Genomic DNA, 144,179 nt, shown 5'->3' on the forward strand with positions numbered 1-144,179 from the left:
CTGAAAGTTATACCTACTAAGTGAATAAAACGTTAATGGAAGCCATCGAGATGAATTATTACATATTATTTATAAATATTTACTTAAAAACGTAACTTATTTCAAACAATTTTATACTGTATTGTTCTGAAGCTATTTTCTTATGGCAACTTAGGATAAAACGCCAAATAAATTTAATTTCACACTTAAATTGTGGCTGATAGATAAATAAAATAGTAAATTATAATTGGTTTAACGATATATACTGAAACTTAGGCAACAAGGCAACACTGTATAATCAGCTGTCTATCAAGTTAGCCAACTTGTATAATACATTCATAATAATCCAGTAGAAGGGATAGAACTATTAACAGAGAGAGAAAAAAATTACTTCTAATGCAAATTGTTGTTACCATCAGCAGTGTTGCCTGAGTTTCAATATTTATTTAAATCAACGAACTTGGTTGAAATATTACATATAAATGTAAATATTTACAAGTTTATCTCGATGGCTTCGATTAATGTTTTTTCCATATTATATATAAGTTCACCATTTATTAACATTTTAACAATAAGCCCCTTACTTACAAATTAACTATCGAATATATAATATATGTATTTATTAAACCGATTAAAGGCAAATTATGCACCTATATAGGTATATTTTTTTATTTTTAAAAATAAAATGCAAATATTGAGCATAGTTATTTATTAATATTATCTTGCCCAAGCATACTTTCGATCTAAGTATACCTTCCCAGAATGAAGACATTTACTTAAAATTAACGATACAAATAACATACACTGGACAAAGGACAAACAGATTAAAATATTTGAACGAGATAACATTGTTCAGAGTTTGGTGGTAAAAATATACGGTGATGAGTACATTAATAACTGGCAAAATAACGGAAAACATATTACGTTGTGAAATAAATAGATATGAAACCAGTAGAGGTGGGAAATTATATATAAAAACCTAGAAATTTACCTTATATTGATAGTTTGGCCACGTATCGGAGTCAAATTATGACAGAATTTATAAAATTTTCCTGCCACAGTTTGACTCCTATACGTCGCCAAACTCATCCGATACGTCTTAAGGTGAGAAACTATGAATATAATGTAAATTTATAGATGTCTATTGATAATTTCCCACCTCTACTAGTTTCATCTCTTTTTACCTCTCAACGTATTATGTTTTCCGTCTTTTGCGTTATTTTGCCTGTTCTTAGTGCACTCATCATACTGTATACCTATTCAGCAAGAATGTTGTTATTATAGAAACTAGCTTCAACTCAATTCAATTATCAAACCTTGCTTACGCATGATAACGCAAAAGATTGAAAACATAACACGTTGTGTAATAAAAAGAGTTGAAACTAGCAGAGGTGTTAAACTATCGATAGGAACCTATAAATTTACATTACATTACATACTTCACCATCTTTAGACAATTTTAGTATGAAAGGAGTATGACAAGCAGAGATATGTAAAGAAAATAGATCAGGCTAGTCATATGCCACTCAATGCATCGGGGTGTAACGCCGATATCAGGTACGGTGGTCTAGCTATCTTTGTCTGTCGTGCGAGTGTGAGCGTAATCTTTTTCTCATGATCATCTTTCAGTGCGTCACAGTTTTTCGATTTCTCTCTAACGCATTAAATTGTATGTGACAGAAAAAAAGGCACGTCTGTGAATACTTTGGTAATTATTCTAGTTCGGTGATTATTCTAGTTGTCGATAGATGGCGCCATAATCAAAAAAGAATTATTTATTAAATAAAATAATAATATTATCAATATAATCTGTACAATTTATAAGACTATACAAATGAAAGAAAATACCATTTTATAAATGCAATAGACACAATTGATTTGGTTTTATTCCAAATTGAAAATAAAATTTGACAACTGTCAGATTTAACTAAAATGTCACGTTAGAATAAATGTCATAAATGTGTATTATCACGGACTTACCTTTTTTTCTATAATTTGTGACGCACTGAAAAATGTTCATGAAAAGGAGAATATCTACCAAGAGGTGGGAATAACGGAACGACAGTGACACACAGGCGGCGGCCATCATATGCTAGAGAGAGAAAGCTAAGCGCCGGTAGAGAGAGATAGATAGACCACCGACCCGAACTGTTCCGCGTTACGCTACTTTTCGAACTGGCCTAATCTATTCTGTTATATCTATGATGGCAAGTGCCACACACAATTTTATAAAATTCTCCTGTCACAGACGTCTAAAGGTGAGAAACTATGTAATATAAATTTAAGTATAGCTTCCTATTGATAATTTTACATCTCTGCTAGTGTCATCTCTTTTTATTTCACAACGTGTTATCTTTTCTCTCTTTTACGTTATTTTGCCCGTTATTAGCTCGCTCATCACTGAATATTTTATAAATTCTTGGCTTGTGGCAGGTGTCGTCCATTAACGACTCTCTAGAATTGACCTAGCAGCTTGGTCTTCTGCTTCTGGCCAAAGTCTTTTATAGGCGTCTGTCAATCATTGGAGGGTTTTGAATTTTAAACTTTATCGCAGAGTAAATGTTGAAAAACACTTTTTATTATACCTAATAAATAAATAATATTTTAAACTTATTTTTATTTATAAACATATTTTCCGTATATTAATTTTCGATATTGTCAAAAATAGAGATATTCTTGAACAAGGAGCACATTATTTAGACACTTTCTATACAACTAATAACGCATTTGATATCTGATGAGATTCAATGTATAGAGTAGGTATAGAGATCTTCTTCCTTACGTGCGGTTTCATAATCAGTTAAAGTGGACTTTAAATTTTAAGTTGGTAACCTTATCATATGGGGCTTTTCATTCACAGTCATTTGTTTCGAGCTTCTGTCTTATGTTGTATAATCCGTGTATATTAATATTGTACACAGATTATACAACATCTGACAGAAGCTCGAAACAAATGCCAATCGATGAAAAGCCCTATGGGTAAATGTCAATTTTAAAGTGTTAAACATCAACAAAAGTTCACTTTAACGTTGACATTTACCCATATGAATTATTGCATTGATAAAGGTAATATGAATAGTCTCCCGTTTTATACCGCTCACGTGGCTTTGGGAGTATAGCAGGGTAGTCTGCTATTGACTCCGTGCGTCTCCCCTCTACTTACAGTCACGTGACACGCTGTCAGATTTTGTCAGGACGTTTTAACATTGAGTCTTATGGGATTATTTTGTTAAACTTGAATATTTTATTTTGTAGTGATAATAACCGAATACAATTGTTAGAATTCATTAGTTATTAATTTATACTGTAATTTATAGTGCAACAAAAATATTTTCTTTTTCGTTAATAAAGATTTATTGACATAAACTGCGATAGTGAGGTTATGTATACAAAATCAAACTGATAATCAATATTGGAAATAGAAGAATTTATATCAGATTAAGTGCGTTTTTATTTTCTGTTTATATTAATACATAATATCACTAGCGTGACACGGCATTTTTTTTAAATGTCTCATTTAAACATACACAAAGCGTCCTGATAAAATTTCAAAAAACCGCCACCATGAGCAGGTCGGTCGATTTTGTTTTGACACTTTGTTAACGCTCAGAGCGAATATCTAGGGCCTACGGTATACAAGGAAGGTAACACCTTCAACCACCTTCAACAGCGTGCCACGCTTCAACCGCCTATTATTACCCCTGGTTTTACCCAAGGTACTCATTTTATTCAGGCTGAGTCGACCTGGGGCCTATAAAAATTTTAAAAATGTCTAGTTGTTCTTGCCGGCGGTAGGATTTGAACTCCGGACCACCGGCACGCGAGCCAAGCACACTACCGCTTAGCTACGCCGGCCCCGACGTAGCCTTAGCCATTTATTTATTAGCCTTAGCCTTTATTTACAGTATCATGGCCTTAGCTATTGATAAAGGTACCAACTTAAAATTTAAAGTTCACTTTATCTGATTATGAAACCGAGCGTTAAGTCGTGTTCTCACTATTAAATAATTTGATTAAACAGTTTGAGCAAACTCCGGAAGTACGTCAAAGTGGCGTCACAATTGCAGTTTGTTAAAATTTTAAAATCTGTGTTCTCACTATCAGTCTAGTTTGATCAAATTTTTTTTATTGAGTTGTCTAACTTGTTTGTACTTTACTTAAAATTAAAATTTTTCATTATTATCCTTATTATCCACAATGAAAACTCAGAATGTGACGTCACTAACTTTCAGTTTGCTCAAACCAGTTTGATCAAGTGGACCGTAAAGGCCCCGTCTCACCATCAAATAATTGACAGTTATTTGATCAAACTTGACAGTTAGTGACACAAAGTGACAGTTAGTATGTATAGTTTGTGTCACTAGTCAAGTTTGATCAAATAACTGTCAATTATTTGATGGTGAGACGGGGCTTAGACCGCGTCCCACCATCAAATAATTTGATCAAACTGGTTTGAGCAAACTGAAAGTGACAGTTAGTGACGTCACATCCTGCGTGTTCATTGTGGATAATAATGAAAAATTTTAATTTTAAATAAAGTACAAACAAGTTAAGGCTCCGTCTCACCATCAAATAATTGACAGTTATTTGATCAAACTTGACAGTTAGTGACACAAAGTGACAGTTAGTATGTATAGTTTGTGTCACTAACTGTCAATTTTGATCAAATAACTGTCAATTATTTGATGGTGAGGGGGCCTAGACAACTCAATACAAAAAATTTGATCAAACTAGACTGATAGTGAGAGCACAGATTTTTAGAATTTCAAAAAAACTGCAATTGTGACGTCACTTTGACGTACTTCCTCAAGTACGTCAAGTTTGCTCAAACTGTTTGATCAAATTATTTGATGGTGAGACGCGGCCTTGATAGTCGTGACGTCAAATCAATGTTGGCTACTCTGAAAAGTTTCCAAACAAAGCAAAAATTCACACGTGGTGTTTGTTTTGGTTTTTATAATTGGAATATATTGCTTATTGTAAGATGTTTAATTTTTACAAAATGGTAATGTGTTGGGTGTTGGGTACCCGTGATTGTAATCAATGCTCATAGTATATTTCCCACCATATTTCCATATAGGACTGGTTAAGAACCTGAAGAGCAGTAAGTACTATGTAGTGTGTAAATCCTTGATTTTGTGTAAGGACATTTATAAAATTAAAAGCAATATGATTGATATGACTAACAAGGATTGTGTCTTAAGAAAAAATGTGCAGATTATTGTTAAAATAAAATAAAATTAAAATGGATTACACAAATCACGTGTATAAACAATTCACAGACGTCAAACCTTTGCTTTGTTTGGAAACTTTTTGGACCTTTTGACGTCGCACTATCACGGTTCATTATTTGATAGTGAGAACCAGAGATATGTCAACAATAGATCTGGCTAGGGATATGCTACTCAATGCATCGGCCTCCTATACTGTGGCATCGAGGGGTAACCAAAGATATTATACACATAGATTTGGTCAACTCCGAAAAATAGCGTAACGCGGAGCAGTTCGGGTCGGTGGTCTATCTATCTCTATCTACTGGCGCTTAGCTTTCTCTCTCTAGCATATGATGGCTGCCGCCTCTGTATAAAGGCCGCGTCTCACCATCAAATAATTTGAGCAAACTCCGGAAGTACGTCAAAGTGACATCACAATTGCAGTTTTTTTGAAATTCTAAAAATCTGTGCTCTCACTATCAGTCTAGTTTGATCAAATTTTGTGTATTGAGTTGTCTAACTTGTTTGTACTTTATTTAAAATTAAAATTTTTCATTATTATCCACAATGACCACTCAGGATGTGACGTCACTAATTGTCACTTTCAGTTTGCTCAAACCAGTTTGATCAAATTATTTGATGGTGGGACGCGGCCTTAACTGTCGTTCCATTACTCCCACCTCTTGGTAGATACGCTCACACTCGCACGACAGACAAAGATAGCTAGACCACCGTACTTGATATTGACGTTACACCCCGATGCATTATTTAGCATATCCCTAGCCAGATCTATTCTTGACATATCTCTGGGTGTAACGCCAATATTAACCCGGAAGTAGTCGCGCTCACTTCTGTAACGTGAATAGTCGCGTGTTAGATTCTATCTCAAAATTGGAATTTAAATACGGATTTACAACAAATTTTTATTTTATATTATTTCTAACAATTATTAAAGCTAATTGGCTGTCCCCATAGCCATAAATTCCACAAAAAGAAGAAGAAGAAATAAATAAATAAAAAAATCCTACGTATTACTACACCCTTCCTCGAGGCACTTACGAAATTTTTTCAAAATTTCAAAATTTTTCATCAAGTTATCGCGAAAAAGGATAAAATGTGAGATTCTATCTAACGGCGTGACTACTCGCGGGTTAAGTACAGTGGTCTAGCTATCTTTGTCTGTCGTGCCAGTGTGAGCGTATCTACCAAGAGGTGGGAGTAATGGAACGACAGTGACACACAAGGTAGATTATTGCATACTATCTATGAACCTTGAGTGACACAGAGGCGGCAGCCATCATATGCTAGAGAGAGAAAGCTAAGCGCCGGTAAAGAGAGATAGATAGACCACCGACCCGAACTGCTCCGCGTTACGGTGTTTTTCGGACCTGGCCTAATCTATTGTGTTATTATACCTATGGTGAGAACACGACTTCTAAAAATATTTCAAAATCAAAATTAGCGAAATCAATCCAGTCTTTCTTATAGTTATAAAATAAAAAAAGTACGAGCCAGAAAACGTTGGAGGTTGTCAAATAAAATTAGAGGATGCCAGAAAAAATTGAGTACAGCGACTGTACATGGCAATTGATTGTATCCCCCGTCGCATGGCGAAGGAAAAAATCACCAGTTTTATATAATATTATCATTCCTTAAAAAAGAAATTCCTTTTTAAAAAATGAAAGTATAATTATTATAATATAATATAATTATATAATATAATATAATATAATATAATATAATATAATATAATATAATATAATATAATCTAATATAATATAATATAATATAATATAATAATTATACTAATATTATTAGGTAGGTATAAAAAACTTTAAGAGAAAAAGTAACTTTTAGACCTGACAACAATGCATATAATAAGACATATGTTTTAAGATTCTCAGTTGCCAATAGTGTGATCTGACTTAATCTCCTTGGAATAAAATAGTCCTAATATCCACAACAAAGAAATCTATTACAATTCTTATTATCACGAATAATCTTTACATTCTCTAGATAGCAACAAATTTAACTATAACCGCTTCGTTTGATTATAATGTAAAAATCAATTCTGAGTTTTCTGGATCAGAACTTATAATTTATTACTTATTCAAAATCGCGCAACACTGTAAGAAAACGGTTCATTCGAAGAGTAAAAAGCTTGCAATAATTTTGATACTCGATTCTAGATCCTGACCCGAATATTAGCGGCGTGTAATTTGTGTTGATAAACTTGAATCGCGAAATGGCCTGTTTATTATCGGTGGCAATTATGTAGTTCACTTTTTCAGCAATAAAACGACACTAGCATTTGTTTCAAGCTCTATTTTATTCTTCCAAGAAATAAAGTCATCATGGTTGGAAAACTCTATTGTATCCTATTGCATAGGAATGCTATGAGAAGTTTCATAATGTTTAATAAAGTCCTTTTTAAAAGTTGCATGATAATTACACACAGAACATTTATGATGAAATGTTTTAGTTTCTGCATAAACTGATACATTTGTGTGCACTTTTTTGACATGAAAGTTTAAACTTGACTTATATCTAAATTGTTTATCACAATGTGTGCACTTATAGACGTTGCCTTTAAGCACTTTTAAAGGGGCAATTGCATCCAATTTGTCGGGATGCGAACTTTTTACATGTCTTTTTAAATCATGTTTATGTTTATACACTTTTTCGCATTTCACGCACTTATTAATTCTTTCCACACCTAACATTTTCGATGTCAAGAAAATGAAATACATACTCAAAAGCAAACACAAACGCACAACTGTAAACAGTAGAAATGATTGAATCGGAAAATTGATCTAACAGCTTCACTGTTCAATTGGTAATTATACAAAGAGTCTACATTCTACCACATCCAATAATATTTTAATATTAAATATCATGTAACCGCAGTAAATATCGGTTTTTATTATCACTAACTAGTCTTTTCAGCGTTTTAAATAACTCAAATTTCGTCGATGTTTATATAGGCAACCCAAATTACACGCCGCTACCCCTCGGGTCAAGATTTAGACAGAATCATTTTACTCGGACCGAAGAGTGACTGTCCTTGAAAATTTTTCAAATAAAGAACAGAGCTCCTGTTAGATATAAAATTTTTAATGGACTGCGCGTGCGTGCTAAGGTTATTGCAACTTTAATAATTATTTTCAGTGCAAAAAAAAGCCTGATCAATGTTCAATATAGGTGATCATTGGTCAGCGCTTTATTTCCTATCGAATACAGTCATTCGTTTTAAAGATTTCGATCAATGAGGTGCCAACATCTTTTTTTTCGTCCTTGAATTTTCAACCCTTAATAAAAAATAAACTACAGGTGATCAAAATCTGAAACCTAGTGATCATTGCTGTACAAACCGTGAGCAAAAGAATGGTATAATTATTTTTACGAAATTCGATCAATGAGGTGCTAACATCTCATAACCCCTACTCCCTAATCTATTAACCTTGGGCGCTAGTACTCACTGATATGACACACGACACTGACACATGACACATTTGCTCTCGCGGGATTTGATGATTTTAATCACATGACAAAATCCACAATTTCAATTGGACCATGATAGTCGTGACGTCAAAACGTCAAAAAAGTTTTCCAAACACGTTATGTCTAGGTACACGCTAAAATGTACGCAAATAAAAAAGTTAAACTTCATCAAGCTAGTGACTATTTAGCGTGGGCAGTGACTGTATATTTTGAGACACGCTATTTTGATATGTTTAGTGTTTGTTTGATGGAAAAATATTTGTTATGACGTTTAATTCTACCTAACATTTTTATTTGCGTACACGTTAGCGTATACCTAGACACAACGTGTTTGAAAAAATTTGACGTCACACTATCACGGTCCATTGTACGTTGTTCGACGCAAGACGCAATTGCATTTTGTTTGATTTTGTCTTTGTTCTGTTTTTTTAAAAATTGAGCTAAGACTGTGTTTTACCATTATTGAAATGGAAGAACATAAAATAATACGTAAATGTGTTCCTGGTTGTACCGACTGGACAAGCAATCGATTACGTTTTCCAAATCCCCAACATGAAATGGACATGTTCTTGGAATGGATGAAACTTATCAAGAGGAATCAATTAAGTAAGTGTACAGTATACACAACTTCATGTTTGCAACAGTTTTCGTGTTTGTTCTAGGCATTTTAAAGAAGAAGACATTTTACCAAACGTGAAATCTGGAAGGAGAGGGATTATCAGAAGCGCAATCCCGAGCTTATTTTTACCGCCACTAGGTAAGAACTGTTTGTACCTCATAGCACATAATATTTTGTATTAACCTTATGATATGAATCTTATGATAATATGTATATCTACATTTTAAAATCCTCAAAATGGTTACCTAAGTTTTAGTAATTGTGTATTCCTAAAATTGCCTTATTTTTAATACAAGTATTATGAAGATAATTATAATGGTATTTGGGTTCAGTCCTGATTAAAATTTATACAAATATATTAAATTTATATTAAATACACAATAGAACCCCGCAAATCCCAACTAAATGCTGGGGGGGCCTGTTCCGATTATCTGAAAATTAGCCTAACTAATCATTCAAAGCTTTCATTGCCATTGATTTTGAGTCACAAAACGTTCTAACCAGGTTTTGGAATCAAGTTGACTACAATAGAATCGAAGTAAGTTTATGTTTAATCTATATACAATATTATTATAAGCACTACATATAAAGTATGTATTCATTTTCAAGAAATTTTATAAAATGTCAAAGAACTATTAATCCTACATTGTTAAATTTTCTGGTTTTTTACTCTCTCTAATAAACATGTTTTTAAGTTTTTGTCTTGAATTTTTTAATTTTTTTCACTTTCCGTTGGTTCGGATTTGCGGGGTTCTACTGTATATCCAATCCTGTTACTCCTTGAAGGAGCATAGGGCATCCTGGCCAAATAATTGTCAATGTTTAATATTGTCTGTGATATGTTATCATTTTGTGATTTAGTGTTAAGTGGCCAAATAATTGTCAATGTTTAATATTGTCTGTGATATGTTATCATTTTGTGATTTAATTAAGTGTATTTACATATTTTTATAATTTATACACACACACACCACAGACATCATACGTCATCTAAGACGTAGCAGATTAAAGCACCTCACGCGGTTTGGCATTATTCAGTAAATATTTCATATGAGGGTTCTTTATCCCGGGACTCATATGGCAATCATTTTGATGAAAGTAGCCTTCCATAGCGCATCAGCGTGCTATGGGAGGGTGGAGGAAAGCCTGGGGAGCATTGTGGCTCGAAGGAGTGGTCCCTGATTTACTCAGACTAATCCTTCTCACCCCAATGAATTGTATGCCTGAATGGTCATATGGGCATGCAAGTCTCTGCAGGTGGGTTTACTTTTTTTGCTTGTTTGCTTGTGAGTAATTCAATTTATCATTTAGCAGGTCAGGGTGAATAGATGCCTAAGCTCAGAATGGGACTCATTTCCATGGAGTATAACGTGGATCCCTGCACAAGGATATAGGCGAAGACCAGAATAGCAGCAATCACTTACAAATTATATCTGTGATATTATACTTCTGTAATAGGGCTTTTAGCTTTAGTAAACAAATGACTGTGAATGAAAAGCCCTATTCCATGCAAATTTTGATTGCTCAAATAAGTTTATAAAGTAAATTACATAAATAAATACATTTTTAAGAATATCTGTTTAATTTTTTTGTTTTCAAAAGGACAAAAGTGTTATAATGTATTTAATGGAAAACAGATATAGTCGTAAAATAACAAATAAAAATTTATTCTATGCCAAAAAATATATTCTCTCGGAACAAAAATATACACTGGGGTGCAAAATTAATCGGACACCTTAAAAATAGTTCATTTTTGATGTCTCGAATTTACTAAGCCTGTTGTCCGATTTAAATGCTTTTTTAATGTTATAGCCTTACTCTTTAAAAATATCACTGTAATAATATTTTTGGTAAAAGTTAAATTTTCATTATTTACAGGGTGTACCAATGAAACTGTATTTTTTCTCAAATTTTGCATCGCCCTGTGGAATATTCTAGCATTTATAATATACCCAAATTAAAACCCAACTATAGCCTCATGTTTTCTTAACGTTCTGTTTTTTATTCATTCGCTTATGTTGGACCATAAAAAAGTGGTACTTAAACAATTGGCCATGTTTTTCATCAATACATGGTGTTTTTAAATAAGTATGGCAAACTTCAAGGGGTAATTCTACATGAAAAAATAATGAAAGTTTTATTTATAAACCTATGTCCTCAAATGCTTCGTTTCTGAGATAGAGGGTGTTGAAATTTTTCTTACAAACTGATGATTTATTTATTGCTTTAAAACCGGTTGAGATATGCAAATGAAATTTGGTGGGTTTTAAGAAGTAGTTATTGTACAGATTTTAACATACAAGTAAAAATTTAATATTTACCATTGGCGCGCATACAGGTAATATGAGCAGTGATATTACCCGTATGCGCGCCAATGGTGAATATGAAATTCTTAATTGTATGTCAACAAATGTGCAATAACTACGTCTTAAAACCCACCAAATTTCATTTGCATATCTCAACAGGTTTTAAAGCAATAAATAAATCATCAGTTTGTAAGAAAAATTTCAACACCCCTTATCTCGGAAATGAAGTATTTGCGGACATACTGTTTATAAAGCAAACTGTCATTATTTTTCATGCAGAATTGCCCCTTCAAGTTTGTCATACTTATTTAAAAACACCCTGTATTGGTGAAAATCATGGCTAGTTGTTAAAGTACCTAACTTATGGTGTAATGTAAGCGAATGAATCAAAAAACAAAATGTTGAGAAAACATGAGGCTATAGTTGGATCTTAATTTCAGTATTTTATAAATGCTAGAATATTCCACAGGTTGGTGCGAAGTTTGAGAAAAAAACAGTCTCATTGGTACACCGGGTATACAATGATTTACCTGTTTAGCAACAATATTATTACAGCGATATTGTTAAATAATAAGGCTATAACATATTAAAAAGATCACCTAACTCGGACAACAGGTTTAGGAAATTCAAGCGATCAAAAATGACCCATTTTTAAGGTGTCCGGTTAATTTTGCACCCGTGTATATTTTTGTTCCGAGAGAATATATTTTTTGGCATAGAATAAGTTTTTATTTGTTATTTTACGACTATATTTTATTTTCCATTCACATTCAAAACATACTTTTTGAATTTGGCGCCAATACGGCCAATACTGGCCCACTCAGCTGGCTATATTATACCCCATTCACCAGATGGCGCTCTAAACTAAAATTCAGAACAATTTTTGAATTTGCCGCCGAAAATTCAGATTTTCCTTTTTTGAAACGTTAATAACCAACTTTCTCAACGGACACGGCACTTGAAAAAGAAGAAGATATTTTTTAAATCTCCCGCCGGCTTGGACCATTGCCCAGGTGGCGCTGAAACTCTCTCCCAGATTTTTATTATACAGTTACAATACTATTCCGTTATGTATTGTGTGGGAGAGATTAAGGCCCGGTTGTACAATCGAGGTTCAACTCCGGCTCAGCGCCATTACCGAGTTCAGGGCAAGAAGTGCGTTGTACATACAAAGTTTAAGCTTGAGCTCGGTTTAAGCCCGGGTTCAGCTGAGCGGTCGATGTTCGGCGGTTTAACGCTGGTTCAAGCATTTTTAACCTCACATTTTTGTCATTTGTCAACGGAAATCATAATATTTACACCTTAAAAATGAACCTCATTGAAAATTTAACTAATAATGAAGATTTTCTGGAAATGGTAAATATTCTAGAAGGAAGGAGAACACAGAAACAGTGTAGGTCTAGAGAAAATCATTTTGAAAATGGAAGGATAATGCATTATGCATTGTTGCAAAGATTTTGGATATCTGTTCACTGTTCACTATTTGTATGAAACTAGTATTGCTCATAGAATAAAAAATCGAACAGATAGGTAAGAACGAGAACGAAAACAAGTGGCAAATTTGTTATTGACATTTCAAGAACCAAGCTGTATCTTCTAAGAACATTGTTTTTATTGCCTTAAATTAAGGTTTTGTGCAGTGAAGTGGGCCCATATCACTGGTTTTAAGCAACAGGCTCCTTTTTGCAACTTGTGAATGATTTTGAAGCAAATGTAGAAAACGATTTTGTTAATTTATTAAATTAGATGTACATAATTTATTAATAAATCTTAAATTAATTATATTTGTACCATGCTTATGTAGGTACATATTATCACTTTATTTAATAATAATTACAAACTAATTTACCTTCTAAAATTATTTAAATTACCTACCTACTTCCCTAGAATAAGGCAAATATTAACATTTTTGAGTGAATTTGAAATCATAGCTGTAAACAGTTAAATATTTATGAGAAGAGAATGTGAAGATTGAATTAGTATCTTCTTTGGTGATAGTGGTTACGGAGTCAAGAAAACCTGATAACACCCTTACGCAATCCTTCATCACAAGCTGAAATTTTATTTAATGAGGCACAATGAGAATGCAGAATGCATAGACACAGTTGAATGGGTCTACCGAATAACAATTGTTAAGTGCCATGTGATTCGTTTTTAAGAAATCGAACAAAAACTGTTAAAATTGGAATATTGGTAAATTTACACATTTAAGGGTTAGTTATTAATACAGTTTGTAAATAACTGTACTGTATTACTAATCCTTTTTAATGGCATGGACTATATGTCAATCAGCCAGTCAAAGCATGACGAATATATTAAGAAGAATATAGGTACATTTAAAGACCGTAAAGTCCATAAAATATCAATGACGAAGAAAAGTTAGTTCAGTTGAGATGTAATTTAAGTACTGAAATTAAACAGATGGTACTAAGCTGAAGTAATTAATTACTAATCCTTAAAATGTATAAATTTACCATTATTATAATTTTAACAGTTTTTGTTCGATTTCTTAAAAACGAATCACATGGCACTTTTATTCGGAAGGCCCATTCAATTGTAATTGGAACATCAATGATACACAATATTGCAATGCTTTTTAATAACCCTTTGCCCATACTACATAAAGAAGAAGAAGTAGCAATAACATTAGCCAAAATGTAGTAAATCTAACTGTCTATAGTCTAGAGAATCATGAGAAGTACAATTTGTCAAACGTAGGAGGAGGTTGAAAATCTTATGCATGAATACTTTGTTAATTTAGAAATTTAAACTAATACATACAACAACTATTAGATATTTATAAAAATTTCTTACTATCTGCTACAATCAATGGCTTTGATAAACTTCTTTAAAATTTTGGGGGTTATTTGTTTCATTCTATTTTGTACAATTCTGCTTTATTATTTGGCCAAAGATACCAATATTTCTTTTTGAGAGGTGAAATTGGAAGGCTTTTTTGCGTCCAGTGTAGAAAAAAACACTTATATAAAAACAGTTTTTTTCAAAAAGAAAATAAACACATTGCAATATCCTAATACTTATAATACCTATTCAAATGGTCTGTTCACAAATTTAACGTAGGAAATTGATTAAACTGATAAACTAAACGATAGAAAATACCGATTAAACTAATAACAGTAATAAAAGAATTATATTGACAAAAACCAAATAATAATACATAAATGGCGGGAAAATTTATGTCGAGAATTGACGGGAATTGCTTTGAATACGCATGCCTTACGTTGCCAACCTTACCAAAATTTGTATGAACCTCGGCTTAACTGAACTCGGCATTGAACAACCCGAATGAAGTTAAACCGACGCTCAAAATTGAACCCGGTTCAACTAAGCCATAGCTTAAGCCGCCAATGTACAATCGGGCCTATATGTCCAGCAAACGACGGCACTGTTGCCAGATTTACCTTTTTCCTTTTAGCGGGAATTTTAAAATTAGTCTAATGCCACTTTGGTCTTAAAAGAGAGTTCCGGTATTCTTAAATTTATAACCTTACTTTTACAAGTAATTAGGATTATTTTATTTACATGTATTGGCGAATGGATTTAGTGTCCGCAGTCATATAAACCCAAATAAACAAACAAATATTTACATGTAAATATTGAAACAAGTATTGTACTGTGTCATAATTTAAAACTCATGTTGCAGTATTTTGAAAAAAAAATGAAGCTCAAAAGAAATATACTTATACAGTACAAATTATTTTTTAATGGGAATGGAAATTTACGATTTCAAAGATGAAAATGTGTTGGGATAGTATAGATGGACACTTTTTTATTTTAGTATTAAGTGGTTACATAATTATTCAGAATATTAATAAAATTACTAGTAATTTGAATTAGTTTTAATATGTATTATAATAGTATTAATTCTCATCATGTATCTGGCTAAATAGTTAAGCGCTAAAGCCGCAAAATAAAAAAAATTGAAAAAAACTTTCTTAGTGGCCTAGCACCTTTACTTTGCCTGGGGGCGAGGCGAGGTAATAAATTCTATTTTCTTATTGCAGTCATTTTGTGACGGCTTAAGAAGTTACATAAATGATGTCTTTAAGCTGTGAAATTTTAACCGTAGAAAGACATCTTTATGACTTGTATTTACATGATATAGGGCTTTTCACTCAGTCATTTGTTTCGAGCTTCTGTCATGTGTTGTCTAATATTAATATATCTATGTCATATGTTATTGATATTGCCAATGATACAAACCAAAGACGTATGACGTAGATATATTAATATTATGTGACACTTGACCGAAGCTCGAAACAAATGGCAATCGATGAAAAGCACTATTCAATAGGGTATTTCATTCACAGTCATTTGTTTCGAGCTTCTGTCATGTGTCACATAATATTAATGTATCTACGTCGTATGTTATTGGTATATACCAATGATACAAACCAAAGACGTATGACGTAGATACATTAATATTATGTGACTCATGACAGAAGCTCGAAACAAATGACAATCGATGAAAAGCCCTATTGGCGTCTGCATATCAGGATCTGGTAATGCTATATTATTTATCTATGATCAGGATATTGCTGGGTGTACACAAGTAAACACTTTTTTGATTAAAAGGTTTATTTCATTAAATCAAAACTTACATGGATACAATTTAAATAAGATATTTTTTCTATTTAAGGCAATATAATATAAAAATATAAGATATATATTTTAGTATAACTCTCCTACATTAACAAGCTTTAACACATTCAGTGGCCATGACGTATGGGTAGCATCATGAAAGTTTTACGGAAGGTACTGACGACACATGTTATGTGAGTAGTACTGTGTAACTAAATAAATGATTTAAGTATGTGGTACCAGCCAAGTGGAGCTTGTTCGAGATGGGCACCAAACATGTTAATCTGGTCAAGCACAGAGACTTATACTATAATATGTTATATCTCATATTGCTCACTATTGTAATGAGTGAGCCTGCATACACGAACTATAATATATTATTATGGTTCTGTGTATGCAGGCTCACTCATTACTACTGTAGTGAACAATATGAGATGTAATATTATGAGATATACCTATTATATATTATGGTATAGCTCTCCATGAGTGCCAAGTTTTAAACTTAACTGATAACAACTAATGGATACCCTTTTATCCAAAATTTTGAATGGTCATATTGGTATTAATTCCACAACCCCTTCCTATAACAATAGGCCCATTGTTGGATGTTATTGCAGTAGTTCTACTGGAAATACTTACAAAAATTGTATGTATCTACATCACTTAGAAGTCTACCCAAAAAGCTATTAACACTCTCTAAACCATCATTAATACATCTTGTATACATAATAGGATTTTTTCAGAATCAGATATTTTATTAAGATTTACTTACCATGCCCTATCTATGTGCCAGGCACTTAACAGTCTATTAGGAGCAATACACATTACATTTGACGAGGCATTGTAAAAGGTGTCGCTTATGCCTAATATGAAAACATTTGACTATACATATAATACCAACACAGACATGTATTTAAAAAAATTGGTAAATTAAAGTAGGTATCTTTTCTATTTGAAAATAAGAAAGCAGTACAAAATCCATTCCCAAATTCATCTTTTACTAATACTGTCATAAGTTCAAAGTCATAGGAATTGAGCCCATGAGTTCCATCGATTGCGATAAAGGATTTACCAAACTTAATTAACATTTCCTTTTGACACAGTATTAAGGAAAATAAGACAACAATCATAAATGTTAAATTCAGAATGAATATCCATTAGTATGCCCTGTTGTTTGTAAAATAATATTGGACATGAGTCTGTAAGCATTCAACCCAAAAATAAACACTGGTTGCATCATCATTGTACATATACCCATCTTTCAAATCAATGCCATAAGAGAGTTTAATGTTTGTGATATCTTTTCTTGTAAGTAAATCAATTCTTTTTAATTCGCCTCCTATGCTATTATGCTATCCTGAACAGTCTGAAGTTTACTAAAAAATAAAATATAGGTATAGGAGAATCAAACACACTAGTTTGAAATTGTAAACTATAGTAAATATTTATGAGTAATATTTAAAAAGTGGTTTAGTGGTAACATTCTTGTTTTAAATTATATTGTGTATATCGACGGCGGAAAGGCAGAACCTCATAACTGAAAAATTTGTATAAAATGAGTTACTTCGGTTTTTGCTTTAGAATAAGTATATCAGCACCTATTAAACAGCTTTTAGAGCTGGGAAAGCCTTTTGAAAGCCTTCCGGAAACTTTCCCAGCTGTAATCGCTGTTTAATAGCTGCTGATACTAAAGCGAAAACTAAAGTAACTCATGTTATAAAAAATTTTCAGTTACGAAGTCCTGCCTTTCCGCCGTCGATATGCAAATATTTTACTTACATTTTTGAAGAAAGTCTCAAAATAAACTTTGAAGAGATATTTATCTGATTTTGGTATTTATGTAAGTGCTCTATATCATCCTCATGCCCATAATGTGTTTTAAAATAGTTTCAATATTTTTAGATACTATTATTCGACTAGTAGGTACACCAAATAAACATTTTGCAGGATCCTTGGGATTTTAAAGCTCTTTCTCTATCTTGTTTTGTAAAATAATTTTTTGAGGATCACATACATATACATTCATAATAAGATGTTTCATGTTCTTGTACTCTTGTTCTCTTCCTGTGCAAATCTAAAAAAACAACATAACAGGTGATTACATGGGCAGTTATACTACTTACAGCTTACTTTGTATCTAATCTATTATCTAGTATTACTCTATTAGTATCTACCTACATAAAACTATCTTTGAAATCTAAATTTTTGATATCAACATCAACCTTAATACTTAAAAATAAATAATAATGTGGAAGTTACACTGTTACACCTACCTACCTAAAAGTTTTTGAATTGCAATTTTATCAACTGGAAAAGACTGCAACATAATGAGTTTGAAATTATGACACAGCACAATATTTATTGTTTCAATTTACATGTAAATAAAATAATAATAATAATCCTAATCATTAATCACTTGTAAAAGTAAGGTTAAGATTTTTGACTTGAGAAAACAGAACTGTCAAATTTAAAACCAAACTGCTATAAAATTTTAAAATTCCCGCTAAAAGGAATCTGGCAACATTGCCGTCGTTTGCTGGACTAGGTTCGTTCCAAGACGACACATTTGTACGATCCCTTGAACCGCCACGAAATCAATTGGACTGTTTTAATGCGCAGAATCGCCCTTGAACGGTTTTCTTTCGATCTCGATCCGATTACCGGTACGGGCGGTACGTAACCCTCTTGGAACGAATTGGTGTACCATTTCAAGTTCGAGTTGCGCCTGAACCATTTTCAGTACGAGTACCACTGTACCACTAGTAGTTTGCTAGATGGTTAGAAATTAATATTTCTAATGTCCACTTTACATCAACAATAAATTGACAAAGTTATTCAATACCAAATTTGACGAGTACAAAATGTATGGTTTGTAAAAGAAAGTGAAATAATTTGATGAAATAGAACAATTGGATATGTTTTATTTTGTCAATTTTCTTTTTATTCACGGCAAGATTGGATGTAGAATTGTGTTTTGTATAAGCCAAATTTGACCGTGAATAACTTTGTCAATTTCTTGTTCAATTTATTGTTGATGTAAAGTGGACTTAATATGTTCATTAAACATCACTTCAGCTTCAAAACCTTCCCCAGAATCGATATCTGACATTAAATCGTTGTCTTCTATGAAAAAAGAAAATAATAAATTATCCATTTTTATAAGATTAATTTGAAAAAAAAAGAATTAATAATTATTTAAACGGAAATCAAGATTCACAGGTACTAATAGCGTAAATTGTGGATTATTCTATTATTGAATCATCAGCTGATCTCCTAGCAGTGACCAGTGACCAGTAAAAATGAAAACAATCCTAACTGCGCAAGTCAGTACAAATAGTTTCTGCTTGAAGGCATGTATCAAAAGGGCCGTTCAGTTACCGATTTCGAAGCGGTACATGGATCGCTTGGAACAACACGGTGTACGATACCAATCATCGTTCATGTTCGCTTGGAACGCATTTTTTATAATGCGCATGACGAGGGCAGTACGAAGGACGGTTTTCATGTCACTTGGAACGCGCCTTTAATGGGTGCATTCAGCAGACACAATCGCTAACTAATCGATTAGTGATTTTCTGCTGAATGCCACATAAATTGTGACATTCAGCATGTAAATCACAAATCGATTACTAATCGATTACTTAGCGATTGCGTCTGCTGAATGCACCCAATCTCTCCCGTATTGTGTTCGGTCGTTGGCAACCTTAGAATATAAAATAAATCGTTTTTTTATATTCTAAGTTGGCAACCCTGATCAAGATCATATTATATTCTATTTTAAATAAATATAATATATTGGAGCTAGGAAAATAGATTTAAGTATAATTGCACAATGGTATTTACTACAGCAATTAACTTTATAAGATCTCGTGGACCGGACGAAATATGGAGAAAACGTAGAATTTTTAAACTTGCTGCTGTAAGTAATTTGATGTTTTAACACTCATCAATATTTTGACATTTGTTTTTAATTTTATAATCCCTTTAAAATTTTAATAATATTACATATTTGATAGTTATGTAAGTACATTGTTTTTATAAACTTGCCTTCAACGCTTTAGGAGTAATATATTATGTCCCCTAGTGATCCTTTGCCATAGTGTGTTGCAACCCATATATGCCCCGTAAAGGTAAAGCCATTTAAAGGGTGCCTATGAGTAAAAAGGTATTTTATTTATGGTTAAATTATTGTTTCAACATATACCTTACAAAAGCAGGAGTGAGATACAACTTTCTTGACATACTTATGCCAGGGCCGTAACTACGATATTGGGGGCCCCGGGGCAAATGTGATCTGGGGGCCCCTACCGGGAGGTCTGGGGAATTTACCCCCAGCGCAAGAGGGGTCCGAAAAAATGTTTGATATTTAACCCCTTGAAAGCACATTTTCCCTCCTATGTGAACACCACACTCTCTTTCTTTTTTTTCAGCATGTCCTGCAATAACTATAAAATTAGCAGTGCTAATGATTACAGCTTCATCTGTATCTGATATTGCGGATGGATTATCAACGAATGTGTTCGTTCACTACAATGTAAATGGTCTTACTTTGTACAGAACGAATAACCAAGCGAACGCCTATACGAATTCGTTCCTTTGTTTGTGTTCACTTTGATTTAAAAGCACCTTAAGGTGCCTTAAGCTACTGCAGTGTAAGCCAAGCACACTCGGTGAAGCTGGTCAGTGTACTGGTGGGACTGATCCTAATTTATTTATTTATTTATTTATTTATTAACGGGATAAACCCAATACATACAAAATACAATAAAGCAGAGCTTTTGTCATAATAATGAAAATATAAAATTTAGATACATGTAAAACTACAACTATAAAACACAAACATAAAAAATAAAAAAGAATATAAATTATTTGTAAATGATGAAAACAACTGAATTAACTATAACAGTTAAATCTATTTAATTTTTTAAATTCAAAATTCAAGACACCCGAGTTCTTGTTTAATAGAGGAAACTGAAGAACCAAACAGATCTATTACATGACTAAACTTGTTTCCATACAGGGCCAATCTACTAATTGGTGCATATTGACCATAATTTGTAGCATGTCGTTGTTCCCTGAATATTTGTGGATTTCGTGTCAATCTAGCAGGTATATTAAAGTATACAAGACTTATCAATTCTTCGGAGTTAATAACACCAGAGATAATTTTGCGAAGACAACAAATATCCAACATGACTCTTCTGCGTTCAAGAGTTTGTAAATTTAATCTCTTTAATATATTATCATAAGTATAATTTCTAACTGTTAAACCCATCTTAAAAGCTGCGAAACGTAAAAATTTGTTTTGAACCTTTTCAATATTTAGGATTTGATATGCATAACTAGGTGACCAGATAATAGAACCATATTCAATAATTGATCTCACGATACTGCAATATAAGATTTTTATTGTGTGAATTGACAAATCTTTTGATGAACGCAATACAAAACCCAACATCTTAAATGCTTTCGAAACAGTATGGTCAATGTGAGAGTAAAATGTTAATTTACAATCAAATATTATACCCAAATCCTGAATTTCGTTCACACGTGTGACAGGAGTATTATTAATAAAATATTGATGGTGAATAGGCGAATGGGATCTAGCAAAAGTTATTAAAAAGCATTTATTAATATTAAGTTCCATATCATTTCTACCACACCACTCATAAAAATCATTTACTTGTGACTGAAGCTGAAAAATGTTATCCTCATTATTGACAGTCTTATATATTTTAACATCATCAGCAAACATTAAAAAGTTAACTTCCTTAAAAATAGAGTGAACATCATTCAAGAACAGATTAAATAGAAGGGGGCCACAGTGGGAACCTTGCGGTACTCCAGATGTAGCTGTAAAAGCATTAGAAAGAAAACATCCTATTTTTACACTTAAACTTCGATTAGTCAGGTAACTTTGCATCCAATCAAAGAGACTTCCAGAAACACCGTATGCTGTAAGTTTTGCAAGTAAGATATTATGATTGACCTTATCGAATGCTTTAGAAAAATCAGTATAGATGGAATCTACTTGTAATTTGTTCTCCAAAGCAATAACAATGTCATTCTGATAAAGAAGTAAATTAGTTACTGTAGATTTACCCTGTACAAAACCGTGTTGTTCATTCACCAGAATACTGCCGAATTCACAAGTAAGCTGCTTAGTAACTAAATAATCTAATAATTTTGGAATTGCTGATATAGTACAAACTGCTCTGTAGTTTTCCACATTTGACTTTGAACCAGATTTAAATATAGGTTTTACGTAACTTCGTTTCCAGCAATCAGGGAAAACCCCTTCTTGCAAAGATTTATTAAAGAGTATACACAATGGCTTAGATATAGTACAAACACATTGTTTTAATAGATAGTTAGGAATGCCATCAGGGCCAAAATTTAGTTTAGGAGCCAAATTGTGAATACTCTCAAAAATAGTATTTATGTTAAAAGAGCATGAACTCATGTTACCAGCATTTTCAAATTGATATTGTGGGGGGGTAGTACTATGGTCAGTGAACACTGTAGAAAAAAATTTGGCAAATAAATTCACAGCTTCCTCCCCAGAACTACTTTGATCATCTCCTAAATATAAATGGCAAGGTACATCATAATTTTTTTTGCGACTGTTTATATATTTCCAAAAAGTGCCTGGATCATTATTAATTCTAAATTCAGAATCTCTAACATATAAATTATAACAATCTTTACTCAGTGTACTACATTCAGATCGTAAGTTATGAAAAATAATAAAATCATCATAATTGTTGAACATCTTATACTTTTTATGATATTTTTTCTTTTCTATTATTAGTCGTTTTAACTCCGGGCTAAACCAAATTGGAAATGTACTTGTCTTACATACTTTTTTAGGAACATAAGAATTTATTGCATGATTGACAATATCGTAAAATTTAGACACAGCGTCTTCAATATTCAAAGCCTTTAGTGAATCCCAATCTATTTCCGACAAGAAAAAGTTCATACCAATATAATCACCGTTTTTAAAATCATAATATGACTCTGCGTACTTTAAAGGATCACTGTTATTTATTATATTAACATCAAATGTTACACCATTGTGGTTAAGGGAGTTAGGAAAAATTAAATCAGCAGCATTTACAACACTCAACTCGTTACAATTAGAAAAGATTAAGTCTAAAATTACATTTCTACTATTGGACACAAAATTATTTTGAAAAAGGTTGTAAAAACTATAGCAATTGACCATATGTAAAGCTGGTGAATTTGGTGGATAGTTCAATAAACTAACTCCTAAATTATCGTTTGTCCACGTAACATTCGGAAGATTAAAGTCACCAGAAATAAAAACCTTAGAGTAGTTATTGTTCATTAATATAAAATCAAGGACATTACAATGATCTTCGTATATTTCATGATCAGACCGTGGCGGTATGTACACAGAGCCAAAAATAACTTTCTCTGTTCCAATATTAACTAGTACAAAAATTTGTTCAACTTTAGTATGAGGTATAGATTGAGCAAAACTGTTAAACTTTTTCTTAACGGCTATAAGGACACCGCCACCTCTTCCCTTATCTTTAAAATGATCAAAATTATCACGATCTGCTCGAAAGATATTATAATCAGAATCCAAGCCCAATTCTGAATCAGAATAGCTATTTGTCAACCATGTTTCAACAAGTATAATAACATCATAACTCGAACATAATACACTTAGACTAAAATCTATCAACTTCGTACGCATGCCTCCCACATTATGAAAATAAACAGATAGCTTTGAATGATTTAAATTAGATTTATCCCTACAGATTAGTTTTTTTCTTTAATAGGTAAAATTTTAGGAATTCCATGTACATACTTGATAGTCAGATTTGTTTCACCAGCACTTTTTTTTATTTCCAGTTCCTTCCTAAGTTCATTTAAATAATTTCGCTGACTGATAGTAAGATCGGAGCTAACTCTAATATTTGAAGGTAATTGACTTCGGTTTTTTAGTACACGAATAACACTAGCAGAACTGTCCAGAATTGCTTTAATTGGTCGAGGCCTATTTCCTTGCTTTCCAACACGAAACAACTTTTTTATGGATACTTCAGTAAAACCTGAAAGTAATTCTTCAACTGTTTTTAAATCTTCGGCAGATTCGTGAACATTGAACAACATAAGGTTATTTTCACGTTTACGACGTTCACTATATTCACTTATAAACGATTCATAATGATTACCAGTGTCAGTTGATTTCACATGATCAGAATTTGAAACAGTTAATTTGGAACTTTGAGTTACTTTATCAGCTTCGTAAATCTCCATTCTTAGTATCCTTTGCTCTAAAGTTGTGATTTTGCAATTAAGGCTTGATGAGAAATTTTGGAGTTCTAATTTCAGATCATTAACTTTTTTTATAAGGGCAGGTATGTTTAAAGCATCCCTACATGAAGGGCAAAAGAAAGGCATTATTCTATTAGACATAACTACAACTCTTACTTCAGAAGCTGATAAGCCAGAGCAAGATTTACAAATTACTCTTTTGCATAAATCACATGGGCATCCAAACATCTCATTTTTGACTTCTTTATAATTACATGAAGTCTGACACTTATAACATATTCCAGCCATTTTTAAGTTTTAACAATTAGATCCTTTGTTGAATTCAAAGAACACTCCACCACTGGTCACCAAAACACATTAACTTTTTAAGTGGAAAAAAGTCTCTTTTTATCAACAACTAATTACATTTTGGTGTTAAATGCAATTTTACAACTAAACCATTAAATTTATTATTGTAACTTTATAATTTTCAATTAGATAAATCCTTAAGGATTATTTTGATGCAAAACTTCGGTATTTTTTCTAATTTAAAACCACTTAAAAATTGATAAATTCTAAGAGCACATTTACTGTGTATCTAAACTGGTATAACGTTTCTTATAAAATGTGCTCATTTTATCTTATGTATACCTTTCTTTTTAATATGTGGTTCCTTTCACATACCAAGATGTGGTCTGGGGTAAATTGATTAAGACAAAGTAGCTGTAACCTGGGATCCCTATTCCGGTTGCATTTTTTTCGCCAAAATAACTACAGTAGACTCCCGTAAGTTCGGCCACCTCGGGACCGGACCCTAGGCCGAACTTAAAAGTGGCCGAACTAACCGATGCTTATCTAAAAAATGCCCATTTATTGTTTGTATGGATCTAGTAAAAACAAAACACTTGTACATTAAGTAGAAGACAACACAGAGGAATACTCTGACATATATTTAACATAATATATGAAAAGATAGACTGTTACAAAAATACTATAAAACAATACTTACAGAACTCTAGGCCTAATAAAATTTAAAAATATTATTGTACATTGGTGGTTTGGCTTCTTAACACTTAAAAAAAGTCAGTAATTTTTTTCTGAATTTTCTTTTCTAATGATTTTTGATGTGCAAAGTGTGTGACTAATGCTCAGAGAGCCGGCCGGACTAAGCGGAGACCGAACTAACCGAGGCCGAACTTACGGGAGTCTACTGTAATTGCCTCAGTCACAATTTATATGTTTACGAAAGGTCTCAGGGACCCCAGCTTAGCCCGCCCCCCCTTTCAATGGCATTTTAGGTTTTAATACGCCGAAATAACTAATTTCTTAAGAAATAATTTAAATTTTTATGAGCTTAGCTGAAGCCTCATGGGCCCTGTTCTGTTCCAATTGCATTTTAGTCTAAAATACTAATTTCCCCAGTGAAAAATTAAAACTATATTGCGGTCTTTTTACAATTGTGTCATTTGAAAATATTTCGTTGATATCGGCTTTTAAAATATGCACGGCCCCCCTTGGTCGGGGGCCCCGGTTGCCCCAATGGTAGTTATGGCCCTGACTTAATTAATCAATCTTACAATATACCAAAAACAATTTGGAATTTAGTAAACAGGGAAACTGGTAGGCAAAAGAACAGGTCTGATATTATTCTACATTATGATAATAAAATTATTACCAAGTCTTGTGATATTGCTAATTCGTTTGCCTCATATTTTGCTACAATTACAGAATACAATCTTTAAACTCATTTTGGCACATCGTTGCGTTCTTCTTGTACTACCTCAAAAATGTGTAACCAAACATTTTTCTTTTTACCCGTTAAACTCCAATTAAAATAAAAAATACAATCGATCAATTAAAAAATAAGCCTAGTACTGGTATTGATAACATATCTGTAAAAATAATAAAACTGATTAGTGAGCATATATCGAATCCTTTAACCCATTTAGTTAATCTCTCAATAACAACCAGCCAATTTCCATCCATATTTAAAATGGCAAAAGTTATTCCAATCTTCAAAAAGAATGACCCTCATGATATTTCAAATTATAGACCAGTATCTGTCCTTAGCATAATTTCCAAAGTAATAGAGAAGGTTGTATACAACAGAATGTTAAATTTTATAGAAGAATTCAATTTATTAACTCCAAACCAACACGGATTTAGACCAAAAAAGTCGACACTTACGGCTGCATGCAACTTGTTTGAGCGTATTTATTATGAATTAGATAGTAGAAACCACGTGGCAGGACTATTTTTTGATCTATCACGAGCTTTTGACTGCTTAGACATAACATTTATTCGCAATAAATTATATAACGCTGGTTTTAGAGGGATATTTCTAGAATGGGTAATAAATTTCTTAAGTGACAGGAAGACAGGTTTCACTCACAAATTTGTAGATTGTTCGTAATAGTCCAAAATTGGGTAATAATACGGAACCATATACAAACACGTCCTACTCGCACGGCTAGAGATGGGACATGCAACTTGTTTGAGCGTATTTATGATGAATTAGATAGTAGAAACCACGTGGCAGGACTATTTTTTGATCTATCACGAGCTTTTGACTGCTTAGACATAACATTTATTCGCAATAAATTATATAATGCTGGTTTTAGAGGGATATTTCTAGAATGGGTAATAAATTTCTTAAGTGACAGGAAGAGTGTTGTGAAAATTAAAGAATCAAGCTCAGAACCATACACGACAAACAAAGGAGTACCACAGGGATCCGTGCTGGGACCATTATTATTCCTAATTTTTATTAACGATCTACCAGATCACATAAGGGCACTTATAATATCAATGTTTGCTGACGATACCTCGTTAATAGTCTCTGCACGTACACTCGAGGAATTAAAAATTACAATGAAGACTGTTGTTGACTGCTTTAGATGCTGGTGTAATACCAACAGAATAATATTAAACATTGACAAGACAGAAATTATTTATTTTCATTCATACAACTCATCTACCAATGACTATAACTTAACCATCCATGATAGAAACAATATGTTATCTTCCACTCACTCTACAAAGTTTTTGGGTGTGTTCATTGATTGTAATCTGAAATGGTCAGAGCAAGTGAATTCAGTGAACATGAAATTGAATAAAGCTTTTTATGCTATATCTAGAATTAAAAACACACTACCCATATCGGCATTAATAAACGTTTATTATAGCCTTGCTTACAGCCACATGTGCTATAATGTAATTTTATGGGGGAACTCAGTAGATAGTGCCAAAGTGTTCATTACCAAAAAAAATTATCCGTAAAATTTTTAATTTGGATTATCAACAATCTTGTAAACCAATTTTTATTAAACATCAAATTTTAACTTTCTACTACCTATATATCTATAAATGTTTACTCTATGTAAAAGAGGAAATAAATACATTTCCAGTAAATGCAGACAATCACTATTACAATACAAGAAGTGCTGAATCTTTACGAGTTCCTAAACACAGAACATCTAAATTTCAAAATAGCTTCAGATATATGGGTCTGACCTTATACAACCATTTGCCAAAAGCTGTGAAAGAAATACCACTGTCCATTAAATTTAAAAAAATGTTAAAGATTTACTCATAAAAAAAGCATATTATTCGATAAATGAATATCTGGAGGACAAACTGCAGTAGCTTCATATTTTACTTGTAAGAATGTTATTTTATATATTTTATGTTTTGTCAATTTTGTTACACTGTGAATATTGTATTATACACATTGATGTTTTTTTTTTTATACTGAATTCTTCTGTATTGACGTATCCTATACATTTATTTTGAATGTCTTAAAGGATCAATAAAGTATGACTATGACTATGACTTATGCCCGTATTCATAGTCGAGACTCAAGTCAGCGTCGATGCTCAAGGCTGACCTTGAACAAATTCTTATACAAATTTGTATACAAATTTTTTCAAGGTCGGCCTTAAGCATCTACGCTGACTTGAGTCTCGACTATGAATACGGGCCTTAAGCTGAAGACATAATACAAATAAAATGGTTCCTTTCAACATTTATCATTTAAAAACTGCACAAATATTTTAATCAAACAGCTGACTGGAAATAAGTTTTAAAATTTACCCATTAGCGCCCACCGTACCTATTTAAATACAGGTGCTATTTTGACATGCTAGTGCCATATGTATGAGATTATGTATTCTACTTTAGGTTGGTTTTCAGTTCTACAAAGGCTTTACTACCTTACTATGGTTTTCATTTTTAAATTAAAAAAAGGAGTGTTGCCTGCATACTATGTCACATAATGAATATGTTACATTGAGGGGTCAAGTTCATTCATATTCCACGAGAAATATTGAAGATTTTGACATTCAAAAAACTAATAAACAGTACAATGACATCCTTGTTGTACAAATGTATGAATTAGTGTAGGAAACAGAGGTTGAACCTTGCAAAATGGACACAAGTCCGGTTTTATTTTTTTTCTGGCATATCAAGGGGTGCTTATTATAAGACTAACTTTTTCTGAAAAAATTTCGCCCCGGAACCCCCCTTTTCACCCCTTTAAAGGGGGTAATTTGTGGTTTTTGCGGAACGTAGCCCTTCCTGTACCTTTTACAAAAAATTTCTTTTATAGAAATATGAAGAGGACTATATTTTTTACGATTTATTTCTGACAGCATCTCTCTATCATCCACCGTTTAGCAAGGGCGGCGCCCCAAAGTTGACAAGTTTTTAAAGAAGATGTTTTTAAAAAATATATATTTTTCCCTAACTGCAACAGAAATTAAAAAGAAATTCTGCGAAAATTATTGACAAATAGATGATTGATTTTTTGGTATAGGTTTCACTTAAGGATAATTGCCCTTTTTTTAATTACAGGGTGTTACATTTTAAAAAACCCCTTTTTATACCATCTGAACCGTTTATGCTAGAGTAAAAAGACTTTCAGCGATTACCCATGTACTGGTGTTATTTACAAATTTGTATAATGCACCCCCACTTTTTCCCCGAAACCACCCCAAAAAAAAGAAGAATTAATAAATAAAGTGATTTTCTTGGAATCCTTCACACACAATGCCCTTCATTAATATGCTTCATATATCATTTTGTGCACGTTATTATTACCCATGCATGGACACTAAAATCGATTTCCTAGTGCTACCCCTGTAGCCAAAAAAAATAAATAAAATGGGGGACTGAAAATTTTTTTTTGTTTTTTGCTTTTTGATCCATATGGGCATATGCTTCATCAATAGTGCTTTTCAAAAATATATATGGTTATTGCAACATCCCTGCGGAAACCACCCCTATCCTTGAAAATATACTGCAGAAACTACCCCTATACCTTGGCGAGCATGTTTTTACGATTTTCTCATTACCTATTCATTTTTTTAAACAAAACTTATACAAGGTTAAAGACCACTATTTACTCTAAAAATTAGGTCCTATTCATTTTTTTCGTTTAAGCAACCGTTACGGCACAGTGGCGCCGTAAACCTCATATATGCTTTGGCGGGCTCCAGTTTTTGTTTTTTTTTTCGTCATCTCTTCGTTTTATTGATAAAGTACTTATGTAAAATACAACAACACAGTGTAACCTACAAATCATGACCTATGCACATTTTACATTCTTTGCTCCCCAAAGCCACAGTGGTGGCCCAAAATAATTTTTTTATATTTTCGCCACCTACACGCATTTTATTGCGTTAATGCTACCTTAATAGCACAATATTCACCCCTAAGTGGTCGCTAAGCAGTGGCGGATCCAGGGAGGGGTGATGGGGGCGATCACCCCCCACCTCTCTCAAACCAAAGTGATATTATATTTGAAGATTATAAAAATATTCATTTATTTTTATAGAAAAACTTATATTATATTAATATTATTTTTATAAGAATGACTTTTTATGCTTTAGCGACAGTGGCGGATCGAGCATCGTTAAGAGGGGGGTGCCAATTGGTTAAATTTCTATAAAAATAAATGAATATTTTTATAATCTTTGAATATAATATCACTTGGTTTGAGAGGGGGGAGGTGATCACCCCCATCACCCCTCCCTGGATCCGCCACTGCTTAGCGACCACCTAAGGGTAAATATTGTGCTATTAAGGTAGCATTAATGCAATAAAATGCGTGTAGGTGGCGAAAATATGCAAAAATTTATTTTGGGCCACCACTGTGGCTTTGGGGAGCAAAGAATGTAAAATGTGCATAAGTCATAATTTGTAGGTTACACTGTGTTGTTTTATTTTACATAAGTACTTTATCAATAAAACGAACAGATGACGAAAAAAAAAAACAAAAACTGGAGCCCGCCAAAGCATATATGAGGTTTACGGTGCCACTGTGCCGTAACGGTTGCTTATACGAAAAAAATGAATAGGACATAATTTTTAGAGTAAATAGTGGTCTTTAACCTTGTATAAGTTTTGTTTAAAAAGAATACATAGGTAATGAGAAAATCGTAAAAACATGCTCGCCAAGGGATAGGGGTAGTTTCTGCAGTATATTTTCAAGGATAGGGGTGGTTTCCGCAGAGATGTTGCAATAACCATATATATTTTTGAAAAGCACTATTGATGAAGCATATGCCCATATGGATCAAAAAGCAAAAAACAGAAAAAAATTTCAACCCCCCATTTTATTTATTTTTTTTTTGCTACAGGGGTTGCACTAGGAAATCGCTTTTGGTGTCCATGCATGGGTAATAATAACGTGCACAAAATGATATATGAAGCATATTAATAAAGGGCATTGTGTGTGAAGGATTCCAAGAAAATCAATTTATTTATTAATTCTTCTTTTTTTTGGGTGGTTCCGGGGAAAAAATGGGGGTGCATTATACAAATTTGTAAATAGCACCAATACATGGGTAATCGCTGAAAGTCTTTTTACTCTGGCATAAACGGTTCAGATGGTATAAAAAGAGGTTTTTTAAAATGTAACACCCTGTAATTAAAAAAAGGGCAATTACCCTTAAGTGAAATCTGTACGAAAAAATCAGTCAATTATTTTTGAATAATTACCGCAGGATTTCTTCTTAATTTCCGTTACAGTTAGGGAAAAATATATATTTTTTAAAAACATCTTTTTTAAAAACTTGTCAACTTTATGGCGCCACCCCCGCTAAACGGTGGATGATAGAGAGATGCTGTCGGAAATAAATCGTAGAAAATATAGTCCTCTTCATATTTCTATAAAAGAAATTTTTTGTAAAAGGTACAGGAAGGGCTACGTTCCGCAATAACCACAAATTACCCCCTTTAAAGGGGTGAAAAGGGAGGTTCCGGGGCGAAATTTTTTCAGAAAAAGTTAGTCTTATAATAAGCACCCCTTGATATACCAGAAAAAAAATAAAACCGGACTTGTGTCCATTTTGCAAGGTTCAACCTTTGTTTCCTACACTAAATGGATTTAACCATCTTCCCCCCAGTATTAAGAATGCAGTGACAGTTACCCGTGTTGAGCTGCCCCCCCCCACTTGCAAAAATCAAAAAACAAATAGCCCTGATTTATGAGCTATTTATGAGCTCTCATATTCCGCAAACTAAAAATTTTGAGCTCGTTCCACTGAGCAGGAATTTGATACTTTAGTGGGGGGAGCCAACTACTTAAAAATAGGAATATTGAATCGGTTTTTGCGGCAGAATTACAAGCTATTTATGAGCTCTTGAAATTATATAGTTTCGATTTTTGAGCTCATCCCCTTCACCCCCCAAACAACCCTTTAATTGATTTAACATAAGAGAAAAATGATGAGAAAACTTAAAATATATCGTATTGCGGATATAATTCCTATAACTTATATACTCTAAGAATAAACTATTAAATCGCGTGCATTTCGATTATTGAGCTACAACCCCTTCGCAAGAAAACCACCCTATCTTCCCGGCTTAAGAGAAAGTTGTACTTAAAATGCATTAAACTAATTATTTGGCGACGACATATCATTGAATAATTTATAAGCTTCCAAATTACGCGAATTTAGATCAGTAAATTACAATTTATTTTGTATAGTGCAGTCACTGAAGGTAAAAATCAACGATTACCTTCAATTTTGGTGAACCTTCATCGATTTTCACTAAAATTGGTCAGTGGTTAGAGGATACGTCAAGAAACAAAGGTGACATGGTACCACCTTGCGCCTTTACTCTGAGGGTGGATACCGCCCCTTCTCGGGGTGAAAATTATTTTATTAAAAATAACTGCACAAATCAATAAAAAAACAAATTAAAAGCCAAATTTATTATATAAAGTTAATAAAATAAGTCAATACTTTTTAAGCTATTAAAGATCAAAGATTTTAATTATTCGTGAAAAAAATGCATGTTATGAAGCGGTTTTTCGTAAATCACTGAAAAACTGTAAGTTTTTACAAAAAAGTTAATAGTAGTTTAATTCGTAAAGCTTATATTCTAAGAATAAACTCTTAAATCACGCGCCATCCCATATTCCCGGCTTAAGAGAGAGTTGTACTTAAAATAATTTAAATTAATTATTTGGAGACTACTTATCGTTTAATAATTTATGAGCTTGCAAAATATACGCATGTCAATTATTGAATTGCCATTTTTTTTCTATAGTGCAGTCACTGAAGGTAAAAATCAACTATGACCTTCGATTTCGGTAAATCTCCATTCATTTTCACGAATTAACAATAAAAACTTGGGGTTTTAACCTGGGGTACATGTCAGCCCTTCTCGGGGGTGAAAATTACTTTATTAAAAATAACCCCACAAATCGAGAGAGGGACAAATTGTAAGCAAAATTTGTTATATAATGTGATTAAAATAAATTAATACTTTTTGAGTTATTAAAGATCAAATATTTTAATTTTTGTGAAAGAAAATGCATGTTTTAAAGCGTTTTTCATAAATAACTCAAAAACTGTAAGTTTTTACAAAAAAGTGTTCATCACTAAAATTGAAGCCAATAAAAAATATAATAAATTGCTTACTTGAAAAACCCTTTAATGTTAATTTAAAGTAAGTTATTGGTAATTAAATGTATATTTTTTTCTGCGACTATTCAAATCTAAGGATTCAAGCTTAAATAACGGGAAAGAGATGCATTTTATAACACTTAGGTGCTAAATACTTATCAAAGTACTTAGAAATACCTATCCAAAATGAGCTCCAGAAAAAGTTGATAGCATCAAAATCCGCTCACCAATTTTCGTGAAAATGAATGCAGATTTACCGAAATCGAAGGTCATAGTTGATTTTTACCTTCAGTGACTGCACTATAGAAAGAAAATGGCAATTCAATAATTGAGATGCGTATATTTTGCGAGCTCATAAATTATTAAACGATATCTAGTCGACAAATAATTAATTTTTACTCTAATGGCATATAACATATCCCACCAGAATGAAAACAATGGGAACCTTCTCTGGTTACACCTCCGAGGCTTCTAGAATTTGCAAGCCATACGGATGCTGAGACTAAGGAAGATGAGGGAATTCTACAATTTACAATTCACGTCACATCTGCTCAGCGCGGTAAAATTACAATGAGACTGGTTCCCTTCATACTCCACACAGAGTAAATGTAAATCAAAAATGAATAACCATTTTCAATTTCGTTGCAAAACGAAAATACAGCCGAACCATATTCCAGTCCAATCAGAGAGTGCTGCAAGCACCTCTACCGGTTTCGAAACTTATTAGTCTCTCATCAGGAGGCACATATGCTGCTCTCCCCGATCCAACCAAAACAAACCCAGCGTGCAGTCCCGAATCGCAACGAATGAAATGGCATAGATGCCCTAGCGGCAACTGCTAGCAAGACTAAGTTTTCACTCTAATGGCATATAACATATCCCACCAGAATGAAAACAATGGGAACCTTCTCTGGTTACACCTCCGAGGCTTCTACAATTTGCAAGCCATACGGATGCTGAGACTAAGGAAGATGAGGGAATTCTACAATTTACAATTCACGTCACATCTGCTCAGCGCGGTAAAATTCCAACGAGACTGGTTCCCTTCATATTCCACACAGAGTAAATGTAAATCAAAAATGAATAACCATTTTCAATTTCGTTGCAAAACGAAAATACAGCCGAACCATATTCCAGTCCAATCAGAGAGTGCTGCAAGCACCTCTACCGGTTTCGAAACTTATTAGTCTCTCATCAGGAGGCACATATGCTGCTCTCCCCGATCCAACCAAAACAAACCCAGCGTGCAGTCCCGAATCGCAACGAACGAAATGGCATAGATGCCCTAGCGGCAAGATGCTAGCAGTTGCCGCTAGGGCATCTATGCCATTTCGTTCGTTGCGATTCGGGACTGCACGCTGGGTTTGTTTTGGTTGAATCGGGGAGAGCAGCATATGTGCCTCCTGATGAGAGACTAATAGATTTCGAAACCGGTAGAGGTGCTTGCAGCACTCTCTGATTGGACTGGAATATGGTTCGGCTGTATTTTCGTTTTGCAACGAAATTGAAAATGGTTATTCATTTTTGATTTACATTTACTCTGTGTGGAGTATGAAGGGAACCAGTCTCGTTGGAATTTTACCGCGCTGAGCAGATGTGACGTGAATTGTAAATTGTAGAATTCCCTCATCTTCCTTAGTCTCAGCATCCGTATGGCTTGCAAATTGTAGAAGCCTCGGAGGTGTAACCAGAGAAGGTTCCCATTGTTTTCATTCTGGTGGGATATGTTATATGCCATTAGAGTGAAAACTTAGTCTTTGCTAGCAGTTGCCGCTAGGGCATCTATGCCATTTCGTTCGTTGCGATTCGGGACTGCACGCTGGGTTTGTTTTGGTTGGATCGGGGAGAGCAGCATATGTGCCTCCTGATGAGAGACTAATAAGTTTCGAAACCGGTAGAGGTGCTTGCAGCACTCTCTGATTGGACTGGAATATGGTTCGGCTGTATTTTCGTTTTGCAACGAAATTGAAAATGGTTATTCATTTTTGATTTACATTTACTCTGTGTGGAGTATGAAGGGAACCAGTCTCGTTGGAATTTTACCGCGCTGAGCAGATGTGACGTGAATTGTAAATTGTAGAATTCCCTCATCTTCCTTAGTCTCAGCATCCGTATGGCTTGCAAATTGTAGAAGCCTCGGAGGTGTAACCAGAGAAGGTTCCCATTGTTTTCATTCTGGTGGGATATGTTATATGCCATTAGAGTGAAAACTTAGTCTTGCTAGCAGTTGCCGCTAGGGCATCTATGCCATTTCGTTCGTTGCGATTCGGGACTGCACGCTGGGTTTGTTTTGGTTGGATCGGGGAGAGCAGCATATGTGCCTCCTGATGAGAGACTAATAAGTTTCGAAACCGGTAGAGGTGCTTGCAGCACTCTCTGATTGGACTGGAATATGGTTCGGCTGTATTTTCGTTTTGCAACGAAATTGAAAATGGTTATTCATTTTTGAATTAATTTTTAATTATTTTAAGTACAACTCTCTCTCTTAAGCCGGGAATATGGGATGGTTTTCTTGCGAAGGGGTTGTATCTCAATAATCGAGAGGCGCGTGATTTAAGAGTTTATTCTTAGAATATAGGCTATACGAATAAAACTACTATTAACTTTTTTGTAAAAACTTAGTTTTTCAGTGATTTACAAAAAACCGCTTCAAAACATGCATTTTTTTCACGAATAATTAAAATTTTTGATCTTTAATAACTTAAAAAGTATTGACTTATTTTAATAACTTTATACAGTGCGGTGGAATAAGTGTTGCCCCTCCCTGTTAACTTGTTTATTTTAAGAATATAAGCAAAAGGCTCGGACAGATCGATTTTTAAACCAATCATAGTATATTATAGCATCAACGTTTCGAACTTTACGCGATCCTTCTTCAGGTGACAGGCATAACTTTGATTTTTTTAAAATGGTAAGGTACATCATGTGGCACATCATTTAACAGCTTTTGAAATACTGATTTCAAAAATATATAATACTTTAATCCTTTTTGAGATCGCACGCGCAAAATTTCGGTCGAACTCTTTTTAAACGCATTTATTTTTTTCGAAGTCTGAGGAAACTAATAATTATTTTTGAAAAATTTAAACGCAGAATGAAAGATTAGATTATTACCGAGGGCTGACAGTCCCTTAGAATAAATAAAAAGTTTCTTTTTAATGATATATTTGAAATTAAAAATCACACTAAATTTTCTCTTTTTTTCACCACTGTGACTTATTAAAATAAACATTATAGGAGTTCTCAGGGACTTTGGACCATCGAGAATACTGTAATATTTCATTCTGCGTTTAAATTTTTCAAAAATATTCATTAGTTTTTTAAGGATTCGAAAAAAAATGATTGCATTTAGAAAGAATTCGGCCGAAATTTTGCGCCTACGCTCTCAAACAGGATTAAAGTATTATACATTTTTGAAATCAGTATTTTAAGAGCTTTTAAATGAGGTGTCACATGATGTACTTTCCCATTTAAAAAAATCAAAGTTATGGCTGTCACCTGAAGAGGGATCGCGTAAAGTTCGAAACGTTGATGCTATAATATACTATGGTTAGTTTAAAAATCGACCTGTCCGAGCGTTTGCTTATATTCTTAAAATAAACAAGTTAAGGGGGGGGGGGCAACACTTATTCCACCGCACTGTATAATACATTTTGCTTATATTTGTTCTTTTATAGATTTGTGCAGTTATTTTTTATAAAATAATTTGTCACCCCCGAGAAGGGGTGGTATCCACCCTCAGGGTAAAGGCGCAAGGTGGTATCATGCCACCTTTGTTTCTTGAGGTATCCTCTAACCACTGACCAATTTTCGTGAAAATCGATGAAGGTTCACCGAAATTGAAGGTAATCGTTGATTTTTACTTTCAGTGACTGCACTATATAAAATAAATTGCAATTTACTGATTTAAATGCGCGTAATTTGAAAGCTTATAAATTATTAAATGATATGTAGTCGCCAAATAATTAATTTAATGCATTTCAAGTACAACTTTCTCTTAAGCCGGGAAGATAGGGTGGTTTTCTTGCGAAGGGGTTGTAGCTCAATAATCGAAATGCACGTGATTTAATAGTTTATTCTTAGAGTATATACGCTATAGGAATTATATCCTCAATACGATATATTTTAAGTTTTCTCAGCATTTTTCTCTTAAGTTAAATCAATTAAAGGGTTGTTTGGGGGTGAAGGGGATGAGCTCAAAAATCGAAACTATATAATTTCAAGAGCTCATAAATAGCTCGTAATTCTGCCGCAAAAACCGATTTAATATTCCTATTTTTAAGTAGTGGGGGGGGGGGGGGGGGGGCTGACTCAGCCCCCCCACTAAAGTATTAAATTCCTGCTCAGTGAAACGAGCTCAAAATTTTTAGTTTTCAGAATATGAGAGCTCATAAATAGCTCATAAATCAGTGCTATTCGTTCTCGTCGAAACGAGAAACGACCGTGCGCGAGTCGCGGATAAATATTGCAACTATCTTAAATAATTCATTTTGTCAATTGAAATTGTCAAATTGACGTTTATTTCATACCTTCTATCATTGAAGCCGAAAAATTATATATTGCTCCACAATATTGATATGATATGTAATTATTATATAAAGGTAAATTTAATTAATTGTATTTTTCTTGCAGTACTGCATTTTAATAACTAATTTTATTTACTACATACAATTGTTTACGTTTTGATAGCATAACCTGAATCTTATTTTTTCTTCTTATTATTTTTTTGGGCTATGGCCTTGACAATTATCCAGTAACCAGGACTAATATAATTGGACGATATAATTAAAAGTGCGAATAAAGTTGCAGAGCGTAGAAATAGGGGTCGCTTTGCCGAACTTGCACGGTCCCAATTCATTGACAATATCGCTGTAATAATATTGTTGCTAGACAGTCAAACTGTCATTGTATACCGAGTGTACAAATCAAATTGTGTCTTTTCCTCAAAGTTCGCATCACCTTGTGGACTATTCTAGCACTTATAAAATACTGAAATTAAAACCTAACTATAGCCTCAGATTTTCTTAACATTTTGTCTTTCGATTCAGTCGCTTATGTTGGATAATAAAAAAGTTAGGTATTTTAACAACTGGCCATGTTCGTCATCAGTACAGGGTTTTTTTTTGAAATAAGTGCGGCAAACTTTAAGGGGTAATTTTACACATGAAAATAATGACAGTTTGCTTAATATTCATATGTTCGCAAAATTCGTTTCCGAGATACGGGATGTTCAATATTTTTTTACAAACTGACGATTTATTTATTGCTCTAAAACCAGTTGAGATATGCAAATCAAATTTGGTGGGTTTTAAGACGTAGTTATTGCACATTTTTTGACATACAATTAAGAATTTTATATTCACCATTGGCGTGCGTACAGGTAATATTATCGGTCATGATACCCGTTTGCGCGCCAATGGTGAATATAAAATTCTTAATTGTATGTCAAAAAATGTGCAATAACTACTTCTTAAAACCCACCAAATTTGATTTGCATATCTCAACTGGTTTTAAAGCAATAAATAAATCGTCAGTTTGTAAAAAAATATTGAACATCCCGTATCTCGGAATCGAAGCGTTTGCGGACATTATGATTATAAAGCAAATTGTCATTATTTTCTCATGTAAAATTACCCCCTAAAGTTTGTCACACTTATTTAGAAACACCCTGTACTGATGACGAACATGGCCAGTTGTTAAAGTACGTAACTTTTTCATTATCCAATATAAGCGAATGAATCGAAAGACAAAATGTTAAGAAAACCTTCTACTTTAGTTACAATTCTTAGTAATTACAGGAAACTAAATACCCCTAAGATTTGTAAATACGTAAAATTTGTGAAAAGTCAAAGACTGTCATGGCTGGGACATGTTCAGCAACAAGAAGATATGAAAACGACAAAGAAAATATTACACTGGAAGCCAGTAGGAAGGTGAAAGAAAGGAAGGCCCAGGACGAGATGGTTGGATGACTTGGAAGACGACCTGAAAACTATGAATACAAGACAATGGAGGAGAAGGGCACAAGAGAGATCTGAATGGAAAGACATAGCCAGACAGGCAAAGACCCATCCAGGGTTATGATGCCAAAAGAAGAAGAAGAAGAAATACTCCTAAGAAGACAACCTTAACAGATTTTGTTGAATGATTCAACTGGTTTGTTAGTTTTTAGTCAATACATTCGTTTTTAATTTCCCCGACATCGACTTTGTAAATTTACAGTAAGTTTCTCTCATTTACTCATTTTTATCATCAAATGGTTTACGTTAGTTTATAATAAGTTTAATAATAGACCTGGATCCCGCGTAAGAAAAAAAATTATTAATAGCTAGCTGAAAATTTGTTAATAGCTTAACGGTGTCTAGTCGGACAAACTTTGATGCACGGGAACACTGGAACAGGGGAAGTTTTAATTGTGGAGCATGATAAACGTGTCGTCCTGACAAGTTTATGATTGTGAAAAATAGCAAGTTGTTTTTAAGGCTGTGGGTACATAATTCGCAAATATTTTACGTGTATCCCTACTTTTTCTGTCTTTACACGGCAAATTACGTGTAGTAAAATTCACACTGGTATGGATATGTAAACATTACTAGAATGTCATTCTACTTGAAAATGTCATCATTAATTTAAAGAGATGGGTTTTGAATGTTCTTGGATAACTGTTATTTTTATAATTGGAAATTATTAATTCAGTTAATAAATGTGATAATTTTTTCACTAACTATGTATTCAGTGATTGTAATGATTTATTTGTACAACAAAGACTAATACTCAATCGAGAAAAGAAGAAAAGTGTTAAAGTGATTTTTTAATAATATATTGTTATGGAACGCTTACAATTTTGAACATCTTTAACAACAAAATACTTGGATCACAGAATATATTATCTTGATGTATTCTCTGCTTGGATCTTCCACAAATAATACACAATAAATAAATTTTTATTAAGTTTACGTCTTAAATCAATTATTTATCAAATACACTATATTTCAATAATATTTAATCAATAACTCAACATATTCCCGATGCAATGTCAAATATTTAAAATTGTCACTGATTGTCAGTGTCTGACTGACAATATATGCTGACAATATTATATTCGGCTGAGTGCGTTGTAAGACAAAGATAGACTTGGAAAATATTACCACGGCATTGTGTTTATTTTTTTCGAATCCTGAAAAAACCAATAAATATTTTTGAAAAATTTAAACGCAGAATGAAAGACTAAATTATTACCGAGTGCCGAAAGTCCCTTAGAATAAATAAAAAGTTTATTTTGAATGATATATTTGAAATTAAAAATCACACTAAATTTTCTCTTAGTTTTTCACCCCTGTAACTTATTAAAATAAACATTATAGAAGTTCTCAGGGACTTTCGGCCCTCGCTAATAACGTGATCTTTCATTCTGCGTTTAAATTTTTCAAAAATACTTATTAGTTTTCTCAGGATTCGAAAAAAAGGAATCCCCATTTGAATAGCATTGCAGCCGAAAATACGTACCGATCCTCTTAAGTTTATTCAATAGCCAACGTTATATAATATATGAAAAAATGTTTGTCCGACAAAAATGTTGGGCATTTTAACAAGTCTGACACGTAGAACATGTCACATCACAGGAATTATGTTGGTGATAAATAGCAGTCTGATTTTTGCATGAGAGTTTAATGAAAGGTTAAAAAATCAATTGAAAGTTCTGTCCGACAAAATTAATGGGAAGTTTTCGTAGTCCGACGTTCTAAACATGTAAGATATAGACAAAAATATTGGTGATAAATAGCAAGCTAATTTTGATTTTTTTGTGTAAAAATTATATTTTGTAACGCAAAAAGTTATATGTCGGACAAGAAGTTTGGGAAAATCCAAGGAAAAATAAATAAAAAATCATTTTTTCAGAATGACTTAGTCGCATATTGATAAAGCTATTGTAGTTGTATATTATTATTTATATTCACATACTTGCACATGTATATACATACATGCACACTCCAAAAACAGTGAGGTAAGTATCAATGCATGTATATATTGCAAAAAGATTATTTTTTGTGTGGAATTTGTTCTAGATATTCTCAAAACGATAATAAAAAAATGTTATAGAACATATTAAAGCAACGACTTACGGTTTTCTTATTATGCGTAGGCGCATCAGAAAGTATGGAAAATTTCCTACAAAAAACATTGTATACATTTTTTTCCATAACCAAATCTTACCCTGTAAAACGACGTTGAAAAATGTGAAGAGTGTAAAAATTCGGTGCTTATAAGCATAGACGTAAGTATGTGTATGTAGAAGGCTGCATTATTTGTCTGTCTGACATTTTGTACTCTGTACAAATTATTATTTGAAAGCACATGGTCTCTGAATATCTGTTTGCCTCGTGTGTTGGAAATTAAAATTTATATTAACTATGGAGTGTTTTTGTGTTTATTTTTGAGTGTGAACAGTTTAAATTTTAAGCCATCAAATAAAAAAGTGAAAGAATTCAACGGAACATTTTTGAGTGAATGTCGAACATTTTACAAAGTTCGTATTTACAAAATTATATTGGATAATTCTTCGTGCTATAATGCTTTTTGAGTTAAAAAGGGCTTCATTGAAGAAGGGTACCTAAATAAATATTGGAATATGTTTTTGTAATGTTCATATAAACCACCCTTTAGGTTGTTATTTAAAATGTATATAAAAAAAGTAGGTTGTTGTTGATAAAAATGAAAGTAGTAGTTGTTGAATAAAAAAAAAGTAGTTTTCATGAAAAGTCAAATCTCTAGTTCTTTCTTAAATTAAATATATAAAATCTAATAGGTTATGTGGCCCCAGATCATACTTAACTACTGCATATATTTAGTTTAAAGTATCAGTGTGTCCGATAAAGCAAAAAAGTATATTTAAAGACTTTGCCGGTGTGTCCGAAGTATAAGGGTTTGAAAGAAACAACTAGACCCAGTGAAAGAAAGAACTAGAGTGGCGTGTGTCGCCGGAAATTTGAAGCAAAAAAAAAACATAATGAGTGACAAAATAGATATATCCACAGTTGGTAAATTTGATGGCGTTAACTTTCAACAGTGGAAGTTCCAACTGAAATGTGCCTTAAGGGCCAAAGGTATATATGGAGTTATTGATGGCTCGCTAATCAAACCAGAAGTAGCAGGAGACGAATTACAGGCATGGTTTAAAAAGGATGCCCAGGCTATGTTCACTTTAACATCTGCAGTGAGTTTAAATCAGATTACTTTGATTGAAAGTTGTAATACTGCTAAAGAGATTATGGAGACCTTTGAGTCTATTTATGAGCAGAAATCAGAATCAAATAAAATGATGTTGCATGAACGGTTTCATCAATATAAGATGAGTAGCCTAGATACTATCGCTCAACACATAGCAAAAGTGCAGAATCTTGCTAAGCAAATTAAAGAAGCAGGTGATGATGTGAGTGATATTGCTATTATGACAAAAATACTGAGTACATTGCCCCAAAAGTACAGAAATGTTAGACAGGCATGGTTGTCCGTAGACAGTGCTAAACAAACTATAGGTAACCTTACCGCAAGACTGTTAGATGAAGAAACGAACTTAACTGCATATGAAGAGACAGGACAAGCACTGGCAACAATGTCATTCAAAGGAAAATATGGTCAAGAAAGGGGTGTAATATGTTTTGGATGTAGAAAGCGGGGGCACATTGTCAAATTTTGCAGAGAGAAAAAGAATGAACAAGAAAACAGTAGTAGCAGGTCATATAGAAGTCATAATCGAGGTAGAGGTGGCTTTAGTAACTACAGAAAAGGTTATAAAAAGAATGACAGAGCACAAGTTGGCAACTCTACAGAAAATCAGAATAGTGGTTCTTCGAGTAGCGCATATTATAATGTTAATAATGAGAGTGCATTCAACATAGAAGAAAAACAGTTAGAAAAAGTGGATACAAGTGATGATTGGATTATGGACAGTGGTGCATCAGCACATATGTGTTACAGGGAAGAATATTTTTTTAATATTGACAGAACTTTTACATCACAGGTATCACTTGGCAATAATCAAACACTACCAGTACAAGGTAAGGGAACTATTAAAATAGAGAAGTTGATCAATGGACAATGGTTTAAATCCACTATAAATGATGTGCTATATATCCCACAGTTGAGAAAGAATTTATTTTCAGAAGGTGTTTTGACAAACAAAGGTATGAGTGTAATTAAGATTAACAATGAAGCCAAAGTATATGAAAATGAGAATCTAGCAGCAGTTGGTATAAAGGATAGAAACAACACATATAAAAAATGATGTTTCGAACAATAATATATAATGCATGTGTAACTACAGTAGATGATTTAAAGATATGGCATGAAAGATTGGGACATGTTAATAAGAAATATTTAGAAGAAACTAGCTGACCCGGCAGACTTCGTACTGCCTCAATACATAAGAACAAACTTTTGTAAACAATAAACTTAAAATAAACAAAAGGAATTCGTAATTAATAAACAAAAAATGCTCGATGTGAATGAGTTTTTATTATTATTTTTAATGAATTACAGATAATGTTTGAAGTAATAAAGTTTAGTTAGAAAAAGTTTGCAGTGCAATAGTTGCAATGTTAAATTTGTTTTTCTTATAATGAATATAACAGCTTTATTTTATTTACATTCAAAACAACCCTGTATTTATAATTGGGTTCGGGGTTGTCCAACTATATAGGTGTTGAAAAATAAAATAAAATTAAAATTAAATATCATTAAATAAAATGAAACAAAATTTCATAAAATTGAATAAAAGTTAATAAAAATAAATAAAACTGAATAAACTTAAATAAAAATAATAAATAAATTTAAAAAAATAATAAAATTAAAAAAAAATAATAGAATCTAATAAAAATAATTAAAATTTAACAAAATGAAACAAAATTAATTAAAATTAAATAAAATTTTATAATTTGCTGCTTGTTCTTTTCGTGTGCTCAGAACTTTTCTTCTGCTTGCCGTTCGTCAGAAAAGTTCGGTAGAGATATTTTTTGAAAGTTTCGAAAAATTAAGAAATTCATATTTTGCCCAAATTAAGTTCAAAAGTTAAACATTTGCACTTTTCTTCGATGAAATTTGTTGCTCGTTCTTCTTCTGTCCTCAGAATATTTCTAAGGCTTAAGATATTGTATTTTGGACACCGATTGAGCTAGAAAAAAAATTTAGTAAGGTTCTCTTCGGAACTCAGCAAGGAGTACACCGAATTAATTTCGTATTTTTCACGTCACTATTGTGAGAGTTATGACGTCACACGCAACCCCTTTATGACGTAGAGGTATAAAATATCGACATAAACCTACTCCCAGTCCGGTCGAACATAGCTGCCAAATTTCATAAAAATCGGTCAAGTCGTTTCGGAGGAGTATGGCAACAAACACTTTAAAAAGAGCATTTTATACATATAGCTGTAAAAATTTTGGTGGCTACTAAAATGACAATATAAAACCGTATAAACATTCCCTGAACTTCCACAAATAATTCAACATCAAAATTAGCCAAATCGGTCCACACATTCTCGAGTTTTAGCGAGACTAACGCACAGCAATAGATTTTTATATATAAGATGCAAAACTTTAGATGGCTATTAAAAAATAACGGTCGAAGATAGAAAAGTGAAAATTTAGGGTTGTATTTACCTTTGCCTTCCACATCACATAAAATTAAGAAAAAACAGTTTGATCAAAAAAATAAAAAAATATTTTAGAGGGGCAGTCCCCGTTACGACGTACGGATATGAAAAATACATAACAACCTATTCTCGGTCCGGTCAAATACACGTGGAAAATTTCATAAAAATCTATTCAGTCGTTCTCGAGTTATGTGTTGGTAACTGTCACGACTTTCTTTTGTTTATATAGATGTAAAATATTTAAATGGCCATTAAAAAATAACGGTTAGTGATAGAAAAGTGAAAATTTAGGGTTGTATGTATCTTTACGTTCCACATCATATGCAATTAAAAAAAAAAAGAGTTTGTCTGAAAAAATAGAAATAAATATAAGGGCGGCAAGCCCCCTTAAGACGCACGGGTATGAAATATAGATAACGACCTACTCCCGGTCCGGTCGAGTACACTTGCAAACTTTCATAAAAATCGGTCAAGTCGTTTCGGAGGAGTATGGCAACAAACACTGTAAAATGAGCATTTTATACATATAGCTGTAAAAATTTTGGTGGCTACTAAAATGACAATATAAAACCGTATACGCTCTGAGCTTCGCTGGTGGCGCTCCTAGCGGATTACTAATTCAACTTTCACCGGTAATTTTTAAATTTATTATTTAATTGTTATCGCTTAACATTTACAACGCAAAAAATTAATTAAATTGTAATCGATTATTTTAAGATTTTGCTAATCATTTTGACGTTCTATTGATAAAATATGAATTTCTTACTTCGGATACTTTCACAATTATCGTGTAGATGGCGCTAAGATTTTTAGATTAAATTATAATTACATATTACGGAACATTAAAAAAACTTAAATTCAGTATTTAAAACGTAAGTATATTTAAGGTAAAAATATATACCACAGCTTTGACCAACTAATATTTTTTATAATTAATGTTTTTAATTTTAATTTTAAATTAACCACTTTGACATTTATGTCAAATTTCCGGTAAACGTTTACATACTTGCCACTACTGGCGCTCGCGAATTTGTAAATATCCCCTCTACGTACGTGCTCACAGCGTATAAACCTTCCCTGAACTTCCATAAATAATTCAACATCAAAATTAGCCAAATCGGTCCACACATTCTCGAGTTTTAGCGAGACTAACGCACAGCAATAGATTTTTATATATAAGATGCAAAACTTTAGATGGCTATTAAAAAATAACGGTCGAAGATAGAAAAGTGAAAATTTAGGGTTGTATTTACCTTTGCCTTCCACATCACATACAATTAAGAAAAAACAGTTTGATCAAAAAAATAAAAAAATATTTTAGGGGGGCAGTCCCCGTTACGACGTACGGATATGAAAAATACATAACCTATTCTCGGTCCGGTCAAATACACGTGGAAAATTTCATAAAAATCTATTCAGTCGTTCTCGAGTTATGTGTTGGTAACTGTCACGACTTTCTTTTGTTTATATAGATGTAAAATATTTAAATGGTCATTAAAAAATAACGGTTAGTGATAGAAAAGTGAAAATTTAGGGTTGTATGTATCTTTACGTTCCACATCATATGCAATTAAAAAAAAGAGTTTGTCTGAAAAAATAGAAATAAATATAAGGGTGGCAAGCCCCCTTAAGACGCACGGGTATGAAATATAGATAACGACCTACTCCCGGTCCGATCGAGTACACTTGCAAACTTTCATAAAAATCGGTCAAGTCGTTTCGGAGGAGTATGGCAACAAACACTGTAAAAAGAGCATTTTATACATATAGCTGTAAAAATTTTGGTGGCTACTAAAATGACAATATAAAACCGTATAAACCTTCCCTGAACTTCCACAAATAATTCAACATCAAAATTAGCCAAATCGGTCCACACATTCTCGAGTTTTAGCGAGACTAACGCACAGCAATAGATTTTTATATATAAGATGCAAAACTTTAGATGGCTATTAAAAAATAACGGTCGAAGATAGAAAAGTGAAAATTTAGGGTTGTATTTACCTTTGCCTTCCACATCACATAAAATTAAGAAAAAACAGTTCGATCAAAAAAATAAAAAAATATTTTAGGGGGGCAGTCCCCGTTACGACGTACGGATATGAAAAATACATAACAACCTATTCTCGGTCCGGTCAAATACACGTGGAAAATTTCATAAAAATCTATTCAGTCGTTCTCGAGTTATGTGTTGGTAACTGTCACGACTTCCTTTTGTTTATATAGATGTAAAATATTTAAATGGCCATTAAAGAATAACGGTTAGTGATAGAAAAGTGAAAATTTAGGGTTGTATGTATCTTTACGTTCCACATCATATGCAATTAAAAAAAAAGGGTTTGTCTGAAAAAATAGAAATAAATATAAGGGTAAAAATATAAATAAATATAGCCAGAAAGCGTTCGATAGAATAAAACATGACGAACTGATGAAAATATTAAATTCAATTGGTCTAGACAGCAGAGATCGCCGTATAATAAACAATATCTATTACGAACTAACTGCAGCTGTTAGAGTAGGGGATCAGTTAACAGACGACATAAAGATAAAAAAAGGTGTGCGACAGGGATGTATATTGTCCCCATTATTGTTCAATACATATTCAGAGCACATTATGAACCTAGCGCTAACGGACATAGACGAGGGAATACTTATAAACGGAGAACGATTGAACAACATAAGATACGCTGATGATACTGTCATTTTTGCAGACAGTCTTGAAGGTCTGCAGACACTTGTCTCCAGGGTGGCAGAAGTAAGTAGCAGGTTTGGGCTTGATTTTAACATCAAAAAAACCAAATACATGGTTATAAGCAAAAATAGGATACCACCTGGTCAATTACTAGTTAACCAACAACCTATAACACAAATCACCAACTTTTGTTATTTGGGTGCAAACTTAAATGAACAGTGGGACCAATCGACGGAAATTAAGATAAGGATCGAGAAGGCAAGATCAGCCTTCGTCAAAATGAAAAAAATCTTTAACAGTCACGATATAAAATTGGAAATAAAAATTCGTTTACTAAAGTGCTACGTATTCTCCGTTCTTTTATATGGCGTGGAGTCATGGACCTTAACTGAAGCATCACTGAAGAGACTCGAAGCATTTGAGATGTGGTGCTATAGACGCGTTTTGAGGATTTCCTGGATAGACAGAGTTACCAACGAAGAAGTTCTACATAGAATGGGTAAAGAGCGCGAACTAGTCGTAACCATAAAACGTCGCAAGCTGGAATACCTGGGCCATGTAATGCGCAATGAACAACGATATGACCTACTTCGGACCATACTTCAAGGTAAAGTGCATGGGAAAAGAGGTCCAGGACGAAGAAGAATATCCTGGCTGCATAACCTGCGAAAATGGTTTAACTTAACCACTACCGGACTTTTCAGGGCAGCAGTCAACAAAGTCAGAATAGCCATGTTAGTGTCCAACATCCGTAACGGATAGGCACCATAAGAAGACATGTTCTACGTGTCGGACTCGTTAAAATGCTCAACATTTTTGTCGGACAAACATTTTTTCATATATTATATAACGTTGGTTATTGAATAAACTTAAAAACAACTTGCTATTTTTCACAATCATAAACTTGTCAGGACGACACGTTTATCATGCTCCACAATTAAAACTTCCCCTGTTCCAGTGTTCCCGTGCATCAAAGTTTGTCTGACCAGACACCGTTAAGCTATTAACAAATTTTCAGCTTGCTATTAATCAACTTTTCTTTCTTTTGCGGGATCCAGGTCTATAAGGGACTTAAGTGATTAATTTTTTAGAATTTTAATTATAACGTAATTTAATTGTTGTTAAAATTCGGTGTACTCATATAAGGACAATGGGCATATGGAGAATTTTTGTTATTTTACATTTTTGTTACAGATATGGTCTCTTTAGATGATTTTGAGAGTATTAGTATTTGAAATTTCTATGAAAAGGAATATGAAGGTTTACCTTCAGCTTTAGAAGATATTAGTTATTACATGTGGTCCAAGTTTGTTTATTAAAATAATGGTATTTATTAGTCAAATAAATTAATTTGTCTATGTATAGGAATATTTGGCTATCAAATTACAATTCACAATATTAGTTCTCAAAGGACCCCGCAGAAACTTTATGGTAAATGGCTCTGTCAATTGCTCTGAAACTTTGGGTTCCGGTAGTCCTTGATGTGTAGAACAAAATACTCAATGGGCGCGTAGCTCCAAAAAATCATGGTTTTAAGATATAAGCCTCTGAAGTTATAGGTATAGTGAGGACGTTTGAGTTGGAATAAATTCATTTTCTCAAGAATGGTAGACTCTACGAATCAGGTCGATTTTCATTTTTAAATTATAATTTTTTGGCATACCTATATGTATATCATACTAGTGACGTCATCCATCTGGGCGTGATGACGCAATGGATGATTTTTTTTAAAATAAGAATAGGGGTCGTGTAATAGCTCATTTGAAAGGCTATTCAATTCGTTATTCACTAATATTAACATAATTATTTATATATATATATATAAAAAAATTTTTTGAATTAAATTAATTGAGACAAAAAGAAGAATGTATATAATTTATTTAATTCGAAATACATTTTACTGTTGTCTGAAAACAGGAAAAATGTTTATTTGATAAATAAATATTGTTTTTTGCTTTAAAAAACCACATCATATGCAATTAAAAAAAAAGGGTTTGTCTGAAAAAATAGAAATAAATATAAGGGTGGCAAGCCCCCTTAAGACGCACGGGTATGAAATATAGATAACGACCTACTCCCGGTCCGGTCGAGTACACTTGCAAACTTTCATAAAAATTGGTCAAGTCGTTTCGGAGGAGTATGGCAACAAACACTGTAAAAAGAGCATTTTATACATATAGCTGTAAAAATTTTGGTGGCTACTAAAATGACAATATAAAACCGTATAAACCTTCCCTGAACTTCCACAAATAATTCAACATCAAAATTAGCCAAATCGGTCCACACATTCTCGAGTTTTAGCGAGACTAACGCACAGCAATAGATTTTTATATATAAGATGGTAAAAATGAACTTAATCAAAGGTGTTACAGAAAAGAAACAAGATTTTGTGTGTGAAGGTTGTTTGATGGGAAAGCAACATAAGAAGACTTTTAAAGAGAGACCACACACTAAGTTACCTCCTGGAAAAAGAATATTCAGTGATGTTTGTGGACCTATGCAAACTGAATCTGTACGAGGAGCACGTTACTTTGTAACATTCAAAGATGAGTACACCGGGTATAGAGTAGCATATTTTATTAGACATAAAGCAGATGTACTAGATTGTTTCAAAGTATATAATAGAAAAATTAAGGCAAAGTATGGCTATTCTGTTGAAAAACTGCATACAGATAATGGTACTGAGTATAATAATGCTTTCAAAGAGTATTTAGAACAAGAAGGTATAGAGTCAGAAACCACAGCACCATACACTCCAGAGCAAAATGGCAGATCTGAGCGAGATAACAGATTAATTGTAGAAATGGTTCGATGTATGTTATACCAATCTGGAGTAGATAAGAGACTATGGGCAGAGGCAGTTAATACTGCCATCTACATTTGCAACAGAATTACAAGCAACCAGACACCAGGTTCTACAGCTTATGAACAGTGGACAGGGCAGAAACCTGTATTTGACCACATGAAAGTGTTTGGGTGTGATGCATATGTACATATTCCTGACCAGAAAAGAAGGAAACTAGATGCAAAGAGTGAGAAGGTTATATTTGTTGGATATGACAAAAACTCCACAAATTATAGATTATTCAACCCAACAACACAGAAAATAGTAATCTCCAGAAATGTGTTTTTCAATGAGAAAATGTACAGTGCAAATAAAGACAATGTGATCAAGATAGCAACAGAAGATGATGTGACAATTTTTGAAATACAAGAAAATGAACTTGAAGAGAGACAAGAAGAACAAATAAATGTTAATAATGAAATAGAAGTTTTACAAGATGTTGACAATATACCCAACTTGAGACCACAACGAAATAGACGTTTACCAGCCAGATTAAATGATTTAGAGGTAAATTTTACTGAAATTGATATACCACAGAGATACGAAGAAGCAGTGTCAAGTAGTGACAAAGAAAAATGGAAAACTGACATAAATGAAGAGTTTGATGCACTAGTGAAAAATGAAACATGGACTATGGTTAAGAAGCAAGACATGCAGTTCGATATACAAACAGCATTTTTATATGGACATCTTGACGAAGACATTTTTATGTCACCACCTCAGGAGCTAAAGTGTGAACCCGGACTAGTGTGCAAGTTAGATAAGTCGTTGTACGGTTTAAAACAATCACCACGGTGTTGGAATCGAAAATTCCACTCGTTCTTGGCTAACTACGGTTTTCAAAAATCATCAGCTGATCAGTGTGTTTATACTGGATATGTAGACAATATTAAAGTGATCTTAATCATTTACGTTGATGACGGTTTGTTATTTTCTGAGAAAAAGTTAGCAATGGAGACAGTTTTATGCGCGTTAAAAGACTGTTTTGAAGTGACCGTGTCAGTTGGGAACTATTTTGTCGGACTAGATATTACAAGAAACTTAAAGGCTGGTACAATGTTTCTAAGGCAAGCAAGTTATACAAAACAGATAATAGAGAGATTTGGTCAACAAAATGCAAATCCTGTAAGTACACCAGAAGATATAAGTGCTTACTTAACAGGTGAGTCAAATAAGAGCATGTTAGAAAATGAAATGCCATATAGACAAGCTGTAGGTTCATTAATGTTTTTAGCCGTAGTGTCAAGACCTGACATTGCACATGCGGTGGGAGTAGTCAGCCGTTATACAAACAATTACAATGCAGCACAATGGAATGCCGTCAAAAAATCATCAGGTACTTAAAAGGCACAATAAATTATGGCATTTGTTATGACAAATTCAATCAAATTAACATGCATGGATACAGTGACGCAGATTATGCAGGTGATAAAGAAACTCGTCGTTCCACCACTGGCTACGTGTTTAAGATGGCAAATGGTCCTATTACCTGGACAAGCAAGAGACAGACCTCGCTATCTTTATCAACAACCGAATCTGAGTTTGTAGCTGCATCACAAGCAACAAAAGAGTTGGTGTGGCTTCAAAACTTTTTATCAGATCTTGAAGAACATGCAAGTTTGCCCACCACTCTATATATAGACAATCAGAGTGCAATAAAACTGATTAAAAATCCAGAGTTCCACTAAAGAACAAAACACATAGATGTGAAGTTCAAGTTTGTTCGTGAAAAGTATGAGCTTGGATATATGTTTCCAGAGTATGTTAATAAAAAAGAACAAGAAGCAGACATCTTCACCAAAGCATTGCCTAAAAATCAATTTGAAATGCTTAGAATGAAAAGTGGAATTGGGACTACAGAACAGAAATAGTAATTTGTTTTGTTAGCTAGTTTTGAATTTATTTGGTGGACATTTGTTATATTTTTTTTATTTAAATGGTTTGTTTATGGGTTGAACAACTTAACAAAAAGGTGGGAGTATTGGAATATGTTTTTGTAATGTTCATATAAACCACCCTTTAGGTTGTTATTTAAAATGTATATAAAAAAAAGTAGGTTGTTGTTGATAAAAATGAAAGTAGTAGTTGTTGAATAAAAAAAAAGTAGTTTTCATGAAAAGTCAAATCTCTAGTTCTTTCTTAAATTAAATATATAAAATCTAATAATAAATTATTTATTAAAATTGTATATCGTAATTTTTCTCAAATTTCTACAAATGAAATATATAATGTAATATGTCACATGGCTAGAAATAATTAGCTGCCAAAATAAATCGATTAGTTTAAATTTGAAGTTACGATTGCAATTTATTATGAATTATTGTCAAAAGTGACATTCCTAAATGGCAATGTATTCATAGACATATTATTAAGGGTAGACAGGGAATACAGACCAAACAGTCTGTCGGTGGTCTATCTATCTCTTTTAACCAAGCAATCCCGCGCATGTGACAGACAAAGATGGCATAATATTGGCGTTACACCGGTTACACCTCGATGCACAGAGTGATCCATACTTTGCTTAATCTACTAGTTAGAATGTATTGCAGTAAGGTAACTAAATGATGTTGAGATAAATAGAAAGATATCGATTTTAATTGATTGTAGGTACTTTTGACATAGAATAATCACCCATTATTAAAATTTCAAAAATTATTTTTTTAAATTGTCCGACTACTAAATTTACCCCTTAATTTTTTCCGACAACAGTCATTCTTTGTAAGGAATAATTTACTTAATTAAATTTCGTTTTTGTCGGAAAGCTATTTATCACCAGCATTTTTGTCTATATCTTACATGTTTAGAATGTCGGACTACGAAAACTTCCCATTAATTTTGTCGGACAGAACTTCCAATTGATTTTTTAACCTTTCATTAAACTCTCATGCAAAAATCAGACTGCTATTTATCACCAACATAATTCCTGTGATGTGACATGTTCTAGACTTACCTTGATCTTCAACAAAATATACCAAAGTGGAAAAATACCCCAACAGTGGCTAAGATCAACTTTTATAACAATCCCTAAAAAACCCAATGCCAAAAAATGTGAAGATTATCGAATAATAAGCCTTATGAGCCATCTCCTGAAAACTTTTTTAAAAATTATACATAAAAGAATCTATAAAAAGTGTGAAGAACACATGACAAACACACAATTCGGCTTCAGGGATGCATTGGGTACTCGAGAGGCACTTTTTGCAATACAAGTTCTCTTTCAAAGATGTAGAGACGTGAATTGTGATATATATGTGTGTTTTGTTGATTACCAGAAAGCGTTCGATAGAATAAAACATGACGAACTGATGAAAATATTAAATTCAATTGGTCTAGACAGCAGAGATCGCCGTATCCGCGGTGTGCAAGTACTTGGAAAGGGAAACGAGAAACGACCCTGCGCGAGTCGCGGAGAAATATTGCAACTATCTTAAATAATTCATATTGTCAATTGAAATTGTCAAATTGACGTATATTTCATACCTTCTGTCAATGAAGCAGAAAAATTATATATTGCTCCACAATATTGATATGATATGCAATTATTATATAAAGGTAAATTTAATTAATTGTATTTTGCTTGCAGTACTGCATTTTAATAACTAATTTTATTTACTACATACAATTGTTGATGTTTTCATAACATAATCTGAATCTTATTTTTTCTTCTTATTATTTTTTTGGACTATGGCCTTGACAATTATCCAGTAACCAGGACTAATATAATTGGCCAATATAATTAAAAGTGCGAATAATAGTACAGAGCGTAGAAATAGGGGTCGCTTTGCCGAACTTGCACGGTCCCAATAATAAACAATATCTATTACGAACAAACTGCAGCTGTTAGAGTAGGGGATCAGTTAACAGACGACATAAAGATAAAAAAAGGTGTGCGACAGGGATGTATATTGTCCCCATTATTGTTCAATACATATTCAGAGCACATTATGAACCTAGCGCTAACGGACATAGACGAGGGAATACTTATAAACGGAGAACGATTGAACAACATAAGATACGCTGATGATACTGTCATTTTTGCAGACAGTCTTGAAGGTCTGCAGACACTTGTCTCCAGGGTGGCAGAAGTAAGTAGCAGGTTTGGGCTTGATTTTAACATCAAAAAAACCAAATACATGGTTATAAGCAAAAATAGGATACCACCTGGTCAATTACTAGTTAACCAACAACCTATAACACAAATCACCAACTTTTGTTATTTGGGTGCAAACTTAAATGAACAGTGGGACCAATCGACGGAAATTAAGATAAGGATCGAGAAGGCAAGATCAGCCTTCGTCAAAATGAAAAAAATCTTTAACAGTCACGATATAAAATTGGAAATAAAAATTTGTTTACTAAAGTGCTACGTATTCTCCGTTCTTTTATATGGCGTGGAGTCATGGACCTTAACTGAAGCATCACTGAAGAGACTCGAAGCATTTGAGATGTGGTGCTATAGACGCGTTTTGAGGATTTCCTGGATAGACAGAGTTACCAACGAAGAAGTTCTACATAGAATGGGTAAAGAGCGCGAACTAGTCGTAACCATAAAACGTCGCAAGCTGGAATACCTGGGCCATGTAATGCGCAATGAACAACGATATGACCTACTTCGGACCATACTTCAAGGTAAAGTGCATGGGAAAAGAGGTCCAGGACGAAGAAGAATATCCTGGCTGCATAACCTGCGAAAATGGTTTAACTTAACCACTACCGGACTTTTCAGGGCAGCAGTCAACAAAGTCAGAATAGCCATGTTAGTGTCCAACATCCGTAACGGATAGGCACCATAAGAAGACATGTTCTACGTGTCGGACTCGTTAAAATGCTCAACATTTTTGTCGGACAAACATTTTTTCATATATTATATAACGTTGGTTATTGAATAAACTTAAAAACAACTTGCTATTTTTCACAATCATAAACTTGTCAGGACGACACGTTTATCATGCTCCACAATTAAAACTTCCCCTGTTCCAGTGTTCCCGTGCATCAAAGTTTGTCTGACCAGACACCGTTAAGCTATTAACAAATTTTCAGCTTGCTATTAATCAACTTTTCTTTCTTTTGCGGGATCCAGGTCTATAAGGGACTTAAGTGATTAATTTTTTAGAATTTTAATTATAACGTAATTTAATTGTTGTTAAAATTCGGTGTACTCATATAAGGACAATGGGCATATGGAGAATTTTTGTTATTTTACATTTTTGTTACAGATATGGTCTCTTTAGATGATTTTGAGAGTATTAGTATTTGAAATTTCTATGAAAAGGAATATGAAGGTTTACCTTCAGCTTTAGAAGATATTAGTTATTACATGTGGTCCAAGTTTGTTTATTAAAATAATGGTATTTATTAGTCAAATAAATTAATTTGTCTATGTATAGGAATATTTGGCTATCAAATTACAATTCACAATATTAGTTCTCAAAGGACCCCGCAGAAACCTTATGGTAAATGGCTCTCTGTCAATTGCTCTGAAACTTTGGGTTCCGGTAGTCCTTGATGTGTAGAACAAAATACTCAATGGGCGCGTAGCTCCAAAAAATCATGGTTTTAAGATATAAGCCTCTGAAGTTATAGGTATAGTGAGGACGTTTGAGTTGGAATAAATTCATTTTCTCAAGAATGGTAGACTCTACGAATCAGGTCGATTTTCATTTTTAAATTATAATTTTTTGGCATACCTATATGTATATCATACTAGTGACGTCATCCATCTGGGCGTGATGACGCAATGGATGATTTTTTTTTAAATAAGAATAGGGGTCGTGTAATAGCTCATTTGAAAGGCTATTCAATTCTTTATTCACTAATATTAACATAATTATTTATATATATATAAAAATTTTTTTTGAATTAAATTAATTGAGACAAAAAGAAGAATGTATATAATTTATTTAATTCGAAATACATTTTACTGTTGTCTGAAAACACGAAAAATGTTTATTTGATAAATAAATATTGTTTTTCGCTTAAATTCATTATTACTTAAGGTACATTCCATGTCAAATCACTCAGGCAAAAAATTTTGGAACTCCGATTTGTCTGAAAATTGGTATATAGCTTCTGCGGGACGTAAAAATAAGATATTTAAGGTCAAAAAATCTTCTTCTTTTTTTCTCAAAATGTTATTTTATGCGATTTTACAGTGATTTGGTGTTTATTTAAACAAATTTGCATTTTCTGTCGTAAAGTATCAATGAAAAACATAATATTTTAATAGAAAGGACTCAAAAATGTCATTATATGGCATTATAACAAGTTATTTTGAATCAAAACAAGTTTTTGATCAAATTTTATAGTGTAAAAAACGTTAAAATACCGTTTTTTTACATTTTCCTCCATTCCCAAAATACATCATTATCGATTTGGCTGAAAATTTGCCCACAGATAGCCAAAAGATAGGACTTTAAGTGGTTAGAAGGATTTAAATTATATTACAATACCAAAAAAGTTACATGCAGTAATACCAGACTCAAAAGTAGGATTAGTCCAGTCGGGATAGCATTTGACCTTGAATGCCGAGCTGCCCAAAATTTTATTTTTCTGATCTTAAGGAGAGTCAATAGTAGCCTAAATTTAAAATCACGAATGAATTCCTCCGTTAAGTTAGCCGCCATCTTGATATTAAAGCAGAACCTGTTTTGCTCAATATCTCCGCCATTTTTAACTTTTCGACAAAAATGGTAGGAACTGAAATTGTTCCAAATAAATCGTATTTACAATTATTACAATTTCATTTTAACAATTTTTGTCGTGAGGTCGATAATTTCGAGTTAATTGTACTTACAATAGACGCCTATATTTTTGACTGTAATATTGCATGTAACTTTTTTGGTATTATAATATAATTCAAATCCTTATCACCACTTAAAGTACCATGTTTTGTCTATCTGTGGGCAAATTTTCAGCCAAATCGGTTATGATGTATTTTGGGAATGGGCAAAATGTAAAAAACGGTATTTTACCGTTTTCTACACTATAAAATTTGATCAAAAGCTGGTTTTGAATCAATGTAACTTGTTATAATGCCATATAATGACATTTTTGAGTTCCTTTTATTAAAATAGTATGTTTTCCATCGATACTTTACGATAGAAAATGCAAATTTGTATAAATAAACACCAAATCACTGTGAAATCGCATAAAATAACATTTTGAGAAAAAAGAAGAAGAAGATTTTTTGACCTTAAATATCTTATTTTTACGTCCCGCAGAGGCTATATACCAATTTTCAGACAAATCGGAGGTCCAAAATTTTTTTTGCTCCAAAATTGAGTGATTTGAAATGGAATGACCCTTAAAGCTGTCACCCACCTGCCTCTTAGCAGTTTGAACATTTAATTTAAGCGAAAAGCAATGTTTATTTTTGAAATTAACATTTTTTTCTGTATTCTGACAGCAGTAAAATGTATTTCGAATTAAATAAATTATATATATTCTTCTTTTTGTCTCAATTAATTTAATTCAAAAAAGTTTTTGGGCACCCTGTACAAATAATTGTGTTAATGTTTATATTAGTAAGTAGAAAATTGTATAACCTTTCAAATGAGCTATCACACGACTCCTATTCTTATTTTAAAAAATAATCGATTGCGTCATCACGCCCAGATGGATGACGTCACTAGTATGATATATATTCCAAAACATTATAATTTAAAAATAAAATAAGACCTGATTCGTTATTTTTTCTTCAGTCACCCATTCTCGAGAAAATGAATTTATTCCAACTCAAACGTCCTCATTGTACCTATAACTTCAGATGCTTATATCTTAAAACCATGATTTTTTGGAGCTACTCGCCCATTGAGTCTTTTGTTCTACACATCAAGCACTGCCAGAACCCAAAGTTTCAGAGCATTTGACAAAGAGCCATTTCCCATAAGGTTACTGCGGGGTCCTTTAATCATGTTGTTCTGATTTTGTTAGTGTCCTAACATATAAAACGTCATGCAGTGCTTAAAGTACAGAGAATTTGAAGATAATCCCAAAATGCTGACGAATTGCGATAGCTGTGGAAGGGCTATTCACAAACTTATCTGTTCAGGTTTAAATTCGTCAGAAATTAGAGTAATTGAGCTCAAAGGTCAACATACTTTGAAGTTCCTTTGTGGAGACTGTCAGTCTGGATTACTTCAAATACCACCAATCCTGAAAGCTTTTGAGCAAATTGGAACTGAATTGCGTGAATTAAAGGAGTCCAGTAGAAATAACACTTCACTGGAGAAAGGTGGCTCTCAGACCACTGCTGAAATCTATTATTATGCGACAACAGCGCATTGATAGGGCCCAAAATCTCATGGTGTATAATGTTCCTGAATGTAATTCCAATATTCTTGCAGAACGTATTAGCCATGATAAAAATCAGGTTTTGGAGGTTTTTCGTATTGGTTTACAGAAACAGGAGTCCACCATTGAACATGTTCTTCGAGTTGGAAAATCACATGATCGATTAGCTAATACTATTCGCGCTAGACCAGTTAAAGTAATCCGTAACACTGTTAGACTAGCTCTTAAATCGGGTAATAAGCTTAGAGAATCCATTGAAAATAGTTCATTAGAGAATCCAGTTTCAGCAATTCTAGGGACCAGACAAAGATGGAACTTGAAGCATATAAGGTGGCCAAACGAGAACTTGAAGAAAGAAAGGCTGCTGGTGAAGTTAATTTAAGTATAAAATATCTCAATGGGGTCCTTAAAATAATAGAAACCAAACAAAAAAACTAGTCTCTTGCCCATTAACAGTATATTTTCAAAACGTTGGTGGCCTTCGAACCAAAATTTTTGATGTAATAAAAAGTGTTTCCTGTTGTTCCTATGACATAATCTTAATCATCTTTATTGAAAGTAACCTTAACAAACACTTAACTAACAGTGAGATTAAATGTAACGGTTTTAGTGTCTATAGATGTGATAGATCTATGAGGACCAGTGCCAAGCAAAGTGGTGGTGGTGTTCTAGTTTTTGTTAGCAAAAAACTACAATCTCATTTTATCTCTATTAGTAAAGACCGAGTTGAGCCAGTATTTATCCTGTGCCACCACAATAAAAATAAATTTGTGATTGGAGGAGTGTATATCCCTCCACAATCTCCTCGAGAAATATTACAAGGTATTGTGAGAGTTGAATACATCTGTCAGTAAAGTGCGTCAGATATCTTTTTGGTGATTATAATTTGCCTAATGCCTTATGGTCAAACGACGAATTTGGAGTTGTGGTCCACTTTAAAATGGGTGATTCCGCGTTGCATGTGGCACAAACATTTGGATATCTTAGGACTATTTCAGATTAACACTGTACCTAATGATAGGAATGTTTTCTTAGATTTAGCTTTTAGTAATGATAGAGATATTGTAATTATTACAAGGGCTTCTGATAAACTTTTTGACAGTAGTCTTCATCATATTGGATATGAGTGTTCTTTACCTATTAGCTCTTCTTCTAAGAGTAGTAAGCTGGTTTATAATGAATATTATTATGATTTTAGAAATACTGACTATAACTTAATAGTTTCTTGGCTTCTTTTGACTGGCAAATAATTCTTAACACAAATGATGTAAATTTATCCACTAATACTTTTTATGAAATACTTGCTATATGTAGGTATAGCTTACTTTGTTCCTTTGAAAAAGTATAGAAAATCTTCATTTAATAAATGGTTTACAGTTGATCTGAGAAATTTAACCCTTCAGAAAAAAAGGCACATTCTATATATGTAAACAATCGTACTTATAGTAACTAAAAAATTCTCAGATTTACGTGCTGAATGCAAGCGTCTGTCAGAAGTTTGCTTTTCTAACTATATTGGGTGTTTTGATTTGAAGCTGAGGGATAATCCAAAATCTTTTTGGAAGTTTATAGTGTAGGAAACAGAGGTTGAACCTCGCAAAATGGACACAAGTCCGGTTTTTTTCTCTGGTATATCAAGGGGTGCTTATTATGAGACTAACTTTTTCTTAAAAAATTTCGCCCCGGAACCCCTCTTTTCATCCCTTTAAAGGGGGTAATTTGTGGTTTTTACGAAACGTAGCCCTTCCTGTACGTTTTGCAAAAAAATTATTAAATACCTAGCAAAATGAAGTGGACTATATTTCCTACTATTTATTTCCCGACAGCATATGTCTATCACCCACCGTTTAGTGGGGGTGACGCCCTAAAGTTGACAAGATTTTAAAAAAGATGTTTTAAAAAAAATATTTTTCCCTAACTGTAATGAAAATCAAGAAGAAACCCTGCGGCAATTAATCACAAAGAAGTGGATAATTTTTTGGTATAGGTTTCATTTAAGGGCAATTGCCCATTTTTTAATTACAGGGTGTTACATTTTAAAAAACCCCTTTTTATAGGATCTAAACCGCTTATGCTAGAGTAAAAAAACTTTCAGCGATTATCCATGTACTGGTGTTATTTACAAATTTGTATAATGCACCCCCATTTTTCCCCGGAGCCACCCCAAAAAAAGGAGAATTAATAAAGAAAATAATCAAAAATTGATTTTGGGCCACCACTGTGGCTTTAGGGTGCAAAGAAAGTAAAATATGCATAGGTCATAATGTTTAGCAGACAGTGTGTTCTTTTATTTTCCATAAGTACTTTATTAATATAATGAATAGGTGACGAAAAAAAAAAAACAAAAACTGGAGTCCGCCAAAGCACTTCTGAGGTTTACGACGCCACTGTGCCGTAACGGTTGCTTATACGAAAAAAATACATCGGAACTTATTTGTAGAGAAAATAGTGGTCTTTAATTCTGTATTAAGTTTTGTTTCAAAAAAATGCATAGGTAATGAGAAAATCGTAAAAACATGCTCGCCAAGGGATAGGGGTAGTTTCTGCAGTTTATTTTCAAGGATAGGGGCAGTTTCCGCAGGGATCTTACAATAACCATATATATTAATGAAAAACCCTATTGATGGAGCATATGCCCATATGGGCCAAAAAGCAAAAAAACAATTTTTTTTCAACCCCCCATTTTATTTATTTTTTTTGCTACAGGGGTTGCATCAAGAAATCGTTTTTGGTGTCCATGCATGGGTAATAAGAACGTGCACAAAATGATATATGAAGCATTTTAATAAAGGGCATGGTGTGTGAAGGATTCCAAGAAAATCACTTTCTTTATTAATTCTCATTTTTTTGGGGTGGCTCCGGGGAAAAATGGGGGTGCATTATACAAATTTGTAATTAACACCAGTACATGGATAATCGCTGAAAGTTTTTTTATTCTAGCATAAGCGGTTTAGATGGTATAAAAAGGGTTTTTTTTTAAATGTAACCATGTAATTAAAAAATGGGTAATTGCCCTTAAATGAAACCTATACCAAAAAATTAGCCATTTATTTGTTATTAATGGCCGCAGGGTTTCTTCTTGATTTCCATTACAATTAGGGAAAAATAATTTTTTTTAAAAACAACTTTTTTAAAAACTTGTCAACTTTGGAACGCCCCTCCGCTAAACGGTGGCTGATAGACATATGCTGTCCGAAAATAAATAGTAGGAAATATAGTCCTCTTCATTTTGCTATTTGATAAATTTTTGACAAAACGTACAGGAAGGGCCACGTTTCGCAAAAACCACAAATTACCACCTTTAAAGGGATGAAAAGGGGGGTTCCAGGTCGAAATTTTTTAAGAAAAAGTTAGTCTCATAATAAGCATCCCTTGATATATCAGAAAAAAAATAAAACCGGACTTGTGTCCATTTTGCGAGGTTCAACCTCTGTTTTTTCCTACACTATTATTAATGATAAAAGATCAAATTACAGTCTTCTGAATTCTCTGTCTTGTGGAAATAGGACTGCTTCTAATGGGCAAGATATAGCTAATTTATTTATGGAGTTTTTTCAGACTGTATATGTTAATAATAGTAACGTTTGTTGAGTTTTGGTTATTTAGTAACCGATTATTTTGTCCTTGGAGGATGTATAGTTTGTATGTTTGGATGTATATGCTTTTTGTGTGAGTCAGTGAGAGAAGATTTTTGTTGTAGAGTTTTTGTTTTTGAACGTCTTGGTAGAAAATCAACAACGTTCATTCTTTTTCAATAGATAGATTTTGAGAAAACACTTGAAGCCTGGTCGGCGATTTGAATTCTGTTTTTAATTGAAAATGGTAGTTTTTCGATCCTTTGATGGGATGTACTGAAAATTCTTTTATTTAGGTTTCCGTTAGTGTGCTGGAGATTTGGGGCACGTGAAGATTTTTGTTTGGAAAAACCTCAAAAGATTAATTTGATATTTGTTAATGGCCAGGCTGACAGTTGTTTAATGGACCCTTTTGTATGTTAAAGGTAAGCTGAAGTCATTTTTGGTCAGTTTATTAGTTTTGAGTTTTAAGAGGTTAGTTCAGTTATTTTTATTGTTTTTTTTCTTTTGCTAGGGTGTTCCGGTAGTACAAAATTGTATGTATTTATCGATCCTGTTTGAAGAAGTTGTAATAGAAGTACATTTACATTTAGCAGATTTAGTACATTTTGAAGTTTTATTTTTGACGTTTAACCATTTGACATTTTGACAAAATTTAAGGAAGATTTGTTTAAGGAAGGTGTTTATCCAGGCAAATGGTTTGTTGTTGAAGAAAAAAAAGGACGGTAACAGATTTTATTTTATTTTATGGGAGAAAACAAGAAGAAACTAGGTAGAATTTATATTGGGTTAAATGGGTCTAAAAAGGGGACTAAAATAACAAGTTTTTTTTTATATTTTTGTGAAGGAAACTAGTCCTGTCGCCAGGGGGGGGGGGTACAACGGCCTCCTTTATTCAGATGGACTTACCCAAGTTTTTTTCATGTATTTTGACCCGTAGAATACGAATTTTTTGGGTAACAGTTGATCCGGATGTCGATAAGATTGTTATTGACCAAGAACTTAAGGAATTACATAACCGCGATCTCTCGCAAAACAAAACATTTTTTGGTATTTTTTGGGTCATTCTAAGCAAAACATGTTTCTACAATTTTTTTTCGTAGGATGGCTAGTTTTCGAGATAATCGCGGTTGAACTTTCAAAAAATCGAAAAAATTGCAATTTTTGAACCCGAATAACTTTTGATTAAAAAATAAAATAGCCAGTCTGCTTACCGCATTTGGAAGTTTAAGTCAAATTATATCGGTTTTAATTATTTGCATTGTTAAAAATTTATTTTTTTATTGTTTAACAAAGCTATAAACACAGTGTTTCCCGTGCCTTTACATGCGTTTTAACGCATGCTACGTAGAAATAGCCTCGATTGCACTAGTACCTATTCTACCTACTCGTTCGATTTTAAATGAGAAATCATAGAAAACATCACTCACGCACTAGGTGTTTGTAGCTTTGTTTAACAATAACACAATAAATTTTTAGCAATGCAAATAATCAAAACCGATATAATTTGACTTGAAGTTTCAAAGGCGCTAAGCAGAATTGCTATTTTATTTTTTAATCAAAAGTTATTCGGGTTTAAAAATTGCAGTTTTTCGAAAACTGAGCATCCTACGGGAAAACTTGTTAGAACATTTTTTACTTAGAATGACACAAAAAATACAAAAAAATGTTTTGTTTTGCGAGAAATCTGTTATGTAATTCCTCAAGTTCTTGGTCAATAACAATCTTATCGACATTCGGATCAACTGTTACCCAAAAAATTCGTATTCTACGGGTCAAAATACATGAAAAAAACTTGGGTAAGTCCATCTGAATAAAGGAGGCCGTTGTAGCCCCCCTGGCGACAGGACTAAACAGCTGGTTCTGGTTATTTTTTTTAAATTAATTACTTACTTTTGTTCTTATAAACTATTGAAATCAAAATTAATATTTGTATGTAAAAAGGGACTTAAATTTTTGTTGACATTACATTCTCTATAGTTATCTAGTGTTTTATTTGAACTGTCATGTCTCATGCTCACTCTAAATCTAACCAACTAATTAAAAATAATAATTCCGACTGAGAAATAGCTGTGGTAATAATCAGGATTCAACTTTTTCATTAGTCTCAGTTGTGGAAGATGATGTTAGCAAAAATATTAACTGTCGCGAGATCATAATTAACGAGATATTTGATGCTATAAGTAGGCTCCCAAAGAAGGTTTCAAAAGGACCCGATGGAATACCAGATTACTTGCTGAAGGAATGTGTTTGCACAATAGTATTACTTCTATATAATATACTTTTTAATAAATCTTTACAAACATCTGTATTTCCCGATGCTTGGAAGGTGAGTTATGTTGTCCCTGTTTTTAAAAATGGTCAAAAAGACCAAGTAGAAAACTATCGTAGTGTTTGTATACAATCTGCAATACCGAAACTGTTTGATTCGCTAGTCAGCAAGCAGTTGAGTTGGCTATGCAAAGGTTTAATATCCGATCAACAACATGGTTTTTGCCAAAATAAATCAACTTTAATAAATTTACTCTATTATCAAACTGACATTTTACAAAACATGGAACAGTTTAAGCAGATAGATTCCATATACAAAAGCATTTGATCGGGTGGACCATCGGATCTATTTGCAAAAGTTGCAGAAGTTCAGGTTCCATCATCAGATTGGGTGCGTTCGGACGACCATAGCGGCTGGCGGTCAGCAGAAATCGGCTGAGTGGTTGTATCCAGCCGTGATAGGGAAAGCTTAGTAAATCTCTCAGCGGCTGGCTTCCAGCGGTGACGTCTGACAGCTACTGCTGGCTCAGCTGTCCAGCCGCTGTGGTCGTCCGAACGCACCCATTGTCTTGTGGTTTGAAAGTTCACTAATTGGCCGGGTTCAGTATGTTAAAATTGATGGCGACCTCTCTGAAACAATATTCGCTATTTCTGGTGTTCCTCAAGGGGGACACTGTTCTCCTTTATTGTTCAATATCGTTAATTGTTTTATACATAGTCACTGTTTAATGTTTGCAGATGATTTAAAACATTGGAGGATTGTTGAGGGCCCAAACGATCAGTTGCTTTTACAGAATGATTTAGAAAAATTACACAGTTGGTGTCAAGTTAATAAGCTGGATCTTAATGTTAAAAAATGTTGTTTTATTAGTTTTAACCGTAAAATAATCAAATACCAGTCTTCATAATATGTCATTGATAATCAACCACTTCAATATGTTACTACTGTCAAAGAGTTGGGAATCATATTTGATGAGAAATTAACATTTATAAATCATATTAATTCAATAGCTGTAAAGAGTAGTAAAATGCTTGGTTTTGTTCTAAGGAATTGCCAATACTTTTCAGTTCATACTGTCAGGGTTGTTTATTGTTCTTTGGTCAGATCAATTTTGGAATACTGTTCAGTAGTTTGGTCTCCTTATTTTCAAAATCACATGATTTATTTAGAAAGAGTTCAACATAGATTCTTAAGAGTGTATGCTTTTAAATGTGGGCTTACTATAGCTACTCATAATTACATGGAGATTGAGCAACACATTTCATTAACTCCACTAAGCATCCGTAGAGATATATTTTCACTATTATTCTTATTTAAGTTGGTTAATGGTCTATTAGATTGTCCTAATATCTTAGAATATGTTACTTTTCACATACCACGTCGTGATCTAAGGAACAACCAACTTTTCGAATTCCCTTTCACAGAACAACTTATGGTGTAAATAATCCTCTTGACAGATGCATGTCTTTGGCCAATAATCTGCAGATTGATTTATTTAAATACAGTTTGAATCAACTAAAGAAGTACCTATCTTGTATTACATAGTAATAAGTTTGTTTAAAATGTTTTTGTTTTAATAGCCTAAAATTATTATTTGTATAATAGTCTATGTACTAGTTATCTCAATGATCTAGATTCATTAGTCTGATAGAATAACAAATAAATACAATACGGTTTCACCAACAACAAATAAATCAATGAATAGTCTAATAAAATTTATTAGACGTTTATATTTTTATTTTGTTTCAATATAATTTTGATAATTTAAAGTTAAACTGACGAATTTACTTTCTTATAGATATTTACAGCAAGATTAACTTGCCAATTTATTCCAAGAGTAAATATTGATTTGATAAATAAATAAAATAAGTCTTATTTGACGTTAGTAAAATGGAAAAATGTCAGTTTATTGATCGAACAACTTTATTCATAGAATAAACTATTTGTCGTTGGTAAAACCGGCCATTAGAATTACTTTTGAGTTTTTTTTAACTTGGATATATCTAGTTATAAGATCTAACCTGTTTTAGAATTTAACTATTGTTTTTGTACTGTTAATGGGGTTTTCCCGTAAAATAAAAATAAATAAATAAATAAATTAGTGCTTATAATTCGCGGTTTGGAGTGGATATTGTTATTATTCCTCTAGACCCACATATGCTAACTGATGAGGAAGACACTGAGGATGATAACCTTTGAGAAGGAAATTTGACACCACCCAAACACGTTGTAGGAGAAATTGAAGTTCATTGCTCTTCAGATGAAGACTTAGAAGATGTACCTTTGGCACAGTGGTTAAAAGATTACGAGAACAAAAGTGTTTAGGCCCGCAATGGACAAAAACTTGTACAAATAATAGTGTGGTAGGAACACCATGGTGGAATGAGCCGTTTGAAATCGTTAAACATGAATTACAATACTCAAATGAAGTTTATTTAGGTTATAATGCCAAATCCATATTTATGAAACCTAGACCTTCGGAAATATTCTGCCTAACGTTAGGAAACATGAAGAAGGAAGAAGGGCACTTTCCAAAAAAAAAACTTATTAAGCAATTAAGGTGTGCTCAGTGCCATTAAAGAGCTAGATGGATTTGGGAAAAGTGTAATATAACTCTTTGTATTGAGAGAGACTGTTTTAAAACTTTTCATTCAAATTTTCATTTAAAACTTTTTCTGTCACATTATTTATTATTATTAAGGCTCTGTAGTGAGCAGTGTACTCATTTGGGTACATATCTATATCTAAGTAATTATTTAATTATATAGTTAACGGTAATATAGAACCGTGAAGATATTATCAATTAAGCTATCACTATTCTCAGAACATTTGGTGACATTTGGTTACAGGGCGAGTTACAAAGTAACATTTATTTTTTAAATATAATTTAATTTATTTTGTGTACTGTTACTCTCATTTGGATTTAGCAAGAATACTTCTCTTTATTTCTCGTTCTTTCTCTTGTTCAGCTCTTGTCCTTTTGTATTTCACTCGAAGTGTAAAGGAGGCCGCGCACTGAATCGGCTGGGACTGGTCGGCTCGGCTGAGAGCAATCGGCAGATTTTGCTATACATGGAAATAAATGAACCACCGCGCACCGCTTATGAACGTTCGACTCGGAACGGCCAGATCGTCTCGGCTTCGGCGGAGAATGATAGCAGAGGCAAAAACCGCCGAACGTTCCGATGCCGTTGTGTATTTTAGCAGGGGCTGTGTGATTTTTAGTAGTATTTTATGCATTGAAAGGTACACGTCTGATTTTTAATAAACGCACTATGGCTGACGAACTTCTTATAGAAAGTGTGCGGGAATATGTAATTTGTAATATTATTTGAGAAATTGATTGTTAACGAGGAAGTTTTCTTGTGGGGAGACGGGCATTAACAACTAAAAAACAATGTTTCAAAATGAAATGAGTCCAACATACTAATCAAGAAATATAATAGTTTGAACTTGGATTTAGGTACTTCGTAATTTCAAAAATGATATTTTTTACTTATGGTTTTGGGCCTTAAAAATCGTCATCTTTCGTTCTTTTTTCAATTTTATATTATTTATAACTCGAAAACGATAAACTTTGAATAAAAATTTTAAAAGACCTTTTTTTTTAGAATGATCCAAACAATCTGAAACAATATTTGTCCGGGTCGAATTTTTTTTTCAAATTTATAAAAAAAAGTCATTTTTTAATTATTATTTAATTACAGTAGATCAACATTAGATCGGGCACCCCTTGTTTTTTGTAATTGTTAACATGCTAAATTACATATCCAATAATTTTTATCCGATAAACAGCTAGGTGAAGTTCTACCTTACATCGTTTAGACTAATTTATTTTAGATGAAAATTGGGATAATCTAGAGTGACCGCTAACCTTTCTTCAGGAAATATTGATTTTCGAAAGTTTGTGTCCTGCTTTCTAAGGGGTAATAGCTCAATGAGTTCATAAAATTTAACACTAGACATTCGAAAAACTTTTCGTCGAGTAGGTCGGGAAACAAATGATAAAACTCTCCATAAGTTTCTCGCTTTAAATTAATGTTATGAATCCAATATCTTGGTTTTTGTATTTCATTGCACGCTAAGGCAATCATAACATCTTCTTCAGAATCTGATGAACTAGAACTCATTTTTAAAATGACTGAAGTCTATATCACACTGTTGCTGACACAAAACTGCCGATGCCAAGGACGCCGAGACCGAGTCAGTGCGCGGGTACACTTTGCCGATCGTACCGTACCGTTCCGAGCCGACCGGTCCGAGCCGATTCAGTGCGCTGCCTCCTTAATTCAGCAAAAACTACTTCGTTATCTCTCGCATTCTCTTGTTCAATTTTTGCATCTTTGTTCTTCACTCGAAGTTTTAAAAAAAGATACCTCTCTGCATTTGAAGGGTTATTTCAGCAGAAAATACGTCTTCTCTTGCTCTTAGTATAAGTACCTAGTTGCTATTCAACTCCCAGTTAACTCGTTGTTTGTAAGTACAGTGGAACCCCGATAAGTCGGCCCCCGATAACCCGGAAATCCGGCTAACCCGGACCGATTTTCATCAGATAAACATTTTGATTTTCAATATTTTGTATTTTTCAATTTAATTGTGGCTTATTTAAAATCAAAATAGTTAATTATCAGACAAATCTTTCAACAATAAAAATGTATGTACATAATATAATATTTGAGAGATAATGTGTACTTATGTGTGTAATTTGAACTATACGATATTAAAAATGACTCATAGCACACGCCGCAGAAACAACAGCCACCTGTCTGTAGTATCTATTCCTTTTTATTTCAAACTGTCAGCATTGTTTAGGAAAGACTATTTAAAAAATTCTTTTATAAACAATGGTCTTTAGTATTGTGTGTCTTGTATTGTTCGCTTCCATTTGCTTACGTTTGGGTTTGGTGTTTTTTTTTAGTAATTTTAATGAGTAGGTAATACTGTGCATATTTATAAATATATTTCATGTTATTTCAATTCTAACGGAGTTTATCTGTAAGTATACCGTATTTTATTAATTTTTACCATATTCTCCGGCTATCTCGGATTTTCGATAACCCGGATCGGTCGCGGTCCCGATTAATCCGAGTTATCGAGGTTCCACTGTACATATTAACATGGACACTCTCAAACAAAAGCGTAGTACAGTGGAACCTCGTTAACTCGGATTAATCGGGACCGCGGCCGATCCGGGTTATCGAAAATCCGGGTTAGCCGGAGAAAATGGTAAAAATTAATAAATTACGGTATACTTACAGATAAACTCCGTTATAATTGAAATAACATGAAATATATATGCACAGTACACATCTAAATTACGTATCAATTATGCCTTTATCAATTCTACCTAATGCTTCTAGTTTCTTTTCCATTGTCACTACAACATTTTTACGTTTTGTTGCCATTACGTAGACAAAAAAACACGCAAACACAAAATCTGAATAGATTTACGAACGATTACAGAACGGAAGCGAACAATACGACTGTACTACTCACAATACGGTCTCAATCAATCGCAACGATGTTATGTTATTTAATAACAGTGAAGACTAAGACCATTGTTTAAAAAATAATTTTTTAATAGTCTTTTAGTCTCTTTTTAAACAATGCCAAGACTGTTTGAAATAAAATAAATAAAGGATACTACAGGTGCCTGTTGTCTCCGATAACACGACAATGAAGGTCGTGTGCCATGAGTCATTTTTACTATCGTATATATAGTTCAAATTACACAAATACCCATTATCTCTCAAATATTATATTACATACCTTTTTATTGTTAAAATGTTTATCTGATAAAAATCGGTCCGGGTTAGCCGAACTTCCGGGTTATCCGAGGCCGACTTATCGGGGTTCCACTGTACTTACAAGGCACGATTCACCCTCATAGGAAAGTGGTACAGCGCTAATATCTCTTGTGATGATAAACATCAGCTGATGTCTCGTATATACCTTCTCAAGAAGAACGTGGTTAATTACGACTTTATTCAAAATGAAATTAAGTTACTGGATTCAGCCAGTGATTCAGAGGACAGAGAGGCATATGAAAATAAATGTCTGGACCTAAAATGAACTCTATAAGCTCGAGTCGAAGCCTTAAATGAAGTGTCTTCCCCACCAGATCCTGGTCATTCCTCTAGTAATGGTCACTCTCATATAAATATTAGGCTACCAAATATTCACTTAATAACTCACAGTTATCATCAAATGCTGAGAAATTCTTTTATTTAAAATCGTATCTCAAGGGGAATAGGCCTGGATCCCGCGTACCAAAAAAAGTTTATTAATAACAAGCTGAAAATTTGTTAATAGCTTAACGGTGTCTAGTCGAAGAAACTTTGATGTACGGGAACACTGGAACAGGGGAAGTTTTAATTGTGGAACAGGTTACAGGTTTCGAACGTCAGACTACGAAAACGTCCCATGTATTTTGTCGGACAGAACTTCCAATTGATTTGTTACCCTTTCATTACATTTTCATACAAAAAGCAGACTGCTATTTATCACCAACACAATTCCTGTCATTTGACATGTTCTATGTGTCGGACTTGTTAAAATGCCCAACCTATTTGTCGGACAATTATTTTTTCATATATTGTATATAGTACATTCATTCAAATAATTCACCTCGCAATTCTAAAGGCCTTCATGGATTTGTTTGAAATTTTGACAGTAGCTCAAAAATGATGCAAATAACAAACCTGACTTGGTACCAGTGTATGCTTCCACCCCGGGGGTGAATGCCACCCTTTCTCGAGGGTGGAAATTTAAAATTTCAAAATTACGCCGGGAATTGATAGAGTATTGAATTTTATGAAGAAACTGTAGAATAAAATTTTTTACTTAACTTAATAGTTTGAGTTATTCGCGATTGACTATTCCAAAAAACACGTTTTTCATTAGTTTTTCGCGAATAAAGGCGGGTTGACATTACTAGTGAACAACGAACGTGGCTCACGCTTACGTATTTTTCCCGTGCTATTGTTAGATATTTTATTATCTATTTTGAAACTCGAGCAGTACATATTGTATTTATGCATGCATAGATACAAATGTACTACTCGAGTTTCAAAATAGATAATAAAATATCTAACAATAGCACGGGAAAAATACGTAAGCGTGAGCCACGTTCGTTGTTCACTAGTAATGTCAACCCGCCTTAACTCGAAAATTATGCATTTTCAGGAAAAAATCATCCTTATTAAAATTGAATCTTATAAAAAAAAAACAAAGAAACTAGTCAGTTTTAATTAAATTTTTTAGATATTAAGCAACTTCACGAGTCATTGAAAACGAATTTTTTGTTTTTCGTAAATTTATGCAAAGATTTAAGCTCAAATAACGGAAAAATAATTAATTTTTTCTACGGCCGTGCTAAAAGAGCCACTTTCGCGCACTCATTTCGTTTCCGAAAGTTGCACTTTCCCGCACGGCGTGCGTGAAAGTAAATTTTCCCACACGGCGTGCGGGAAAGTAAAATACCTTGTAATATGGCATTATAATATATTATAATACATGCAATAAACTAATATTTAGATATTATTTACTAATTTATTTTAAATTTATCTTATTGTCTTCATGTTTTAATGAAATTAGCGCGATAATTCGATGAAATAAAATTATTTTGACATAATATTTAAAAGTCAGATCAGTAGACAATTACAATGGTTTTGAATCGTTGTCATGGAAAGCAATATCGTCGTCGTGGTAACCCATTATATTGAAAGTTTGGCTTTGACTGGCTTTGACAACCGTGTCAAAGAATTAATTTGTGTATTTTCACTTCTAAATAAAAATTGATACAACTCTATTTTTTGTGGCTTTTTTCCAAACGTACGGCCCTAGAAAAAATATTGTTCCTAACTCATGCGGAAAGTGTCTTCCCCGCACTCGACTGCTTGCCCGAACTCTGTTATCGCGTCGTTCGGGTCAACGGCAGTCTCGTGCGTGAAAGTATCACTTTCCGCACTAGTTAGGGAAATAACTATTTCATAGAAAATGTTATAAACATTTTTAAAGTACTTTTTTAAACCTTCAAAATAAGCTTTGATAGAAACCTCTAGCATAAAAATTAATGACGAAAAATTAATTATGACGATTATTTTTTAATGATTTTAATTTCCAATCGTACAGTAAGATTTTTGATCACGTGTTTAATTCTGTCCAATCAGATTATTATTTCATCGGTAATTTTCTACTGTAGGAAATTACAGCGAGAATTTTTTTAAGTAGATTGTTTCTGTTTAATTGCAACCAGTTTCCTAGTTTTGACAACTGTCACATTTAAGAAAATATCCATAATATGCTTTTAGTTCTGCACCTGATGTCAAATTGCCATGAGGAGAACACAAATATGCAAATTTAAGCGCTCGATTTACTTCGGTAAGATTATTTCATGAATAAAACTGTATTTATAAATAAATTAACTAATATTTTATTAATATCTTCATCTAAATATTTGCTAAACTGTGCTTTTCACTTTGACAAGTTGAAAAATGTGTGTCACATTAATTGGGATCAATGTCACTGACTGTTTTTATATAAAGACTTGAATTTTATATGTAAGTATTAAAAAATAATCATACGAATATCACACGACAGTAAGAATAAATAAGAAAACAATGCTTCATTTGTTCTCAAATTTGTTGTCATTGGGCAATAGCCACTCGAGCCCTGCGGGCTCTCGTGTCTATTGCCAGACAACAAATTTTCGAAAAACTGTCGCATTATTGTCAATTTATTCTCACTCTCTTGTGATATTATACCCGAAAATTAGTCAAATACCTCGAATTTATAAAAGAAAAAATTACGGTAAAATGTATGCCATGTACCGGGTGTCCCAATAAGAATGGCCCTCGGCCATATCTCAGGAACCGTTTATAGTACAGCTTTGAGAAAAAATATTTTTAACAAAGTTGCCTCAGGAAAAACCTGGAAATTATTTTCATAAGTAATTGTAGGTCCACCGCTAGAGGGCGTAATTGAATATCAAAAATTAAAAAATTAAATTTTACAAAATTTGCCTAATGAAAGGGCACTGGAAATCCCATCTTCGTATTCTTCATAATATTCTGCGCATATTTCATTTTACAAGTTTAAGTCTACCTTTGCAAATAAGAGGTGGGGGTGAGAGGGAACCTTCTTATGAAAAAATGGCTGTAAGTTCGGTTCTGCTAAATCGAATTTTGAATACTTAGTCTTGTTGAAAACAATCTCTTTTTCGTCAATGTAAGTGTCTTATTTTCGAAATAGCCTAATAAGTAATATGCAAGCTAGGATGTGTTATTTAATTATTTTCAGAAATCTAGTTTTCTTTGGAAAATATTAAATACAAGTATGCATTTTTAATCCTGTATTACAAAATAAGGCCAAATTAGTAACAGAATACCGAAAACCGCATGTCGATACCTTTCTTCTATCTCGAGATATCTTAAGAAATGTGTAAATGTGCTGTCACCGGTAAACGAGGTTAAGGAAAAGTAGTGTGCTAAGGAAAAAACAAATAAACATTTTTGAGATGTAAACGTATATAATTAATTAAAACAACAATAAGACAAACAACACTATAAAATATAACAAAAAAATAAAATCAACTACTTACTTAGTACTTAGTGACTGCCTAAATGTTTAAATTGTTGCCCATCATTTTCGATGCAAGCATTTACTCTTTCAAGAGTAGATTGAATAGCAACAGATTTAACTGTTTTAGACTTTTATTTATGGGGGCAGATTAAAGACCTTGTTTTTGCCGCTAGGCCCACTACTCGAGAAAACATGATCTAGAAAATACGAAACGCCATTCAAAGCATTGCGAAAGCAGAAATTGAGACTGCTGTTCAATCTACTCTTGAAAGAGTAAAATACTTGCATCGAAAATGATGGACAACAATTTGAACATTTAGGTCGTCACTAGGTAAGTAAGTAGTTGCTTTTATTTCTTTGTTATAAACTTACGTGCATAGAAATCGGCCCACCTAAAAATTTTGTCATTTTTGAAGTCTAGTATTTCCTAAACTTGTTGGCCGATTTAAGTGATGTTTTTAATTTGTTATAGCCTTATTCTTCAACAATATCGCTGTAATAATATTATTGCTAAACAGGTAAGTGTTATTTTATACCGGCTGTAACAATGATAGTGTGTTTTTTTCCTCAAAGTTCGGAACACCCTGTGGAATATTCTAGCGTATATAAAATATTGAAATTAAAACTCAACTGTAGCCTTAGGCTTTCTTAACATTTTGCTTTTTGATTCATTCGCTTATGTTGGATAATAGAAAAGTTAGGTATTTTAACAACTAGCAACGTTCTTCATCAATACAGGGTGTTTCAAAATAAGTGCGACAAACTTTAAGGGGAAATTCTGCATGAAAAATAATGACCGTTTCATTTATAAACATATATCCGCAAATGCTTCGTTTTCGAGATACGGGATGTTGAATTTTCTTTTTCAAACTGACGATTTATTTACTGCTCTAAAACCGGTTGAGATATGCAAATGAAATTGGGTGGGTTTTAAAAGGTAGTTATTGCGCATATTTGACATACAATTAAGAATTTTATATTCACCATTGGCGTGCATACGGGTCATATTCATAGGCGCCCATACACACGGGCAGGGGGGGCCGTGGCCCCCCTAGCTTTTCGGGAAAAAACAAAAATTAAATTTATATTTACATAAACGTATTTTTGTCAAAAAATTATTGGATAATTTTTGGATAAATATTGTATAAATGGAGAGATAAATTGGAAACAACATATTTATTAATAAAAAAATTCACATATTGGGTAATTAATAGTTTAACAGAAAATCTGTGTGTCTGCGACAGCGGTGTATATGGAATGTGCACAGTCACGGTATGCTATTAACGAAAACATTGAAAGAGATTAGAAACGTGGGAACATAATAATATTATATATACTGTAATCGACACCCAAAATTACAAATTAAATGAATCATTTAGAATACTGCAAAGAAAATCATATCAGCAAGAAATCCGATCTCTGACCGATAATCACTAATGAGCCATGAGCCATAATTTGTCTTTAAGAACTGGCACTATAAAGATAAAGTGTAAAATCTGTGAAGTGATTATATTTGTTTTCTATATTAGGTTTTGTGTACACCGAATAGAACCCTCTTCATAAGCAGAAATAAATTCATATTGAAAAATAATTTTTAAAATTGATTGAACATAGTCAAATTTTAGTTTGCAAAAGTATTTTTTTAGTAAGTAGATTATTTTAAAGTGTACATTATGATGAACAGCACAATTTTATTTAAATGAAAAACAGGTGATCTTTCATGACGAATGAATGTTATATACAGGGTGTCCCAAAAGTAGCGGAAAGGTCGAATAATTCGCGAAATGAACATCAGATCGAAAAACTGAAAAATATGTGTAAATATTTCTCAAAAATCTATGCAATGACACTAAACAAGTCCACCACTTCAACCCCTGGGTGTGGAGCGGAGGGTAACTTTAAAATCTTAAATGGAACCCCTAATTTTTGTTGCAGATTTGGATTTTCCTTGTAAAAATAAGCAAATTTTATTCGAGCCATTTTGCGAATTGTGGATAGAGAGCGATATAATCGGAAAAAACGATATATCGTGATACCATAGCAAAATTATAGAAACGGTCTAATATCTCGAGAAATATACTTCCAAATGAAAAACTAAAAAACACGTGTTTAATATTTTTCAAAAATCTATAGAATGACACCAAACAGGATTTTTCATTCCACACTCTGGAGGTGGGGGTGAGAGTTAATTTTAAAATCTTAAATAGGAACCCCGATTTTTATTGCAGATTGAGTTTCCTCCTCAAAAAATAAGTAACATTTATTCGAAACTTTTTTTAGAATTGTTCGCGGGTGGCGCTATAATCGGAAAATGCGATTTATTTGCGCCATCTATCAACGATTCTAAAAATAAAAGACTAAGTTTTCACTCTAATGGCATATAACATATCCCACCAGAATGAAAACAATGGGAACCTTCTCTGGTTACACCTCCGAGGCTTCTACAATTTGCAAGCCATACGGATGCTGAGACTAAGGAAGATGAGGGAATTCTACAATTTACAATTCACGTCACATCTGCTCAGCGCGGTAAAGTTCCAACGAGACTGGTTCCCTTCATACTCCACACAGAGTAAATGTAAATCAAAAATGAATAACCATTTTCAATTTCGTTGCAAAACGAAAATACAGCCGAACCATATTCCAGTCCAATCAGAGAGTGCTGCAAGCACCTCTACCGGTTTCGAAACTTATTAGTCTCTCATCAGGAGGCACATATGCTGCTCTCCCTGATCCAACCAAAACAAACCCCAGCGTGCAGTCCCGAATTGCAACGAACGAAATGGCATAGATGCCCTAGCGGCAACTGCTAGCAAAAGACTAAGTTTTCACTCTAATGGCATATAACATATCCCACCAGAATGAAAATAATGGGAACCTTCTCTGGTTACACCTCCGAGGCTTCTACAATTTGCAAGCCATACGGATGCTGAGACTAAGGAAGATGAGGGAATTCTACAATTTACAATTCACATATGGTTCGGCTGTATTTTCGTTTTGCAACGAAATTGAAAATGGTTATTCATTTTTGATTTACATTTACTCTGTGTGGAGTATGAAGGGAACCAGTCTCGTTGGAACTTTACCGCGCTGAGCAGATGTGACGTGAATTGTAAATTGTAGAATTCCCTCATCTTCCTTAGTCTCAGCATCCGTATGGCTTGCAAATTGTAGAAGCCTCGGAGGTGTAACCAGAGAAGGTTCCCATTGTTTTCATTCTGGTGGGATATGTTATATGCCATTAGAGTGAAAACTTAGTCTTTTGCTAGCAGTTGCCGCTAGGGCATCTATGCCATTTCGTTCGTTGCAATTCGGGACTGCACGCTGGGGTTTGTTTTGGTTGGATCAGGGAGAGCAGCATATGTGCCTCCTGATGAGAGACTAATAAGTTTCGAAACCGGTAGAGGTGCTTGCAGCACTCTCTGATTGGACTGGAATATGGTTCGGCTGTATTTTCGTTTTGCAACGAAATTGAAAATGGTTATTCATTTTTGATTTACATTTACTCTGTGTGGAGTATGAAGGGAACCAGTCTCGTTGGAACTTTACCGCGCTGAGCAGATGTGACGTGAATTGTAAATTGTAGAATTCCCTCATCTTCCTTAGTCTCAGCATCCGTATGGCTTGCAAATTGTAGAAGCCTCGGAGGTGTAACCAGAGAAGGTTCCCATTGTTTTCATTCTGGTGGGATATGTTATATGCCATTAGAGTGAAAACTTAGTCTTTTGCTAGCAGTTGCCGCTAGGGCATCTATGCCATTTCGTTCGTTGCAATTCGGGACTGCACGCTGGGGTTTGTTTTGGTTGGATCAGGGAGAGCAGCATATGTGCCTCCTGATGAGAGACTAATAAGTTTCGAAACCGGTAGAGGTGCTTGCAGCACTCTCTGATTGGACTGGAATATGGTTCGGCTGTATTTTCGTTTTGCAACGAAATTGAAAATGGTTATTCATTTTTGATTTACATTTACTCTGTGTGGAGTATGAAGGGAACCAGTCTCGTTGGAACTTTACCGCGCTGAGCAGATGTGACGTGAATTGTAAATTGTAGAATTCCCTCATCTTCCTTAGTCTCAGCATCCGTATGGCTTGCAAATTGTAGAAGCCTTCGGAGGTGTAACCAGAGAAGGTTCCCATTGTTTTCATTCTGGTGGGATATGTTATATGCCATTAGAGTGAAAACTTAGTCTTTTGCTAGCAGTTGCCGCTAGGGCATCTATGCCATTTCGTTCGTTGCAATTCGGGACTGCACGCTGGGGTTTGTTTTGGTTGGATCAGGGAGAGCAGCATATGTGCCTCCTGATGAGAGACTAATAAGTTTCGAAACCGGTAGAGGTGCTTGCAGCACTCTCTGATTGGACTGGAATATGGTTCGGCTGTATTTTCGTTTTGCAACGAAATTGAAAATGGTTATTCATTTTTGATTCTAAAAATGTTTGGAATATATGTGACTTATTTTTCATAGGGAAATCTGCAAAAATAAAGGGGGCTCCTTTTTAAGATTTTAAAGTAAAAACTTGGTTCGACACATACTCATGGTTAGTCTACTCGCCAAAGTTGAAGGCAGGGCTTTGCAAGCATTGTACATATTCTTTTCAAACGGGTTTTAAAGAGAGGCGCAACTTTTGTGGTACCCATGACATTTTCATTTAAAAACTTGGTCTAGTATTTAAATGTATGAATAATTTCTCACAACAGGGTTCAAACTAGGTTTTTTAGGTGGTTTAAACTATAGTAGACTCCCTGTATAACGAGAACTGAAATGGTGGACTAATTATCTCGTTATAAGCGGATCTCGTTATATCAAACAACAATAATATGATGCCTTGTTTTGATGCCTCTTACGTAGTTTATTAGGTGTCGATGGTCAACCTGAACAGTAAACAATGAGACTTCGCCGTCATAAATGGTAAATTTCCTCTAATATTCAATATCGGTCGATAAACAGGCAGAAGTTTATTACAGGTGGCCGAGTTTATTACAGCACTGGCCTCGATAATAAGACAGGTGTTGGGCATTTCTATGTACAGGCAGTTGTGGCATTTATTTATTTATGACCATTACAACGCTAAAAACAGGTAAAGACACGTATTCTTCGATTTACATTTTCCTCGTTGTAACCAAATATGCCTCGTTATAGAGCGTTATAGTTCAATAGGAATTTCATGGGACACCTAATGTACCTCGTTATAAGCAAAACCCGTTATATCGTGTTCGTTATAGAGAGAGTCTACTGTATATATTGTCATCCGAAATATACAAAATGTAATGTGCAACATCTTCACGTTTGCCCCCCCCCCCCTAAAAATTTTTATATGGGCGCCCTTGGTCATATTACCCGGTCATCTATGGTGAATATAAAATTCTGAACTGTATGCCAAAAAATGCGCAATAATTACCTCTTTAAACCTACCCAATTTCATTTGTATATCTCATGCGGTTTTAGAGCAATAAATAAATCGTCAGATTGTACCAACAAATTCAACATCCCGTATTTCTGAAACGAAGCATATGCGAACATATGATTATAAACCTAACGGTCATTATTTTTTCATGCAGAATTACCCCTTAAAGTTGGCATCAATTTGGACAACAGCTGAAACACAATAGCAAAGAAAATCAAAAACTTTTTTATAGAACATTAAAATCCCTGAGAACAGAGAAACCGAGTAAGGATATGAGAATTAAAAACAAAGAAGGAAAAATAATCACAGAAGAAGAAGAAATTATTGAAAGATGGCGACAACACTTCCAAGAATTATTAACTACCACACAATTGGATAGGAATAAAGAAAACAGTAACGCGACAGGTAGTAAAGAACAGAGAATAAGCATCGAGATAACAATCGAAGATACAATAGAAGCAATAGGCAAACTTAAAAAACGGAAAGGCACCCGGACACGACCATATACCACCGGAAATGCTGAAGTACATGGGAATGAAAGGAGTACAACAATTAGCTGAAATATTCAAAGAAGCAAGCAAACAAGAAACAATACCAAAGGACTTGGAGATAGGAGTAATAGTGCCGATATATAAGAAAGGAGACCACAAAGATTGTAACAACTATCGAGGAATTACACTGTTATGTTCTTCACTCAAAGTCTATGAAACAGTACTAGAAAAAAAGCTGAGAAACATTACAGAAACTACTCTTTAGAAAGGGACGTGGAGTACAAGACCATATTTTCACGGTAAAACAAATAATTGAAAAAACGTTACTGCCTAAAAAGAAAGCATATATGGCCTTCATAGACCTGGAAAAGGCATTCGACAGGGTGAAACGACAAACTGTGTGGAACAGCTTAATTAGAAGAGGGGTTGACGATAAACTAGTTGAAATCATCAAAAGTCTATAAGAGAAATAGGAACTACATAATACATAAAAGCATGAAATCAACAGAATTCGAAACAACTGAAGGACTAAGGCAAGGAGGTGTCATGAGCCCAACCCTCTTCAACATCTTTATGGACGAAATCATGATAAGAGTGCACACCGCAACTAAAGAAATTGCATGTAGGGTACAGGAATGTCCATAGCGTAACCATTTCGGAATGTGCATTCGCAGATGATGTAGTAGTTATCTCAGAAAAAGAAGAAGACCTGCAAAATAACTTGCAAGCGTGGAATCACGCATTATGTAAACAGGGTATGAAGATAAATACATATAAGTCCACCAAATAACCAGTCGTAATAAATATGCAAATTAATGAGGAGGCAATAGAACAAGTAAACCATTTCCAATACTTGGGCGTTACAATCGAAAATAATGGAAGGCAGGACAAAGATGTTGAAGAGAGGATAAGTAAAACATCAAAACTATTTCATGCAATAAAAAATAGCCTCTTAAACAAAAAAGAAATCACAAGAAAAACCAAACTAACTGTATTCAACACCATATATAGACCAGTGCTTACATACGGCTGTGAATCATGGATACTAACTAGAAAACTAAAAAGCAAGATACAAGCCCTAGAAATGAAGTATTTACGAAGAGTTAGAGGAGTGACAATAAGAGACAGAATAAGAAACACATATATACGCACAGATCTTAAGACGAAATCTGTACTTGAGTATATTGAAGAAAAACAACTAAGTTGGTGGGGACACATGAAAAGAATGAAAGACAACATACCGGTGAAGAAAATATGGGAAGCCAGGATACAAAAGAAAAGAAGTAGAGGAAGACCTAGAGAAGATTGGGATACAGTAGTCGCTAAAATCATTCAAAGGAAGGGGAAAACAATAGCAGAAGCAAGCAGATTAGCATACAATAAGAAACAATGGTCAACATTTGTACACACGTGAAAGGACGTGTCAGTCCCGACACTGAAAAGTAAAAGGGACTCAAAAGACAATAAATATATTTAAATATACAATTATATCATTCTAATCGAAAAAAAAAAATGTTTAAATTTTTTCTCAAATTACGGATACTCATCATTTTATTACAATTATGATAACTATTTTATTATCACTTTTACGAAAAAAAGTTATTCTTCATAAAATGCATTCTCTGGTTTAAAATCTAAGATACAACCATCAGATATCAAACTTTTTTAATTTTATACGAGGTATGTAAAAAATATGAATTTTTCTTAAGAATCAAGGGCCTTTATTATTCACAATATTTTAATTAAAAGGATGTAATTGAACACTAAAACAATTTTTCTAATTCCAAACAACTTTTCTTAATAACAATTTTTGATATTGTGAAATATAACGGTACTTTACTCTTGAGTGAAATTCATATTTTTTGACATACCTCGTATAAAATTTGATATTTGATGATTGCATCTTAGATTATATACGATGTAGAGTATTTTATAAAGAATAACTTTTTTTTCGTAAAACTGATAATAAAAAAGTTATCAATAGGTTCCAAGTTACGCAGACATACTGTGTAAGATCTAAAAATTTTTTGCTGAACATTTATTATTGTTAAAGCTTATTATTAAATTTATTTTAGGTTAAGTTTTACAGAAAAAAGTTTTGATCACTTTGTATAAACATTTTTTTAGCTGGTAATTTTCGGTTTTTGTATTACATTTTTGTTATCTTTCTTAATTTTCTCAAAAAGAAATAGTCTATTTCATTTCTAAAGTAAAATAAATTTTTTAATTTTAAATTAAACATTTTAAAGATTACATCCTAAGCTTTAAAAAAGCACTTATAAAACTGTAATAGATCTGTTCAAACTTGAGTAATACCGTCTTAAAGTGGTGGTAATTCTATAAAACTACGAAGATTTCAAAAATTACATTTTTTGAGACGTCATATCATTTGAATTAAATTTTTGAGATTTTTTTTGAATGAAACATCATTTAGTAAGATGCTTGAAAGGTAAGTTGTGCAAAATTGAGGGTTTTATAAGAAAAATTTTATTAGTTACACATTTTTAAATCATTTTTAAACAAAATTCATGTAAGGCTCACTTTCCGCCCCCACCGTCCTTATGCCCATACATTTTATTTCTTTTTATTATACCCATATGATAGCTTAATTATTCTTCTTTCATGTTCAATTTGTAAAATTTCATTTGATCCATTAGTTAAAGAATTACATTAAAATAACTCAGCCGTGCACTTCGCCGTACTCTAGTTTACAGTGCGCCAATGTTTGTGAGAAGGGTGACTTTAGCGTTATAAATAAAAAATTATAGAAGATACAGATTTAATTTTAGAAAATTCTTTATATAAGGTTTTTTTTGGAAAATTTTCTGAATTTTTCAATGGTCAAGTTAATGAAATTACAAAAAGTTCTATCTTGTTTGATTTTTTCCGAAGTGAAAATCTATATGCACTCCCCTATTAAACAATTTTATAATTCATAAGCAAATAGTGCACTAGAACCTTTCACATAAAAAAATTATCTCAATATCTGCCATAGTTTTTGCGTGATTTTGTTTAAACTTGTACATTGGAATTTAGCTATGCCCAGAATCGCAAGGAACGGCCTTAAAGAGTAACACCGTCTAGTTCCTTTGTTATGAAAGATAACAGAGAAACTAAAAAAATAAAATGTTCACAAAATATGAGACTACATTATAATTTTGATGTATACTCATCTTTGTACCTTTTCCTCCCTACATGGTGTCTCAAATTATTGTTTCAGTTAAAACACATGTTAAAGAACATGTGTCTAAATTAAACCGTCTATTTTCTTTGTTTGAAAAGATGTCAGGGACATTCAAAAACCAAAATGTTCACAAAACATATGACCACAATTTTATTTTGATATTTACCCACACTTATACCTTGTCTTCCCTACAGGGTGTCTCAAACTTAACATAAGAAAAACATTTCTTTTCCTCCACCCGGTATAAATTCAAAAAAGAAGTTTGAGTAAAGCTTTTGCCAACTGTGTAAATACCAAAGCAAAATCTAAAATAATAAAAAAATAGCGGAATCCTTTAATATCTTCACGAAAAAATCAACTATGAAATAAGCATAATTTTAGGTGATGCATAACTTTTGAAACTATATTTATAATAATATACGAAAATTAGTGATCTTTAGTCATTATACAGTGATAATGTATACATATACAGTAAATACTACATAATAACACTACTATAGCAACAAATTTTAAATATACTTTTCTTCCTAGTTATTTGTTTATTTACCTAATCTGTGTATAATCTGATTTTAGCACTTTATTGGACGAAGAAGGAATTGTTATAGCATTGCAATCAGAAATGTCCACAGAGCTCTAGTTTATGCTACAAAAGGGAGAAAATTAAGAAAAGAAGACATGGCCAGTGTTAGTATTCTTTTATTTTAATATACATACATTACATACGTTTACATTTTTACCATGATTTAATGAATCAAACAACCCAATCGGCTGCCCCAAGTAGAAACACTGTATATCCATTTTTTTCAAAATCACTTTTATTGCATGTTTGGATTTAGGGTATTGTTATCTACCAATTACGAAGGAAGAAAAAAATAAAAAATGATTAGAACCACAATTTAACATTGCTATGAAACACATTATATCACATTCCATCTTCACTTCACCAATTTAAAACACATTATATCCATATCCCAAGTATAAACACTGTAAATACGGGATATACAGTGTTTATATTTGATTTTTGGGATTTACAGTGATTTACCGTGGGAATCACATGATTTACATTTTACATTTGCCAAGACCATTGATATTTCCGAGGCAATTTTTAGTTGTTTGTTAGTTATTGATGGTTATTGTGATAAGTGCAGTAGAAATTTGTCGTGTATAAAATATTTAAGTTTGTTGTATTAATTAATTAAAATATATTTTTAAAATTAAACTGGGTGTTACCTATTAATTATCAAATATGAATAAAAATCGAATAATATTTTGACCTGCTGAATTCGAATTTATAACTTTCTTTTGCGCCGGAAGTGACGAGAATTTATTATAAACAATTTAATTGTTTAAGTTATTATAATTCGTAAACTAACAAATTATAAATAGTCTTTACAAAATGAATTTTGTTCTTAAAAAAATCTACAAAATAATGTGTGGTAAACCTTGACCAATAATTAGAAACACACATGCTGCAAAAACACTGCAAAATTACAGAATTTAGTCGATTTTTCACTTGTAAGACGGCTGAATTTTGAGTAAGATAACTTTATAATAGCCCAAATTAATAAAAAAAAAACTACAAGCTGTAAAACTAAACCTTAATATAAATATTATGTATACAAAGTTATAACAATAAACGAAAATTTTTTCTTAAAAACAGTATAATATAATTAGTTTATATAGAGAATTTAAATTTGTATAAATATGTACCTATACAGAAATAATAGAGAAACTTATTTCTTTGATGCCTGAAAAGGGATGATCGTTTTGGCGTATTTGGTCAGTCTCAGAGACACTAGTGGACAAGCTTTTCCATAACCCTGGATGTCAGCAATAGGGAATATGCATGAATTTTTTTTATGTCTTAAATTAATAATTTAGATCTTTATAACGTAGAAAAAATATAAATATACCTATAAACATTGAAACTATTTTTTAAAGTGAAATTAAAAACTTTGAATAAATTTCAGTTATTCAAACACTGCCATTTTGCGCGCGTTCTATGTGACGTCACATGACACAATCCATGTTTCCTTACTGTTTGTTTACCATAAGCGCATAGATAAGGTATATATAAGTAGGATAGATAGGAAACTCTTTAATACGTAAAATTGCAATGTATACAGCGCCCTCTGTCCGGTTTAGTCATGAACTAAATGGGTAATGGCGGGAATTTTAAACGTTCAAATAAGCTTTGTTGCTAATTATTGTAGTAAAACAAGATTCTATAACATAATGCAAATTTTAAAAATAATCGACAATTGTTTCTTACATTAGCGATTATTTTTTGTAATTTGCATTACATTATGGAGTCTTTTACTGCAATTATAAACATAGTTCATATAATAGGAAAGGTAGAAAAACAAAATTCAAAAATTAAAATATTTATTTAAAAAATTAACGGCACAATTTACAGAAAAGTACCAAAATTATTTTAAAAACGTAATTATGATTCTGAGCAGCAAACAAACTAGAATATATACATGAAAAGTATTTAAAAAAATAGGAGCTCATAATAAAATTAAAATATTTCCAGTATCTTTTTGTAACATTGCAGAGTTTATAAACACATCAATCCTGACATTAAGGCAGCACCGAAATTAACACAAAATTTTTAAATTACATGGATGCAAAGTAACGCAAAAGAATATTCCTTACTTCTCAGTCCTGTTTGGTACACAGCATTTAAACACCATTTTAAAGTTTGATTCAAAAATTTGCACACAAACTGAATATTTTACTTTAAAGTAAGAGAGTAAAAGTCTGTTATATATAGCTAATCTATCAGTAAAAAGTAAAAAAACAATTAAAATAAATCCAAACACGTATGTAAACAAACAACGATGCCATTTGACAAGACAAAATAAAATGACATTTCTGCACAGCGTTGGCACATTTTATTTAGAAAATCTACTGTAAGTCTGTAAGTTTAGCTAAAATCTACTAAATCAAAAACTAAAATATACTATAAAACTTTATTAACGTATCTGTATATAATTTAGGACTTTTTATAATAAAAAACAACAGCTGACTAACTAGAAATTAATATAATATGAATATTTGTAAAAAAACCAAAAATTTTAGATTTTAACTGGGAAAAAAATAACCTACTATAATTAATTTTTATCAGTTTCATATTTAATATTTGTATATAATATTTTGTCATCGACTGATTTTAACATCTGCATTTCAGGATCAAATTCTTCACACAATTCTTTCGCATTTTACATTAGAAACACGTAAACACAACATTTTTTGTTTTGCAAAGTTACATATGCTTAGATATTTTAGTTTTCCATCGTTAGCTTCTAATAGGCTCACCGAATGCCATAACTCTTCAATAACACCTGATATACTGCTTGCACTGCTACTTGAAGTCTACAAGTTTGTTACACCAGAATCCAGTTTCCAGTTTCATTTCGCTGTAAAATGCATCATCTACGTCCTGAATCTTATTTTCGGTAATGACATTGGGAAATTGTAACAAAATGTCTGAGAACTAATTTAGAAATGGGGTAAATACTATAAAAAGCAAATTTTATTTCAGTCATAACAAAATGTTGAAATATACCAAAAATTTACTAAAAAATATTGCCTATATACTAGAATTTTTTAAACAATATCAAAAATCTACCAAAAAAGTAGAAATCTACTAAATGTGGCAACTCTGTTGCAGTTTCTGCAGATGCGATGACATGCGCATTTGGAAAAGTCTTTAGTGGCGCCACCTTTCCAGTTTAGTCAAGAATTAAAGAGAATGAACCGTAATTACCATTAAGGATAACGGTGCATGCATAAGCGTTTTAGTTATTTGGTCAAACTTTTACATATTTTTAATTTTTAAATCATGGAAGAAGTAAAAAAACCTTCTTACAAGTATTGTATGGTACCACAGTGTAAAAACACAACTAGAAGTACACCCAATAAATTATTTTTTCGGATTCCAAACGATAGGAAATTAAGAAAACAATGGTGCAAAATGATGAGAAGAGATACTGTTTCTCCGGCATCGTGTTTATATTGTTGTGAAGATCATTTTAATGTGAGTATGTTATATTTATATACAACTTAGTGTGAATTAATCACAAGTAAGTTTTGCATTAACTATTATGTAGTAAGTCGGATTTAACCTAACATAGTTTACAAAAGTTCTGTGAAAATTTCTATAAAAACCTTAGAGTAGGAAATTTTACTCTCCAAGTCACTTTGACGAGTAAAATTCCCGAAAGATAAAAAAAAACTTTGCGTTTTTCTCCCTTAATTTTACAAAATTTTGATTATTGATTATTTATTTTAGGTTAAGGAAGATACAGCAAATTATATTGAATACACAATCATGAAAGAGCAGGGTGAAAAATGTTATTTACGCCTGAAGAAAGGAGTTGTGCCTCATACATTCTTGTGCCAAAAACGGAACATGCCGCTACCAGCTGAGAGAATGGGTGCAGTTAAAAGACAAAAATTAACCCTGGTGAATGAAGCCCTTTCCAAGTTTGCCGTTGGTGGTAATTGTTTAGAAACGGTGGTAATCAAGTGGAGCCCAGCACTTCTCATATTGAAGACAAATTACCAAAGGACAAGTCTGTGCAAGTAAATATTAAATCAAATTACAGAAGTAAAGGTGTAAGTGTTAATATATCAACCGAAAGTAAAAATGTAGCACTGTCACCATTGTCTATTTCGACAAAAAATATAGGAACTTCACCAATAAAACAATATGCCTTAAAACGAAAATTGTTTACAGATAACCCAGCTGATACTTCTTTATCATCTAATTCTTCTATACCATCAGCTGAATCAAGTTGTAATAAGTTAAGCTCAGTGCAAGATGATTCAGAGGATGAGGAATGGTTAAGTTCAGAGGATGATGAAGGTTTCAAAAATGTAATGCGTAGTAGCATGCTAACTGCTATTACAAAAGAGCCAAAAATGTTGCTAGGATTACCTAAACAATCCTATCACTTAATAAAACTGTTAAGTGATAATATCCCGCTTCGTACCATAGATATATTAATAACCCTCAAGAAAATTAAATTAAACTAGTCCTTTAGTATATTGGTATTACAATTTGGGTATTCGCAAAGTACTATTATTAGAGTCTTCTCTAAAAGTGTACCACTTATTGCAACAAAACTGAAAGACTTGATTGTGTGGCCAACACCATCAGAAATTTTTAAAAATTTACCTATATCTTTCAGAAGTAGGTATGCAAATGTTATTTCTATTATTGATTGCTTAGAAATTGAGATAGAAAAGCCATCAGATGCAGTCCACCAATCACTTACTTGGTCAGAGTACAAAAAATGTAACACGTTAAAGTATTTAATTTCATGTACGCCAGATGGTTTGATCAATTTTATCTCTGACGGATATGGTGGAAGGGCTACCGATCTTTTGATAGTACGAGATTCAAACTACTTAGATTGTTTGCCCCCTAACAAGGCAGTGATGGCTGACAGAGGATTCAAAGACATAACATGTTTGTTGGAAGCAAAAAAATGTACCCTCATACGACCACCTTCTGTCTCAAAGTCTACGCCATGTACTAAGAATGAAGTAAAGCTATCAAAGCAGATAGCAGCATTAAGGATACATATTGAACGGGTAATAAATAGGTTAAGAGAATTTCGTATGTTACTTCCTTGTGTGGACCATAATTTAATTCCTATCATAGATCATGTTATAATAATAGCTTGTGGATTGGTAAATATGCAGGATGTTTTAATAAAAAAATAAATCATCATCATCGGGCATTTTATTGAGTTCTCATTTGTTTCGGGTACTTGTCATATGTCATATAATATTAATATATCTACATCATATGCATAATTCCCATATACCAATAACGTATGATGTAGATATATTAATATTATATGACATATGACAAGTGGCCGAAACAAATGAGATGCAATAAAAAAGCCCTATTCTCTCTGCCATTATGCATTTCTCCATAAGTTTCTATCTTTGGTCATATAAACATCAATCCCCTTTACCAACATGTCCTACTTAAGTGTCTCCACCCAGGTCTTCTTCTCCTACTCTTTCCAGGAAACCTCAGTTCAGCAATTCTTCGTATTGGGTGATTAATGTCTCGACATTAAACATGACCAAACCATCTTAACCTATGCTCCCTCATGTTAGCATTAATTGGTGCGACTTCCCCTAATACACTCATTCCAAATTTTATTCTTTTTAAACGCTTTTATTTAGTTCTTTGCGTCAAATCTTTAGACGTTAATTTGACTGCCTTTTCTTCAATGCAAATGAATGAAAATTTGCAGACATATGCATTCGCGGGAACAATACACGAATTTTTTAATATTTTTTTTATGTTTATTAATTGTTTAAATAAAAAAACGATTTTAATCGAAAATTCTTAAATTATCTTGTTTTTTACAATGTAAAATCTTGAAACTTTTACGGATTGTAGCTAATGATATGAACTATACATAATTTCACTTTTTACGTTAATTGTTTACGTTATGCTTCATAAATAAACAATACAGTTTCAATTTTTTTGCCAATTCCGACTACTTTTCATGTTAGTACATCCTATGTTTTATACATATTTTAATAAACATGACGATATATTTAAATGTTTGAAAAGTGTAACACTAAAAAGTAAAAAATAAAAAAATATGAAAAAAACATTTTTAAGAAACGCTTTACTTTAGTTACGAGTGACTAAAATTTAAATTATTATAAAAAAATCAACGAAAAAGCAAAAAATAACAAAAATTGAAAATATCTAACATACTCGTTAAAGAAAAGCGTGGGGCGAAAACCGTTTATTCGATGAAGACGCGCCACGCTTTTCTTTGGCGAATGTGTTAGATATTTTCAATTTTTTTTTTATTTTTTGCTTTTTAGTTGATTTTTTATATTTTAAATTTTAGTCACTCGTAACTAAAGAAAAGCGTTTCTTAAAAATGTTTTTTTCATATTTTTTTATTTATTACTCCACTCATCCATCTAAGTATTCTCATTTCTAACAATGTATTCGTTGTTCCTCTATCTTTTTAATAAAAATGAATGTATATTTAAATTTATACAGGCCAATCAATCTGGTTAAATGATAAAGAAGTGTCAGCTGTGTTATAACGGAAACCGAATAAAATTTCGGCGATCTGTATCAAACTTCAACATCGAAGAGATATTTTAGTAAACAGTTGTTTGGATTTTTATAAATACCCTATGGTATGTAAAAAATAATATTTTATCAGGCATGAACTCTAAATAGAAATGGTGTAAAGAAATGGAACTTTGCTTGAGAATACGAAGACGATTAACAGAACATCCCAACTATTTAGCAATAAATGTAACGAGACAACCAGTTAGATGCAGGCTTTAGAATCTACCAGTATATTGAAGAGTATCAACACAAACATAAGCTATGTACAATGTTAGCAAACAACAACCTCAGGATGACATATCTCCAAATATTCTAATATTTGAACTTGGATCAATAATTAAAGGGTTTATGGAGTAAATGTCAACTATGTTAAACCTCCTAAAATGACTGTAACATACAGTCAATGGACCAATGGACTGACCCAACATTATTATCAGACATGACATTGATATAATGATAATAATATGTGAAACTGGTTTCACAAGTAGAAGCTGATTTAAAATACTAAACTAAATAACCTAGAATACCACACACCCAGCTTATAGTGGAGCCTGTAGCCTGTATTATAATCAAGAACAATAAAAAACTAATTATAAATCAGCAGAAAGAAACTATCAAATACCTTACCTTGCAATTTACTTTGACCAAAAATCAAACTGAAAAATACATATTAATCACATTTATTGTAATCTTGTAAATATATTGGGAAGTCAAAATAAAAAACATGTATGTTTAAATTTGTTTTATTAAATTTTTTTTTACAAAGTTTTAAGTTGGGAAGGTCATTCACTGACTATATTTATAATGAGGCATGCTCAACAAATTCATGAGGTTCATTAGAATACGAAAAATCTGCATTTATGTTGCATGGACCTTAAGCCCAGCCGCACACCAAAGAAACATGAAACAAAAAACATGAAACATGAAACGAAAAACATGTTTCATGAACCTAAAACACTGCTAAACAAATCTCAAAGTCCGCCTACCAATGAAACGAGTGTGATTCATGCTCATGACACATTTTTATTTTCGGAGAGTTTCATAAATGGGCGGACGTTTATTTGTTTAGCACTGTTTTATTTCCATGAAACGTAATTTACGTTTCATGTTTCTTTGGTGTGCGGCTGGGCTAAGAAGACTTTTATGTTATCCATTTATTGTATGCAAGAGAGGTACTTCTAGGAATAATTAAAACGATCGAAAATATCTACTAGATCAACAGTACTAGTAAAAGTAGAAGAAGCACTAACTGACCCAATTGAAGTTGGCAATGGGACAAGACAGAGGGATTCCCTGAGTCCTCTATTGTTTAACTTGATCATGGATGAAATAATAAAAAAAGTAACAACTAAATTTACAACTGCTATGCAGACGATACAATACTAATATCTCAAAGTGAAGACGATTTACAACATATGCTGCACCAATTTAATATAACTACCAGAAAATTTAACATGTTAATTTCCCCAAAAAAGACAAAATGCTTAGTTATAACAGCAAATCTACTAAGATGTAAATTAGAGCCGGAGTGCAATAATGGGTGCATTCAATATGCAGCAGAAATACTGTCTGATTCAGAGAGGACAAAAATAATGCTAGAAACAGCAAAAATGAAAACCCATCCATGGTAAGACACTATGGGACAGATATACGATGGAGATGCAAGAATAACAACATTAATAACTGTTGATGGGATGGGATGACAACTTACTGGAGGCACATTGAAAAAAAAAACAGATAGTCATGTCTACAAAAACAAAAGAAGTTTTATTGAATCTCATTCATAATTAGAAATTAAAGAAATACCTCTACAATACACAAAACAGAAATAATCTTACTATTAAATTTTTTCATCTACATATTTATACAGTTTGGGAAAGATGGCGTTATTCCAAAAAATGTTGCATTTTTCCAACAAATTTTCACAAAGGAAATTTGGAACACAATATGGAAATTTTTTCCGATGATGATATGATATAGTAAAAATTTTTGATAAATATGCATATCTGGATAAATAACACAATATTCAATATATAAAATATTAGCTACGTTGTTTTCTTTTGTTATGATCCTTGTGTCTTAAAGCAATTTTTTACATAATTTAAATTATATGGAATAATATACTTGGAAAATTGTATAAAATTGTATTTAACCACCAAAAGTAGAGATTTCATTTTCAGTTACATTTTATGGAATTTTTTTTCTATTTATGATATGATATATGTAGTAACAATTTATTCTGGATAAATATTCACCCTGGATGAATAACATCATATTCACCATCTAAAAGTATTATGTTGTTTTTTGTTAAGGAGAAAATACACCATTCAATTCGGTTGAGCAATGTGGATGATTCAATCAAAACGAACAATGTATTTTGCGATTCAATAAAAGCGTTCAACAAAATTTAACGTTGAAATAAAGTTAGGACGGCTTCTTATTCATTCATTTCGTTAATAGTTTTCCTCATTTCTTTGTCTTTATCTGGATGGTTTTTTCTTCTCTGTATTTACCTCGTTACCTCCATAAAGCCTATAATATATCTTTTTCTGTATCTAGAATACCTAACTTGATATTCTATTCTATTGGGACCGTGCAAGTTCGGAAGAGCGACACCTAGTGTCATAAATCAGCAACATGTTTAGCACTTTTAATTATATTGGCCAATTTTATCCGTCCTGGTGCGGGAGCACGCCAAATAGAATTCTATTTTAGTGACGTCACGTTGCCTAGCAACCGTCGATTCTCCCATTATGAAATTCTATTTTGTGACGGCAGCAAAATAGAATTCTATTTGGCGTGCTCTGGGCCCTGATTACTGGATAAGGCCCGGTGGTCATGAGCGAAATGTTTCCGTCAATCCGCCAGGAAAGTTTCCTTGCGACCGCCGTTGTAATTTTATGGCTGGAGGTTGTAACCGGGAAGTACACATAAGACGGAAACTCTGCGGCCGCGGAACGTTTTCGCAAACCAGCCGCAGAGCCCATAGGAAACCGTCGTCCGTGGTGTGGTCGCAAGATCGCCGTTGATCACTAGCAATGTAACAGGGATATTCAAGGTCAACGCACGTTTGCTAGTTCGCTCCCTGGCACGGGATGGCGATACTAGTCTCATTTCTGCAGATTTCTGCACGTTGTTCGTTCGCTCGTTCTGTCACCACTGTCACTTTCGTTTCGTTGTGTTTTCATTTCCTTGAGAAAAATACGGCGCCATATTTATTTGTTTTATTGTATTGTATGTATCGGTTTTAGAACGTCTTTCGACGTTGTCCGATGCCTAACTTCCACGTCCTTCTATCATCCCATTGGCCATCTCGAAGATCCCTTGCACTCATTGCTTTGGTTACCCCTTCTTTCCATGTCTTTTTGGGTCTTCCTCGTTTTTTGCGGTTTGGTGGTACCCACTGCATGATCTTTTTGGGCAATCTTGTGTCTTCCATTCTTTGAACATGACCATACCAAATCAACTGTTTCCTCTCAATGTCTGTTGTTAAGTAACCATCTATTCCAATTCGTCGTCTTACTTCCTCATTTCGAACTCTTTCCCTACGGGATATACCTGAATTACCGTGAATTATTTACTTGTTTTGATGAGTTTGTAATTGGTTGAGAAAGTAGCGGGATATTTAAATAAAATATTGGAGCTCTTGTAAATGTTTATATTAAGTCGGCTCCACACACAACGGAAAAACCGAAGGCATGCCTTGAGGCGAAAGACCTCAAGGAAAATCTCTGTGTGTATGGAGAATTCCGTTGAGGTATTCCTGCAGATCTGATGCGTGGAGGCCGGAAATTTCAATACAAAATATCATTCGTCTTGCCTCAAGGCCTCCGCGTCTCGAGGCCGATCGGACTGTGTGGAGGAGTCGGGAGGTAGGCCTCGAGGCGATTCGTTTTCAGTTGTATTAGTTGTGTTGTTCCATTTAGTTTTATCGTACAATTATGGCCCGTTCAAAGCAAAATCAAGAGGAATTTACAGCTGTGTTCAGAGATACGCCATGCTCAGTACCGGATTTACCACTAGGCCGACTAGACCACGGCCTAGGACTGCAAGCAAAAGGGGGACGCAGCGTTTTGTAAAAAAAAACTTTTTTGGTAAAAAAATTTTACTAATTGAATTGAAATCAGTAAACAATTTTTCAAATAAGAGAACGGCTATTCTACTAAACCCGTGGTAGGGCATTTTACAACGTTTTGACAAGAGTAGCAAAACATTAACTGCTACAGACTTGAATGTGACTTGCAACATACAAATCTCTAAAGGAGTATGCATTGAGTCTGAGAGACAACTTTGATTCCTATGAAAAAAGAGGAAAAGAGATGTCTAAAAATGAAACCTATATTCTTGAAATAAAAAGACGCCCGAAAAAGAAAAGCTCTCCCTGGCTAAGACAAAGAAGATAAATAAATAAAATAATAAATAAAGATTCAATGTTGTGATTGACACGCTTTATTCAGAATTGAATGAAAGGTCCGAAGTTTATTTCAGTCTTAATGAAGAATATGGATTTAAAACAACTTATCATCAATTTTCAATGAAGAAATCGATTATTTTAAATGGGAAATAAGCCACAATTTTACCAAAATAATTAGTTTATTAACGTTTCGACGCCCAAGTCGGGTGTCGTTGTCAAAATACAAAATAATTATTATTTTGTATTTTGACAACCGAACTTGGGCGTCAAAACGTTAAAAAATCATTTTTTGGTAAAATTGTGGCTTATTTCCCATTGAAAATAGTTGATTATAAAAATGCCACAAGGAAATAGCTTCAGAACAACATGAAGATATCGGGGTAAACGTTTCTATTTTGACTAAAAAGTATCGAATCGACATAGATGGCGACTTTGGAGAAGAGTGTGTACAGTTCAAAGGATTTGTTGAAGGTATATTTGATGAAGAAAGAGAACCTCATAACAACAAGATTACCAAGGCTCCGAGAAATACACTTTTGGAGTATCTGAAAATCATTCATGAAAAACAGTTAACAACATTATTTCCGAATATGGACACGGCTTTGCGCATTCTACTATGCATGATGACATCTAATGCATCTGAAGAAAGATCATTCAGCGTGTTGAAAATAATCAAAAACTACTTGAGTAACTCGACTTCTGACGAAGATACTAGATTGTCTAGTTCGGCCAGTTTTCTTTCAAATGCTGAGCTTTTTTAAGCCTTAGAATTTAAAAATTTGATTAAAGATTTTGCAGCCAAAAAAGCTAGAAACGTGAGTTTTTAGAGTTTAGATATGATATTTATTATTAAACGAACTAGAAGTTTACTTGTTTTATTCTTATGCCTGGTTGCACCAACAGATCTTAAGCTTAAGGCGTGCATTAACGAAACATATGCGTTGCACCATAGATCAATTTTCAGCTTGCCACAATGGATTGTCATGTGGATTGCATTGATAAGAATTGAAAATTATGGTGCAACGTATGTGACACTTAAATCGGCTCTATCTATAAGCTGAGCTGGGTTAAGCTGGAGCTTAATATTTGTTGGTGCAACCAGGCATTAATATTTTTATTTTTCACTACCGTAGCCTATTACTAGTACAGTTCATATTATTTTGCTTGTTCTTTTACTTATAATTTCTTTTCAACTCGGCTTTTTTTAGCTTTTTGTTGCCATCTGTACTTTCCCCTCCGAATGAAACAAATGGTATTTAATTTTAACAATTAACTACAATACTAATTATTTATAATATAATCATTTTAGCAATATTAATAATTTTACAAATAACTGCTGTTTGCTAACATTTTGAATTATATATTTTCTATCTTCTTCTTAAGGTGCCTTCTCCATTACTGAAGGTTGGCTATAACTACAGCCAATTGTTCTCTATCTTGAGCGGTTCTTAGTATCGAATGTGTGTCCATGCCTGTCCAGTCTCTCACGTTCTTCAGCCAGGAGCATTTTCTTCTTCCTGAACCTCTTCTCCCTTCCACTTTCCCTTCCACTGTGAGTCGTAAAAAGTTGTATCTTTATCCTATGTAAATTATTTCCTAGATAACTCGTTTTTCTGTTTTTTACAATATTTAGGAATTCTCTCTCAGTCTCCATTCTTCTCAGCACCACGTTGTTGGTCACGTGATCTGTCCAAGAGATCTTCAGCATCTTTCGAAAAACCAACATCTTAAAGGCTTCTATAAATAAAGAATTCTTTCTGTAAATTTTCTTTTTCGAAATTTCTATAAATATAGAAATTGTTAGAGCTGTTTTGGGGTTTTAGCCAAATTTGCAAACCAAGATTATTTAATTAGTAAATACATTTCAACATATTTATGTCCGTATTCAAATAGAACATTAGAGGCATTTCTATTTATTTATGTTATGCTTTTTATTACGAATTTTAAAAAGTAAAATTAAAATAAACGTTTTAATTATTATTATTATTATTATTAAGTCTTTATGCTTTAAGGTACTAACTAGTACACTTTAGATGACCAAAAATAATAATTTTTTTCAAGAATTTTTTTCTCAGAACCTTTATTAGAAATGAACATAAAACTTTTTACATATTAATATCTAACTCTTAGAGAGTACAAAAAATATATCTTTTTTCATTTATGCACGTACACAAATATTGTAGAGGGCGCAAAAGTCGAGGCCTCGAAAAATGATGGCGGACAGTTAATCTCAGGATTGGGATATCTGAAACAAAAAAGTCGTACTGCATTTGAAAAAGGAAGGTTTCTTACGTGACAATTTACTACAATTTGACCAAAAAATAAAAAATAAATATTTTTTAACCATGAAAAACGGGCAATTTTTTCACAAAATTTTTTAATTTCCGTAAAATGTTTTTTTTGCGGAATTTTTCACTAACGGTAGTAAATTGTCACGTAAGAAACCTTCCTTTTTCAAATGCTGTACGATTTTTTTGTTTCAGAGATCCCAATCCTGAGATTAACTGTCCGCCATCGGAACTACTTTTTTTCGAGGCCTCGACTTTGGCGCCCTCAACAATATTAGTGTACGTGCATAAATGAAAAAAGATATATTTTTTGTATTCTCTAACAGTTATTTATTAATATGTAAAAAGTTTTATGTTCATTTCTAATAAAGGTACTGAGAAAAAATCTTGGAAAAATGCTTATTTTTGGTCTTCTTAAGTATATTAGTACCTTAATTACATAATCGTGAAGTTATCGGGGGCCGCTCGGGGTAATTTGGCATAGGGCCGCAAATACCCTAAATCCGGCACTGGGCCGTGCTTGTGGCAAACTACATCAAAAGATTGTTATGACCGTATAAAAAAGGAAGTTGCTTACCAAAGATTAGCGGAAAAAATGAGAGAAGTGGAGCCTCTAGCTCACAAGGACTGTGTAATTAAAAAAATTAATAATATGCGTAGCAGTTTTCGGAAAGAATTAAAAAAGATCAAATAATCTACAAGAACAGGCAGTGGTGCAGACTAGATACAAACTGGAGTGCCTTAAGGCTGGCCTTCGTGTATTCCGTAGTGTGTGGAGACTCTAGGAATGCGTGATGGAAATAGTCTGCTTATAGATGGAAATAGTTAATCAAATAATACGATGACAAAATAAACGTTTTTATTTTAAGATAAATTCCTAGTTACATTACAAAGTTCTTGTTGACATTGACACTTGTCACTTGTGTCACTCACAGGTGTTGCCAACACATAAAAGTCTACAATAGAGAATTGTAATACCAACACCCTTCTGCAATTCTATATTAATTATACAAAACTATAACTCAACAACATTTAGAAGTTCCCTAAAATATGTAAATTTAGTCTTTGGCAGTGACTTTGTAAAAATGTCAGCTTGTTGCTGATCAGATGGTACATACTTTAAATTAATTAGTTCCTTTTCTAAACAATCTCTAATAAAATGATGTCTAACATCAATATGTTTGGTTCTTTTTGATTCCAATGTAGAAGCCATCTTAATACATGATTGGTTATCTTCATACACATGTATATTATAAATAGTTTTAAAAATCTCTTCTAACATCTGACTGAAAAACAAACTTTCTGTAACACATGAAGATAATGCCATATACTCGGCTTCTGCACTAGATAGTGACACTACATTTTGCTTTTTAGTTTTCCAACAAATAACATTATTGTTAAGCTTTATAGCATAACCACTAATACTCTTTCTGTCATTCTGATTGTTTGCAAAATCTGCATCAACATAGGATATTATCTCTATTTCTTTATTTCTACTTTTAACAAACTTTAAAACATAATTTTCTGTAGATTTTAAGTACCTCAAAACATTTTTTAAATTTTTCCAATGTTCTTCAGTATAATTATTCTGAAATTGGCTAAAATATGACATACAAAAACTTAAGTCTGGCCTAGAGCCTAACATTACATACATAAGACAACCAATCAATTCCTTATAAGGTAGCTTAAGATTTTCTACCAAATCTTTATCTTTACAGATTGACAGATTAAGTTTAGGTTGCATTGGAATATCTGACATTTTACAATCACTCATATTAAATCTTTGCAAAATTTTCTTAATTAATTCTTTTTGTGAGATACAAATTTCATTTCCAATTTTACTTATATGTAAACCTAAAAATACTAATTTTTCATTATCAAACTCTTTCAATTTAAATTTTTTCTTTAATTCAGATTTTATAAAAATAATATTATCTTCAATTTTTGAAAATATTATCAAATCATCAACATATATAAGTAAAAATGTAAAATCCTTAAAATACAAACAAGGATCCTTCCTAGATCGTTGAAAACCAAGATCAGTTAGACAGTAATGAAAAAGTGTATTCCAACATTTAGGAGCTTCTTTTAAACCATACAATGATTTGCTTAACTTACAAATTAAATTTTTATCATATCCTTCAAGCCCTTCTGGTTGATACATATATACTGGTTCTTTCAACGTTCCATAAAGGAAAGCGGACTTAATATCTAGCTGTTTTACAAAAAGATCATATTCTACATACAATGACAATAATACCCTAATTGTAGCCATTCTTGCTACTGGCGCATACACATTTTCACTAATATTACTCTGTTGGAAGCCTCGAGCTACCAATCTAGCCTTTTTCACTACATTTCCGTTCACTTCTTTTTCACGAAAAACCCACTTTGAATCTATTACACTCACATTTTGTGGTTGTTTCACTAAAGTCCACGTATTGTTTTCTTCCAATGACTGAAGTTCATCGCTGATTGCTTGATTCCATTCCACGTCCTTTACTGCTTCAGAGAAAGTTTCAGGAACATTATCAAGAAATTGTCCTACTGACAAAGCTGCTAGTAGATTCATCTCTGTAGTGTATTCACAATCATAATCTTCAAGATATGTTGGTCTCTTTTTGTTTCGTGTACTTCTTCTGTTTTCATTAATTCTTTCAACTACTTCTTCTTCTTCGTGTATATTTTCTTGTTCAGTGATTCTTTCAGGAATATTTTCCACTCTCTTTTCGGTTCGAATTTGAGCAATTTGTTCATTCTCAGTAAATCTAATTTTATCATTTTCAATTGAATTCTCATCAAAAATTACATTCCGTGCATGGATTATTTTTCTTTCTTTTGGATTCCATAGTCTGTAACCGTTATCTGAATAGCCTACCATAACCAGCTTTTCACTACGAGGATCAAACTTAGATTTCCTATTTTCTTTAGGAATTAGATTATAAGCATTACAACCAAATAATTTTATCTTTTCCGTATTTGGCTTTTCGCCATACCAAATTTCAGCAGGTGTTTTGTTATCAGGTAAAGTTCGAGTTTCAGTTCTATTAATTAAGTATGCTGCTACTCTCACAGCTTCACCCCACATGCTTTTATCTAAATTTGAATCAAAAATTAAACATCTTGCTTTTTCCATAATGGTTCTGTTAAAACGTTCAGAAACACCATTTTGTTCTGGATTCCTAGGTACTGTATACTGAATTTTGATTCCATTATTTGAACATAATCTTTTAAAAGCTTTTGAGGAGTATTCACCTCCGTTATCGCATCTTATACGTTCAATTTTTACATTAAATTTAGCAGTAACCATATCAATATATTCTTTAAATTTATCTATTACCTCTGATTTCCTCTCAATCAAATAACATATACAAAAATGTGAATAATGATCTATAAATGTTACAAAATAAGTTTTATTATCATGAGTTATTGGATCTATAGGACCACACAAATCTGTTGATACAACTTCTAAAATTCTTTTTGCTTTTCTTTCAGCATCAATGCTATGAAACGGTAATCGTGATTGTTTGCCTTTTAAACAAATTTCACATATACCAGATACAGGATACTTTGCAGAATGACCCATTTTCCTATGCATTAGCACATTACGTTCAACAGCTGTAATTTGTGCTTCTGGTGAAGGTCTATATCTTAATTTAACAATATATAAGTTATTTCTTAACTCACCTGTTATCACAGCATTATTTCCTTTCATTATGTTGACCTTTTTATCTTTGAATACAATTTGAAGACCTGCTTCTTCCATTTTCTTCACAGACATTAAATTATATGAAAGTTGATTACATACCCATACATTTTTCATCTCAATTTGGTTACCATTTACTGCTTGTAGATTCAAATCACCTTGTTTTGTTGCCTCCAATGATTGACCCTTCTTTGCTACATTTATGTTATACATTACTTCCTGGATATTACCTAAAAACCTTTCAACATCCTTTGTAACTAAATGATTTGTAGCACCACTGTCTATTATGAAACTTATTTCACCAGATTCTGAGTTACTAATTAAGGTGGTTTCATCTGCAGTCAAAAATGTTACCTTCTCATCGGTTTCTGCTGGGAATGCCCTATTTCCATTCTTATTTTTCCAACACTGATAGCGCTTGTGACCAATTTTTCCACACAAGTGACATTTGAATTGAAATTTTTGATTATTTCTTTCATTACCATTACTCGTTCCAGCTTTATTCTTCCATTTATTCCATGGCTGTTTCTTTGCTACAAATGCAACATCAGGATTTGTTTCAGGATCAGTTTTATTGTGCCTTGCCTCTTCCATTAGTAGCTTGTTTTTAACAAAGTCTAATGTAACTTTAGTTTCATCTTGACAAAACATAATATCAATTGCTGTAGTAACTGCTTGATATGATTCAGGCATTGCCGATAGTAACTGTGATACAACTTCACTATCTTGTATTTGACCTCCTGAACTTTTAAGTTCCCACACGGTTTGACTGAATTCTGTTAAAAATATATTTAAAGACCCTGTTGTGTATTTCAATGACCTTAGTTTCTGCTGCAGTTGAACCTGTGTCGAAATCCCCTTCTTTCGGTAAGTATTTTCCAGTGTACCAATAATCTGTTTTGCTGAGGTATTTGACTTGATCATTTCCAGTACATTGTCATGCAAACATTGCACAATTAGATTCCGGGCTTTGACATCGTTTTTCTTGTATAGTTCTCGAGCGGCATCATCTGCTGTGGCTGCGGGTTCATCTTGGGATAGTACAGCTAAGACACCAGCTTGTTCCAATAACAATTTCACTCTAAATAACCAGTTGGAGAAATTATTTCCATCAAAGGGTTTGATGTTAACAAAATTTGCTTCCGCCATTTTTGTCGTTGACTTCCTTACCACGTTTCGTGAACACTTTTGATTTCTAATTTACCACTATAGCGTCTTAAATTTCCACAACTTCTGGACCCATAACCTCTAGGAATGCGTGATGGAAATAGTCTGCTTATAGATGGAAATAGTTAATCAAATAATACGATGACAAAATAAACGTTTTTATTTTAAGATAAATTCCTAGTTACATTACAAAGTTCTTGTTGACATTGACACTTGTCACTTGTGTCACTCACAGGTGTTGCCAACACATAAAAGTCTACAATAGAGAATTGTAATACCAACAGAGACCCCCACATTTTTGGGTTCGCCTCATGATACAATAAATTTAGGAGATATGACACCAAAGTGTTTAAAATTCGTTCGGTTCTACGCATGACGTCAATACGTGACTAGTTAGCGGCGCCAATTTGAAATAACCTATGGATAACATGAAGAATGGAAGCATTCTGGTAACAAAATTACGGATTATTTATGTTAAATTTCTTTTTACGAAACGTAGTGATAAAGTAATGGATATAAACTTTTGTGAATAATTATGGATTTATTGAAGATAAAATAGGCAAATGTGCACTTAAATAGTGATGTTTTCATTAAAATTATTATCACACTAACGTAATTATGACATTCACTGAATACAATGAGAAAAACCTTATTAATACCTACTAAATTTCAATACTTTCCGTTATTAAAAAGGTTTTTCGCATCTACATCAGTCCCGTCTTTAAGAGGATGTGGAATCTTATTTTCGTTAGAGGTTTGGTCGTCACATCTGTAACTTGTTATGCAGTGGAGATTTGTATGAAGGGTTTTTAGTTTGATCACAATTTCTTAGGTTATATCTTCCTGTTTCCATATCTACCGATTCTTTTATGGTCATCTTCACCATTCTGTGAGATTATTTCAGTATCGCTCTCATTTTGTTCTAATTGAGAAATAGCTATATAATGATGGTCATTTTTAGAATTATTTTATATAAGGAGGTATTGTAGAGGCAATTGAACTCGTTTCTGACAACCAGTTTTTCCAAATGTTTAACCTGTTATATAAATAGCAGAAACACAACAACAAATGACAAAAATGTCGGGATCGTCACGTATTGACGTCACTTGACATTTGCCAGGAGCTGCGTGGTGTCATATCTTCGGTTTTATTATATCATGCACTGCTGTAGGCTCTGTCAGGATCGGTTAGGTAGGTCCAAGGAATTATATCGCTTCAATATCTTCACTTGTTGGTTATTGAGAAGATTGTGTGCCAGGGTGTTAGGATGCACCCGCAACCTACTTTGATATTGTTCAGAATATTTTTTGCACTCTTCAGAGACTGTTATTACCTGAAGATCTCTATGTATTGCGTCATTCTGGATATACCAAGGAGCATTAGCGATTGTTCTCAGAGTTTTGGATTGAAATCTTGTATTTTCATAATATTAGATTTGCTAGCTGATCCCCAGAGCTGCGAATCATATGTCCAAATGGCATCGAAAATAAAAAAATAATAGGGCAATACAGAATGGTAAATATTTAGAGTATAAGTGACAAGAATAAAAAACCGCTAAACGCCGCAAACATGAGTGGCGCATACAGTATTCCAGCTACAAAAGAGCTAATATGAATATTATGTAGCGCGAAAATTTATTTTCATTTTGATAGAAAATAAAATTCTAGTTTTATTTTAAAAGATTTTTTTATAATATTTGCTAAATTTGAAGTAAAACACGCCACAAAAGAGTAACTTTGATACAGTTTGCAATTTTGAAGCTCTTTTGTGGCGCGTTTTACTTCAAATTTAGCAAATATTATGGAAAAATCTTTTAAAATAAAACTAGAATTTTATTTTCCATCAAAATGAAAATACATTTTCGCGCTACGTAATATTCATAGCAGCTCTTTTGTAGCTGGAATATTGTATGCGCCACTCATTTTTACGGCGTTTAGCGGTTTTTTATTCTTGTATCAGGAGTTTTTCAAAGTTATTTATAAATTAAATGTATGAAGTTGAACGAAATGTTACTCGATTACACGTTAAGCGTTATAAATGGTCGCCTGTCTCGCATTATCTGATGAATCCAGGGTCAAGTATGATAACTGAAAGTATTACAGGAATTATTGAGCTTGAAAAACCGGTATTTCCCATAGCAATTAGATTTGATCACATTTATGAATCCTATAACTTAAAAATTTGAATTTTCCCAGATATGAGGTATACACCGTTAGACGCGTCTGGAGTCCTCAACGAACGCTCAATTATTGGCGTAATTCGTAGGTTGAAATTTTGAGTAATTGTCGAAAAACCAAAATTTTCAAAGTTTAGTTTTTCAGTTTTTCGGCTATACTGAGCCGTGTACATGTCTGAGCCTGACCACTTATGTACCATTTGAAAGCTTAACTGAACACTATGTTGGTTTGGTGTATTTGCGGTTTTCTTGTCTCTTCTGGAACCTAAGATACATACCCCCAAAAATGATGGCGTTTTGTACCTACCCAGTCCTATACTGCCGTCCTAAGCAAGAAGGCAGTATCTCCAATTTTTACAATTTTCGAGTTTGCTTTTTATATGGGTTATTATACAATTATTAATATACCCAACAAAGTTAGAAAGCAGTAAGGCTTCATTCCTGGGTCTGGTAGACTATTAAAATTGCAGTAACTCAACTTGTTGTTAGGCATTACTTAGTTAAAAGGCAGTAAGTATCTTATACAAGCTTAAAAAGCAGTATCTCCTACAGAAAAAATGGAGATACTGCTTTTTAATCTAGCAACGGCTTGACTACTTTTACTACTTTTAAGCAAGTGTGTAATAACATACCTTGTTTAAAAGCAGTAACCGCCATTGCGCCATTTTCATTAAAATTTATAAAAATATCTTATAAAAAAATAAACTTATCCAATGACATGAAAAACAACTACAACGCAGTTAAACTGCATTATCTCGAAACTTACATTTGTGGAGATACTGCGTTCTTTCTTAGGACGGCAGTATAGCTGGCTTATGGGTGGTCGAAAGTCACAAACTACACCGGTTCTGAATCGGACCTGACCTCTTGAAACACAGAAAAAAGTTCAGATCGGTGTAACTTTTCCACACACATACATACACACATACAAACATATTCCCCTTTTTAAACAAAAGTTGAGTCATATTTCTGAGCTCGGTAACTTTTGAATGGCATAACCGATTTTCAAAATTAAACATGCGTTGGAAAGGTAATGATCAGTACTATCCGAAGTCACAAAGGTGAGACTTAAATTTTCAACATTTTTGGGAGTTTTGGAGACGAGAACGAAAAACAGACCTTAAATGGTAAGGGCCGTACAATCCACACCCTTGGACCAAAATGGATGGTTGACATATGTATGGGCGAGTCTTTTCCTAAACTTTAAGATGGGATTTGGCCCAATTTGCAGTTCAGTCAGATTTAGAAAATCGAAAATTTCGTGTATATATAGCGTCGCATGTACGGGAATTGTGCGCCACTGGCGAGAATTGCCGTTCTCTGGGATAAATATTGAGAACAATAAGTTGATAAAGTCCTTTTCATGAGCATTTTTCAGTGCGTCACAGTTTTTCGATTTCTTTCTAACGCATTAAATTGTATGTGACAGAAAAAAGGCACGTCTGTGATTACAGACATTTATAACATTTATCTAGTTATTCTAGTTGTCGATAGATGGCGCTATAATCGAAGAAAAAATTATTTACGAATTATATAATATATCTACGAATATAATCTGTACAATTTATAAGACTATGCAAATCAAAGAAAATACCATTTTATAAATGCAATAAACACAATTGATTTGTTTTTATGCCAAATTGCAAATAAAATGTGACAACTGTCAAATTTAACTAAAATGTCATGTTGGAATAAATGTCATAAATGTGTATTATCACGGACTTACCTTTTTTTTTATCATTTGTGACGCACTGAAAAATGCTCCTGAAAAGGTAGTATATACAGAAGGCAATGGTCTAAAAACTTAATGCTTAATGGCATAGAAAAGCAAATATGTGAAATAAATACATTCATTATGCTGAACAGACATTTATGTTATTTCCTAATTATTTTATTTCAATTATTTCTTAAATTCCGATTTAAGTTAAGGTACAAAAATATTCTTGTTTCGTCCTTTCCTTAGTAATTGTTTTGTTTAATTGTAAATATTTACGTATTTTATTTCTGTTGTTGTGTTTTTAGTTATGGGAAATGAGGATAAGAGCTGGTTGTGATCAACATAATGTAAGTTACGAAACTTTCAGAGAGGGTCTAGTAAGATCTGATATATTATTGAATAGAAGAACCTTGGCAGATCTAGCTTGTTGGGAACCATACTCATTTAAAGCGCTGACAGACATTGCTAAAAGAAGAGCTGTGGATGATGGTTTAGCTGGAATAAGTGCAGATAGCTCCCTCGATAGGATAATTACTAGAGGATGTATGGTCAAACAAAAGTAGCTTATAAAAGCGTGTGTAGTTAACAATATCTTTAAGTTTGTATTTTATAATAAATAAGTTCAATAAAGATAGGGCACTTTTATTTATGCGATAATTAAAAAAACAAGCTGAAAATGCAAGAATTATCATAACGAAAACTTTGTTCATTTACGTATTTAAATTCATCAATTAGGTACGTATTAGTACATAAAGTACGCCGTGTAATAAATTACTTTAGTTAAAAATTACTTTAGTTACAGTTAAAAAAATTTATATGCAATATATATGGTTCTTCCACTCGTATATTTCCCCATGCATGAAATTATTCACGAATTACTTTTTATATTTGGTTTTTTTTACTCACTTTTTTTTTTAAAAACTAGTATCGCAAAATAAAGCCGCTTGTCCATAGTTACTAATCACGAGTGTATGTAAATTTTGAACAGCCATATCTTAACTAATTTTTGTCTTTTAGAAAAAAATCAAAATATCGATAAAAACAAAACCCAGATTTTTACTCTTTGAGATTTTTCGTATGACTAATACTTTTTAAGTTATTTTGACAATAAGGGATTTTTCCAAAACAAAAAAATTTTTTCTATAAAATCAAACTTTTTCAAAAATAAAAGTGGTTACACTTACAGATCACATAAACAATACATATAGTCCGTCCGCTATAACTTTTCCCATGCGGTACGATTCATTTTCAATCAAATTAAGTCAAAACATAAATTGAAACGAACGTCGATGTGTATATACATTTTGTATACTGTATACTATATACTACACACATCGGCGTACCTTTCACTTTCTGTTTTGACTTAATTTGATTGAAAATGAATCGTACCGCATGGGAAAAGTTATAGCGGACAGACTATATGTATATTAAGTAAAGCGGTACTGATTAATTTCATTTGAGGTGACAAAATAGGGGGATATTCTCCCGATTTTTTTAAACAAAAAAAAAAGGGCCAACTGAGTGTAACTAGCTTAGTTTTGATGTTAGAAACTTTTATAAATAATAAAAATAAAGCTATTTTTAATAACTTTAACAAATTAATGAGTTTTTCCCGAAAATTTTTTGGTTATTTCACGTTGAAATATTTGATTTGGAATTTGACGAATAAAAACGTATTTTTCATGAGCTACAACTTTGCTTTTACTCGGTCTATAGACTTCATGAGTTATGAATCATGGCATTACAATCGAATAAAATACCATTTTTTCGATTTTTTATAAGCTACATTTTTGCTAAGACGATTCTTATCGATAAAATACCTACTTTTTGAGTTATTAGCGAAGAATCGCCTGAAAACCTGTTTTTTTTTTGTTGAAAAATAAACACTTTCACTCGCAAATAACTCAAAAAAGTATTGACTTAGTTAAAAAACTATAGATCAAAAGTTGCTTAGAAATAGTAAATTTATCAATTTCCGGCCTTATTTCACACGTATATTTTTCACCACCAAGAAAGTTGAAGCAACCAATGGCACAAGTCAAATTTTGGAGCGGAGAGTAAATCCAAATTTTCAAGCAAATCAATCTTGACGCTGAAAATATACTCCAAATCTTATACACAAATTTTTCTTTCATAAATCATCATGCAGAAATCTACAATTAAGTTGAAGAACATGTTACGACAGCAACATGACGCAGTAGAGCCATCTGTAATATTACGCGGTTGACTTTACTATTTTATTTTTACTGATTTATATTTAGACACTAACTTATATTTGTTTAAATAAAACACTTTAAATTTATTTTATTTACATACCCTAACGTTACAAAAACTTTAAAAACAATAGACACTTAACATGTAATTTATACTAAATTGTCTAATTTATATTTTACAAATCGTTTAAAATTAATAACGGTAAACAGGTTTTTTTAATCTGCCTCGTCGAAGCCCTCCTTGTTCTAGAAAGGTGTGTCACGAGAGTTGTTTATTATCAGATGATTTATGGTATTCATAACATTGCCCCCTCCTTAAGAGATAGTTCCTCGTGGAACCTTATCGGGACTCGAATTGGATGCTGGTATCGGCAATTGGGCCTTGTTTACAGCTCCCAGTTGTACAAAAGTGGCAAGGGATCAGGCTAGGATCAGAAACAAATTAATTAAGTGTACATATATATATAAATGCACCTTCTAATTATTCTTCTAACGGATTTTTCCTAATTTTGTATATTTTAATGTGCCTTGCAAAAGGAATATCGTTCTGCTGATTTTTCATGCGTGGAAGATATCCTCATTTAATTCTTCTATTAATCTTAAATCATTATAAAATAATCTCTCTCCACTATCAGTGATAATATTATATTAAGTATTCAAAAGATAGCAAATGCGAATAATTTATTTATTTATGGCAAGTTTTTAAGGTCGTGTATACGGTACGTCAAGTTAGTCTCGGTTTAAACCTGCTACTACATAGGACTAAATGTTAGTCCGAGATTAGAGCATAATATAATGCTAACGAATCAGTTGAGTAGGGCCACTCTCGACTTTAACAGTTCCAATTTTTCAATCCACTCCTGAGACAAAATTTTGAATGCGCGACTATAACGACCAATCACGACAAATGCAAGTTAACATTAAAATTGCCGCTATGATCCAGTATAATATTCTACTACACGAATTCAACAGGAGACTACCGCCTGTCAGCGTTGAACATTCTGGACTCTTACAACACTAATTGCGACGTACTAGAACAGCATTATCAGCAATTATAAATATTATAAAAGAGCATGTAAAAAGAACCTGCATTTCAGTCCAGGGACCCGGACGGTACCGCTAAAAACAGAAAACCAAACCGAAACCGATATTTCTTGGTGGACCGGAACCGAAACTGAACCCTTATTTCGTCGGCTTACTTGTAAAACCTTCTAAGTCCAATTTTCAAAACTTTTCAGGAGAAGCAAAAAACTGCTACTACCGTTATTATGGGACCCTCTCTTATAAACTTTTGTTAAACACCACTAAAATGTAATTTTAGTTAAATCAGTAATCCAGTATATAAATATTTTATTATTTAGGCTTAAAAGAGGACTTAGATGCTTTTCATTTATTTATTCGGGAAAAAATAAGACTTACAAGGTACACATAAGAGTTGACATTTACTTTAAATATAATTAGTTTGTTGGACAACCGGTGTATTTAAAAAAATATATTACACAAAAAATCCAATATCTTTGTCTAATAGATATTAACCATAGATATATTAATTGATACAAAATAATAGTGAAACAAATAAAGTTAACAAGTTAGTAAATTATCATAAAATGTATGAAAGTCTTTTGGTATCACGGATTTTAATTCTTGTAAGTGATTAATTATATTTTTGTAATTTTATTTTTAATGGACCATTGTATAAAGGAGACGGAATAGCACCAATATTGCTTTTATTGCAACGTCTGGGAATTAAAGTCCAGGGCATTTTGTAGTCTACTTTGTATTCAAGACTTAGGTCTGGATTGTACTTTATACATCTGAGGTCATGGACAGTTGGGTCTCCAGATTGATTTCCAGGTCTTATTGAACTATAAAAATTAAAATTGGAAAAATTTTTCCAGAATGTATGATCAAGGTATAGTAGTACTTCATATGGTTTAGGAGTGAGTCTTGCAGTTTTAAAAAGGTCGACGTAGCAGCCTGGTGTATAAATTTCACGATTTCTGAGTTTTCTTTCAATTGTGGAGTGCAGTGAATCGCACTCCATTTGTGTATGACCTTTTTCAAGGTACTTATGAACCACCACAATTTTTTTTAATGAGCCACAGACAAAAGTGCGTTTGATAAAATATTATTTTGATTCTGGTAGCCGCAACCATCACTGTAAAATATTATTTCATCATTATCCTGAAGAGTTGGTATCTTATTGGATAAAATAAGAAAATATTGTAGAGAATTCGTTTGCGGACAGCCCACCTTCTTCCTCGTGCCACACAAAACAATAACCATGTTTGTTTTTGAGATCCAATATGGTAAAATTGTGGACTATCAATTTAGTCTTATAGTAAAGCGCTGAAGCTTTTAAATTCGGTGCAAGAAGTACAATCTGTAAATCCATGGTATATACAAATTTACCCTGCTCCTTGTCTTTGGACTTTTCCTTCCGCCCTAGCATTTTCTTTATTTTCTATGTGTCTTTTATAAGCATCCTCTGACACATTTTTAACCCTAAATCCCACACAGAGGTCACACTGGTCTTTTTTGGGCTGGTGTATGCTAATAGTTCTTAGGCCCCCATATAAAATTATTATTTATGACCACACCGTTGAAACTTTTTGTACTTGTTATTTGGGTGGAATCGGACAAATTTGTAGCTTAGCGCATCATGGCAGTGGGGCGTTTGTCTGTCAAGAGGTCAGGAAGTTGTCAATTTTATGCAAGAAAAAAATTTATAACCACATTGGTCATTTTATTTTAATCAATGGTTTTTATTATATAAACAGCGAAAACAATTTTGTCGGACAAAAATATTGGGGCATATGACGCGTCGGACATGCTAAAGATGTAAAATTTATGAAAATAATAAATTTATTACCACATGGCTAATTTTACCGGAATCTACCATAAAACCTTTTTACAATAATGTGGTAACCTTGTCGGACAATTTTCACGGGGCATATGCGCAGTCGGACGCGCCGAAAATGTCAATTTCCTGAAAATTTTTTATTTATTACCACATATGTTATTCTTATTTTGTACTGTTTTTTTACATGTGTAATGCATATTGGATCATTTGTCGGACAAAAATAAGGGGCGTTTTGGTACAATTTAAAAAAAAAGTAATTTTTATACATACAGGGTGTTTGGTAAAGAATGGGCCATAGCTTAACCTCAGGTTCCTGAGGTTAAAATAGGCCGATGTAAGCTAACTTACCTTAGTACAAAGTTTATAATAACCGAGATACAGGGTGTCAAAGTTAAACTTTTTTTTTTATTTATTATTGAATATTTCCTGACAGGTATGAGATAACAACATGAAATTTGATATGTGGGGGTTTTTTGGGTCGAGAAAACTAAATCCCTACCAAAAATTATGCATTGCCCAGAGGGCGCCACATACGCCTTTCAGCACTCATTTATTACGTTCAATTTTTTTTATCTCTCACTCTGTATAATTTTGACATTAAAATTTTTATTTTCCTATTAGTTTTACTTAAAAAAGGTATACTTCTTTCATCTCCCTAAACTCGACCGTTTTCGAGATAAACGCATTTTAAATCTGCGATACACCATCATTTTTAGCATAATATCATTGTATTTACACCCGAAAAATAACTTACAACCATAAAATTATCCAAAAATGTATCGCAAATTTCTTCAAATGGAATTTGCGATGCAATGACATAAATTTAAGAACTGGCACAATTATTATGGTATTAAGTTATTTTTCGGGTGTAACTACAATGATATTATGCTAAAAATGATGGTGTATCGCAGATTTAAAATGCGTTTATCTCGAAAACGGTTGAGTTTAGGGAGATGAAAAAGTATACCTTTTTTAAGTAAAACTAATAGGAGAATAAAAATTTGAATTTCAAAATTATACAGAGTGAGGGATAAAAAAAATTGAACGTAATAAATGAGTGCTGAAAGGCGTATGTGGCGCCCTCTAGGCAATACATAATTTTTGGTAGGGAATTTAGTTTTCTCGACCCAAAAAACCCCCAGGTACCAAATTTCATGTTGTTATCTCATACCTGTCAGGAAATATTCAATAATAAATACAAAAAAGTTTAACTTTGACATCCTGCATCTCGGTTATTATAAACTTTGCACTAAGGTAAGTTAGCTTAAATCGGTCTATTTTTACCTCAGGAACCTGAGGTTAAGCTATGGCCCATTCTTTACCAAATTTTACCTGTATATAAATTAAATGTATGAAATTGAATGTATTGTTTCTCGATTCCACGTTAAGATAAATGGTCGCCTTTCTATGATTATCTCTCAAATGATCTAGTGTTCATCGAATGTACACTAGAGTTTTTTTCTATTCGAAATAGAATAAAAAATTATTTTAATGGCCGGTAAGTGAACTCGGATTGCTCTATTTTTAAATATCTCTATCTAAATTTAGCGTCGGAACCACTACAACTACACAAACCATTTCGACGATAATGGTCAAATGGATTATACTTTTGGAACTAGATACCTTCTAATCGGTATAACCGATTTTGATCAATAAATATGAGTTTGAAACGTATTAGGTCTTAGGCCCACATATAAAATTATTATTTATAACCACACCGTTGAAACTTTTTGTACTTGTTATTTGGCTGGAGTCGGACAAATTTGGAGCTTGGCGCATTATGGCAGTGGGGCGTTTGTCTGTCAAGAAAATTTCTTGTATAATATAGTGTCGCATGTACGGGAACAGCCGTTCTCTGGGATATAAAAAAATAATAAACATCAAGGAGACCAAAGCGAACTATAAACAATTTTTCTCGGTTAGGTCTACATAGACCAAACTGAAAATTTGTAGAAATACTCCTTATAATATTTATAAGGACGTAACGTAGAGAACATTCCAAAATTTTAGAAAAATTTTCCGAAATTTTGCCTCTTACCGGAAAATCTTTTTGGAAAATTTTGGGTACAACTCTCCGTCATGCCCTTTTAAGTGTTGTACTTAGCGTATGTACCAATTTTTAGCTAAATCGATTCAAAAGTAACCGAGAAACACTGTTTTAAATTTTTTTTTGATAATACCTCCTCGTCGATAGACTAAAAGAATTAAGATTTCTGTTCGTTTGCTTCAACATTTTTGTCAGACAATTACATTTTTTGTTTAAGAATATAATTACTTGTAACTTACTACCTTTGTCGGAAAAATGGTTGTAAAGATAAGGGATACACGAACCCAGCATAATTTAAAAGTATAGTTTATCAATAAAAATTAAATTTTTTGTCCGACTTTGGATTTGCCCCAATATTTTTGTCGGACACTTAGATTTTTTGATTTGGAATATAACTACTTATAACCTGATACTTGTGTCGGAATTTTTTTTTTAATTCGAGAAAAAAACTACAGAACGATGTTTGTCGTTGTTTAAGGAGTATGTACACAAATTATCAGATCACAATTTTTCTAAAATTTTCCCTCTTGTCGGAAAATTTTTTAAGAAAATTTTGGGTTCAGATCTACGTCATACCCTTTTAAATGTTTTACTTAGTGTGTGTACCAATTTTCAGCTAAATCGATTCAAAAGTAACCGAGAAACACTGTTTTAAATTTTTTTTTGATAATACCTTCTCGTCAATAGCCTAAGAGAATTAAGTTTTCTGTTCGTTTGCCCCAAGATTTTTGTCAGACAATTACATTTTTTGTTTAAGAATTTAATTACTTGTAACTTACTACCTTTGTCGGAAAAATGGTTGTAAAGATAAGGGATACACGAACCCAGCATAGTTTAAAAGTATATTGTAGTAAAGAAAAGAGAGACGTTCTCACAAACAATTTATTTTACAACTGACGACCGGTTTCGCAGTCTACAATATTCACTGCATCTTCAGGTCACGGTAAAAGTAAAATTAAATGCTACAAATAACAAAAAACCAGAGTTAGTTAAGTGGTCTGGTTGAAATCAAAGGGTAAAGATCAAGCCAATATTAAAGTATATATATTTATGCATACATATAAATACTAAAATGTACGTAAATATGGTTTAACAACCCTCACACTCACATACATGCAAGCATTCAAATGTAGTGGCAACTAAAGTATGTACGTCAAGTATATACTTGACATACTTTAGTTGTCACTACATTTGAATGCTTGCATGTATGTGAGTGTGAGGGTTGTTAAACCATATTTACGTACATTTTAGTATTTATATGTATGCATAAATATATATACTTTAATATTGGCTTGATCTTTACCCTTTGATTTCAACCAGACCACTTAACTAACTCTGGTTTTTTGTTATTTGTAGCATTTAATTTTACTTTTACCGTGACCTGAAGATGCTGTGAATATTGTAGACAGCGAAACCGGTCGTCAGTTGTAAAATAAATTGTTTGTGAGAACGTCTCTCTTTTCTTTACTACAATAGTATGGACTCACACATGCAACCCATTCATTATTTTAAAAGTATAGTTTATCAATAAAAATTAAATTTTTTGTCCGACTTTGGATTTGCCCCAAAATTTTTGTCGGACAATTAAATTTTTTGATTTGGAATATAACTACTTATAACCTGATACTTGTGCCGGAAATTTTTTTTAATTGGAGAAATAAAACTACAGAACGATGTTTGTCGTTGTTCAAGGAGTATGTACGCAAATATCAGATCACAATTTTTCTAAAATTTTCCCTCTTGTCGGAAAATTTTTTGGGAAAATTTTGGGTACAGCTCTACGTCATATCCTTTTAAATGTATTACTTAGTGTCTGTACCAATTTTCAGTTAAATCGATTCAAAAATAACCGAGAAAAACTGTTTTAAAATTTTTTTTGATAATACCTCCTCGTCGATAGCCTAAAAGAATTAAGTTTCCTGTTCGTTTGCCCCAACATTTTTGTCAGACAATTACATTTTTTGTTTAAGAATATACTGACTTGTAACTTATTACCTTTGTCGGAAAAATGGTTGTAAAGATAAGGGATGCACGAACCCAGCATAGTTTAAAAGTATAGTTTATTAATAAACATTAAATTTTTTGTCCGACTTTGGATTTGCCCAATATTTTTGTCGGACACTTAGATTTTTTGATTTGGAATAGAACTACTTATTACTTGGTACATGTGTCGGAAATTTTTTTTTAATTCGAGAAAAAAAATACAGAACGATGTTTGTCGTTGTTTAAGGAGTATGTACACAAATTATTAGATCACAATTTTTCTAAAATTTTCCCTCTTTTCGGAAAATTTTTTAAGAAAATTTTGGGTTCAGATCTGCGTCATACCCTTTTAAATGTTTTACTTAGTGTGTGTACCAATTTTCAGCTAAATCGATTCAAAAATAACCGAGAAAAACTGTTTTAAATTTTTTTTGATAATACCTCCTCGTCGATAGCCTAAAAGAATTAAGTTTCCTGTTCGTTTGCCCCAACATTTTTGTCAGAAAATTACATTATTTGTTTAAAAATATAATTACTTGTAACTTACTACCTTTGTCGGAAAAATGGTTGTAAAGATAAGGGATGCACGAACCCAGCATAGTTTAAAAGTATAGTTTATTAATAAACATTCAATTTTTTGTCCGACTTTGGATTTGCCCAAGATTTTTGTCGGACACTTAGATTTTTTGATTTGGAATAGAACTACTTATAACTTGGTACATGTGTCGGAAATTTTTTTTTAATTCGAGAAAAAAAATACAGAACGATGTTTGTCGTTGTTTAAGGAGTATGTACACAAATTATTAGATCACAATTTTTCTAAAATTTTCCCTCTTGTCGGAAAATTTTTTAAGAAAATTTTGGGTTCAGATCTTCGTCATACCCTTTTAAATGTTTTACTTAGTGTGTGTACCAATTTTCAGCTAAATCGATTCAAAAATAACCGAGAAAAACTGTTTTAAATTTTTTTTTTGATAATACCTCCTCGTCGATAGCCTAAAAGAATTAAGTTTCCTGTTCGTTTGCCCCAACATTTTTGTCAGAAAATTACATTTTTTGTTTAAGAATTTTTTACTTGTAACCTACTATTTTTGTCGAAAAAATGGTTGTAAAGATAAGGGATGCACGAACCCAACATAGTTTGAAAGTATAGTTTACTAATAAAAATTAAATTTTTTGTCTGACTGTCGATTTGCCCCAATATTTTGTCCGACTCTTTGATTTTTTGATTAAGAATATAATTACTTATAACCTACTAATGTTGTCGGAAAAATGGTTGTAAATAAAAAAAATTCAGAAAATTGACATTTTTGCGCGTCCGACTGCGTATATGCCCCGTGAAAATTGTCCGACAAGGTTACCACATTATTGTAAAAAGGTTTTGTGGTAGATACCGTTAAAATTATCCATGTGGTAATAAATTGATTTTTTTCATAAATTTGACATCTTTCGCGTGTCCGACGCGTTATATGCCCCAATATTTTTGTCCGACAAAATTGTTTTCGCTGTTTATATGATAGAAACCATTGATTAAAATAAAATGACCAATGTGGTTATAAATTGTTTTCTTGCATAAAATTGACAACTTCGTCACCGCTTGAAAGACAGACGCCCCACTACCATTATGCGCCAAGCTCCAAATTTGTCCGACTCCACTCAAATAACAAGTACAAAAAGTTTCAACGGTGTGGTCATAAATAATATTTGTATATGTGGGCCCAAGGCCTATAAGATTCATCTTTTCGAATTCCTCCATAAATGTTTTAACTGATAGGGATTTTTCAGTGCACTTATTTTCATATTCTCGGAATACTTCTATCTTTGATCTCCATACGGGTTCTAGGTATATTTTCGTAGCAGATGATCTACAATAATGCGATTCAAGCTTTGGCAGACTTATTAGAAAGGAACGCAAAATATTCCTAGGAGAGTCATCCTTTGTTTCCGGAGATATTTTAGACCGTTTCAGATGTTGTGAAGAGGTATCACCGGGTGTTGCGTGAGTATCCTCTGTATTTATATTTGGATCATTTTCTTTAACCCATTCAGACACAGTCCATTGTCCAACGCATAACGTATGTAGAAACGTTTTGCAAACCCTATGTAATTCATCACCTGAATTTTTCAGATGAAAATATAGTGATAGGCCTCTTCTAGAGACTTCGTTGATTTGATGCATCAACTCGGACTAACATTTTTACCATGGTTTTTTTCTCTCCCCATGTCTTTTTCCAAAATTCGAAAAATATTTTTGCTCTTTGCCGTTCGCTGAACAACCTACATTTTAACAATGAAGTTTTCTTTGCACTCAGTTTGCAATTACATGACTGTTTCTTACTTCTTTCTGGTTTGTCAACATCAAAAACATTTTTACCGTCCATCTTTCTTCTACCGAGATATTTTTCACCGTGTTCTCTTTTTCGTTTATTTTGAGATTGGACCCATTGTAAAATATCAGCTTTTCTGTTTCTTTTTCTCTTTCGAGAAACCGTGGGAGGAACAGTTATGTTTAAATTATTGTTATCTTCAAAGTTATTTTCTTCTGAGTCGGTAACATTATTCTGGCAGGAGACTGAATCACTTGAAAACTTTCCACTGAATCGGAATTAGGAGAATAGAGAGACTCTTCTTCATCATCAAGTTCACTATTATTCGTAATGTAATTTTTGTCGACTGAAAACTCATTGAGAGCCTCAAAATGTTGCACTGCGTTTTCTAAACAAACATGCTGCTCTTCTGAAATAGTAAATTAATTAATATAAAAAACCTACTAACGAAATTGTGCGTTTACTCACCACTATTTTTTTGAATAGTAATAGAATTATCATCTGCATTATGTGCGCACTGGACTTTAACAGTGGTAGGTAACCCAAGTAGCAATTTGTCGACGCGACAACGTTGTCTACCGCGTGGCAACGTTTTCTTACAACGTTGTTATTGCCTAGAAGACGACCCTATTCTGCACTGATTTGGTGGACGATTTTTGAGTTGTCTTGACGTTGCCTAGGCAACCTCCTGTAAGCAACATCGTTTCGTAAGCGTTGCATAAGACAACTGAAGCGACTATAAAAAGCACCTGCGCGTGCAATGGTTGCTCAAGGAGTCAGACTAGTTATGTTTTTTTACCTATATTTTTAACACCTGTATGGTGAATGCGAAAACCAAAAAGTAAACTGTTTTGACATCGTATTGGGTATTTAAATTTATATAAATACATAAAGGACTTATTACCTGATGTGAAATTTATAAACGCATCTCAGATTACCGTCAAATATGGATATTTCACCTTTAAAAAACACACGCGCTCCTTTTTTTATGACTTTGACAAAAAATATGCAAATTTAAAAAATCAAATTTTAATATAAAAGTCAAAATTTATGTTAAAGATGTTCTGTATAAATTTAATGTATTGATGGTGTTTTTAAAGGTATCAGAAAATGCCTGCATTTTTTATATTCTGTGTTTTCATTTTCTTTACTCAAGTAAAACCAAAATGGCGCATTAAACAATATTACCAATATTACTAAAAAATACCTTATAGCCAACCTTAGACGGATAAGACAACTTAGAAGTCCAATCGCCAACCAAACCCGACCGCGCCGACTATCAAAACCATTTTAGAACGCACCCTCTTATTGGGTGACAGAGGTCATGTGACAAGTGTCAAAAGTGTATCATTCTCATTAACAGCGTTGCCACATTTAGTAGATTTCTACTTTTTTGGTAATTTTTGATATTTTTTAAAAAATTCTATAGTTTATTTTTTAACCAGGAGGAGTAAACTTAAAAGGCAGATTCACGCCTAAGAAAGTCACTATAATAATTACCAAATACATCTTCTTTTTTGGTTGATCATGTCGGCCCTCAACGGTAATCCATAAATATTATATTATATTAATATGTCGCTACCCATATAGCACACAACGTCCGATGTACGTCCATATAACGTACATTTAAAGTCCAAACGTCCATGGACCCAAACTGGACGTGCAATGTACGTACATTACGGGACGTCCATTGGACGTTTGATTTCAACGTACATTGGACATCCATTTGTGGTCCATGGATATTTTACACAAAACGCGACTATTATATTAAGTCCCAATACAAACTAAATGAGAATCTTCTTGACAACGTTGTCGCTCTTCGCGCTATCGGTCGTGAAAGGTAGTATTAGAGAGGTACTTTTAGGGGATTATCGCTGTTAATTGTTGTGGAATACTGAAGGACGGTTTATTTATGATAATTCACAGAATGGCAACCGCGCTTGTAATATACAACAACGGTACTGACTCTAAAAATAGTTTGGAACAGAAACAGAACAGAGATTAAACCTCTTTTAATGTGCATGCTTCCTAGGGCGTCATTATCTGAATCTCGTCTTTATGAAAATACATCCTGTGATATATTTGTGTTTTCTGTTTATCGTGCAAGTGCAGTCGTGCATTAATGAAGTTCCTAGTTCCTATAATAAAGTATATATTATAATGAAGTTATAGTAAAGAGAAATAAAAAGGTCTTTTGTGTAATATTTTTAAGTATAAGTTTAGTATTATAAGGAACTATTTCCTATAAAGGCTTTTTGCTATGTATTCACAAAATTATGGATACTAGATTTCTTTCTGAAAAGTGCCCTACAAATGTCCATAAGACGTACATTGAATGTACATAAGGTGTACACTGAAAGCTTCAATACAACGTACAATGTACGTTTGTAGCGGACGTTCTATGGACGTCCAATTTTGTGAACTCTGGACATTCGTTGGACGTCCATCGGATGTCCATTGTACCTTAGCGGGACGTCCATTGGACGTTCCAATGTACACAGATGTACGTCCATTGGATGTCCATAAAACGTACTTGTGCTATCTGGGTAAAGAGTTCTAAGAACGGCTGCTTTTTATATAAAAGCAGACTAACAATCTAAAAATTAAAGAAATAACACAGTTAACACAAAAAATCGCCAGTACAGTCGAACCCGCTTATTAGAATCCCTGTTATAGGAATATCCCGGTTTATGGAATATAAATTCAAGTTCCCGAAACATTTCCATTTACTCCTTAATAAATTTATCTGTTTATTGGAATAGGATCTAACTAGATAATACCGCTTATTAGCATATTTTGCAGGTCAAAGAATATTTTTTTTACAATTTAGTAAAAATTTAAATTATGTTTGGTATTATGGTTTGTCGTCAACGGCCGGTAGTGCTGGATTAGATATTATTAGGGTAATAAATATTTATTACTTTGTTAGGAATACCAATTCGATCTTTAGCATGGCCGACAAATGCATGGGTCATAAAATAATTTTTATTTGTCTACACAAAGGCACTGTTACCTGTTATAAAATTGTTAGAAGCGCAGTTTATTTAGAATTCACTCAGAGAGTATGCTACTTGTTTACAAGATGCGAATTATGGCTTTGTTAAATTCGAAAAGAAGGGAAAAGAACAAGAATGTAACAATCCATTTCTTGACGCCAATAAAACTTCTATTCAACCAATGGATTAAGGATTAAGGATGACCACACGGATTAACAACGAAAAAGCTATAATTACCAATAATTTCTCAAGAAAAAAAAGTAATTTTGTTATATATGCATTTTAATAAGAAAATATGTATTTACATATCTACATATTGCATACATTTCATATTAATTACCTAATGTATTCATTCACATACGTGTAATGTAATTTGGTATTTAACACATACATAGATAAGTACTAGTTACACTACTGTATTATTGACGTAAAAAGACCTAAAACAATTTACATACACTGATTATGTACGTACATATATGATATACATATTGGCATAGTATGTAATAAAACTACATATTGGCATAGTATGTAAAACTACACATTGGCATAGTATGTAAATAATATTATTACGTATATTCGGTAACACTTATTTCGACTAGCCACCAATGATCGGTTATTAGAATATCCCGGTTATAAGAATATGTTTGCCTTGCACAAAGGCTATTCCAATAAGCGGGTTCGACTGTATAACTTAACTAACCTATGAAATTCCACTAGTGTCAAAATTTGATAAATGTCATTAGTGTAAAAATTTTATAAGAGTGGAGTAAACTTGCCTGCAGTTGGACCAATTACAAACAAGCATTACAGCGCGGTAAATTTGAATCACTCCTCTTGGTTAAAAACAAACCATTAGTAGGCAATATTTTTTAGTAGATTTTTGGTATATTTCAACAGAATTTGATCCATTTTTTTCGAATCATGAGGAAACTATAATAAGTATTTTTGAAAAATTTAAACGCAGAATGAAAGACTGCATTATTTAGAAAAACCAAAACGTTATTAAAAGTCACACTAAATTTTTTCTTTTTTTTACCCCTGTAACTTATTAAAATAAACATTATAGAAGTTTTCAGGGACTTTCGGTCCTCGGTAATAACGTAATCTTTCTTTGTGCGTTTAAATTTTTCAAAAATACTTATTAGTTTTCTAAGGATTCGCTAAAAATGAAAACATTTAAAATACATTGAACATTTTAACAGACGACATTTTGCGCCTATCCCCTTAAGTTAGCTGTTGTTTTTATTATAAAAAATCCCAAATATATCCCAAAAATCCTTAAGTGTATTTTAGTTTTTGATTTAGTAGATTTTAGCTAAAAAATGGTGTAATTACCAGTTGGTGGTTTGGAATAATTAGGTTTCCAATTTTGTGGAATTCCTCTTGGGACATTTAGGACGGATGTGCATATCACTGTATTACTGTATATTTACATGGCCTAAAAAGAATCTACTGATTTTGTGAAAACAAAACTACTGAAAGAGTAAAAACTGACCTGGCAACCCTGTCTACGAAAGCTGATACAAAGATTAAGGTTATCAAATCTCAAATCTACTGATAAAACAATGGAATGGAAACCAGCTATTAAAAAAACAAAACTACTCAACTACAGAGTCGGCCAGGGCGTAAATTATAGTTTAGCATTATAACATTTTTAAGTCGTTGCGATTGTTGAAAAAACTAAACTGTGATATGTAGTTGTCACAATTGTAATAAATTAGTTGCCCGTATAACTAAAGGTTGTAACATCGTAATGTCAGTCGGGGTAGAGGACGTTGGCCGAAACAACTGAAAATGCTCTCGGGCAACGTTGTATACAGTGCATTTGTTTGTACTGACAACCAATGCGTCGAAAAATTGCTACTTGGGAAGTCAATAAACTCTATATGGGCAGATCATTAATATTAATGTTATCTTCCCAATGTCCTGAATCAATAGGTTTTAGAAATAATGGTAAAATATTTCAAACAATTATGATCAATGTTATCAAAATTGTTATTTTCTTTCGGTGAAACTTCTGGCGCGTCAACTAATTCTAATATCAGCTCTGTCCGAGATTTGTAGGAAGCCATCTAAAATAATATAACAACCATAATTTAGTTTCTTTAAATAACACGTTACAAGTCATAAAAAATGTATAATTTCATTTCTTGAAGTTTTTTCAATTAATATTTTAACTTTACTTTTAGTCTGAAAACCATGTAAGTCCCTAGCAGTCAATATTTTAACGTTATTTTAATATGAAAACCGCGTAAGTCTACATCAACAGGTTAAGAATTTCATTTAAAAATAATTGTTAATTAAAATGGGATAAAAACAGTGTACATACCTTCCTAACTATTTAAGTTTAAATTTAACTGGAAAACATTAACTGTTGCTAGTGTATTGGGATACACTGCATCTCAGTAATCATCTTATTAAGACAAATTCTTTAATAATTAAATGTCTTTGGTAAAACAAATACGTTTGTTTATAATAAATACGATTGACCTACATTACCACATCAATGCATGCGGTTTGGATACAAGGTCAGTTTGAAATAATAATTAGTATACTTTTAGTTATACTTTCACGGAGAAAAGATTAGTCAATTAGTATTTGAGATCCCAGCGGGCAACATCACATCTATTAAATATTATACCACCAGCTCCTTACCGTTATTACTCCAACGTACAAATAAATGTATTCACAGTGAGTATTGTTACTTCATCAACCCTTATGGTAGGGGATAACCACCCCTTAATTATCTGAGGTGGCTCAGAAGCTAGGAGCCACCATATGGCGATCTAAGACCAGGGAATAACACAGCACTGGTAAACGGGACGAGTATGGAGAAAAACGTCAATGTTCTGGCACCTCGACCACCCTAGATAACAGTGTGGTACCTATATAAAAAGAATGGAGACATCAGGCCGACGCGGAGCTGAGGATGGAATGGTATGGAGATGGAACTTCGTGTGGACAATAGAAAATGGACAATGGTATGGGACGTGCAGCGAGGACTCTTGGTGATACGAACACAGACGTTTAAAAGTAGTAAGTCCATTATTATTTATTCTTATGGTATTTCCAAGATATTAGTTCTAAATCATATAAGCATATAATAAAGTAATATAATCGTAATTTAAGATACACATAATCTAAGTTTTACCTATTTTTATCTATCAATTCTATTTTAATTACCTTATTAGTATTATAGGGAATTTTTTTTTTACAAATATCATGGTTATTTATAGGACGCAATGATACATTTTTATGATTTTTATATATTTATTAGCATATATTTTTATCTTTACCGACTTTTTATCCAATTATTATTTTACCTACTGATTTTTATTACATTTTGATTGGTCTACTGATTTTTATGGTGATTTATATTGATTGATATAATGATTTTTATTGCAATTTACTATATTTTTACTATTTTTGACATAATATTTTATATATTTACTATACCTCGTAAGACTGTCAAATTTATGCGTTCTTTTTACGAGTACAGGAATAAGGATAGGAAAATTATGAATAAATGAGTAGCAACAAAGTTACTTGGGAAGACTTCGTCAAAATAGTTGAGGAGATTACGCAAGAAGTAAAAAGACAAAGTAGAAGGGTCTTGAAGAAGAAAGTACCTAAATCTAAGGATATACAAGAAGAAGTAACGACACAGTTAATTAAATTGTATAACAAATTCACACACTTAACGAAGAAAAATTGGGAAGCGCTATCGGACAGACAAAGAGAAGCGTGCAACAAATATTTCGGAAGAATAAGAGACAAAGTTATACGCTCATTTCAAGCTGTAAACTTAAGAACAGTAGTTCCAAGTTCAATACATCAGCCAATCGACAAGGAAGTAGAGGAAGAACAAAGTGACGAAGAAGTAGAAGAGGAAAAAAGTGACGAAGAGATAGAGGAAAAAATTAACGAGGAAATAGAAGAGTGAAAAAGCGACATAAAACAAGATATAAAAATATTAAACATGGCTCTGACAATTAACGAATTTTTGAATATTGCAAGCAAGGTATTGCCGAACGAGTTTGATGGAAGCGCAGGTAAACTACAACCATTTTTAGACGCATTAGAACTACTAGGAAAAATAGCAGAAGGACATGAAGAAACAGCGATAACATTAATAAAAACAAGATTGACCAATAAGGCTAGAAACCGGATAACTACAGAGGATACGATCCCACTTATAGCCGCGGCACTGAAGAAAGAATTAAGAGGCGACAATTCGAAAACGATAATAGACAAGTTAGCAAAGAAAAGGCAAGGAAACAAAGATGCAGCAGTGTACGCATCTGAAGTAGAGGAACTAGCGGAACAGTTGAAGGTAGCATACATAGCAGAAGGAATGCCATTGGAATTAGCGAAAAAATACACAACGGAAACAGTTGTAGCAACAATGAAACGAAACGTTAATACGGATAGAGCTAAGTTAATACTCGAGGCAGGTAACTTCACAACACCGCAGGAATTAGTATCTAAATTTTTATCGATTGATACGACAGAGGAGAACACACAGGGAAGAGTGTTCAATTATAGGACAAATTATGAAAATAGGAGAGGACAACAGCAATACCGATGAGGATACCATAACAAATACGATAGAGGAAGAAGAAATAACTTCGGACAACGGAATGAGGGAGAAACAACAGAAAACCAACGGAATTATTCGAACAGAGGATATAGACAATTTAACAACCAAACGTACAGAGGGAACCAGAGAGGTGGACGTAACAGAAACGTAAGGCTACTTGAGTTAGAGGACAGCCAAGAGGAACCAGAAAACCAGCAGTTGGGGTTTTGAATGAACGAAACAAGGAAAGTACACAGTCAGAAGTGGAATATAATATGTACAACTTCGACTTAAACCTAACGAATTTTGTACGAATGAAAACAGGAATCCTAGAAAACACAAATACCTTTATCATAGATACAGGAGCTGATATTTCAATACTGAAATGTTCACAAGATTTTATGAAGGAACATGTGAAACCAAACACAAAGGCGAAAATAAAAGGAGTAACTAAAGGAGAATTACAAACAATGGGAGAAGTTGAAACAACACTAGAAGTAAAAGGATCTCGATTTGAGCATATCTTTCAATTAGTTGAACCTAGCTTTCCTATTCCAACCGACGGAATCATTGGGAGAGACTTTATTTCAAACTTTCAATGCATACTGGACTACGCTAACCTTAAAATGCACATTAAAGAGGACAACGATTGTTACATTAGTACGAACATTTTGGATAATATAGATAATGACACGATAATAATACCGCCCAGATGTGAAATTTACAGAGTCGTGAAAATTTTTTAAACGCTGAAGAATGACAGGATAGTGGAACAACAGGAAATACAACCAGGAATATTCATAGCGAGAGCAATTATTTCAAGTAATAATCCGTACATCAAAATTTTGAACACAACCTACGAAACAGTAAAAGTAGAGACAAACGCAATCAAAACATTAGACATTAAATTATTCAACATATATAGACTAACCAACGACAGCAAGGACAGGAAAAAGGAATTACGGGAATCATTGAAGTTAGACATTCCAGAATACATACGCGATAAGTTAGTATCTTTATGCGAAGATTATTCAGATATATTCGCCCTAAGGCATGACATGCTAATATGTAACAACTTCTACGAGCAGAAACTGAGAGTTAAAGACCAAACTCCGGTATATATTAAAAACTATAGGACACCTCATGCACAAACAGAGGAATTAAACCGACAAGTACAAAAACTGAGAGACCAAGGAATAATAGAACCGTCCACATCAGAATACAACAGCCCATTAGTGCTGGTACCGAAAAAAGCGATAGATGGAAATAAAGCATGGAGATTATGCATAGATTTTAGACAACTGAACAAGAAAATAGTCACAGACAAATTTCCTTTACCAAGGATAGACTCGATATTAGATCAACTAGGAAGAGCAAAATGGTTTTCAGTTATAGACTTAATGTCAGGTTTTCACCAGATACCATTAGAAAAATCATCGAGAAAATACACATCGTTTAGCACGGAAAATGGAGCATTTCAATTTACCAGATTACCTTTTGGATTAAATGTAAGCCCAAATAGCTTTTCAAGGATGATGTCAATAGCATTTTCAGGATTAACACCGGACAAAGCATATATTTACATGGACGATATAGTAGTAATAGGAATATCTGAAAAACATCACCTAGACAACCTGAAAAAGACATTCGAGACATGTCGAAAATTCAATATGAAACTTAACCCAGGAAAATGTCAATTTTTTAGAAGAGAAGTAACATATTTAGGTCATGATCTTTCCCAGGAAGGAGTATCACCAGACAAAGCGAAATATGCAACGATTGAACAATACCCGACACCTAAGACAGCGCAAGAAACAAAAAGATTCGTAGCATTTTGTAACTATTATAGACGTTTTATTCAAAATTTTGCTGAAATATGCAGACCACTCAACAGATTATCAAGAAAAGGAGTAGAATTTTTTTGGTCAGAAGAATGTGAAAAAGCATTCAATAAGCTTAAATCATCTCTGATGAAGCCACCGATCCTAAAATATCCAGCTTTCAATAAACAATTCATCCTAACAACAGACGCATCCAACGAGAGTTGTTCAGCAATTTTAAGTCAAGATTATAACGGAATAGACCTACCAATAGCATACGCATCAAGAAGTTTCCATAAAGGAGAATGTAATAAACCTATAATCGTTAAGGAATTACTAGCGATTCATTGGGGAATTAATCATTTCAAATGTTATTTATATGGAGCACCAACATTTTTAGTCAAAACGGATCATAAACCACTAACACATTTATTCGCAATGAAAGAACCAACTTCGAAACTTACAAGAATCAGATTAGATTTAGAGGAATACGATTTCGAAATAGAGTATATAACAGGGAAAAATAACTATGCAGACAGTCTTTCAAGAATAACATTACATCAACTAAAGAACCTATACATAGACAATACCCATATATTAGCTATACCACGAGCTCAAGCAAGAGAAAAGAAGAAGGAAGCAAGGCAAACGAAGGCAGAAAGTGAACTCGCACTACAGCCAGAAGCCCCCAGATAAACAGTAAGAAAGGTACTAAATAATTTAGAGGCGCATAGACTACCAATTTTGTCTTTTGGAGCAGAACTAATCTCACCAAGACTGAGCATTAGGGTCAAAAACAAAATAAAGTGCAGCAAGAGCATAGCCACAGGATTCAATCATTTTGATTTAAACCAAATGTTGGCACAGCTTGATAAGCTGGCGGTAGAGAATGCAGTACGTAAAGTAAAAATATACGTAAACGATATTATTTTTAAAGTGGGCACAATTGAGGAATTTATTAAACAAGGAAACGAAATATTGAAGAGTGTAGAAATATACATATGTGAAGTACCAGAAACAATAGAAGATGACAAAGAAAAACACAGGTTAATAGAAGAATATCATAATCATCCGATGTTTGGAGGACACGTAGGAATTTTTTTTTTAATTAATTTGATGGCTTTGGTAGGGACCAATTAGCCAGACAATTTTTTCTTTAACTATAACAATTCTTTTTGTTTTTTATTTTTTTTTAAATTTAAAACTCATCCTTCCTCACGATTACAATGCTCAAAATATTAGTAAGGTGTGCAAATTTTTCTTTTGTTTTCTTTATAATTTAATTTTTACTTATCTTTTTATATGTATAATTTATTTTGCTTTTTTTTTTCTTTATATTCTTTTTTACTATTGTTTTTTTTTTTGTTTTTTTTTATTATTATTTTTTTTTTTAATTTTTTTTTTATATTTTTTTTTTTATATTTTTTCGGTGCACACGTACAAAATATAATTAGTTGCAGAATTGCTAACAAAGATGTGGTTAGTAATTTACAATTTCATTTTGCACCTCTTGGTGTGATTATATAAGAAATACAATATATTATTATTCGTATTGAAAATTATACAATTTAAATTTATGGGTAAAAAAATGTTGTTATTAACTATTTCATTATAGAATTTATCAGTGCTTGCACTATTTAATGAACACCCGAGTATAATATGAGTTAAGTCTCCCAGTTCACCACATAAACATGAAGAATCATCAATTAAACCAATTTTAAATTTATAAGTTGGTGACATTGCATGATTTGCTCTTATTCGGTTAATGGTAATAATAAAGTTTCTGTTGTTTTGGTTGTGGAACCATCTTAGCCTCGGGATCTGGACTTGACATGATTTGTAATTTAGTCCTGTTTGTTTGCTGTTATACAATTCTTGCCATTTGGTTTTGAGCTGAATTTTAAGTATGGAATTCAAATCGGTATAAGGAATACGCTGATTAATACACTCTCTGTCTAAGTCTGACGCAGCCTTTGCAAACTTATCGGCAATTTCATTTCCTTGAATACCCGAATGTCCTTTTATCCAAACTATTATCACCTTTCGTTGTGAGCTACGTATTTCGTAATTGGTCTGTAATATTTCTACTTCTAGATGATTTAAGTTCTTCGACGCACCTATATTCTTTAGTCTCTCCACGACACTTTTGCTATCTGTAAATATAATACTTTTCGATCTATCAGTCCTAAGTATATACTTTACACTTATTGCAAACATTTCTGCTGTATATATCGTTGCCTCATCTGGTAATCTGATCTCTTCGTGATATTTTGTGGTGTGATCGTAAAAAGTGGCGCCTGTACGAATTTGTTTTGATCCATCGGTGTAAATCTGGTTGTAGTCGGGCCATCGTTGATTAACCGTTTCGAGAAAGTGGTGTTTGTCGATCTGAAATGTCTTGATTTGTTTAGAAAACAGAATATGTGGACGTTCTGAAAATATTGGTTGGATTTTTGATGTGTATAGTGACAACCTGTATTGAGAAAGAGTGGTGTAACTTTCACAGATAAGTGGAGTTTTCTTTTTTAGCCAATACGACTGAGTGAGTACTGAAACTGAAAGTTCATGGATAAGTGTTATATAACTTGCGGATTTGGAAAATGCTTTCGTGATGAACTTGTTACTAATTAGTTGCCTTCTCAGTTGTAATGGTGTTTCTACGGCTTCTGCTTCCATAATATTTATTGGAGTTGACTTGAGATATCCAAGACATATTCTCAAGCTTTTGTTTTTTTGGTTTTCTATTTTATCTAAATGCGTTTGTGCCGCTGATCCATACAAATGGCTACCATAATCCAGGATTGATCTTATCATAGTTCTATAAAACAACAAGGCAATATTTGGGTCAGCTCCCCATTTGGTATAACAGAAAGCTCTCAGTATGTTAATAGCATTCTCAGACTTTTTAGTTATTTGATGTATACAGTCTTTCCATAGCAGTTTCCGATCTAGATATAATCCTAAGTATTTCACTACATTTTTTATTTGGAAATTATAAGGTCCCAGTTTTACATGATCCTGCTCAATGTTTCGTTTTCGGCTAAATACACACACCTCTGTTTTTTGTTCAGAGAGTGTAAAATTATTTTCATTCAGCCACTCATTAAAGATGTCATAGGTTTTGTTCAGTTCATATTCACATGTTTCAAAGTTTTTCCTGGTACAATAAAAAACAATATCATCTACAAATTGTATTGTTCGTATATTTTTGAGTTTAACACTGGCATCCATTGTATATAATATAAACAAAAGTGGACTTAAAATGCTGCCTTGGGGGAGTCCAAGGTTCGCGATTCTAGGTTTGGTGATTTCTTGATTTATTTTTAAATGAATTTTTCTGTTGGTGTACAGGGAAGTTATAAAGTTCGCTAATTGTTTATGAAATCCAATTGAAATCAGTTTGTTCGTTAGAACATTTAGGTTAACGTTATCAAATGCTCCTGTAATATCGTTGAAACCTGCCATAGTCATAAAGTTACTAGAAAATCCAGCTAAAGTGTCTGTTACTATTACTGTTAATGCCTCCAATGCTGACCTAGATTTTCTGAAACCATATTGTGTGTCAGGCAGAATATGTTCTTTCTCTAACCATTGCTCAAGACGATTTTTGATAAGCCTCTCAAAGGTTTTCATTACACATGAAGCTAATGATATGGATCTATAAGAAGTTGGAATGGAATCCGGTTTATCATATTTTTTTATTGGGATGATAATATACTCCTTCCAGCTTTCAGGGATTGTTGTTTGTCCTGTCCATATTGCATTATATATACTTAAAAGATATTTTTTCTGATTCATTGGCAAATTATAAAGCATGGAATATGAAATATTGTCTATACCAGGAGAGCTATTGTTGGTATGTTTCATACATCGTTCCAGTTCCCACATAAAAAAACTATCGCTTAGATTGGTCATGTTCCTTGGTACTGACGAAATTTGGGGATCATATGCAACTTGGTTGGTTGGTACCCATGGCGGTGAAATTTTGATGTGAAATTCTTCTATCCAATTCGCATTTGGGTCTATTGGTAGTCTATTTTGGACTTTCCGATTTTTATATGAGTTTACCTTTTTCCAAATTTGTGAAATTGGTGTATGATGGTTTAAACTTTCACAGTACTCAATCCATTTTTGCCTTTTTGTGAGTTTGAAAGTGCGTTTGGCAAAAGCGTCCATTTTTTTGAATTCTATTAAATTTTCACGATTTGGAGTTCTCTTATATTTGATGAAAGCTATTTTTCTTTGATGAGCAGCGTTGTTACAAGTTTCGTTCCACCAAGGCTTCGGACAGTGATTACGGTGCTTAGTCTGACTAGAGACTTTTCTTGGGATGGAGATTTCTGCAGCTTCATTAATCATAGAAAGGAATTCATCATAATTTTGAGCTATATCTCTGGATTCAAGAATAGCTACATATAGATTCCAGTTTGCATTTTTTAACTGCCATCTGTTGTGCTCCGAGGATACAGCTACTTGATGATCATCTTCCACATCGAGTGTAATTAATATGGGTAGGTGATTTGATCCATGTGGGTCCTCAATTGTGGTCCATGTAAAAAATTGTACAATATCGTGAGAGCATAGAGTTAAGTCGATTGCGCTTTTACAACTTAAAGGAACTAATGTTGGAGATCCGCTGTTTAGATAAACAAGGTTACATTGATTTATTGCATCAGATAAAATATTCCCATATGTGTCATTAAAATCGCAACCCCAAGAAACATGGTGGGCATTAAAATCACCTGCTATTACAAAAGGTTTTGGTACATTATCAAAAAATTCAGTCCACTCTTGCAGCGCTATCTTCTTTCTTGGCTCAATATATAATGAAACTATATGAATTGTTTTTTTATTAGGTAAAAGCTTAAGAGCAATGCATTTATGAGAAAAATTGACTTTAGTATTTATTATTATTTCTTTATATAAAATGTTTGCTTTAATTAATATTGCTACCCCTCCAAATCCGTCTGGGCGATCCTGACGACTAACATTGTAATTTTTAAAGTTATAATACTTTCCTTGTTTGAACCAAGTTTCAGATAACACTGCAAGAGCAGCATCATACTCGTGAAGAAGGAATTCCAAGTTCTCTTTATTTGAAACTGCTGATCGGCAGTTCCATTGAATTATATTTATTTTTTGTATTGTATCTGCGAATTTAATGTGTTTTCTGATGAGTCTATATTTAATTGTTTACTAATTATATATTCTAGTTCCGTTTTTGAAATATCATAATTATTGGTTCTCCTAATTGTTGAGATAATGTTTGCCACTAATTCTAAAATAATTTTGACATTTTCTGAGCCTAACCCTGAATGATGAGTTGAAAAATCTGAGGTGTTTAAATTCTTAACGTAACTGTTATTGGTTAAAATATTAGAATCTGGCCCTAGAGTCCTAGGTTGGGAAACAATATCTCGATGTGCTATTTCTATGGGGTCTGGGCTATTTGGCCTCAGCCTTTTAACTGGTTTGTGAAACGTACCAGTTGATTGTTTATGATGAACTTTACTGTATGTTTGTGTGTGGTGTGAAGGGCTTTCTCCGAAGATGTTATAGTTTGGAGGAGGTCGAGTTGAACATGAGGGTAGAAGCTCAAAACGGGTTGGAGGTGGGATGGACATATTTTGAAAGGTCATGTTTTTATTTGGGATGTTGCTAGTGTTATTTGAACGATTTGCAGTAATAGAAGCGTAGGTGTTTCTAGGGATTTGTTTATTAGCATCATGATAATTTAAATTTGTTGATGACATAGTTTCTTTGATTAATTTTTGTCGGTGAAACTCCGGGCAATCTTTCAAATTAATAGTGAAATGATCTCCCATGCAACTGAAACATTTTGGTGATATTTCTTCTTCCGTACACTCTTTTGAATTATGATCCTTATTGCATTTGAAACAGCGGGGATGAGACTTACAGTGCCCCCCCAGGTGCCCGTAACGCAAACAATTGAAGCAAAGCAATACTTTTTGTTTGTATGTCTCTACCTCTTTAATAACTTTATTGATAATTACATATTTGGGTAATATTTGTGTTTTGAAACTGACAACACACGATTTGGTTGGCACAAATTCTGTCATTTCATCTTTTGTAACCTTACGATTTATTCTCTTAACATTTAAAACCTCGAAAGGCAGATGATTATCATAAGATTTAATTTTATTTTTGAGATACTCTTCAGAAAATTCCGTCGCAATATCTCTTATTACTCCTTGCCTGACAATAATAAATTTAGGAACATAAATATCTAAATTGTTGTCGATAAATACTTTAGCGTTTTTGTTACTGACAAGATAATTAGCATTTTTTGGGTCCTTCATTTTTATTCGAATTCTATTGCGACCTATTGTATCTATACTTAAAATTTTATTGTCAAGTTCAGGAAAATTTGATAAAATTAAATCCCCGACTTTTAATGAATTTAGCCTACCCGAAAAGTTCGTTTGATTATTTTCAACATATAAATGGTAAGGTCCTTGATCGTTTGATTCATACTTAAATACCTGTTTCTCCCTTTGGGGTTGTAATTGGGAGGTGTTTCCGTCTTTCAAAGGATTAGTTTGCTCGATATTTGAAGAAATTGGTGTACTTACGTTTTGATTTCCCTGTGTATTGAATATACCTGAATCCGTAACTTGCATATTAATATCTTGCGGTTCTGTAGAATCGATTGGAGGATGAGTGGAGGGTCTTTCCCCCCCGAATTGACACTCATTGTGTGTCCCTACACTACCACTATTTCAGTTTGTTTTTTATAGAAATAATTTAACAAGTTTTAATACAAATCTGTTGACTATTAAGCACTCGATATCACCGGCCGATGTAAATAGATACGTGTGGTTCTCTCGAAGATCCGTACGAAACTGTCCACGTAGGAAATAACAGACTAATAAAGAAGCTAAAAGCAAGATTTAGATGAAAAAATTTGGAAAAAGACGTAAGAAAATACGTTAAACAATGTCATAAATGTCAAATTAACAAACCGAAAAGAACACATGTCGAAGAATTCGTGATATCGGACACTTCTTCCAAACCATGGGACATAGTATACATAGATACGATAGGTCCATTCACTAAAAGTAACGAAGGTAATAGATACTGTATAACAATGTTATGTGAACTTACTAAATACGCGGTCGGTATACCCGTGTGCAATAAAGAAGCAGAGACAATAGCCCGAGGAATTTTTGATCATTTTATACCAACATACGGACTCATGAAGCAAATAAGAACAGACCAAGGCACAGAATATAAAAATGAAGTAATGCAGGAACTAACAAAGCTACTAAAAATAGAGCACAACTTCTCAACGGTATACCATCCACAGTCCATTGGAAGTTGCGAAAAACTGCACAGAACATTAAACGAGTACGTAAGAGCATTCATAGACGAAGACAGAGAAAATTGGGATTTGTGTTGCAGGATGTTCACATACTGCTACAATACAACCCCTAACGCGTATCATGGTTACACACCGTTTGAACTGCTATATGGCAGGAAGGTTAACCTACCAGAAGACCTTACACAGGAGATTCAACCATGTTACAATATAGATGCTTACTACAATGAGTTACGATACAAACTACAAAGCGCACACGAGAGAGCTTGAACCTTCTTACTAAAACACAAAAAAGAGCGACAAGAAAATAACAAGCTCAAAGCAACACCACAACACTTTAAAATAGGAGACCTAGTCCTGGTAAAAAGGGAAGAGAATGGTAAGTTTGATAGTCTTTATATAGGCCCCTTCACAATAACAGAGGTAAATAATGTTAATTGTAAGATCAGATTGGAAAACAATAAAATCAGGGAAGGGAAATACATAAGAATAGATTATACGCTTACAATCCGAGAACACAATGAGTGACAAGTGGAACGGGAACAATGTTGATAACGAACATTTTTATTTTTTTTGTATTTAATTATTATTTATAGGAAATAAAAAATGTATATATTGTATTTATTAAAACGCAGTAAGCAGTTAGTGGTACTATTAGAAAATTTTCTTCCTTTTCCGTAGTCAGAAAATTTTTGGAAGGAAAGGAAGATGTATTGGGATACACTGCATCTCAGTAATCATCTTATTAAGACAAATTCTTTAATAATTAAATGTCTTTGGTAAAACAAATACGTTTGTTTATAATAAATACGATTGACCTACATTACCACATCAATGCCTGCGGTTTGGATACAAGGTCAGTTTGAAATAATACTTAGTATACGTTATTTATAATCTAGTCGATTCAGCAGTTTTAGTATCACTCTCACTTTTTGTTTATATAAAAACAATAAACACGGCAATCCACTTTTAGTTATACTTTCACGGAGAAAAGATTAGTCAATTAGTATTTGAGATCCCAGCGGGCAACATCACATCTATTAAATAATATACCACCAGCTCCTTACCGTTATTACTCCAACGTACAAATAAATGTATTCACAGTGAGTATTGTTACTTCATCAACCCTTATGGTAGGGGGTAACCACCCCTTAATTATCTGAGGTGGCTCAGAAGCTAGGAGCCACCGTACTAGCACTTCTAAGCCAAAACCACCAATTTTTAAGACCGATTACTTACTAACTTCCAAATGTCAGTACGTTTTCACAGACCACTCACAGACATCCCAAGTAGCAATTTGTCGACGCGACAACGTTATCTACCTCGTGGCAACGTTTTCTTACAACGTTGTTATTGCCTAGAAGACGACCCTATTCTGCACTGATTTGGTGGACGATTTTTGAGTTGTCTTAACGTTGCCTAGGCAACCTCCTGTTTAAGCAACATCGTTTCGTACGCGTTGCATAGGACAACTGAAGCGACTATAAAAAGCACCTGCGCGTGCAATGGTTGCTCAAGGAGTCAGACTAGTTATGTTTTTTTACCTATTTTTTTAACACCTATATGGTGAATGCGAAAACCAAAAAGTAAACTGTTTTGACATCGTATTCGGTATTTAAATTTATATAAATACATAAAAGACTTATTACCTGATGTGAAATTTATAAACGCATCTCAGATTACCGTCAAATATGGATATTTCACCTTTAAAAAACACACGCGCTCCTTTTTTTATGACATTTTTGACAAAAAATATGCAAATTTAAAAAATCAAATTTTAATATAAAAGTCAAAATTTATGTTAAAGATGTTGTGTATAAATTTAATGTATTTATGGTGCTTTTAAAGATATCAGAAAATGCCTGCATTTTTTATATTCTGTGTTTTCATTTTCTTTACATCCCAAAAAACCAAAGTATCCAAATCTCCAAAACCAAATCTCAAGTAAAACCAAAATGGCGCATTAAACAATATTACCAATATTACTAAAAAAATACCTTATCACCAACCTTAGACGGTTAACCAGGAGGAGTAAACTTAAAAGGCAGATTCACGCCTAAGAAAGTCACTAGAATAATAACCAAATACATCTTCTTTTTTGGTTGATCATGTCGGCCCTCAACGGTTATCCATGAATATTATATTATATTAATACGTCGCTAAAGAGTTCTAAAAACGACTGCTTTTTATATAAAAGCAGACTAACAATCTAAAAATTAAAGGAATAACACAGATAATACAAAAAATCGCCGGTTTATCTTAACTAACATATGAAATTCCACTAGGGTCAAAATTTGATAAATGTCATTAGTGTCAAAATTTTATAAGAGTGGAGTAAACTTGCCTTCAGTTGGACCAATTACAAACAAGCATTACAGCGCGGTAAATTTGAATCACTCCTCTTGGTTAAAAACAAACCATTAGTAGGCAATATTTTTTAGTAGATTTTTGGTATATTTCAACAGAATTTGATTCATTTTTTTCGAATCATGAGGAAACTATAATAAGTATTTTTGAAAAACTTAAACGCAGAATGAAAGACTGCATTATTTAGAAAAACCAAAACGTTTCTTTTGAACGAGATATTTGGAATTAAAAGTCACACTAAATTTTTTCTTTTTTTCACCCCTGTAACTTATTAAAATAAACATTATAGAAGTTTTCAGGGACTTTCGGTCCTCATCGGTAATAACGTAATATTTCTTTGTGCGTTTAAATTCTTCAAAAATACTTATTAGTTTTCTAAGGATTCGCAAAAAATGAAAACATTTAAAATACATTGAACATTTTAACAGACGACATTTTGCGCCTATCCCCTTAAGTTAGCTGTTGTTTTTATTATAAAAAATCCCAAATATATCCCAAAAATCCTTAAGTATATTTTAGTTTTTGATTTAGTAGATTTTAGCTAAAAAATGGTAATTACCAGTTGGTGGTTTGGAATAATTAGGTTTCCAATTTTGTGGAATTCCTCTTGGGACATTTAGGACGGATGCGCATATCACTGTATTACTGTATATTTACATGGCCTATAAAGAATCTACTGATTTTGTGAAAACAAAACTACTGAAAGAGTAAAAACTGACCTGGCAACCCTGTCTACGAAAGCTGATACAAAGATTATCAAATCTCAAATCTACTGATAAAACAATGGAATGGAAACCAGCTATTAAAAAAACAAATAAACAGGTTGTTAAATAAATCGAAAATTTACATCAAAATAAAATATATAATAATAAGAAAAAAATAAGGTTATAAAGTAAATTCTTTTTCTCCTAGTTGCCGCAAACGTGTTACACCTCTAGAACAACAACACAAGGGTCGTGACGTGACAGATAACTACTCAACTACAACTACAGAGTCGGCCAGGGCGTAAATTAGTTTAGCATTACAGTCAAACCCGCTTATTCGAATACCTCTTAAAGGAATATCCCGGTTTAAGGAATAGAAATTTAAGGTACCGAAACGTTCCTACTAGCGACAAATGATCGGTTATTAGAATATCCCGGTTATAGGAATACTTTTGATTGGCAAGAAGGCTATTCCAATAAGCGGGTTCGACTGTATAACATTTTTAACTCGTTGTGATTGTTGAAAAAACTGAACCACACTGAACTGTAATATTATGTAGTTGTCACAATCATTGTGACACAATGGTAATAAATTAGTTGCCCGTATAACTAAAGGTTGTAACATCGTAATGTCCGTCGGGGTAGGGGACGTTGGCCGAAACAACTGAAAATGCTCTCAGGCAACATTGTATACAGTGCATTTGTTTGTACTGACAACCAATGCGTCGAAAAATTGCTACTTGGGATAGACCCTAATGGCACACGACGTCCTATGGACGTCCAAAATAGGTCCATTTTTGGTCCTAACGTCCATGGACTAAAAACGGACGTCCGACGTTGGACGTCCTTCGGTGGACTAAATATGTACGTCCTTCGGACGTCCGACGTTGGACGTCCTTCGGTGGAATAAATATGTATGTACGTCCTTCGGACGTCCGATGTTGGACGTCTTTCGGGTGGAATAAATATGAACGTCCTTTGGACGTCCGTACTGGACGAAATACGGACGTTTTCTGATCGTCCATATTGGACATATTATATGAATTACGGGATCAAATAGCAAAATAATTCAATAAAATATTAACTTAATTATGTTAATAAAATAGTTTAAATCGAAAAGATAATCATATTTAATTCAAAATTGTACAGTTTAATATCCAAAACATGTTTTTGTTTTTTTGTAAAGTGTGAAAATCTTATTTGTAAATTATTTGTTACAATGTTTTATTATTCTAGTTACCAAGATAACAAGTTTGCTAATTATGTAATTCTAATAAGCAAAAATATAATTTTCATCAATGTATCCGTACTACAGATGAATCTTGAGAGCATCTTTTTGAAGTTGAAGATACGTCCCCAAAATAGGTCCAGTTTTAGTCCTAATGTCTATGGACTATAAATGGATGTCCTTCGGACGTCCGACGTTGGACGTCCTTCGGTGGACTAAATATGTACGTCCTTCGGACGTCCGATGTTGGACGTCCTTTGGGTGGAATAAATATGAACGTCCTTTGGACGTCCGTACTGGACGAAATACGGACGTTTTCTGGACGTCTGAAAATCGCCCCCACTACCTGGTTTCTTTGTTCAAAAAACTAAAACGATAGGCGATAGATTTTCGATTCACCGATATCAGTTCGAAGTTCGAGAGCTGATCTCTCAGTCGTTGTCGTCCGTTAGGGCTCCCGCCTAGTGTTTTCTTCATCAACCACTTATTTTCATAATTTAAGAAATTATATTATATTTATACGAATTGTATAATATTATAAATATACTACATATTATTATGTAAAGAAATGAAGACGCTGTTTCACAGCATAACACAGCGTCCGGCCGCCTCATCGGGCCATTTAGAGCATCAATGCATAGGTCCATCCAATGGATTATAATGTGCCCCTATGACATAGGCGCATAACATTTTAATCAACTACGCTGAGGATTCCTGTTCCTGGAGTTTTTCTGAAGTGCCGAAGCAGTCCATGTTCCTGATTCCTCGACCGGATGAGGAGTTTTGGAAGTAATCAACCCCATACAGCTCATGGATTTTCCCGGGGTAGCCAGTCACTTTCTGGTAACTGAACGCCGAAGAAGAAGCATTCAGCTACCACCGTCTGGACATAGCCTATGGTAAACATTTTAAACCTTATTTCAATAAACAAAAAATTTCTTTACAATTTTATCATATAGGTACATATTTGCATTTTAGCACATTTTTTGATTATTGGATACTTTTTTATACTTCATGTATATTTTCTATCCAATTTTATATATATTTTTTTGATAATTTACGATCTACGCAGTTTCGTTGAATTTTTAATTTAGTTCGGTATTATTATACATCTCACAATATGTTTTTCCCGTTTTTCTGACTAAAATCTTTTTACCTGAAAGCGATGTTATTGTATTCAAGTGCAAACATTTCTCCGTATTTCTGATGGAACGACCTATCGTTCATACAATACAATACACATCGGTATTAACTGTTATTTATGTAGGTATAGAAATTTGCGAGAGGATCGTCTTATTTCTGTACTTAACTCGGAAGTATAATAAATTAGGTACCATTGTTTAAACAATACTATTTTAAACAATGTAGGTACATTATGTCGACATGGTGTTGTTTTGAATACGTTTATTCCAATTATTTTCTAAGTTGGATTATTCAAATTTTTTATATATTTATTATCATTTAAATATGGACACATTGTCTTTCAAACAATAATTGAAATATATCAGATTTTTATAGCATCCAAGCTACTCTATTGCACAGTTACTCGAAATATTGGAATTTTTACATAGTGTTCAGTAAATCACTGTTCATTTGGTCATTAGATATAAATACAGGGCGGTTACTTCAGATGCTTTGTTACAGTAGCCCTAATAGCACAAGGACGTCCATTGGACGTCCTTCACGGACTTTAGGGACGTCCTTTGGACGTCCGTTTTCGTCCGAGGAACGTCCTTTATACGTCCTATTTTGGTCCAAATGTCGCGCTACCGAACGTCCATTGGACGTCCATCTAAGGTCCGAGGGGACGTATATTGGAACTTAATCGGACGCAAATTGGACCTTAATCGGACGTCCTAGGGGACGTAAATTGGACCTTAATCGGACGTAAATTGGACCTTAATCGGACATAAATTGGACCTTAATCGGACGTCCTAGGGGACGTAAATTGGACCTTAATCGGACGTAAATTGGACCTTAATCGGACGTAAATTGGACCTTAATCGGACATAAATTGGACCTTAATAGGACGTAAATTTGACCTTAATCGGACGTAAATTGGACCTTAATCGGACGTAAATTGGACCTTAATCGGACGTAAATTGGACCTTAATCGGACGTAAATTGGACTTTAATCGGACGTAAATGGGACCTTAAGCGGACGTAAATTGTACCTTAATCGGACGTAAATTGGACCTTAATCGGACGTCCTAGGGGACGTGAATTGGACCTTAATCGGACGTCCTAGGGGACGTGAATTGGACCTTAACAGGACGTCCAATTTTGGTCCAAAGGCCAAGTTGTTAAACGTCCAATGGAGGTAAACCTAACGTCGGAGGGGACGTTCGGTGGACGTCATTTGGGCATTCATAGGATGTCCCAGTTTGGTCCAATGTCTTGCTGCTGAACATCCATCTAACGTCCTGGAAGGTCATTCGGTGGACGTCTAGCGACGATATTTAGACCTGTGGAGAATGTATTGTGGGAAATAAAAAATATATTTTTTAAGGAACTTATATTTCATCTTATATCAAATTACAATTATTGGATATTACAGTATTTACATTAAATTACAATACACTTCTCCAAGAAATTAACGCACCACCTTAAATATGGGGTATATTTGATGTCTCGTATTTCCTAAACCTGTTGTCCCATCTAAGTGATGTTTTTATAATATTATAGCCTAGGCTATAGGTTACCTCCTTAAGCTTGTCATGCTGTAATATATGTATATTATATCATATCGCTCTCTATAGTAATGTGATATAATATATATTACAGTATAGCTCCCTGTGCATGACAAGCATAAGGAGGTAACATATTCTAGGGCCTAGGCTAGAATATTATAAAAAAAATCACTTAGATGCAACAACAGGTTTAGGAAATTCGAGACATCAAAAATGCCCAATTTTTAAGGTGGTGCGTAATGGGCTGTATATACAGGGTGTAACAAAAATACAGGTCATAAATTAAATCACATTATTCTGGGACCAAAAATAGTTCAAATGAACCTAACTTACCTTGTACAAATATGCACATAAAAAGTTACAGCCCTTTGAAATTACAAAATGAAAATGGATTTTTTCGATTATATCGAAAACTATTAGCGATTTTTTATTGAAAATGGACATGTGACATGTGGCATTATTATGGCAGGAATATCTTAAAGAAAAATTATGGTGAAATTTGTGCACCCCATAAAAATTTTATGGGGGTTTTGTTCCTTTAAACCCCCCAAATGTTGTATGTTCCAATTAAACTATTACTGAGGTACCATTAGTTAAACAGAGTGTTTTCAAAACTTTTTTGCCTCTTTGTATTTTTTCGATAAGGCACGTTTTATCGAGTCTGGCTTCTTTTTTAATATGGTTCAAAATATACCTAAAAATGTAAAGCATAAATAAGTTTGCATATTATTACCAAGTCTCCATAATCGTACTTAACCATATACAAATATGTGGTGGATTTGACAAATATTCACAATATTTCGATAAAAATTGACTTTTCGAAAAAGCAATAAGAGGCAAAAAAGTTTTTAAAACGTTGTTTAAATGGTAGGTACTACAATAATAATTAAATTGAAACGTGCACAAAAGCACATTGTTTTCGATACATTGGAAAAAATCACTTTTCATTTTGTAACTTCAAATGAGTGATAAAGGCACAGAGACTTAGATCACGAGGTCACATTGAAAGGATGCCAAAAACGAGGACTCCGAAAAGGGTACTAAACTACACTATAGCTTCAAGAAAGAGAAGAGGAAGACCGGAAAATAGATGGAAGCAAGAGGTCGAAAAAGATTTGGAAAGAATGGTGTTACAGGGTCAGAAAAGAAAAATGAATAAGAGGAAGGAATGGAGAAAAATCACATATCAAGCCAGAGAAGATCTCAGTACATAAAGAAACGTGAAAATGAAGAAAAAACAAACTTTTCAAGCCATGGGCCTCTAAGGCCCTTGGTGCTATTAATATATAACTTCAAAGGGCTGTAACTTTTCTTTTGTGCACATTTGTACTAAGGTAAGTTAGGTCCAATCAAACTATTTTTGGTCCCAGGATATGTGATTAAATTTATGACCTGTATTTTTGTTACACCCTGTATATATATAAAGGTTATATTTGGTTCTTGGGACATCAAAGTATATTTTTTAGACATTCCCTGGATATAGTCACTGATGTGACATACCTCCGATTTGTTTTTTCATGAGTTTTGTAAGAGAGACTAAAAACTTTTTTATGGTTACCTCCTGTTTTCATATATTTTTTGACATGTTTTGTAGTAAATTCAACTATCTATTTACTACAAGACATGTCAAAATTTACATGTGAAAGCAGGAGATGATCCTAAAAATGGTTTTTCGTCTCCTACAAAATTCATGAAAAATCAGATAGGAGAATTTGTACATTACAATTCTCTGATGTTTGGGAAAAAGGGCTTAAGTCAGAAATGCACATCGATAATGTTTTGATGATTTCTGGACCAGAAAAATCGGCTCTTTTTATTGGTACATACAGTTTACGTCTACAACAGTTTTTTGCTGGTCCAGAAATCATCAAAACATTAGCAATGTGCAATTCTGACTTACGCCCTTTTTGCCAAACATAAAAAAAGCAATCTGGTCATAACTGACCAATGAGCAATTTTAATTTAACCTAAATTACTAATGTTTCTTAAAATGAAGAGCTTACCCGATAGCGTCTCTTATCTAATCTAACAAGATCGTGCACTATTCTAACATACACAGCCACATCACGCACTATGCTCTGCTTTTCACTATCACCTATCACTCAAACTAGTTCAAAAGGCTTTGTCCTCTTCAATCTTCTAGTTTGCCCAGTAGTATCGAGGAGGATTTCCTCAATATTCTTGTACTTATTTAAGTTGTTTGTCGGGATTCCTGCTATCTTCTTGATGATTATATCCAGGTTCCATTCCTAGGTATTAATATTTGTTTATAAAGTAATAACTTATTATGCATGGACAATGTTGTTTCTTCCAATTAGCCAATACACTTTTTATATCTTTATTTTGGTTATATCTGGTTTTTTGTAGACCACTTTCAGCTGATTCTAAAAAAAATTAAAATGAACGGTAATTTTTCTATTCTTTACAATTAAAAATCAAAATATTTACAGGTAATACATGCATAAATGATTCGTTTCATAAAGAAAATTGAAAACGGATTTTATAATACTTACATAATTGTTTAACAGATCCAGCCATAGCCAAAACTAGCATACTAAACAGTACAGTTGAGTACAGCAAAAAAAGCCACTAATTTCCATTTTTCACCCCCTTATCGATGCATTTTTTTTCAATCAAAATTTTTACTAAATTTTTAGGTTATCTTATGATGAAAATGAAATAATTGATGACTTGATGACCAATGACCACGCGACGCTACATAGATACTCGCGCGGCAAATTTGAAAATGAACGCAAATTGAATAGTAAATGGCCTCTCTTTAGAGTATGGAAAATTTTACCCCTCCAGGAGGACATTGTACTCTTTTCATAGAATATCTTGTGGTAACTTTCCAGCCATAATTTAATCAGATGTTCACGGAATAGAACTTTGATAGTAGAATTCCTGGAATGTTTTGTTGTTAGGGGAAACTTTTATTTTATTTATTCTTGAATATTTCCTGTTGTTAAACATTGTAACCAATAATTTACAAATAAGATTTTCATTACATTACATG

At 32.9% G+C, this 144,179-nt stretch overlaps 2 protein-coding genes and 3 long non-coding RNA genes across 5 annotated transcripts; 3 read left to right on the forward strand and 2 right to left on the reverse strand.

Moving 5' to 3' along the window:
* The first annotated feature begins 7,366 nt into the window (after positions 1–7,366).
* Positions 7,367–10,885, forward strand: LOC126888775 (uncharacterized). Its single transcript, XR_007699636.1, has 3 exons — positions 7,367–9,299; positions 9,356–9,450; positions 10,624–10,885. It is a non-coding gene; the product is annotated as an uncharacterized LOC126888775 (long non-coding RNA).
* A 2,183-nt stretch (positions 10,886–13,068) lies between these two features.
* On the reverse strand, positions 13,069–15,000 carry LOC126888776 (uncharacterized). Its single transcript, XR_007699637.1, has 2 exons — positions 14,666–15,000; positions 13,069–13,671 (listed from the first exon to the last, which is right to left on the reverse strand). It is a non-coding gene; the product is annotated as an uncharacterized LOC126888776 (long non-coding RNA).
* Positions 15,001–16,087: 1,087 nt separating this feature from the next.
* LOC126888779 (uncharacterized) lies at positions 16,088–18,639 on the reverse strand. Its single transcript, XR_007699638.1, has 4 exons — positions 18,498–18,639; positions 18,000–18,294; positions 16,647–17,596; positions 16,088–16,574 (listed from the first exon to the last, which is right to left on the reverse strand). It is a non-coding gene; the product is annotated as an uncharacterized LOC126888779 (long non-coding RNA).
* A 1,241-nt stretch (positions 18,640–19,880) lies between these two features.
* On the forward strand, positions 19,881–106,639 carry LOC126888778 (39S ribosomal protein L20, mitochondrial). Its single transcript, XM_050657152.1, has 3 exons — positions 19,881–20,139; positions 83,981–84,091; positions 106,313–106,639. The coding sequence occupies exons 1-3, from the start codon at positions 20,053–20,055 to the stop codon at positions 106,568–106,570; spliced, it is 456 nt and encodes a 151-aa protein (XP_050513109.1). The 5' UTR covers positions 19,881–20,052; the 3' UTR covers positions 106,571–106,639.
* Positions 86,366–91,276, forward strand: LOC126888777 (uncharacterized). The gene is made up of 2 exons (XM_050657151.1): positions 86,366–87,449; positions 87,705–91,276. Exons 1-2 carry the CDS (start codon positions 87,255–87,257, stop codon positions 87,999–88,001), a joined length of 492 nt encoding a protein of 163 aa, XP_050513108.1. The 5' UTR covers positions 86,366–87,254; the 3' UTR covers positions 88,002–91,276.
* Positions 106,640–144,179: the final 37,540 nt, after the last annotated feature.

Source organism: Diabrotica virgifera, chromosome 7, assembly GCF_917563875.1.
Source record: "Diabrotica virgifera virgifera chromosome 7, PGI_DIABVI_V3a".
Lineage (NCBI taxonomy): Eukaryota > Metazoa > Arthropoda > Insecta > Coleoptera > Chrysomelidae > Diabrotica > Diabrotica virgifera.

What these genes read in the sequence shown, in the direction of transcription:
- LOC126888778 (XM_050657152.1), top strand. Translation starts at nt 20,053, where the DNA reads ATGGTATTTACTACAGCAATTAACTTTATAAGATCTCGTGGACCGGAC. An exon ending in GAATTTTTAAACTTGCTGCT is followed by an intron (nt 20,140 to 83,980) that starts GTAAGTAATTTG and finishes ATCTGATTTTAG; the next exon opens with CACTTTATTGGACGAAGAAG. An exon ending in GAAAAGAAGACATGGCCAGT is followed by an intron (nt 84,092 to 106,312) that starts GTTAGTATTCTT and finishes TTGTGTTTTTAG; the next exon opens with TTATGGGAAATGAGGATAAG.
- LOC126888777 (XM_050657151.1), top strand. Translation starts at nt 87,255, where the DNA reads ATGGAAGAAGTAAAAAAACCTTCTTACAAGTATTGTATGGTACCACAG. An exon ending in GTTGTGAAGATCATTTTAAT is followed by an intron (nt 87,450 to 87,704) that starts GTGAGTATGTTA and finishes TATTTATTTTAG; the next exon opens with GTTAAGGAAGATACAGCAAA.